The sequence below is a fragment of the Accipiter gentilis genome, chromosome 2, assembly GCF_929443795.1.
Source record: "Accipiter gentilis chromosome 2, bAccGen1.1, whole genome shotgun sequence".
Classification (NCBI taxonomy): Eukaryota; Metazoa; Chordata; class Aves; order Accipitriformes; family Accipitridae; genus Astur; species Astur gentilis.
Genome location: NC_064881.1, coordinates 40,411,962 through 40,533,857, shown reverse-complemented (window position 1 = coordinate 40,533,857; position 121,896 = coordinate 40,411,962). Strand labels below are relative to the sequence as shown.

General features: G+C 42.1%; 2 protein-coding genes across 9 annotated transcripts in view; one reads left to right on the top strand and one right to left on the bottom strand.

Annotated features, from left to right (window-relative positions):
* Positions 1-2,971: 2,971 nt before the first annotated feature.
* Positions 2,972-77,298, top strand: ENPP2 (ectonucleotide pyrophosphatase/phosphodiesterase 2). 8 transcript variants are annotated; one of them, XM_049824622.1, is made up of 26 exons: positions 3,100-3,198; positions 18,800-18,902; positions 24,852-25,007; positions 27,120-27,245; positions 29,314-29,374; positions 30,616-30,713; positions 31,861-31,940; positions 33,159-33,278; positions 42,970-43,025; positions 45,095-45,160; positions 45,851-45,923; positions 50,722-50,877; positions 54,556-54,667; positions 56,035-56,160; positions 59,104-59,135; positions 59,950-60,077; positions 62,075-62,162; positions 62,305-62,392; positions 63,308-63,480; positions 63,765-63,816; positions 66,374-66,510; positions 67,000-67,135; positions 68,333-68,410; positions 70,972-71,104; positions 71,729-71,885; positions 76,678-77,298. In XM_049824622.1, exons 2-26 carry the CDS (start codon positions 18,842-18,844, stop codon positions 76,846-76,848), a joined length of 2,664 nt encoding a protein of 887 aa, XP_049680579.1. In that variant the 5' UTR covers positions 3,100-3,198; positions 18,800-18,841; the 3' UTR covers positions 76,849-77,298. The 8 variants fall into 8 exon arrangements, with proteins under 8 accessions (XP_049680537.1, XP_049680579.1, XP_049680588.1 ...); XM_049824631.1 differs by lacking the exon at positions 3,100-3,198 and adding an exon at positions 17,732-17,753; XM_049824589.1 differs by lacking the exon at positions 3,100-3,198 and adding an exon at positions 18,271-18,352.
* A 38,599-nt stretch (positions 77,299-115,897) lies between these two features.
* The window catches only part of CCN3 (cellular communication network factor 3), a 6,374-nt gene continuing 375 nt past the window's right edge, over positions 115,898-121,896 (bottom strand). The window contains 4 exon segments of the mRNA XM_049824846.1: positions 115,898-117,027; positions 119,052-119,260; positions 121,105-121,356; positions 121,688-121,896. The exon segment at positions 121,688-121,896 is cut by the window's right edge and continues 92 nt beyond it. Of these exon segments, the coding sequence (XP_049680803.1) occupies positions 116,731-117,027; positions 119,052-119,260; positions 121,105-121,356; positions 121,688-121,896 (967 nt within the window). The 3' untranslated portion in view covers positions 115,898-116,730.

The following is a 121,896-nucleotide window of genomic DNA, read 5'->3' as shown; positions in this document are numbered from 1 at the left end:
TGCATGTCCAGCCCTGCCCTGATCTGAGCAGCTTGTATCTCACTGCTGCCTAGAGCCAAGTCCAGAAAGCTGATCCAACAGCTCTGGTCATAGCTCACTGGGGATGCGCCACAGGGAGAGGATGTTTGATAAAAGGCAGTGATGGCCACAGTCTGTGAAAGAATGGCAGTGGCACTGCACCGACCCCCTCTTAGGGATCTTAACTAACTCTTTAGATTTATACGTATAAAAAGGATGTGTTTATGGGTAGAAATCCATTCCTAGAGCCCTTCTTAATGCCTTTTGGGCCCTTAAGGATGGGACACTGGCTTCCACTGGCAGCATTGTGCACTCTTCTGACCGTGCACTGCCCCTGCTCAAACTGTGCTCGTTAGTGTGCGTTAATTCTGATGAAGCATTATCTAAAGCAATATCCACTGCTCCCCATGACATCTAGAGATGCCAGCTTCTGTTTTGCTAAATAGCCTGAGTTTGTTTATGCGAATGAGAGAGAGTTGACTAAGATTTATTTTAACTGAGTATGACTCAAAGAAGTCAAAAGCCATATGACCAAGAATGTTGTGGTGTTAAACAAGGGTAAAGATCTACCAAAGTACTTTTAGATTGCAATGAATTTATTGGGAAATACTAAATCATGCTAGTTATTGCGAACCATGTTGAAACAAGACTAAGCGGGGAAGCTTGTGCTTGGTGCCAAATACAGGTAATATATAAACTCTGTAAATGTGGAGAAATCGTTTGGTTTGTTATGTAAACATGTCTTTATTCAGCAAAGCGCTTGTAACAATGTATTTAAGCCCCTCTGGTGTAGAACAGATGTATTTTCCTGGCACAAAACATAATTAGAAGTGATAAGCTGAAATTTAAAAAAATGAAAAATTATATTAAAGTCAGATGAGGATCAAAGGATAAAATATTGTCAATGGCATGGCAGGCTGCACATTAGCTTCTAAGGGAAGTGATAGGTATCTTCTTTTAAATGGAATTCAAACAAGTATTAGGGAGCACAATGCTGGGAACAGCCTGCTATGAGGTGGGGAGATCTTCTGTGAGTTTGCTAATTAGTCTTTTCTTCTTAGGTACTTTTTTCGCTCCCTTGTGTTAAGATGTTCAGATACTTTCCTTCTAGGTATTGCAGAATGTTTATTTTTGTAAATATTTGCTTGCATTTAGTACTTCTATAACTCTAACTGGATTCGTATCTAAAATTATTTGACCTGACATGCAAAAATACTGATATTGTATTTTAAGATTTCTAAATCGAACACTTGGAATCTGTCTGCTTCTATGGTCTCTGTGCATTATCATGTACTCCGTGCTGTCTTTCCAACAGGAGCCCTGTTTCATTTACAATACAGGACCCACTATCTATTCAGCAGCTCCTCAAAGCTTTGATTTTATCCTTCTTTTCAGTGTTCCTTCTCTTGAAGGACTGATGACGAGGAAAGGGGCTGTGGGGAGCAGGGAGGATGGACAGGGTGTCTGCAGGGAGATTTCACAGTGGGGTTTGATTTTGTTTGGGGAATGGGGCAAGGTTTATTTCAGGACAAGGAATCGCCTTCCACAGCATGCACAAGCACACACTTTTTACAGGAGAGTTGTGGGCTCTGCATGCAGCTGTGCTGGGGGTGGGGGGTGGGTGTATGATGGACGGACCAACATGACCCCATTCCTGGATCCCGTTGTGACTGTGAGCACCTTTTAGAACTCTTTTCCCTTGAAATAAACCTACAGTGTGACCCATGGTCTGTAAGGGGCTCAAAGACACCCAGAGAAGATGATCTTCAGAGAGCTCAGCCATTAAGTGCGAGCAAGTTGCACACAGTGTTGAGCATAGACAAAGGTCTCTCAAAGATTTATAACTTGACCAAATCTGGCTGGAATTTGGTAGGGATGGATGAACATATTCACTTAACAAAGGCCATTCTTCCCTGGTCCCCCAAATCCAATCTGTTACTCTAAGGTATGTAAGCCTGAGATCTGTTTATGGAAAGGACAGATAATTTTGTTTAACATTAGTATAGCAAAGTATACATCCTTTGTTTTAAGTTCAGAAATGTTCAGCATATTTTGCCTTAAATTAAAAATAGGTTAAAACCCCTAACTCTTTCCAGCACAAAATGTCAGTGCAAATGTTAGTTTGTCAAAGCAATAAACAGCAAAAATCAAGATCCTACGAAGGAAAATTTGGCTAACCTTAAAAAGGCACACTGCTATTAACCTTCCCTATAACCTAACAAAGAATCGCTCTGAGGGACCTTTCTTTCACCTGCCACAGCTGCAGTGTTCACTGTTGTATCCCAATGTAAGTGTGATAAACTCCATTTTCACCCCCCAGCCTAGCTATAGTGATATTTGGATTTCATGCATGCTATGTATTGACAGCTTCTATTTTATATCCAGTTAAGTAGGAAGCCTTCAAAATACTTAAAAATCACAGTTACAATAAATGATTTTATAAGTCACTCCAATCCATTAAAAATCCAAAGGCTCTGCTGTTCTTACCTGGATACATAAATTTAAAATTATATGCACTCTAGCCAAGGTGGCCTGAGCTTGGAAGTGCCTCATAGGCTGGCTCAGGACATGGGATTGGAAGTTAGTCTACTCTGATTTTGTAGTTAAATTCCTAAAAGCAGATAAAAGCACTCTAGTTAGCAGATTCTGGTGAAGAACTATGAAAAGTGAGGACAATAACCCTATCCATTACTGAATAGCTCTATTAAATGATCAGAAAGAGCTCAGTACCACCTTGTTATCTGCACATGACCTCTCCTGAGGCATCTGTGGCAAAAAAATAAAAAAGAAAGGGAAAAAAAGAACAGATTAAGCAAGCGCCTCAGACCGCTGCATTTGAAAGCAGAGCTTCAGGAGAGGGACGCTTTCCATAGAGTCATTTCAGGCAAAGGTCACATGTGTGCATATAAAATCATTCCTGAAAGCAGCGCCTTTGTCCCCCAGCTATCTCCCAATGGAGCCATTGTCCCGCCGGGGCAGCTGGCACCCTGACTTCAGCCGCGCTACATCGGGATCTGAGGCCCAGGGTGGCCAGGCAGCCCCCCGAGAGCTGGCCGGGGGCCAAGGCAGCCCGCGACCTCCCTGGGCAAGTGCATCGGCCAGGAGCCACCGCCGGGGCCAGGGTGAAGGGAAGTTTCCAAGTCAAGCTTCAGTCATGGAGAAAAAAGACCCGCTGGTACGGTAGGCGCATCTTCCCTCCCCTTCCGCCCTGTGTGTTTTTCTGGCTTGTTAAAGTAGTCTTAAATAAATATAATTACAAGCAAAGTCAGGCTATGAAGTAGCATGAATGTGTTTTTGCCAAGTGCAAATTGGATTGGGATTTGGCAAGTTGGAAGTCCTTTCAATGTGCATTCGGGGCGATGTTGGAAGTGCTCTGATTCATAACTGAAGTAGAAAGTATTACTTAATGCACAGAGAAGAAAATGTATTTTAAAAACCATAGTAGATCTCTTATAGCTTGTTTTGCTTTCTGAAGATGTCTTCTCTCTTAGCCTTTTTAATATAAACTGCCTTTCATATATATATTGTTCCCTTTTAGCAATGTTATAATTGGCATCCAGCACAGGCACAAGCAAAGTATCTTGTGTTTTGTTTGTATTTACCTCCTACAATATTAATATTATGCAAGTACATAATCATGAGTTTAAAACTCCTACATCACTTGGCTTTTGATTTATATTAAAATTTCCAGTGTCTGGAGCTTCACTGGCAAAGTCCTGGGCTTAAAGGCAATCTGTCTAGATAAGGTTCCTATTATAGGCATCTCTACCTAAGCCTTTTTCTCCAGAGGAAATATATGGATTTCTTTAATCAGGGCAGTAACACCTCAAGGATCTGTAATTTTTTTCATAACTCCCTATGCCACAAATGTAAAGTGCTGATTAGAGAGGCAAGTTGATAAGGAGTTAATAAAACAGTGCATGCCTTGTAGTTCCCCTCCATATGGTTGGACTCATAATGATTTTGGATGCTCTGATTTTGAAGTATTAATCATTGGGTCCTTCTTCTGAGTCTCTTTTGCTTCTGATTTGCTTAGATTTTAATTATGATTTGCTTCTAATTATTACTGATCTATGGAAGCTTCCTGTCAGCATGTGTCAGTGCTGTGCAGGCTGCTCCTTATTGCCACCACATCTGTGATGGAAACGCTGAGCTCTGCAAGTTGAAGCAAGGCGCTGACTTGTCAGATTCAAGAATAGAGCATTTCTGTTGTGAAGCAGGTATTGCTCCCTTTGTTTGAAAGACGGTGTTACCGAAGCGGTGTCTGTCTGCAGCTTCCACGAGTGCCCCAGCCCTCCACGCTGGATGTGCTGTGGGGAGGTAGGCGGCGGGCCAGCAGATTAGGACCTGGTGGGTAAGGAGAGGTAGCGGGGTAGAGCCTGTACCTAAAAGAAAGAAGAGGCTGACTCTGCCCCTAACATTGGCTGCCCACAGGTGACCTGCTCAACTGTTCAGGGATGGCTACAGATATTTTTAGATTACGAAAGAGCTTCTCATGAAGTCTAAGGCTGTAGAAATGTTTCCTCCTAGCAGGTTGGCCTATATAGGATGTTAAGAAAACAAAACAGTGGTCCATTTGTGTAGCAATATTTATTCTACAGATTCTTGCCTTATTGCAGAGGATGTAATATGACGGTTAAACTATGAGTTTAAAGTCACTACATTGGGGACGTTTCCAATTATTCATCGAGGATGCCAGCTGAGTTTGAATGCCAGATAGCTAAAGATATGTTAGCATCATTCTTGAAAACTGCAGCTGCTAATAACAGCGCTCACATAGCAGCCTTTACCCAAGGATGCCAAATGTAATCCTTTGACATCAGTTGAACTGAAAGTGGAGGTAATAAATATTTCTGAGAGATGAATGAAAGGTGGCGGCATGAGACTGCCTCTGGCAAGGCTGGGGCTAGCACCACCTCGTCCGAATTCCCATGTGCTATTTTAAGTACTCATTTATGGAGCTTCACCAAATTAATGGGTCGCTGATAGAAACAGAGCAAAGCCTGTTATTGGCAACACACCAGTAACACAAACTGGCTTTCATGTGCTTGCAAAGCTGGTGGCATCCTTGACCTCTGCTGCACCTTGCTGGACGAGGGCTTTTGAACCTCCCAGTACTGCTTTCCCCATGCCTCCCGCGCTAGCCCAGCTGGGATGCACCCTCCCTTGGGCTCATCACCGGGTGAAATGATGACTATGTTTGCAGTGTGTTAGACCAAATGATCTCACAGGCTTTCTTTGTCTCAAACGCCATGCGCTCCACACATTTAGAGTAAAGGAGAACAGGGTCACTGTCACTTCAATACACAAAGAGATGTAAACGTATTAAATAAATACATATGGGCTCTATCAGCATTGGAGAACTATTTTGCTGTTGTGTGCTGTTTAAATTTCATTGCTTAGAAGTTCCAGTTGCTAGTGCTGTACATGAGAAATTGGATGAAAAGAGATTAGAAATACAAAATAACAGCAGGTATGCTCAGCTCCTGTCTTCTTGCTCTGAGCCAGACAGACCTTTTCTCCTGTTGCAGATGGACCTTCCTTACATCTGTGACTGGGAGATAAATTGTATCCTCAGATGCCTCCCCTTCTTATACAATTCCTGTCCAGCCACTCTCTTTTCATTTCTGTGGGAGACTTCATGCCCTCCTTCCACTATTTTTATTGTGGAGTACCTCAAATGTTTAATCTATAAGCTTTCTTCTTTACCAAATTTCATAATATCTTGTAGAGATTTTTAATAGGAAGCTGTTGTGGGTTGACCTTGGCTGGCTGCCAGATGCCCATCCAGCCACTCTCTCACTCCCCTTCCTCAACAGGACAGGGGCAGAAAATAAGATGGAAAAGCTCATGGGTTGAGATAAGACAGGGGGATCACTTACCAATTACCGTCGTGGGCAAAACAGACTCAACTTGGGGAAAATTAATTTAATTTCTTGGCAAATGAAATAGATTTAGAAAGTGAGAAACAAAAACAAAAGTTAAACCAGCACCTTTCTCCCACTCCCCCTTTTCCCCGGCTCAACTTCACTCCTTCATTCTTGACTCCTCTACCCACCACCCCGGGAGGCATGGGGGGTTGTGACCAGTCCATAACAGCCCCTCTCTGCTGCTCCTTCCTCCTCACACGTCTCCCTGCCCCAGTGTCGGCCCTTCCCACGGGCTGCAGTCCTTCAAGATAAACCCACTCCACTGAGGTCTCTTCCACGGGCTGCAGGGGAATCTCTGCTCTGGCACCTGGAGCACCTCCTCCCCTCCTTCTTCATGACCATGGTGTTTGCAGGCCTCATAGTTTTCCCCTCACTCCTCGCTACCTGCACAGCGTTTTTTACCCTTTCTTCAATACGTTTTACCAGAGGCACCACCATCTTGGCTGAGGAGCTCAGCCGTGTCCTGAGCTGGGTCTGTTGGAACTGGCTGGAACCGGCTGGAACCGGCTGTGTCCGGCACAGGGCAGCCCCGGCCTCTCCTCACAGAGGCCGCCCTGCAGCCACACTGCCAGCGCCTGGGCATGGACACCCAATACAGAAGCCTTAAATCTTGACCTCATATTTATAAAAATAATGCACAATTTTACCTGTTTCTGGACTTTCACCCTCTGATCTTCGGTTTCCATGTATTTTTTGGCTATTTAAAGTTTTTAACCTGAAAGCCTTCTCGTTTTGGAAGTTGTCTCTGGCTTTGCTATCACTCACCTCTTCATTGGCTTTTGGTTTTTTGGTGTGGTTTTTTTTTTTTTTTTTTTTGAGGAGTTCTTGGGAATTCATCCTTCAGCATAACCTTATTTTTTCCTCCCATGTAACCTGGTTAGAAGCCTACACATCATATGTAGATCACGGCCAGAGTTGTTCCTACCATTCTTCTCCTAAACCCTCCCTCCCATGGCAGCTACCTGCCATCCCCATTACTGCAATTTCCTATTTTATTCTCCAAACAGCAATTTATTTCTTGCTGCTTGTTAAATAGCATGTTCAGCTGGGGTCCTTCCTCTTATCCCTGTGGTGCTCAAAGAACTTGGGATATATGAACTGTCCCAGGTAATACCACTTTGTTCATAGAGGCTTTTTGGTCTAATGCCAAATTTCAAGCTTCTGGCTGTGTATTGGCACATGTCGAAATGCAGGTAGCTGTAGGGACAAGGCAGGACGTGCTTTCTAGGCTGCTGGGCCACACATTTGCTTAGCCAGGACTAACCCATGAGGAGGTGTTCCCAGACAGGTCCATACACTTGGGTTTACACACAGGCCATCCCACCAGGTCATTCTTTTGCCAGACATGGATAATTTGCAAGGGGGAAATGTGTGGAGTGGAAGAAAGGATGCTTTTACAGCTCTGTCCATGCTGTAGCAAAAGTTGTCAGAGTCAGCGCAGGCAGGATGTCTCTGAACAGGCTCCACAGGGAATCACTCCAGGTTTTACAGAGAGCCCTGTGCAAATCTGGGACAGGATTTGGACGCTTCCCTCAGCACTTTGCAAACAGCATAACAAAGCAGAGGGGAGGAATACAACCTAGGGACACCCCATCCCACACCCTGTGTTTTCAATGACTTGACTCCAGCAGCTCAGCTCTGCAGAATTGCTCCAAACTGCCCTATTTAGATGCGAGTCCTTGAGACTGGAGAGATTTTGATGCAGCAGGATGCACCAGCACTCTTGATAAATAGCAATAAAAGGGACAAAGACAATAAAGTGAATTTCAAGGTAGAACTTACTATCTTCAGAGTGTTTGCTCACATACTGCTGTATATTTCCCCTTGCAGAAAAAGCTTTTTAGCCATATTAGCTGTATGTCCCTGGAGCTGTTGATGAGTATGACAGGTTGAAAAACTTTTCCAGCCATGGCAGGAGAATGAGGGAATGGGCCAAGGGACGGTGGAGGTTACTGGAGCTGGGGCAGGATGGTGGTGAGGAGCCCATGTTGTTGCAGCAGCAGAGGGACCGGGGGATCAGCCCTGCACCAAATTCAGTGTTGGGGCTACCAAAGCTGGCACAGAGGAACTCTGATTGCAACTGCGAGGACTGTAACAAATTGCCACCCCTCTGGCAGCACCAGTCCATAGTTTGGTATTTCAGCATCGGCCTCAGATGTGAGTGGGACGGTGGGAATAGGCCTGGCCCTCATCTGTATCAGGATCAGTGAAGGATGTTGGGTGCAATACTTAAAGACTTCATAGGCTGTATGAAGAAAAAAGAGGGTTTGGTTCAGCCACCTTTGGAAAAAGAAGAGTATGAGATTGTGGCTGTGGTCTGGTACCTGCAGCAGGTGACATTAGAAGCATGTGGCTCAGCCCAGGAGAATTATGGTTTCCTCAGTCATTTTGGGTATTCCTTAAAGCCTTTCTTTGCACCCCTAAAAGGAATTTTGTCTGAGACAATCAAAAATATCCTGTGGATGAAAAAAATGGCCACTACAAGGGGGTGAGGAGAAAATGTCCTGATGAAAAAACACTTTGTAAGTAATTGAGTTGCTATCACCTGTACACGCTTGCTTTCCTTTCTTTCCATGCTGAGGCTGCACAGCTAAGGTGGCAGTGAAGACAATAGGCAAACCCCAGACAAAGTCACCCCTCCCAGGTGGGACAGAGGGAAAGGATGCTGCTATAAAATTGTGTAAAATTCCCTTGGAGCTGATGGCCCTTCATTCAGGATAAATGTAAGAAGCCCTTAAGTTCCTCTTGGATATCGAAAACAATAGGATTCCTTTCCCTGCTCAGGGAAACAGCATTTTTTTGGTACATTCTCTGTAAATGACAGGATTGTACCAAAGAATAGCTTGATGCCACAATCTGAGTCCTCTCTTAAAGAAACAACCTGAAGGGTCCCAATTAAAAGGATTAATTACTCAGGTCATTTGTGCTTGACCACATAAATTCAATACACCTAAATAGGCTCTAATTTTTTGATGTTCCTTAATGTTTATTGGACTTGTGGGGTAGAGTACAGCTGAAACAGAGCATTAACAATAGAGCAGAGATCACAAGGATGCTTTCCTCCCCCCAAGGCCCACAACAGAGGGAACAAGAAGGAAAGATTCTCTTTTGGAATCTCCAAAGCTCCGTTCAGCCCCCAACACTAAGATGTCTTTTTATGCCCTTCCATTGCTCTGCCCAGCCAACCCAGCATACCCCACAGGTGGTAGGAGATGGCTGTAACAGTCATGGGATACTGGGTGCCATTCATCTACCGTGTTGTCCTGGCAGTTGCTGCTGGCAGCATCAGGCCTGGTTTATTTGCTGAAGCTGCCACCTCTCCAAAAGCCTCCCATGCCTCTGCCCTGTGCCCCCTGTCCTGCAGTCTGACTGCACTTCCACCTGCCCTTATACAATGGGGCTTTGGAGTTGGCTTATTTATTTTACTTATAATGCATCAGAGTAGGAAGCAAGGAAAGCAGAAGCTTTCCTAGTGTCATTTTTTTAATCCAATACCTCTCAAAACCATGCTGAATTATCTGCAGAGGCAAGCAGATGCTTCGGCAGGCTTAGGCTGCCCACAAGCAGGGGTATGAACATGAGGTTATAGTCTGATACTCATTTTCAAAACAGCTGTCATGGCTTAAGCTACCACAGAGGAAGCTTGTTTGTGCTCCTGCTCTGTCTCAGTGCAAAGTGAACCTGATTCGTCCCAGGGGTAGGGGTACTTCTCTGCTGACTTCAGCTGTCACCTGAAGATATTGCTGCTCCTTGCCTGTTTCCATCATCCATCCTGGCTTCTTTACCCAAAGGGTTTTTTTTAAAGGTGATTTAATCATAGTGTTTCTCAGCACCAGGCTGGAGGACAATCACCCAAGCAGTGAAATGCCTATAGTCAGTGTGGTGCAGCGGAGAGGGAGAAGCAGCCGGGCTGGGCAACTCCTCACCCCAAAGGACGAAATGTTGAGTTTGCACACCTGAGCAGGGACAGCAGGCACTGGAGGCCTTTCCTTCAGCTGGCAAAGCTATTGCTAGAAAAGGAGTGTCTCCACTCCCTTCACTAGAGCGGTAGTTTACTCAAGTCCTTTTTACATGGGTTAGATCAGATGTTGCCTTCAAAGGTGTTTGGTTGCAGCGTCTTGGAGAAGGGGGAGGAATGGACAGTGAAAGGACGCTAAATTAAATAGTCCCAGCTGTTTTGCAGGCTCTCTGTGGATGCCCAGGAACATCTGTCTCTGCCCTGAGAAACTTCAACAAACATAATTTGAAGCTGACTTTAGTCTTGTCTGCTGTGAAAAAGAGATTTACTGGGGTGGGGAGCCTTCTGTGAAGGCTGACCAAAGCAGAGCTGCTTTTGGTTTATAGCAGTCAGCAATCACTAAACCAAAGAACCTATTATTTCTGAAAATCTTGTATTGCTGGATGAAAAAAAAAAAAGTTAAACAAAGCTTAACTCAGTAAGATTATTTGCTTTAAAATATTGAAGAAATCTATCAATATTTAAGTGGCCAGAGTTTCACTACAGTCTACTTGTTCAATCCATTAAAAAAATTATTCTTTACTCCTTTCCAAAGTTTTATGCTGAAAAGGTGAAAGAAGTATTTACTTCAAAAAAACCCCTGATAATCCTTATGCAAACCCATGCTAGCACAGGATTGCATATTTTTGATTTCTAGCACTTTCCTTCTTTTTTTTTTTTTTATATTGCATTCCTGCAGAGCTTGAAATTCATTCAGTTGCACATTATGATATGGGTTTAAAAAAAAAATCCAGCAAGGGATAGCATTGTTTTGTTTTTGAAATGTTGCTATACTTTTCTCACCTGTAGAAAACAGGAGTACAGTTCCAACAAGACGTTTTTCCCTTTGTATTTACTTTTGTCATGTTTGCACTTGGCTGTAATCAGAAAAAAAAGCTGGCATTCGACTAAAGTGGTGGTGACATGGTTCAACTTAGGAAAACTTGTGATGCTGGGAAAGTGGCCCATCTGTCCAAAATGACCTCAAAAAGTAAAATGCAGTTGTTTTACACTTTTGTGCTTTGCCCTTGAAACAGGCAGCAGCAGATGCATGTTGAGAGATGGGGAGAGCTGAGCGTATGCTGCGGTGACACTGCTCCCCTGGGAGTAGCAGAGAGTTGGGGGGCAGAGAAGAGCTTGTCTGTGCTCTGCCCTCCGCTCTCCTGGCCACGGGATGCTGCTTATTTACAGGACCCGGCTTGGGGTTCGGAAGCAGTAGCAGTTTGCAGCTCGCTGTGTCTCACAGACACGCTGCTTCCAGGGCTGAGGACCAGAGCGGGGAACTCATCCAACTGCAAAATCTGTCAAAGGCAGGGGAATTTTTTAACCTGTTTTGAGTTGCAGTGTGGCCCTAGGAATGGTTGCTCGGGATGAGAGGGGTAGAAGTGATGGCAAGGACTGTTCTGAAGGAAAAGGGCAGAAAATCCAGTTATTTCCAAGTTAATCAAATACCTCTGAACAGCTGGGGATAGCTTAAGCTTGTGTAAGTTATAAAGATGTGTCTTTCAACTACGAGATAAATGAGCACCCCAAAAGGGGGTTGCAGATGGGACTAAGTTTGTGACAGTGTTAGTTGTGTCCTCATTTAATATATATTTCTTTGAGCAAAAGCCTGTACAGTTCATATTGTATCCTCCTCCATGGAAGTGTTCATGGGGCTACTCAGTGAATCAGATAAGGCAGCTTTTAATAATTCTTATTTTTCTTTTTCAGAGGACATCTATTCCTCATTGGCTGTCCTACTTTCTTCAGGATTTTTTTTAATAGAGTATTTCCTTCTCTTTATGCTGGAGTGATTGCATTTAGTGGTGCAGCCTTGCAGTCCTTATGCAAATAAAATAGCTGGCACTTGAATCGGACTTGTGTTCATGTCTTAACTGCAACACTGCCACGGCCTGTTCTATGTTCATGCATTCATTTACTGTGCCAAAAAAAGCTTTCATAGGTGCAGACACTTATAGGTCACCATAACAGCAGCCAGTTCTTCACTCTTGAGATGCCTCCTTATGCACAGAAACAGGAGGAAAATGTGCCTGCATGTAGGCATGTCCCTATTTGTTGTGGGGGAATCCCGTTTCCAGTCTGAGCCTACTTTGTGTTTTCCCCGGAAGAAATATTGGTGCTGCAAAGCATGGATGTCCAAAGCCTCAACGGCAGGCAAGCTGAGAACAAAATTCCTAGTGACATATCTCTTTAAACAGAAATCAAATAAGATTTCGTTATTTAGAAAGTATCAGTGGGGTTTTTTAGATTAATAAGAGGAAAAATATTAATTAAAATACTTCTTTCCTGATCCAAGTACCAAAAACATTTTAAAAAAAGACATTTCAAACAAACAAACAGAAACTTTTGTTTGGCAAAGAAAACAAACTCAAAGTAAACAAACCAGTATTAATTATATCCACATTTTACTTGTAGGGAAGAGATTAGCACTTGGAAATTTTTTAATCATATCCAAACCTTGAGCTTGAAAAGTGTGCCAAAATAGAGTTTGGGCTGGGGGTAGGTAAACGTGATTAAGTAAGAGAGATATGTCACAGGATTATTGTAGAAGTCCCCACAAGAATTTTATATACCCAGGAAATTCAAAGCTAATATTCTACCGAGAAAGGTAAAGGATGGTACAGGATGTACATACAAGTTACACAAAGAAACTAGGAATATGACTTGAAGTTTAGAAAACCTGCTTTATTGCATCTTTAAGTAGCTTTCCCATCTTTGTTTTTGATTTGTTATTTTTCTTTTTTAGCTTTAACTCATTGTTTCTAAAGGGCTGTGGTTTTTGTAGGACAGAATAGATTGTATCACCTGTAAAATTCAAATAAATTAACAGTGATCGTGTGTGGCGCATGCAAGGCACCACGCAAGGCCCTTGAGACCTCCAGACTACTGTCAGGCGGTAGGTGGGTGATTTTCACACCACTAGAAGCCTACATCTCTTTTAAAAAGATGGATTTAAAGCTGGTGATGGGCACCTGTGAGACCCGTCACCATCTCAAGCAGTGGAAAGCAAGGATGAGGACCTGAAGACATACTTAGCCTCTCATGAACGGCATTAAAACCACAGATGGGCTCTCTGGCTCCATGGTTCACTCATTCATATCCTCCATGAAGAAGTGATTTTTTATCATGGAACAGTTTTTATTCTGCAGCATACTAGAATTTTTATATATGATTATCTTAAGAAATATGGTTCTGAACTCAGTGCATTTTAGTGAAGTACTTGTGCTGCTTCATAATAATAATAATATTGTCCAGAAACTGAATTGGGAAAGCGTTAGTTTCTTTGAAGGTGATGAAGGTATACATGTTGGGCCGGTGTTAATGCTGTTGCTGTCATGTGTACAATTCACAGGGAGAAGGTAATACCCTGTGTTGGTGCGATTGGTCTATTAGCTGGGAGGAGAGAGACAGGCATTCAAGGCTTTCTTCAGGACACTGAAAACTTCTCTCCTTTTTCCAGCTAACCTAGCTGTTCTGATAAAAGACATGATCTCGCTTATAAACCTTGCTCGCCTGGTGTGCAGGCACAAATGGTGATTGCGTGTGTAGGGTACACTTGAGCTAAGGCCCTTCCACAGCCATCAGAGGCAGCTTCGGGAGCTGCAGTGCTATCACCAAATCCACAGCCCTCTTTTAGCTACTGAAGCTGTTGTATCTGATGTGGGGTGTGGGATAATTTATTTCTTTACTGCATCATGCCCTCCTTTTTTTCCACCAGGCTACTCACCTGGGTTTCAGTCCTCATCCCAGTGAGTACACAAGTGTTCTACTTGAGGACTCAGGTCCTCCCTTGGTTGGCCATTCCTCTTCTCTCTCTGTGTAGGCAGAGCATGTAGGCTCAGTTTTGGACAGGTGTGCACCAAATACACCTGTGTTTTGTGCAGGACGTGTAGTTTGGTAGCTGTTGTGGGACAACACTTTCAGGAGCGTGAGGTGAGGAGGGATGCGACGTGCTTTGCTGGTCGTCCTTAGTGAGGTTTGGGCTGGATCTGGGTGTTCACTTCCCAGCCCTGTGAATCCCACAGGCATTATGTAGGGTTCACAGAAATGTTGATGGACATATACATGCCTAAGGCACTTGGTGCCTCAGGGGTTGTGCTGCAGCAAACTGCAATTTTGAAGACTTTAAGTGGTCTATGATCGTCCCTGAGGGTCTGGCACCCCTTCATGGATCTTTCTGGCCAAGAAAGTCATCCTCAGCACACTCCTCCAGTGCAGCAGGCACTGTAGTTTGCATATGTTTCCCCTCAGGGCGGTGATGAGCAGACAGATAATTGATGACTATTAGTCAAGCCTCAAGGTGCTGTCAGGTGGTGTTTTGAGGCACTGTGATGAGGACGGTGTACTTTCATGAGCACAGCCTGGTTTGTGGGTCTTCCTAGTGTCATGAGGTAGTGGCAGGCATGGCGGTGCAGCTCCTTACCAGTCGGTCCTGTGCTCTCTGCCAGGGAAATTGCCTTCTTGACAAAATGCAGTTTTTCCGTGTGTAAGAGAAAAAGATGCTTGCAGAGACTTCTGCAACTTTCACAACATGTTCTAAAGCGCAAGGAAGGGATGGTCTGACCCTTGCCTATGCTAATATCTTCATGTCCTCTATACTCTGCCTACCCCCTTAATGCATCCATGTGAACAACTGTGTCCTTTCCTACCCTTTATGATCAGATTGTAATTTTTTGTTTCCCAGCCAGCTTGCCGACCATTTGAAATCTGTCACTTGCTGGGACGTTTTGCCTCCATTAGGTAAAGAGGATTTCTCAGTGACCCCGTTTTGAGGGTTTCAGTGGTACTCTTGCAAACTGAGCAGATAACAGGTCCCTCGTCCTTCAGCAACTCTGTATTTTTTCCTGCATACCCAGGCTGTACAGTCACATTTCTGGGCTCCTGTATGTGGCTGTAGCCTGGATTCTGGGCTGATCTCTGCTGAGGGAGTCCTCACTGCTGCCCCTGGCTGGCTTTGCTATCCTTTTGATGCCCTTGCCCTCACACTCTCGCTTTCCCTTCCTTCTCCACCTCATTTATCAGTCACTGTGCTGGCTGAGTGCCAAAGATATTTGGGTTTGGTCTATAAAGTCCTATAAAAATATGGTTTAAAGCCCTTTATACACAGGAATCAGCTCTTCTTGTTATATTGTGCCTCTCTGATTTTGCTAAAAACCCTCAGGGTGTTTTCAGCGAGGTACCGACATCTTCCCATGTTCGCTTAGGCTGCTGGAAGCTTATTTGGTTTCACAGTGCTTGTATCTGAGGAGGCTTGATGTGGATACTGCTTGAACTTCTGTAGTTTATCAAAAGGTTTTGTTCTTTGAAATTGCTATTTCATGGACCTGGCTAACTGTTTTTCTTGGCCACAACTATATGTGGAAGATGTGTTTGGAGGTGTGAGAGCTCTGGGACAATTTGGAGAAGTCCTTCACCTTTCTACTTTTCATACTGCTGTCAAGCGTACTGGAGGATTTCATCCTAGTCCCCCAGTCACCCGATGTGGCTGCATCCAGCATCCAGTGCAAAGCGGAGATGAGTAGCTAAAAAGGCTCATTTCTCTAGAGTCCACTCCGTCCCCAATCTCTGACTCAGCCAATATACTTGATTTCTCTGCATTTTCTTTTCTTAATAAAAAAACTGGTCAAGAAAGATCAGTTTTATATAACAATGTATATATTTTCTTTCTTATATTAACTCTGTAGAATAGCAGAACAGGAATGCTTGTAACTGGAAACGTTAAAAGAATGAACTTCTCGTGAAGTGTCACCTAGTGGCTGGTTGAAGTTTTGCATCCCGAGTTAAATAATAATCAGTATGATCATGTTAAGCCATAAAAGCCAAAGGCTAATTCTTATGCACCATAACTGATGAAGAGGCACTTCTTATTCTGTTGATCTTGTTAAAATTCCTGTTTAGCGTGGTTCATTTAAGCCCTAAAACTTGCACTGAACCGCTGCATTCTTGGGCCAGAAATACGTTGTTTCAGCTTTAGTCTTTCCTGTTCTGATGAGTAAAATGGCAATCAATTGCTAAAAAAGTTAATCGTCAGGGATCCCAGCAGTGAAATCTTGCCTGAACAAAATCATTGGACCTTGTTTATGCTAATAAGTTCCTTGTGCATCTGTGGGGTGGCTTCAGGCAGATCCTTGTGACAAAAAGATGATTGTGCATCTGAGTATGCGGTCAGTTCAGAGCTACTGGAAAATGTGTCTTACATAACACATATGAAAAAGATTAGCAGTTTCAGCGTCGTCATCATCTATAGTTCTAAAGGATTTTACAAAGGAGGTTAATTAATATAATATACTTGTAACACAGACCAGGAAACATAAAATGAGCTCCTCTATTTATGTGAAATCGTGCAGTTTACAAGCTCCAGAGAGTTTACATGAATGGAAAAATGAAATATGTATCCATCATGCTGTGTTTTTTGGTTTTGTTTCTTGCTTTATTTTTCTGGGTGGCCATTTTTAACTTATGAAGGAACTTTCTTTAAAAAAAACTGAGCACCTGTGCATTAGGAAGATATGCAGGAACAGCAAAAGCTCAGCATCTCTGAAAATGTGGCTGGATGTATTGGCTTGGGCACTCAAAACTGTCCACCAGATTTGAAAATTCCGTTGTGTTTTGCCTGGGTCACTCAGTGACCTGAGGGTCCCAGGCTGGAGGAGAGCTTGGGGCTGCTGATTTCTATGTTTTGCCCATGAAATCATGAGCTTCATTAGCTGAGATACATAGGCAACACTGTTGAGCAATTTTATTTGTGACACCTTTGGTTACCCTTCTGCTGCAGTCACACACTGCTGTACTTAACCTAGTACTTGGGGGTGAAGTTGTTTAACCACAGGATATACCGGAGACTAAGGGTGAAGAATTTTACAGGAACAGCTAGTAAAAATTTTGGTGCTTACTTTTCTCCAGACCTCTACGCACAGGTTTTTTGCTAGAAAAACTTTGCCTATTGCAACCTGTTTCATTTTCAACCCAGCTAGCGATGAAGTGAACATTAGATGGGTCTTGACTTTACAATCCTGGTCTGTGCAAGGGAGAGGAATATGTTGTCCTGGTGTAGCTAAGATGTAGGTCTTCTCAGGCTAATTACATATCCCTGAGGCTTGCAGTGCAAAGATGCAGCTGCACAATGGAGCCACTTTTGGTTAAGACACTGCATGAAAAAGGATCAGCTCCTAGCGAAGGCTGGCAGGCTGGCAAGAGGTGGGTAGCAAAGAGGCGGGCTTTTTACCCTCTGCCCTGTAAAGCTACGAGGTGGGGAAGGAAAGATATTGTAGCAGGTAAAAGGTGTCTCTGAACAAAGCTCAAAATTGTATGTGTTTAAGATTGCAAGATAGTTTAAAGAAGACTGTACTGTGTTTCTTAATGCCAGTATAGAATATGGGACAGGTCCCAAGGGAAGCTCAGCCCATCCGAGAACTTACAAAACTTAACTCTGTCCCTTTAAATGTAATTGTTAGTAAACACTTAAATGAAAGAAGCTTTCATCAGAGAAAAAAGTGGCAAGCTACACTGGTAAGTAATCTGCCTCGGCAAATAATATTTAAGCCACCGATTTGAACCGTGATTCTGCTCAGCATTATCATTTGCCTTGTGAATAGAAGCGCTTACCCAAACAGCCGAGCTTTCTGTTGTTGTTGATGAAAATGGGAAAATGTGGGGCAGAGGGAACGTGTCACTTCCCTTCCTTTCTGGAAGTCTGCGGTTTCCAGCTATTCAGATAAAACTGCTTGCCTTTCCATCGCTCCGAGCCTTGCACCGCCACAGCAGCACGGGAGAAGGGAGTTGAAAAATAACCCCGCGCTCTGAAGGTGTCCCCGGTCTGGGTTTTTTTTTCGTGGGGGGGGGGGGGGGGGGGGGGAACGGGACGGGGGGACGGGACTCTGGTCTGCACCCCGCTTAGAAACTTCGGGAGCACCCTCGGGGAGCGAGACGGGCGCCCCAGCTCCCGTAGCCCACCCGGCCGTCCCGAGGTCGCCCGCCGGGGCCGCCTGCTCGCCCCCGCGCCCACCGCGCTGCCACGCCGGGTGACATTCGAGGGGGGGGGTGGCATCGGGGTATTTTCATCTCGCAGCTCCGAGTGAGCTCCCCCCCCCCCCCCAGCACCCCCTTCTCCGAGCCAGATGGAGACGCATTTGGTTTCTCTTTTAACCATGTTACTTTTGCGAGGAGAATAAAACGAGCAGGAACAGAGCTATTGGCCGCAGCAACACAAGAAAGCCCTGCTTTGCCAGAGGAAACCACATAAAAGCGTGCGTGCGTGTGTGTGTGTGTGTGGTGTGTGTGTTTGGGGGGAGGGCACAGCGAGGGATGATGCCTGGAGCTTCTTGCACTCGGAGCTGCGATTTGTGAGTGAAACATGATGAAATCACCCCCTGGACAAATCACACGAGCCTGTCAACCTCACCAGGTGGGATTACTTGTAGCTAATAGCCCGAACTCCCAGAGCAAACAGAGCTCTGCGCTCCCTATAAAGAAAAGGCGAGGGTGCCGCGCAGGCTTTTCAAGAATTCTCTAGTATGGCTAAGAAGGGCTGCGTCCACTCGCACCAGGTAGGGGAGGAGAGGAGAGGAGCGTGTTTGCTTTTAAAGGAGGAGTAGCCCGGCTCTCCTGAATAAGTTCCTACAAAAAGGAGCGTTTCAGCTTCAGAGAGAGATGTTTTATTCATAAACCCCTTCTGGTTTGTGTTCCTCTCCAACGGTGACGCTGTCAGCTGCTGCTCCGGTGATGGGAACTGCCGCGCCGGGGAGCTCAAATGTACAGAGGACCATCTCTGCCCCTTAATCGTAAAGCTCTTGGCTCGGAAGCCCTGCTTTTTTTCGCACGGTTTGCTCACTCTGCCGTTTTGCTTTTGCAGGTTCTATCTTTCTTTGCTTTTGCCTTTGGAGTAAATGTCTGCATGGGATTTACAACGAATCGATTTAGGAGATCGGAAGAATGGGATGAGGGCCCGGTCTCAGGTACAGTAACGGGCATAAATTGTGCATCGCGATACCCTTATGTTATATACCGTGGGCAGAAACCACTCCTACTCCGAAACAGTAGTTTGCTTGTTCCTTTTCCCTCTAGGATACAGAGAAAAATAAATAACTCGCCGAGCCCGAGTCAGTTGACCTTTGGGACTCACCTATAGGTCTCCTATTTACTTAAACTTTTGCTCTGTGTGCATGTGACTATGGAAAATCTAGCTTATTTTAGGACTGAGCGCTGTCAGTCTCACAGGGACCGGTCTCATCAGCTCCTACGTAGCGTTTGCCATGTTTTGGGCTCCGCACAGTTCCCTTCTAGAGCTAAGAGAAACGCCACCGTGGGTTTAAGGGTACTGGTTTTATTCTGGTAGCTGTCGAAGCGGTTTCTAGAAACTCGATTAATGCTTTCAAGAGGCGCTGGTGAGAAAAGCTTTGGGGATTTCTGTGGCTCCTGAGGTCATGCTGGTTTGTGAACAGCAGACGGCAGACATCTGACGGCGGCGAGGGCCGGGGAGAGGAGAGCAGGTGTTCGCCCAGATGTGCTCTCACCGAGCCCTCTGGTTTTTCTTTCACCTCCTACTTTTTTCTTGGGAGGAAAGCAAGAGTATGCCACAGAAAGGACTGTTGTTTGTCTTCTGGGGCAGTATTGGGTTTTGTGAGCTCAGGCATAGTCCAAGTGGAAAAATATATAGAGAGTGGAAAACTAGGCTTTTTTTTCTTTAAGAAGAAAAAGGAAAAAAAAAAGGGGGGGGGGCAGGCTTGACTTGTGTCTCTGTTCCTTCCTTTGGCAGGAGAAAGGAGACCTGTGGTCATTGACTTAGCGCTGGTTAATATAACCGAAGTGAAAGGGTTCATTTGCAGTGCCCGTCTGTAATGATAGCTTGTGAATTTTAATTATAAAATTGTTTACCGTGGCCAGAGTTTGTTGTGTTCCTGGTAATGTATCTGTGTCCTTCTCTTCCCCATCTTTCAGTCTTCCACAGGAATTGGTGTCTAATCACAGCCACGATCGGGGCTGCTAATGACTGAGCAGAGGCATTTTAAGTGATCAAAAAGACAGCAGCTGTTGCTTTTGATCTTTATATAACAGTAAAAAAAATTGCTTGAAAAACGAATTTATTTCTCTTTCTATCTTCTGCTACGTTAACTGTAGAGCAGTTGCGTAGTGTGTGTGATAGTGACGTGAAGGATTTGCATTTCAGGTCTTCAACACCCGACTGCCAGTTGCTTTGCTTTCGCTGGTGACCGTCTTAAGCTTTAGGGCAGGGCTGCTCAGTTGATTTTTACTAAAGTCCAAAAGGTCTGATATTGGGGACCCGTTGCAGCTGGTCAGTGCCAACTCTGGTGAGCCAACCAGCACTGTTCAGCACCCCCAGGGCTGGGATCAGGAGCAGCATGCTGTTTCCAATACCAGGAGGTTTAGCTCAGCATTCCAGAAAAATAGGAAGAAATACAGGATCTCTTGCAAGAGGGCAGGTGGTGGGGTACTTTTGGCAGTTTATTGAGAATTTGCTTACAGGTGGGCTTGGACCGGCACTTGGCATTGAAGTAGTCCAGTCCAGGGTGCAACAACGAAAGACTGAAAAGTAACAGAGGGTTTTGTTCTCTTTTGTGTTTATGTAGCTTGGTTACTTTTATTGCAGTAAAAAAAAAAAACAAAAAAAAAACACAAAAAAACCCCAAAGAATCTGATAGCAAAGAATAAGTATTGTAGTCACACCTGTCTAAAGGAGAAAGTAAGAAGTTGCACTGCAGAGGTGCTTTTCTTAAACTAAAAGCACTATGATCAAAGAACATATTTAGGCTCTCCTAATCTCATGACTTCCAGTTATACTTCATCAGAAGTCTAGTGCAATGAAATAGCCAGAATAAAATATTAGGTTAAATTATTTTTCAACTTCACTTTGCCTTGGCTTATTTATTTCCAAGTTTCTTGGTGTTTAGAGTTAATTATTTTGGATTGACAAAATACTCGCCTTACCAACCATTACTGTATAGACCAATTTGTTTTTTCTCCAGAGGTACGTCATGATTGCAAGAAAATTTCAGTTTTCATCTAGCATAGAACTCCTCTACGAGTAAAAACCAACCTGTTTTGTTTTCCTAGTTCCTTATAAATGTATGTCAAAAAGTATCACAATGCTTAAAAATCTTCCCCTGTTTTCTTTTTACGGTGTATAGATATGTAAGCCTTTATACATTTGAGATGTTTAATATTTGTACCCAACAAATTATTTTATTGAAATAATTTTTTGACTTAAGTTTTCTAAGAGACGTTAGAGGAGCAAGGCTCCCATTTGTTTTGTAACTTTGCCTTTGTAAGTTATTTGCTTTATGAGTTTCTAGGCATCTTTGTAAACACTTCCAGGGAAAATGGCCTTAACAGTCTCTTGAAGCGTGTTCCTTGGTCATGATAGGATCATAGCTTAAATTTTGGAAGGAGAAACACTGAAGTTTTTCTAATCCTTCTCACTGGATTTTTAACCATGTCATTAAAAATGGAGTCATATCTTTATTGTATTGGAACACTTAGGATGTGTTTTTTACTTCATGTGACTTTTCATTGAAATTTTACTTATTTCAATGGCATTCTGCAAACATGAAATGCAAGTGCATAATATGAATATTACCTGGCAAAACTTGCGTTCCAGATGTTTTGTATAGTTATTTGGTTGATCCATATAGCTTCCATATAGGATCCATAGGATCCCAAATGGCAAAGTCTTAACAGGTAGTCTCCTTCCTGTAATGACTGTGTAAGCATGTCTATATTGTGTAGTCCTATGACTGAAATAGTACTGGAAGTAAATGGATTTGATTATTTTTTTTAAATATTGTAATCAGATAGAAAGGTAACACATTTACAATGGAAATGTAATAACCTCAGTGGACTGAATCAGGAAGGCACTATTGGCCTATGTAACTTCTCTCTCTAACCTATGACATAAGAGGCAATCTTTAGATGCTTGTTTTGGGCTTAGCTGGCGAAAAAAAAGAATGCATGGAAAAGGATGTGAGAAGCTTTATGTATTAAATAAGAAGGGTATGATCTTCATGTTGAGGTCCCTCTGCCTGCTGCATGGTCTGACTCCAGGAGCTGTGGAGGGATGCAGGGATTCTGAAAAGGATTTTGAAATTGTGTAAGTTTGTTCTGTACAGGGGTTTCTGTTAAACTGAAAATGCTCACCAGGGATGGAGCTCCTGATGACATATTTTCAAACTATTCTTCATGCACCAATACTCACGCCATGGCATTGTGCACGACCTGAAAATCATGGTCTGGTTGCAAAGGCAAGGTCAAGTGTGATAAACAAAGGAATGATCTTAACATATTCAGAGGTCAGAGGAATTAAACCAAGTCCTCTTTTGTGTTGCTATGTGGAAAGTGTCCTACATTGACTCAGGAGGTGTGACTTGAATTAGCTAAGTAATTTGGGATAATTTTTCACATCAGTAATAAAGTGGTTATCAAGAGATGTGAAAAAATAACAGACACGGTAGCTGGGCTAAACCTTTCTTATGTGAAATGGAAACCCTTCTTGCAGTTATAGAAGATGGAGCTAGAGGGGACCTTGAACAGCTATGTAGACCTTCTCTATATCCCAGGGCATGGTCAGTTATTACTGAAGTGCTCCTGACAGATCTTGGTCTAACCTGTTCTTCAAAATCTCCAAGATCAGAGATTGCACAGCCTCTGTAGGCAATTTGTTCAGCTGGCTTCCTGATAAATGTGCTGCTCTTTACAACAGCTAGGCATTCCTTGAGCTGCAGTTGACTCTGTCCCTTATGTAATCTGCAGTCAGGTTTACACCTTCTCTTTCCTAAATGCATGTTGACATGTGTTTTTTGACCTTCTGAAATGATCTCCCTCTCGTGCCTTTGAAATGAAGAGGGTAATGGCAGTGTAAGGGATATATTGTATATGCTATTACGTAATGCCTTTGAGTCCGTAATACCTTTCATTTGCAGCTTACTGGATCTGTGATTATATATTACCTAGCTTGCAAAAAGGAAAGTACTAGAAGAGGTTAAATAACATGGAAATATTATTTAGTAACAGAATTTCAGAGGCATTTGGCAGGAAGCAGCTGTCATTAAGAATAAGGAACAAGGCTTCATATCTCTGAAAATCTGAGTGTTAGCATGCTTTGAAACGATTCTCATGCAATTAATTTCTAACATAGCTTTGTGGCCTGTCTATGTGAGCAATGAAAATACTGTTCTATGTGTTGCCAGCATAGATACATGACCTTTAGCTCTTTGGAACTCCAGATGGCCAAAATATTGATGGCTCATTAAGAGCATGCTTGCAAGGTATGTACCTATAGAGTGAAACTTCACTGTGTGTATGATGTTAGTTGCTCTGAGCACTACTGACCTAATTGAAAAAAACACAGAAGCAGAGAGACAGTTGTCCACTACTACCTTTTCCAGCAGTGTTATGAATGTGCCTTGCCACTGCCATTGTCCATGACTGCAGCCATGGTAGGTTTGGTTTTTTTACGCATTATCTTGCTGTAGGGTTGATTTGCTGCCAGGTTTGCTTCCTGAAGTGATTTATGCTGGTGTCCAGCCAGTGCCAGTGCCACTCCAAGGGAAATGGTGGAGCAGTAGTGCTGGGGATAAGCGTTGGTGGGAACATCAGCTACTACAGTGTCACCTCCAAACTTCCCCTTCATCATCTTTTTCCATCCATTTTCACGGTGTTGGGATAATGTCATCTTGGTTGGGAAGAGATTTCCTCTCAGTTTATGAGGAGACTAAACTTTCAGCTACGTAAAAGAGTAGGGGAAAAATAGACAAGAAAAGATCAGAGAAACTGTTTCCCAAAAGTGCCATTGCATCAGTCCTCTTAAAATCATACTGCTAATCATGGTGAGGTTTGCCAAAACCAAAACCAAACCATGGTCTAAAAGAAAACAAACCCCAAGGCAATTTCAAAGACTTAATTTTAATAGGTCTCTCAAGGAACAAAAGGCATTGTGAAATTTTCCTTGGAACACCTCTGTTTTTAAAGAATAACATACTTTCATTATTTTATTTAATAAAATTTTATTAACCCTAGAGAGTAGCACACAATTTTCCTGCTTCATATAAGCTGCTGTGCAGGACTCTCTTATAGGAAAAATGTATAAGTATATAGTGTATAAAATATTCAATTTTGAGAAAAGAGCAGAGAAGTACATATCAGTTTTGACAGTAAGGGCCTTTACTAATAAATAGATTATTGAAGTCTAATACATTATTCATGGTTTTTAGACTGGCAGTCTTCCATTTAGTTATACACACCAAATATATTGATTTCTTACATACTTCTGTATTTTGTTTTTATAATTTAATGCTCTGCAGAAGCCCACCAAAAAGCCTTGCTTTACTTCCCCATTAATTTATAGAGCATCCTAGTTCTCTTTCATGCTTGATGTTGATTTGGCACCTTCTTGTATAGCAAACCAAGCCCTGCTGACTGCATGTAGATTAACTACAGTCCTTTCCTATGCAAACTGCCCAGCCAGCCATGAAAATGTCACTTGTTTCTGAAAACAAAGGCCTGCTTCTGAGGAATAGCTGTAGCTCCTGGAATGAGGCCTTGGAGACTTCAATAGTTTCTGCTAATGATCTCTTGATTGTAACAGAGGTGAAGCCGGGGCTGTTTCTTTGCAGGACATTATCACAGCGTGCTGCTTCCTTTCCCCCCCCCCCTTTCTCCCCCAAAAGAGCAACCTTATTGAAATTTGTTCTTTTTTTTTTTTTTGGGGGGGGGGGGGGGGGGAGGAGTGGTGGGGTTTTTCTGTTGTTTCTTCAAGCAACCCTTCTCCTCTCCCTGTTCCCTTCCCCAGAGCAGGTAGCTGAGGTTTTGCTCATCTGAGTGGCTCAGGGCTGAGCTGCCCGTCCCACCACTGCCAGCCTGACAGATGTTGCCCTGTTTCTTGTTCCACACAGTCCTGTCAGATTCCCCCTGGATCAGTACCTCTGGCTCCTGCAAAAACAGATGCTTTGAACTTCAAGAGGCAGAGCCTCCTGGCTGCCGCTGTGATAACCTGTGCAAGAGCTACAACAGCTGCTGCTTCGACTTTGATGAGCTGTGCTTAAAGACAGGTACGATGGGTCTTCTGTCCTGCACTGTCAGGCGCTGCTGACATCTGGTTTCTGCCAGTGGTCGGGACCTGCCTGATAAACCAGCACTACCTGCCATAGCCTGCATCTCCTCCTCACCTTGCCTCGCCTCGCCTTGCCTTGCTGGGCAGGCTCGGCTCAGCTCAAAATCCAGCCCATGTTTCCTTGCAGGGAGCAGTAGGGATGCGCACCTATTGCCCCTCATTGCTGGGCTTTGACCATGGTTTCCAGGGCATAAAAAGCAGGGTACTATTCATACTACCTGAAAAGTAGATCTTCTGACACTCGAGCGATAATCTGTGTTCAAGCACCAGTTTGACGTCCAGATTACAATGAAAAGAGCCATGGTAAAGGTTAGAGGTTGGTCATTCCATGTCAGCCATCCTTTTTTCTCCCAAGTGATAACTTAATATTGGAGCAATTCATGTTCACTTATGGGCTGTGCATTGCAGTTACTTGTGAAGGCGCCTCGGAAGCTGGGAGCGTTGAAGCGGTGTGGGTCCTCTCAGAGTGAGCTGCAGGTGATGGGCTGGGCTTGTTATCCTTTCCTCAGACTCTGATTTCCAGATGTCAGGATGCATATAACACACTGGTAAAAATTGGACCCTGGGGCATGGAAATAGAGCGCTGGGTTAATTTTGTTTTTTTCATGAGTCATAAGCAAGGAAAACTTCAAAGAGGGCCATCAGTTATGTTTTACTTCTTAGCATAGTGCATTTAAATTATTGTACCCATCTCCCTGAGTGTTTGCACAGTGGTCAGAGTTGACACAGGTGCCTTCTACTTTTGCCATTAAACATTTACTTGCTTTATCAAAGAATTACACTTACTAAGCACCCAGAAGAGAAGTCTAATGGTTAAAAATACCATTGCTCATGGATGCACCATGCTTGAGAGTCCTGACTTCCTCAGTTCTGTTTATAATGATATTTTAATAGCTTGGTACCAAAAAATGGTGAGTTAATCTGGTATGAAAACCCACTTTGGTTCCAGGCTAAAAACTTCTGAATTTTAGGCTGATGCTGTTTTGCCCCTATATAAATGACTCCAGGATGAGAGGCTCTTTTTGAAGACTTTCAGCACAATATGAGATGTTTGCTACCAAAGGGCAGATTTTCAGTTCCTCAGCCTCCTGTCCGCAGCGCACCATGTCCACATATGTGAATGCATACCTGTGTAGCCCTTGGGACTGTTGTGTGAATTGTCATATACTCCCAAGGTCATTTATTAAGGCAATTATCACATGTACAATCAGTAAATATTACATATTTATAGAAAAAAGCTCCAAATGAAGGAGAAAAGGAGGTAAGAGATATTGCTTTGATGTGGTGTGTTTTTTACTGGGTGCATGTTGTCCAAAGTGATTTTTAAAGTTTCTTGTTCGTTGGGCCAGGACATGGAAAACCATATGCTTACATCCTTAGGCCCTGTTCCAAAGTATAGCAATGTACTCCCCTTGAGAGAGCACCCTAATTTAGACAGGCCCTTAGCTCCAACTTCATTCGCAAGATGAGAAGAGCTGGAGTGTTTTACAGCTGCCGTGCCATGGTTTCCCTTGAAGAACGGCTCTTGTTCTCATAACTTTGCAGTTGGTGCTGAATCTTGCCTTGTGAGTGAGGAACTGATGCGTGTAAAGCATCAGTTTGCATCCACATAGTAGTCTCTTTTCAAGTTTCTCTTATTTCCTATGGACTGAACTGGGGACTGGAGTAGTTAGGAGACAAAGAATGAATAACCCAAGAAACACCAGAATCCTTAGTTTGTGCTTCAGGCCCCACCGTTTACCTGTCAAGATTCTTTCATGTTTTCTCCTTTCCCTTCTGGCATTCAGGTTGTACAAAGCCTGGAGTACAACACCTGATGGTAGCAGAAGCACTTGTGTGGGGGTGGAGGAGCCCTCCTGCACTTGCAGGACACAAGGGTTCTTTTTGTTTCTGGTTGACGTGCCTACTTCAGAGGTCTTGAAATCACTAAAATGGGGCCATAAACTTTACATCCAACTTTAAGGACTAGAGTGTTGTCATTATGGCTTGAGTGAGTACTTCTTGTTTTGATTAGAATCTCTCATTCTTGCTTACCTTCTGAATATTTTAGCTCGGGGCTGGGAATGTACCAAAGATCGCTGTGGAGAAACCAGGAATGATGACAATGCTTGTCACTGCTCTGAAGACTGCTTAAGTAGAGGAGATTGTTGTACTAATTATCAAGTCGTTTGCAAAGGTACGTCTTTGGTCTTTCTACTTATCTTTCCAAACCCGATAGAAGGCAGCCCTGTGGGTAAGGAGTTTTCTTCTACAGGACGAACCCTCTCCTTGTTCTGTTCTGATTTTTCGGAGGAGGGAGGAAGAATAGGAAATTGCATTTGTAATTTTGGGGGCACTAGCAGAGGTGGATACTTCTAATTTGTTGATGGTAGAAGGACATTGTCTTTGCCTGTAGAGATACTGGTAGAAAGAGAAGAGGCGTAGATGGATGAAGAGTTTAAAGCAAAACACAGAAGGGTTCAGATGCATTTGTCTGCATCACAGGGAAAGCAGGGATATCTGATGGTTTCAGAAGGAATGAAGCATTCCTAGATATGTTATCTCTGTCTCAAAGACCTCTCCCCACCTGCACCACAAAAGCTCCTGCTGCACAAACTACTTGGCCTAACACCTGTAGGCTTTGTTTCTTGTGAAAGGAGTTGTGAGAATACAAGGGCTGTAATTCACAGATGGGGGGCATGGGCTTCAGATGACCATGTCACCTTCTAGACACACCATGGTTGCAGTACAGCCTGCACTGATTGGTGGGTGGATGGGCTGTGAATACTTAATTTTCATCATCTACCTCGATCTTTTGGAGCACACCCTGCCATGTGTAATGTGTCTCCCATTTGGAGCAGGTCTTCTGATCCTTGGTAATGAGCTCTACAGGTTCTCACTTTTGTATCTCAGCTAGTTCTTAGTTTTTTATTTCATTAACTTTATGTGTGGAAGTGTTACAGTTTGAAATGTTTTCTTCCACATCATTTTGGCCAACTGATTATGTTCAGAAAATTATAATAGTCCAGATCTGTACACTGAAAATGGGCTTTTCTTCTTTACTTGAGTTTTGCTATTGGGAATCCAAATGAAATGTGTATCTTCCAGCAAGCACCCATAGATTGCTGCCTTCCCAAAGAAACCCAAGGCTGAGACCACTTAAATACTGGTGTAGTTTTCAGCCCCTGCCTTCTTTGTGAGCTCCCTCTTACAAGGGTCAAGACAGAGGAATTTACATGTCTCCAGCTTTAATGTACATAATCTTTGTTTAATTGACTAATAACAAATGATCTCAATGACCCTGGCACTCTGACAGGAGTAAGCCTTAAGTGAGAACAGTGTTTCCTCTTTATTCGCGCCTTTGCCCATCTGAGGATAGTGTGGGGGTTTTTGTGGGTTTGTGTTTTTGTTTGGTGTCGTGTTGTCCCCCCCCCTTTGGAAATTGTCCCTCCACCTCCTGTCATGGTCATTTGGAATTGCTGCAGAACACATTTCCTGAAGATCTTTTCTATGGTCATTTTTGTTTTGTTCTTTTAATTGAACTGCAGTTCCTTTAATAGTGCCAGGTTCAGGAAGTCAGCCTGATTAGGTAATAATTTGTTTTTCAATTGACCTGTGAAAGGGCAAGTCATAAGCCACTCTATAGTCAGCATTCAGCAGTGAAAACCTTAAGAAAATAGTTGATTACATAAAGTAATTTTAACTAATCTAGCTCTGAAAGAGTATTAATGCTTTTTTTAGCTATGTCTGAGTCTCACCTGATCCATGAGCTGATCAGCTCTCTAAACCAGCTGGAAACTATTTAGAGTTGTTTTTCTTCCCCAGAATGAATTTTGTTTTGTGTCTTTAGCCAGCTGAATCAGCTCACGGAGACATCAGTACTGGTGGGGAGGAGGGTGGGAATTCACAGCCAGAAGCAGCACTACCTGTTTTTGACAGATTGAAAATAAAAAAATTAAAGTAGATGACCACTGTGCCCAAAGTGTTACTGCTGTCTCCTGTGGTCAAAAGGACACTTTTAGCTCCAGTTTTAAGAGCTACTTCTAGGAGTGCTAGTTTGGATATTCTTGTTGAATAGAATATAACCAGATCATTTGTTCAGCTTTGTGAAAAGACCTGCTTGTTATTCATGGGATGTATGACAAGACAGTCCAATAACCGGAGACTTTATTTTTTTGACATTTTCTATGAAACCTGTAGTTGTGTCTACAGATTTTTTTTTAATTTTTTTTTTTTTTGAAACTCCAATATGAATTTTCTGGTAGGAGAAACCCACTGGGTGGATGATGACTGTGAAGAGATAAAGGCTCCTGAATGTCCAGCAGGGTAAGTGTTTTGTATGCAACTGCAAAGCCAAATGTAGCAAGGCCAGTGGTCCCTGGCTCTGGCCTGGACCTCTGAACACTGTGTTTCTGTACTGGCCCTGTCATGCAGGCTGAATGGCTGTGGGTTGGATGCTTTCCTGTGCTTCCCCATTTGTACCATTAGGCTGATAATATTGTAATGCATTTGCTCCTTTGCTGCTGGATGAGTAGTGGTGTATGATATGTGAGCTTGAACTCTTGGTTTTTGATCACCTGCTGATGGGTTTGCCTGCTTCACTTACCCATATAGGGAAGGTAACCGAATGCCCTTGAAGTCAGTGGAAAGGTTTAGGTTTTTCTGATTTCAATAAAATTCAGGTTGAGCCATATGTGAACACAGTTCAGGCCGTTTTTTTTAATAGAATTTTCTACTTTTACTGCACCTAACTGAAAGGATTTCTAAATTGCAATGGGATACAGGCTTGACTTAGTGAGGTGTTTGAGCACATGAATAACCTGAGAAAGTAAACACTTTTGAAACCAGTTGGCTCACTATTGTCCTTAAAAGTAAGTGCCTGCTCAGGTGCTGTGTTGGGTTGCAGCTTAGTCTGTGCTATTAGGAGGATAGTTTGGAGGAGATAGGAGCCCCTGCTTCTCCGGGTAACAGTGATGCTTGCTTACCCCCACAGCAGGTGACTAACATGAAAAGCCCACGTGCATCTGTCCAGGACACATCTCTGCCTGCTTAGGGTCAACTCCCAGTAGCAGCAGTAAATAAAAATGTAATAAAATAACATGAAATACTGTCATCTTTAGTATGTGAGAATGAGCTCTGCCTCACAGAGCTCACTCAAATGCCACATGGAATTTTGTTTGTGAAGAGAGAAGACCAGCTGTCATGAGACATGTGGTTTTTAACTACAGATTGTATGCTAGGGTGGGTACTCATGCATACTATTTTTTTTTCCATCTCTTTCTATATGCACTTGCCTTTTTGGGCTATATGCTTTTAGCTGCTAAGGGAAGATATCTTATGTTGGAGCTCAGCCCTTTCACTGACTGAGCAAACATTGGATGTTACTAAGCATGAAGGTTATCAGTTTGTTCTGATCTGTTAAGTAAGCAAAAAAAAATTATAGCGATATAGCATATGCAGTAGCTGTACTTTAGATTCTCTGGAGTCTCAGTGAGGAAGTGGAAATAATAATTTTAAAAAAATCATTTTGAAATGCTACCTTATGCTCCCGCTGTTTTTGCTTTTAGCTTTGTTCGTCCTCCTTTGATCATCTTCTCTGTTGATGGTTTCCGTGCATCATATATGAAGAAAGGGAACAAGGTCATGCCCAATATTGAAAAACTGAGTAAGTACATCTGTTTTCTTACAAAAAAAATGAAAGACAAGCTCTTGCAGCCCAGTTGTTTTCATTGTTCATTGAGCAACAGAAATCAGCGTGGAGCTGGTGGGTAGAAGGGCTGCGCTAAACACAGGGCTCCTCTGACTGAAAGGTCTAACAAAGATTAAGACTTTTTTTCCATGAAAGCGAAATGGCAGAAGTCCCCTTTGGTTTAGATGGTATCAACTGGGGGCTTGAAAGCACCCTGGCTAAAGCAGCACACAGTGGGGAGAGAGCTGCTGCTTTGGGGAACAGTGCCCAGAATCAGCGACCTTCATATGCTTTTGTCAGCAAAGAAATACGTCTTCAGTACATAATATGTATCATGCACTGTTTTAGGCTAGTTGGGAGGTGCCCACAAAATTTTGCACTTGATTCAGAAACGTTGAAGATATGGGTAAGTGTGTGCGGGAGCTGTGGTGAAAGTGTGCCAACTGGCTGGGGACATGCCCTGGCAATGAGCAGCCCTGTACTCGCCTCCAGGCCAGCAGGCATCCACCTGGGTTTGTGGACTACGGGATGCAATGCGTATTTGAGCTTCTCAGTATAGCGTGGTAGTTTGTGTGTGCGCCCATACCCTTGAAAGGTGTTGGGTTTTTTTCCCCCCCTGTGTGTGTGCTGGCCCTTTTATTTGTGTAGCCATCTACGGTTGGACTTGATGATCTTAAAGGTCTTTTTCAACCGAAATGACTCTGTGATCTGGGGGGCTGTGGCCAAAGCCTGTTGTGAAACTGCAGCTTTAGTATTTGTTACTTAAAATTAGCCTGCGTTTTCGCATGTTGTTTTACTTAGCAAGATACTTCTGTGACTCTGGACTCTGGAAGGAGTCTAGGTGAGAAAGGAAAACAGTCTATGGAAATGTAGCTAGTTCTGTAGTCCTCTGGCTGTGTTATTTCAGTTGTTTACTGTGAAGTACAAAGAGTGTAGGAGTGGATTTACCACTGTCCTGCCGGAAGACCTGCCAATGTTAAGCAGCAGAATGTTCATTTAAATTGGTTAAAATTTAACCAGTTTCTCCAGCATTTTTAGCCACAGCAAATGACTTCCTCTGTTTTTGTTTTCCATGTCTGAGAGCTTCACTTCCTAATGTTTGCATTCGCTATTGATTTTCCAGGATCTTGTGGAACACATTCTCCTTACATGAGACCTGTCTACCCTACAAAAACCTTCCCCAACTTGTACACCCTTGCTACTGTAAGTCCTTGGGAAGGATTTTTTGATGATGAAATGTTGCACTGCAGTAGAAATGTGGGTTATGGGAAGCAGGATTTTTTTTTTTTTTTTTTTTTTTTTAATAAAGCTGCTTCACTGTCCATCCTTTTCAGTCTTCAGTTATGTTAAATAATTTCTTCAATATTTTGAAGTTCTGAGATAAAGTGTATTTCACTATTATACACTGTGTTTCAGCTTTCCCATGCTTTCTTGTGCCTGCTTTCACAGTTATTTGTACTGTTGCATAATTACAGGTCACAGTTTTTCTAGGGGGGGGAAACCCACCCCTGAAATCCTACCCAGAATACAACCAGCAGTTGTTCCTTCATTGGAGCAGCTGAAGTTAGTGGGGTTGACTTAGCAGGTGACTTAAAATTTATAGCTGCTGAGTGTGTCTAGATTCTTTGTTGGCCGTGCAGTAAAAGGAACCGTCACTTCTGCACTCTGGTGGCACAGCTGGCGGCCAGCCTGTCCCCACGCTGGCTTGCAAACACTCTCGTGTGACAGTGCTCCCAAAGCTGGGCTAAGGGACTCCCTGCCTGCAGCTGCATTTTTTCCCCTTCCTTTTTCCCTGCAGCCTCTGCCCAAATGTTAAATGGGAAGAGAAAGGAAAGGATGGAGAAACAAATAGCTGGGGCTGGGAGAGGGTCAAGAGAAAGGGAGAAGAGCAGAAACTTCTTAAATTGCCTTTACTGCTGGACAAATTGTGATAAAAAGTCATGGCTTTGGGTGACTTGTCTCACTTTTTTTTCTTGGAAATAACTCTTATCTCACAGAGGTTCTGGTAAAGATAAAACATTATAAAATGGAAATGCTAAGTGTTACTCTTGCAATCAGAGAACGAATTAATGTTTCCAGAAAGGGAATTTGTAAAGAGGAACTGAAGGTTCAAATCAATCTTGTTTTCATAAATTTTTGCTTACTTTTGATGGCCTCAAACTAACTTTTAACTAGTGTGAAAATACTTCAACGTATTGAGTAACAGGAGTTTTTATGCTTTTTAGCACAATTCAGTCATCTCCTACTGCTTTCATTACTACAGCCAGTTTTAAATGTGCTTATCTTAAAGTTAAAACCTTTTCTGGTGTGAAGTTACAAAGATACCCATTTTAAAATAATTTAGTGGTATTTGCAGATAGCTATGCAGGACTGGATTTGTGTGCATTAGAGTTTTACTAATTAATCTATTTCTGCACAAAGGGACTCTATCCTGAATCACATGGAATCGTTGGCAATTCGATGTATGACCCAGTGTTTGATGCCAGCTTCAGTCTTCGAGGGCGAGAGAAATTCAATCACAGATGGTGGGGAGGTCAACCAGTAAGTTTCGGATTTCTTCTTCCTCCTTCCCTCCTCCCTCTCCTCCCCTCCCCCTGTGCTGTGGAACATAGCCAATAATAATAATTAAAAAAATACATCTGTGAACAATTTGTACCTAATCTTCCCCCTCCCCCCCAGCTGGCCCTGTGTCTATCAATTTAATGTAACGTTTTGGGTTGGCTTTTGCTTTTCAGAATAATAAAGCCATTGATTATGGAAAGGTGCTTGCATTGATAAGTATAAATTAGATGTGGCTAGGAAAAAAACCCCTCACTTTAGGCAGCAGTTTAACACTATTTTTTCGTCACTGTGGCATAATGTTTCCTTTTCATTATGGGTTTCTCAGGTTTTCATCCTAGTAATGTTCTTGTGGCAGTTTTGGTATTAATGTTCTGTCAGTGTAGCATGGCACAACTTCATAATTATTATTTCCCAAGTCCACAAGCAATTGCTGTTACCTGACTTGCTGCAGACGCTGTAGAAGTTTGTGAATTAATTTCTGCCTTGAGCACAGCAGCAGTGGCTGAACTAGGTCCTCTCTCCCAGATTAGTGTTGGACTTGGTGGTTTCTCCAGCTCTGAATCCTTATTCTGGGCAAGGAAACGGCCTCCTTCAAAGTATTCTGCATTACTACAGCTAAGAAGGTCCCCTTGTTTCTGCTGCACTTTCCCCTACTAGTGCTTGCTGTTGTGGCTTGCTTTGCCAACAAAAGTGGGTTTAAATTAAACTAATAAGTTTTACATGCAAGCGTCCAAGGTGCATGCACATTTCATTGCACTGATTGCTTAGGGAACTAGTTTAAAAGCTCCCTGACCAGTTAACTCCATGAAAGAGTGAGGTGATAGAGGTGGGGAAATTGGAAGGGGTTTGGGAGCAGCATAATCTGTCATTGCTGTTTGCTAAAGTGATCAGTGTCATCCCCCAAATCTCTTAAGACAGAAATATCCCAAGAGACTAAAGGAAGTTACTCGGATGGTTTTAGGCTTAGCAAGTGTGTGTGTTATTTGTCTGCATGTGGTTTTAGTCTGCAACAAATGCAAGACAAGACGATTTAGAGCTGCAGGCAGATGTGTGAGAGGCAGATGTGTCTGGCTGTAGCTGAGCCAGAATGAGGTATTTGTGCTCTTGAAAAATTTGTCAGCATAACAGTGAGTGTAGTCATTCCCTTGCCCAGCCATGACCTGGGTTAGCTTTTAGCATGGGTTGTGTGGAGAGGAGAGGGTGAGGAACGTGCCTTGCTATTATCCTCCTAGATGTGAGCAAAGAAGCAGGATCAAAACTAGGAGCAGTATAAGGGCAGTGGTGGGTAACGTCTTCTTCCATCTCAGCTACAGCCAGAGCCACATAGCTAAAAAGCCATGCCTGCTACAGTCAGGCATCAAGCTCATAGACGATATTGTGGCTCAACTGCTGTGCGACAACTTGTTAAGCAGCTGTAATTTAATTACGCATTGCAAATTTAATTGTGCATCTTACCTTAATCACAATTAGGTGGGAGTTAGTGGGGAACTAACTGTTGGAGACTGTACAAATGTTGCTATTTTTAAACTATGACATCTTAAAAGTATGATATAAGTCTATAAATACTTCATCATCTGCTGTGTTGAGTGGGGAATATTGGTAATTCCCACACCCATCCATTAGAAACACCTATGCTGCTCCAGAGAATAAAAGTTTTTCTGGATTGTAAACAAGGGTCATGAAAAATGTCAGCTGAGAAGAGTTCAAGAAAGTTACACAACAGTGGATGACCACACGCTGGATGAAATCCTCGGAGGATGGGGGAGTGTTGCATACACAAGTAAGGACGATAAAATAAACCAGCTGATCTGAAGAAGTATTAAAAAGGAAAAATGCACAAATACTGTAATGAACTGGAAATGTCTTTGGAAAATTGGAAACAAAATCATAGAGGAAGGGCTATAATTCAATTCCCACACACTTAATATGAGGGAAACCTGTAAGTTTGGCAAAACTGGTAGTGGCCATAGTGGTTGTGTAAGGAGGTGGTAGATCTCTTGCAGAAATATGGTATAAAGGATACTCACTCTGCTCATGGAAGAACCGCACATTTGATAAGAGAATTGCAGATTTTTATAAGAGAAAAAATATCTCCATCTATATGTGGATTAGATACAGTCCGTTTCCAACTCCTCTTTGTAATTTTCTCTACATATCACATAGACATAAACTGCCAAAAATGGCTGGGTATTGAAAGACAAGACAGTAAAATTAAGGAGAGAGGAAGGGAAATCAGGTCTGCATATCACAGAAATCTTGTCTGTCATGTCACATATTCATCAGTTCTTTTTAGATTTTTGGGTCTCAAACTGGAGTACTCAAACAACTGCAGAGTGGTACTTGGTTTGCACAGAACTGGGAATTATTATTTTTCTGCCCAGGAAGGCAGGAAAAGTGTCTGGGACCTCCAGCCTCGTATTGCAGCTAAAACTGTCTAGAAGAGAATGTCATTTAATGTTGATAATTTCTGAAATACTTTCTTGCTCCTGGAAGCTGGCCTATTGTATACGGCTCAGTTAAAATGTGTTGGGTTTTGGTTTGTTGGTTTTTTTGGTTTTTTTAAAATTACTTTTTCTAATACTCAGCATCTTGTTGGGAAACAGCCAGATTACTGTGGACATCAGTGGGATTTGGCAGATGAGTAGCTGAAAGTTTCTACATCAGCAATTATGAGAAATTAATTTTAAGAGCATTAGGAAAAGGAGAAGGGGGGAGAGAAGGTAGCTTGGAAGTGTTTCGAGGTGCTGTAGCTGGTTGTGGGACTTACTGAAATCCGGTCTTCTGATTTGGTATACAACCTTGATATAAGCTTAAACCCACTTTGTTTTCAAAACAAAAATGTTTGACAGGAAACAGCCACAAAACCACTCCTCTTATTGCTACAGCATCTCACAGAAATGGTGAGCATCAGGGCCTGTGCTCCCAAGGGAGAAACTAAGTTTACTGCTCATTTTTCATGACACTGAGACTCTGTTTTCAGCCCAAGCAGCTTTAAGCACTAAATTAGGTCCCAGGTGCTTTTGGCTTCTCTTAAGCAGTAGTTTTACGTGTCTTGATTTGATGTAGTAAGCTTAAGCTTACACTACAGACAATACATTCTTTTTTTTTAGTGACCTTTCATGTTCCTTAGAAATAATCCATTGGCCTCCCCAAGGTCAGAAGATGACAGGTATAAAACCGACGGTCTGTGGTTAATGGGGGCAGAGAGCCTTCTTCAGAAGGTAACCCAGCTTGGATCTGAGTTTGGCTCCAAAGATGCCTTTCTCTTCAGAGATTTCTTAAATATAAAAGTATTGAAGGTTGTTTAGGGCAGCTTGTATGAAGCTTTATTTTCACTATTAATCTTTTAAAGAGAATACAACCATCAAAAAGAACCCAGCTTGAGATGCTGAGGTAATCCTTAAAAAGGGTCGTGACATTCCTAGATAAGCGACAGCATGTTTACAGTCTGCAAGGTATGCCTGTAGATGGTAGGCATCATCGCTGCACATCTTAACTGGATATTCCTGATTTTATCTGAATTTCACATTCTATATCAATCTTTGGGATGAAATTATTTTGCTCTCCTGTTTATTGGAATTTTGTTGATTTTGACTATCTAAAGATTACAGAAAGAACTCATTTTCATTTTCTTGCCTAGTCAGCCTGAGCATTGGCAGGATAGTTACATCCGAGGGGCCCAGGCTCTGCAGAAAGCTGTCATCTGCCTTTTTGTCCTGAACACATTTTGCAATCACTTTATTGATTGGTGGGGGAAGCAGAAGGAAGCATGTCTAGAATTGGGTTTTTTTAAGTATTTCTTTTTTGTCTAGCTTGAGCCATGAAGAAGCAACAAGGCTTTCTGAGTCTAATTATTTACTAGGCTTTTTGTACCAAAAGCTTCTGTCTGGGCAAGAAGGCAATGCTTAGTTGTCAAGGCTGTGAGGTCATTTGTGTCCTGTTAAAGAGTAAGGAGTGCGGAAGGGGCTACTCCACCTTTTACCTTGTTGGCAGAACAAATTGCAAATGGTGCAGGAGTGTGACACTTGGTACCACCCTGGTAGTAATTCTGCATGCTTGCCCCAGTCTTGTATGTATTTCTTTACCTGGGAAATGCTGTGATTTCCCCTTCCCCATCTTTGCCTGAACGTGGAAGGGATTTCCCATTCACACATTACCAACTCTCTGCTGCAGTGGGTGTACGTGCTTCCTCTGCTCCTGACATGAATCTCCTTCCCTGGTTGGCGAGTGGGAGCATGTTTCCACAACTTGGCCCAAGGACTGCACTTCGGAGATGATGCACCTGAGATGTGCTGCTGCCCGTCCTTTCATAGTGCAACATAGTGTGGGGCAGCCTTTGCAAAGTTACAGGCTCTTATTTAGTCATGGAAGATTAAAAGTAGGGGGGTGCCCCACTTTCTGTGCAGGTTTTCAAAGACAATTCAGCAGCTATCTTGAATAACTGTTTGTGTAGTGTCTGTGTGCAAATGTGTCTAGCAGTCAGAAGAAGGCACAACTTGGGACTTCCATGTTCTATATGGCATTGCCACCTAAACAATTGTTTAACCTATTTTTGTCCATAAATAAAGAAGAAGAATTGTAGTCATTAAGCACAGAGGATGTAAAAATTGACAATAATTCAACTTACAGGATATGTTTCATATACATCTAGAAAAGCATGTATAATAGCTCTTGGGACATTTGCCAGTGTACTCGGGTTGAATCTGTGGGTCCATAATTTAGCAGATCTTTTTGCAATGGAAAAATTAGATATTCTCTAATTCCTGTGGTATGGTATGAAGACAGAGTGCTTAATCTTGGATTTTTATTTTTTAAAAATATTTATTCCCCTCCTCTCTGCTTAAGCAAATTAATTCAGAATGCAAATTAATTCAGAATTGCAATACAATAAGGTCTGTCCCATATGCAAACCAGGGGTGTACATGTGACACAGTTAAATGTCCGACTATAAAATTCTAACATATTAACAGTTAAAACTAACGTATTTACATACGGCAAATAAATTACATAAGCTCACAAATGGTACTGACCTTGCAATGCCTAACACAGCAAACTTTATAAGTGACCTGAACAGATGTGACCAGCCATAGAGTGTATATAACGCATTGCATTTACATGCCGAGTACTGAAACATCTAGGCTTAATTAACTTTAAGACTGTGACTCTAACCAACAGAGAGGAAATGGGAAAATAACCCTTATTCCCTTCTCAATTTAAATTGTTTTGGATGGACAAGGTTGAGAGGGCATCAGCTAACTTCTTTTTTCTATCCTACATTGACTGAAAGTGTAGACACATGTTAGCCTGCAAGGGATGTGACTTGTAGTGTGCCTTGAAAGACAATAATTTAAAGACAGTGAGAGATGTTCACTGATGATTAGGCTGCAGTAACAGTTTGTCATGCTTTTCTGCTGGAGTTAACTATCCTATAGCTGAGGGGTAGTAAGGAAACTTATGTGCTATCAGCTGCTCCAGCCTGTTGTCTAATTTTACCTAACCAGTAAAGGGTCTGGCTAACCACGGGCACTTCTGGTAGAGTCTGCTACCACTGGATTCATCAGCAAAAACTGTCACAACTCTAAAACACACTGGAAATCTGATTTAAATCCTGTTCAATGCAGATAGAAATTCTTCCACCTAGATGACTGCTGCTTCTCTGCAAATGTATGGTGATGAGTAGGAGCTTTAGGTATGATGTTGAATAGTGTTGAATTTTCTTATTTTGGTTTTAACTAAACCAAAGGCTTTTTTTCCTCCTAAAAAAAAAAAAAAAAGGAAGCAGGGAGGGAGGTCCAGTAGTACTTTGTTGTAACCTTGAGTTGAACCAGGCTCTGCCTGGCAAAGTCAGGATGGAGTTATTCAGACTCACTTCGCAGATGTTGTTGTCAGATATGGGCCTTTTGATTTGCTGGTCTTTGACTTCAACAGATCATTCATTGTCTTAGCTGCTGAGCTTATTTCAAGTGCAGCACACCCATGTCCTCACCCAAACAGTTAATTCCAATGTAAATCCCTGTGTTCCCGTGAAATACTTGGGAGTGAGCAGGGAAGGTGCAGTTTTTCCCTGTCTGAAGCCAGTGTGGATGCCTTAGGAGTGCACAACTAGGAGTGTTCTCCACTTACTTGCATTACTTCTGGTTCAGGAAGGTGTTCATGCTGTTTTCACGTGGCACTCATGAAGTGTACTCTATGCTCGACAGGAATAAAAAATAGCTACCACCTTCTTGCAGGCATGCTGGGTACCTTGGCAATGTATGTAGTGCCTAATGATTCATCTGTCAAGATGACTACTGTTCTACTTGCTTGGCCAGAGGGAGGGTGTCTTTTGGCACATGTTTTAAATTGTTGCTTAAAATAGACAGGGTCACGGGTTATTTCAGCAGTGCTAACAGTCAGGAGCAGCACAGGACAGCTTCAGCTGCTGTGGGTGGAACTTGGCTGGTCTGATTTGGCCAACCAGGCAGGCTGGACCACTTGGACCTGTGCGGGCCAAAGTACTAGAAAGTCAAACTAGAGTTAACAGATGATAAAATCCAAATACTGAATTCCCTGGACTTAGTTTGTTGGTACCTTCCCAAAGATATCTGCAAATTTATTTAAAGTTTGCAGGAACACAAACACTTTCAAAGAAAAATAAATCTGCTGCAGCCCTGTAGGGACAATGGTTTTCCAAGTACAGCAAGACCAAAGAGCATAACAGCAGTGGAGCTGACACTCCTCATGCTGAATTTGTATTTCACCTCTTTTCTCTGCTGTGACAGGTTTCTGCTCTAGGACTAAATCTGCAATGCAAAGAAAAATGTAATTGCTTTAAGTGTGGGCCATTTTTCACCTGGGAAGCCCATGAACCAATAATGAACATGGAGTAGCTCCTACATTAGTTAGACATGGGGTCCAGGCTGAAGTTATATACTCTGTGCTGATTTATATGACACAAATGAGCTTGTGGATGCATCCTTGCATTGCAGTCACACCTCTGACTGGAGCTTATGGGCTCAATGCCACTATCAGTGGATTGTAGGCACACTTCTTCATCTCTCCTCTTCACCTGCATACTTCTGTTCCATCCTGGCAGGGCTAGTATTCTGCAAGCATTTGGAACTAATATCACTGTTAGTCAATTCAAAACCAAATTCCAATATAAATTCAAGGCCAATTTTTCCCTTTTTTGGGGGAGCTACTTCGCAGCCACATCATCTTCTGGCCGTTGTTGCCATGCAAACCCCAGTGCTGGTGAAGGTTGGGGCTGCAGAGGCTGGGTGAGATCCTTGGAGGACTCCCCATTTGGTGGCAGCTTGAGCACAGAGTAATACAAACTAATGCTGAAATCAGACTCTTGAGGAGAAGCACCTGAAAACAGAGAAGGGTGGGCTGCAAATCTGTGTCCATTCTGCTCTTGCTCTTGCTGCATTTATTTAAGTAAACCACCATTTCTGTAGACCTACCATGGATGTATTCTTCCCTGGAAAAGAGGATACATTACAAAAAAGTTAGAATACAGTGAAAACAAATGATGTTTTATAGCTGTGATTTTAATTTAACTGGATTGAGTCCAGTAATATTTGGAAGAGTAGAAGGCAGACAAGTTAAGGGATGTGTCCAGGGCACTGGAAAGGCAAAGATAACAAATTTTCCCATAAATAACATAGCAATTAAATTTGGGTATTGTTGTTAACTATAGCCTCTGTGTGCAAATGATCTTTCATCAGACTGTGCCAAACTTATTTCAATTAAGACTGATGCATGAATAATTCAGGCATGACATTTGAATATGTGTGCCCAGATGACAGTTTATAATTACCTGTTTAAGCAAGGTAGAGGGGCCTTGAATGTATTTTCAAAAAGTTGATTTAAAGTAAACCAAGATTTTGCAATTATTAAGTAAAGGAACTACGTTTTGGCTTAACTGCTCATGAAATGGATAAATTGCAGTATGCATAAATAATAGGAAGAAATAATCTACTTGTATACATAATGCTGGCCTCTAAGCCATTACCACTTTTGAAATGAGTGTCGTGGTTTAACCCCAGCCAGCAACTAAGCACTATGCAGCAGCTCACTCACTCACTCACATCCAGTGGGATGGGGGAGAAAATTGGGGAAAAAAAAGTAAAACTCCTGGGTTGAGATAAGAACGGTTTAATAAAACAGAAAAGAAGAAACTAATAATGATAATGATAACACTAACAAAATGACAACAGCAATAATAAAAGGATTGGAATGTACAAATGATGCTCAGGGCAATTGCTCACCACCCGCCGACTGACACCCAGCTGGTCCCCGACCCGCGATTCCCCACCCCCACTTCCCAGTTCCTAAACTAGATGGGACGTCCCATGGTCTGGAATACACCGTTGGCCAGTTTGGGTCAGGTGCCCTAGTTGTGTCCTGTGCCAACTTCTTGTGCCCTGGCTAAGCATGAGAAGCTGAAAAATCCTTGACTATAGTCTAAACCCTACTGAGCAACAACTGAAAACATCAGTGTTATCAACATTCTTCGCATACTGAACTCAAAACACAGCACTGTACCAGCTACTAGGAAGACAGGTAACTCTATCCCAGCTGAAACCAGGACAATGAGTTTTGAGGTAATTTGGATAGTTCTTTGCAAGAGAAATTTAGTTCTATATGGCTACAAACTCATATAGTTTGCTTTCCTTGATTGTGGACCTTTCTGATGTTTGGTCATTCTCATTCCCCTGCCTTGTATAGATAGTCATAGAATAGAAAAGACAGAGAGGGTGAAGGGACAAAGAGACGGGTAATGAGGATAACCAGGGGTATGGTATGGCTTTCATTAGAGAAAGATCAAACAAACCAAGTCTACTTTTGCTTGAAAAGGAATAAATAGAAGGGAATATGATGAAAGTTGTATAGAAGTGGGAAGAGAAAGGATTAATAAACCATTTTCAGAATATGAGAACAGTACCCTAACACCAGTGAAACTGGCAATTTAAATCAAACAAAAATAAAATACGCTCATGCGGTGTGTGACTACATGGTGGAACTTTCCGCTACAAACTTATTTAAAGCCAGAAAAAAATGGATTTGAAGGATTGAAAAAAAGATTTGAAAAATTCACGTAGATCCTTTCCATCATTTCCATCAATCACTGCGTCGGGTGGCTCAAAATGTTCTTAAGCGTCTATGGACTAACGTGTCCCTGCCTGCTTTCTTTATACGCCTGCTCATTCATCTATGCCCTTTTTTGTGTACTTTTTTCTAACACGTTTTTAATTGATGGCTACTGATGGTAGAATATGGGGAAAGAGGAACATTTATGCAGACACTGATTGGTGTTAAGCTGTGTTCTTTCCTAACTGAGTAGTCTCCAAAACTTGAGCACTAAAAGGCTCAGGTGAGTAATGGCAGGTTTTTGAAAATTAAATGGAATACTGGAGAAATTCCTGGCCATGAATCTTAATGCTTTGCATTAAGAGCAACACAGATATTTAGGGGTGAAAGTCTACAGCACAGCAGCTGATCCACTGCTACAGGATTTGGATAGGTTTGTCACTCCGTGTGTTCGAATTAGGGATGCAGGCTGAAAACTGCAATTTCACTTCTAGGCCCAGGGTAGAAGAATGTGTCTTGAAAACATTTTCTTTTGATTTCAGAGGGTCATTAAAGATCTGAACACACTCTAATCCTCTTATATTTTCCTCATTAGATTTGGATTACTGCAGCCAAGCAAGGGGTGAAAGCTGGCACGTTCTTCTGGTCTGTGTAAGTGCCCTCTATTTCTGGAGATTTGTAACTAATAATTCAGAATTAATTTGATGCAAGTGTTTATTAAGTAATTTTCCTTACTCTAAGCATTCAGTAGCTTGGAGACTGTACCTATAACCCTCCCTTGTTTCATTAGTGCAATGTTTCTGATAACTAAAGCTGATGCTTCAGTTTGCTGCTTTAAGTTTGTACACTGATTTTTAGCACTTGTCTGAAGAAAAGATGTGTGACTACGTAAAAAATTACTTTAGTTCATTTCATGGTGTGTTGTTTTGCCTCCTTAGTATTGCTAGCAATGTTTCCTAGTCCTCTGAGTGTTTGTGGAAGACTCTTTTACTGCCTGTTCTCTTATGTCATCTGACATCAACAGCCTAACTGACTCAAAAGCCTGACTCATTCATTTTACATTCCAGCCTGACCTTTGAGTAAGATATCCAGTTTCCCTTTCCTAAAAGACAGGCCTGAGGATCTTTGCTGTTTATTCTTTTGTTCAATGGTTCCAAATTATTTCCCTTGTCCCTACTAAGACATATCTTCCTAACTGAAAATGAATGGATTTTGATAATTTCTGAGTTCTGAGGAATTAATGTGGATCAATCTCTCTATTTCATTTTAGTGGCAGGATTGTAGGAACAAAGTAAATGGGCAAACTGTCAAGACCGAAGTACTAAAGGGCTTTGCCTATTTTATTTTTTTTTATTCCATTAGGAGTAATACTCTGCTACTCTAAATGTCATATAGCATATGGAGTGAATAATAAAATGTACCATGTACAAAGCTGATAGTTTTAGGCTTGCAAGATGGTTATCTGACAGACCTCCAGTCTGGTGCTCTACAACACAAAGAAATTCATGTGATTCCTAAGCTCTACAATTGCATAGTTGCCATAAACACCCTGGTCAATGCATGCTTGGGTATATAAAATATTATGGAAGGTAACCAAGGATATGTCATATGACTGGCAATAGTAAGGGAGTGAGACAGCCACTTTATGTATGAGTGAAATACATACGCCTTAAAACTGCATTATTTAATTTGGTTTTGTTGGAAGAATGTTTAGGCAAACTCTTTTAGGAAAACAGAAGTGTTAAAAACATCTTAGTCACAAATGACAATTGAAATAAAGGATTTTTTTCATATTGCACAATTAATAAAAATTTCAAAACTGGGCAATACCCAAGATCATTATTCTACTTTATGATATTGCCTTGTTTGCAAATTCTAGCATAAATTCTCATTTTTATAGTTGTTTTACAACTGAAAGTTCTCTGTCCCATTGGAGACTGAGGACCACTGTTGTTCTAGAAGGCATTAAAAACTAACTAACTTCAAAATGGCTGTTGGCATCTCTCTCTCTCTGTCAGATGTTTCCAAAGAGTGCCTTGGGATTCTGCTATTGATCTAATGGAATCTGGACTGACTATGCTATGTATTAAAATAACTGCGTGGTCACTGACCTAAGATGAGATATTTGGAACTTTAACAGCATGAACTTGGCCTCAGCAGCCAAGTGAGAAGTCTCAGGATACAAACAGTGAAGTAGGATGAGTGTTCTGCAGAGTGAGAAGCTGTCAAAGTTGTGCAAGTCACTGTGCTGATGGAATGCTGTTTCAGATGGCTCCGTTTTGATTTACACCAGCCTAGCCCTCAGTCTTCAAGACTACCGGAGCAGGATGGTTGTTTAAACCTGTGCTGATGTGAGCAATTTAACAGTTTTTCTCATGCTAGCTATCCAATGGCAGCACCCTTGTACATAAAAAAGGTTCATGTGGATTAAAGCTGCCAGAATGGAGCTTTATTCACTCCTATTTAGAACAGTTAGATTTACTGCCTTTTACAAACTGTTAATCATATTTCTTTTGGAGTATGTGGACATCCAGGAGATCTGAAGTGATTCTGTTTGCAAAGTAAGAATCTGTATCAAGCAAGAAAGAAGATACAGCATTCTAAAAGCAAATGATATTATGACTGATTTTAATCATGTTACAATCAGTTCATAGCAAGGCTTTGTTGATGCTTTTTGTATTCTACGATAACAAGGTATATTTTTGTATTTTGTGGTCCAGTGTCATCCCCCATGAGCGCAGAATATTAACAATACTGCAGTGGCTAACCCTTCCGGACAATGAAAGGTAATTCACTTAGTCATATGCTGTTGGATAACTGCCAGCTTTTCTTCTCCTTAAAAGTAGTTGGAAGAGCAAGGGGAAATTTGTTACATGCTATTATTGATTTAAGGATTTGTTTGGGGTTTGTGTTTAGGGTTTGGTTTGGTTGTTTGTTGTTTTTTTTTTTAATCTCAGCTTTTACGCATCAGCATTTTGATTCTTCTCAATAAATGTATGGTATAAATTTATTTCTTATCAAGCAGCATTTTGTTACATGGATTAACTTGGATTGTTCTTATCCTACTGAGTCTAATATGTTTTAACAACCTTACAGCAATGGCAGTTGCAGAACTGGACCCTGAGGACTGAGAAAATGTTAAGATTTTAATTATGAGTATTTTTTAGTACACAAGTTCCCACATGCTGTTGACTGCAAAGCTCAGGCGAGCTGCTGTTGTGATCTCTCCTACAATACTGTGTGTCCTCAGATGGTACCCCATGTGCCTCCCTGCATGTGTTCTTGGATTTAATAAAACTGTAGAACAACTAATTGCTTAATCATACCATGGAAACCTATGACTGAGAAACAGTTCTTTTTCCATAAAGCCAACTCTCATTGGAAGGTTGACTTGATTTGACTTGACCTAACGGGTCTGGGTTTTTTTGTTGTTGTAGAAGGAAAGCTATCCTGAACAAGACCTTTCTTTCTTTCAGGCCTTATGTTTATGCTTTCTACTCGGAGCAACCAGATGCTGCTGGCCACAGATATGGTCCTTTCAACTCAGAGGTTAGTACAGATTTTCTTCTGCAGAAAAAGCTTGTCTCTCAAACACATTTTTGCAATAATTGCCACTCCTCAGAAGTAACATTTTTAGCAATTTTTTTTCACCTCTTTCTGCAGTATGCTCCCCCTCTGCCAGAGAAAGCAAAGTTATTGTCTAAAGGATTTATCATGCGAGATTTGCTTCTGAGAGAAGGAACTGCCCATGCCTTTCAGGAGGCTACTTCTCTGTGTGATATGATAATGCAAATGGAAAGATTTATTTGGCAAAGACAGGAGTACATTTCGGTGCAACAGTAGAATTTAACTTTCCTCTAACAATTTATCCTTCTTAAAAGTAATAAAAATATAATGCAGAAAATATTGAGGAAAAATGCAGAGAAGAAAAAGCTTTCTTTGAAGCTGACAGCCTGCAGTAGCCAAAGTAGTAATTCCAGTCTGTCATGAACTGTAAAAAGCTGCTATTTCCAGTTTCATATAGGCCCTACAGGGGTTCAGAAAGCTTTGCCAGTACTGTTCCCTCAGGACTGGACTGTTGAGTTTGGAAAAAGTTTTGAAGCACTGTAAGGTATTTTAATGAAAAATTATGTGCAAGCCACTACAGTAGTTTAACCCCTTGTTTGAGCTTTGGGTAGCTGGCTGGGACTGATGAGTACTGCTTCCCTGCCAACACTGTCCAGGTGGTAGGAACTCAAAGACTATGCACTTGTCTGGGATTTGTGGGGAGGGAAAGTAAATTCTGCACCCAAATATCCTTCTACTTCAGGTGGCTGGGATCTGGCATCTTCGATGATCTCTGACATCTGGCAAAGGTCCCCTAGTTTCAGTGCAAATGTGTGCCTGCAGATTGTCATCACAAGACTTTAGGAATTTTTGTACATGCTTTTTAAAGTGTAAACAAATGTTTGCAAATCTTAAAAAACTGAGGAGTGTGTCAGTTACCTACCCTTTGGAAGGTAATACAAATGTCCCCAAGCAGCCAGGAACCCAGAGGTAGTTTCTTTCTTGTTTGGTATAGATCTGATAGCTGTTTTCTACTGGAGAAGAGGGCAGAGAGAAGCAGCACTAATCTTTTTTAATATGCTTGAGTTATTTGGGCTAAGTAAGTTTGCAGCAGTTATGAACTTGCTGTGGGTAGCATCCCTGTTGGAGCAGTTTGAGCCATGGTCCCAGAGCAGCGGGTGTGAGGAATTATTCCAAACCAGCACTGAAACACCATACTGGATAGGAAGAAGTAGTCATTTTTCTGGATAAGTGGTGGTTAAAATCTGCCAACACTCTTGCTAAACTGACAGGCATTAATGTGACTCCATGTTGTCATTTGGCTCAGAAGTGGAGAGATGTCTGACTTGGTCAAGAGAGGTAGTGGTAATGAGAGCTCTCTGATTCCAGGATATATTACTCAATGATGTTTTTTTAGTTCCTTTTATTGAAGTGTTACAAATATTTTGTGAGGCTTATGACTGACAACTCTGATTTTATTTATCTGTAGACAACCAATTCCTTCTGAACAGAGTTGTGGGGCTCTTTCCATGGACTTAAAGGAGAATATGAAGAAGATGACATTGAATTTGTTCTTTAAATTGTAGTCTTTAAGAAACCAGTTTAGCATCCAATGTGGTAATCTAGTTTCAGGTTAATAAGTATCTAAAAAGTGAAGTGTAATTGTATCATCCTAGGAAAAGTCATTATAAAAGCAAAAAGCCCCCAAAGGCTTTTTACTGTTTGGGGGTTCTTCTGGTTGATTATCTGAAGGTCGACCTCTAATTGCAAGGCATAGCTTAGGCTCTTAATAAGTGTGAATTAATAGCTTATGAAAGTTTTACAAATAAATTGATTCATGCCATTTGTCTTAAACACAAGAACAGCATGAAATTGATTTTTAGCAAATTGAGAACAGACAAGTTAGCAGATGAGCATGTATGGGTTTGCAGTTCAAACAGTGGACAACTTTGTGAATGGAAATTTAAATAAATGAATACAGCTGTGTAAGTATACAGATGCTGAGAGTTGCTAGGGGTCTAGCTTCAGGATAGAAAAGTTAGGAAGTATTTTATATTGTTTCTTTTGACACTTTTCAATATAATTTTTAGGAGCTATGAATTTTAAATAAATCAGCTAGGAAGAAAGTCCTCAAAGGGATCCCTTTCAGCTGCTTCCTTGATACTGAGATCACGACCTCCCTGTGAAACCATTCTTTTCTTGTATACAGCTGGCAGCAGTTAGACAGTTGGAGTAGTACTGACCACTTCATTTTTCTTCATGCAAAGGCACATCAGCCAAACAATAATGTTTGAAAACAAGCTCTTAACAATTCTGTGTTATATTTAAGATGGACTTCTTATTTGTCCTTTTGAAGAGTGAAGATTTTATGCTGAGTTTTTCTTGCTGCATTTAGTAGCTAGAGGAACAGTTTTATACCTTGAAAACCCCCAAATCTTACAAATGTCCATTAGAGTAAAATGAATGTTTACTAGAGCTTATTATACTGAATAAAGTTCTAAAGGTATTTAAATGTATAATCTTAAAGGTCTAATGACATCCATTACTTATAATTTTCAGCTTCCAGACTTCAGCAGGTGACACTTAGAGCTTCACAGGACATGCACAAAAGCCTATGTGCAGAGTGTCTTAAAAGCTAGAAATAAAGGGACTTACTGGTGAATTGCCAGTGTTGTTGATATAAATGGAATACAGATTACAGCCAGTGTCCACTAATGTAACTTTGCATGTCCTCTAACGTTATGAATTTCAGTATAAATGAGTTGGTTGTCTAGGTTTTGGGGGTATTTTTGGATTTGGGTTTGGGGTTTTCTGGGTTTTTTTGGTTTGTTTTTTTTGTTTTTTTTTGGTAGGACGTGAATAAACTTCTTAGGAAGTATTTCAGTGGGTTGCATTACATTTCCAGGAGTAGTTGTGGGAGTTATCAAATATGTGCTTGCTCTTGATTTACTTCTGCATTTATTTTTTTTTTCCTTTCCCTCTGTGCTTCTGCAGTTGATCTCTGGTAGGTTGGTCCGTCCGGGTCAAGAAGCAGAGCTTTGGCTGGCTAGTTACCCTTGTGATGTTACAGTTCCCTTCTGTAAGCAGGGAGGGATTTGTTTCCCTCCTCCATAACTCTGTTCTGACTCTTCTGAAGCAAGACTAAGATTTGGCTGGTTAATAAGAACTTGGCTTTCTTTTTTTTTTTTTTTTTTTAAAACTAGCTAACTTTTTTTTTTTTTTTGAAAATAAAATATTCTAGAAATATACTACCATAAGAGCTCTAAAACACATCGAAATCTGGCACTGCTAAGCCGTTCCTGCTGCTCCTCTAACATGCTGTTTTGAGACGGCCATTTTCAGTGTTCAGACTTGGGTCTCCTGCGCTCGCGTGTTTCTGGCATTGTGGAGCTCTGTCTGAGCTGATTCAGAGACAGTAAACCGAGAATCCTTCCTTTCCCTGCCGCTCCTTTCATCAGGACTGCACAAAGCTTGAAGCGTTTTAAAAACAGAAAACTCTGGTGCTGCTTTATTAAAATGCCTTTCTGGAGAGAGACGAATGAGACTGGACTAGAATCTCCTTTCCAGCTGCTTGCCTTGGAAGCAATGAAACAGCATGGCAGATGGTAACATCCCCTTCCTTCCCTTCCCTGTTTACATAGCTTTGTAACTGAACAACTGTGAGAAGGTGTCTAAGTACACAGAAGTTAAATATCATCATAAATCTCCGACTCTTCTCAAGTCCGCTCAGTGTGCTCTGTTACACGCAGCATATTATAGTTACTATCTCCTCGTAAGCGTCATCTATCAGCACTTCACATGCAATCCTGAGCAGTGCCAAGAGCCTGCGACTTGTGTTAAAGTCGGTGAGAGTGGTAGAGTTTAATATTATGACCAAGATTGATTAATGGGATAGTAGGTTTTTTCCACTTAGGTCTTAACAATTTTTTCCCCTCTATAAGTCTATCCCAGGTATTTGTGCATTTATGAACAACAACATTACCCAATAAGATGCCACACTGAAAATGCAAGGAAATTAAATTCTCAAATTGCCCATAAAGCTGGTAATAAGGCAGGTAGCAGTGTAGCTTTCTGATGCACTGCCACTAATATGCCCTGCCTAGCTGATTTGAAGGATACAACCTCAATGCTAACTGAGTCTCACTTTCGTAGCTTTGTCCTGAAGACCTACAGTCCCCAGATAATGGCTAGTGAGGTTCTGGTGATTCCACTGGGGTGCATGGCCTGGCACACTGTAGTGGCATCTGCTAATGCTACTGATAAGGGTACCTGGTGTGTCTGATTCAGCCAAAAGCGGGTGTGGGAAACGTTGCAGAAAGCCATTTGGACTGGACAGGCTCTTGTACTCATAGCTGAACCATCATCCAAGTGAAATGTTGCGTTTCCACCAGCACTCTACCCCAGACACTCATTAAATTGTATGCCATGAATTTTACTTAGATTGAAATTAAGTTTACTTAAATTTTGATAATATTAATGGATTACTATTGGATCAGTAACCCCCCTCCCCCCCCCATATAACTATGTATTTTCAAGACCAGAAGACCCACCTATCTTCTGAAACACCAATTTCATTTGCTTTTATGCTGTCCGCTCTCGTAACTGCTGTTCTGCTTTCAGTACAATTTGGTGGATTCCTCGTTAAAAAGGGACAGATCCTAAATTGTCCAAAAGCCTAAATTTTTGAAAAGGCCACAGCATTTATGTTTCAGGATTATCTGGCACAGGTAGCTTTACTATCTGATGTGAGTTGAGACAGGCTTTTTTTTCTGAGTCCAGACATCTCTCCCCGCCAGTACAGGAGAGTAGTTATGGCTCCCCTCTTACTCCGCCTAAGAGACCTAAGAGAAAGCTTCCTCCTAAGAGGAGACAGGAAAGACCAGTTGCAGCTCCAAAGAAAAGAAGAAGAAAAGTACATAGAGTGGATCAATATGCTGCGGAAGCTCGTCGGAAGAAAGTAAGTTTACATATGTTCCAAAATTTTATGATGGAAGTGCCACTTTTTAGGCACTACTCTAGCTTTATTTTTTTCAACTTGGGAGTTCGCTCCATGCTTCAGGTTGGGATTTTGGAGACAAAACTTCTATAAATGAATGTACTGAAGGATCCAAAGAAAAGCAGCCAAACCAGACCAAGTCTTCTGGGAGCTATGTTTTTCTTGTTTCAGACTCTGTTTGCATCAGGGAAAGTCATCTTTATAATCTCTTTATATTTTCAAATCCAGCCATCAGCTGGAGGCAATGTCAGATAAATCCCTGGGAAGACACTGCCAGTGTTGCTAACCCTTCTGAACTATTACAAATTCTGTAATATGTTGTAGCCTCCTTAAATCCCCAGCTCACGGGAGCCTGGTGTTTATTTGAGATTCTGTGTCTAGTCATCGTGGTTGTGGAAAAGTCTTGAAAATGTGACTCATAAAATCTAAAAGGGAAAGAACTTTTTTAAAGTTTTTGTTTTTTTTTTTTTTTTTTTTTTTTAAAATGTGTATTTTAAAGCCAGTTTGTGACTTGGAGGTTAGGGGATTCTTGATTACATGATTTCTGAATGCTGTATTTGCAATAGAAGTGGTGCATAAGTTTTTTTTCACAAGAGAAAAGGTCAAATAGAAATTGCTTTATTAGGAGAAGGTGCAAGTGGAAGAAAAGGGTATTCCTTAGTGTACTGTCTTTCTCTACCTGGCACTAACACACTGGGAGGGGTTCTAGACCACTTCAGTATTATTTTCATTTCAGAAATTTAACTAAATAATTCAAAAACTTTTCAAATAAACAACCTAAATATTTCTCCTTTAGGCTTTAAACAAAAGCCTTGACACTCCACTCTATCCTACAAAAAAAGAAGCTATAAACACTCTTCTTAATAGCTTTTTTGTGGGGGTGTTTTTTGACTCGTTGTGTGATTCAACTTAAAACAGTTATTTTGAGACCAATTCTTTAAGTGTAAAGACATGGCAGACAGGGACATGCAAAAAATTATCAGGTAGAAGTAAGCAGGAATTTTCCAGGGACCTTTTAACACAGATTTACCTAAGAGAAGAACTGATAACTGCTATAGATGATATTGCTGTTACTCATTATTTTGCCATTCCAAGTTATACCCTTCTGGCATGAAGTACAATAGGTAGCTTATAACATTCTTACTGATATGAGCATATGTGACTCTTTCTCCCCCCCCTCCCCCCTTTCTTTCTCTGGATGACAAATTCATCCAAACTTATCCCTAAAGAACTCTTCCTGATAAGTCAACTGTGAAAATTTATCACTATTATTTCAGGGAATAAAAGCCCTAATATTACACAATAGTTCTCATCATATCTATGAGTTAATTTTTTGGTGCCGTTTGAGAGCAATGGAATATAGTACCAGCTGGATCCTACTCATTTAAAAACAAATAAAAAGGATAAAGTGAAATTCTTTCTTCCTTCTAGTCAAGCTTCTTCTAAGAGAAAACGCACGAGAGAATCCAGTTGTGGTCTGTATGACTCGGATCCCATACCCAGTGTTTCCACAATAGTACCAACTCTTTATTGTAGCACCATCTTAGAGATTCATATATCTTGAAAGATAAAACGTTTCTGTACAGCCTTCCAAAGTCTTGATAGCAACATATGAGGTGAAGAAAGGTATACGCAAGAATTTTATTTGTTTACCAATAACTCTTCACAGGTTGCATCTGGGAAAGAATATGAGCTGTAAAAGCAGTTCACAAAAGATGTCCACACAAAAGATCCTTCCCTGAATATGCCACCTACAGCCAGCCTTAGGCTGCAATGACCATTTGGGGAAAAACTTGAGCGTCGTATAGAATAATAAAAGATAGCTGAATGTAAAAACTGAAAAGAGACAGAACGCAAAGAGATGAAGAAATATTGGTGAGGGCCTTTCTAAAAGTTGCTTTGAACACAGTCAAGTAGTGAAAACTGCAAAGTTGAAGGGAGTTTTTTTGTGGTTTTCTGTGTGAGGTTTTTTTGTTTCTTTTAAAAACGGGAATTTTCATTTATATTGACTTTCTTACAATTTCAGAAATGTCTCTGCAGGTTTACAGATTAAATTGGTGAAGAGGGTAGCTAAACAAAATTACGATCACTCAAAACCCTTAATATCTGGAAGAATTGTTACTTTTTTTTTTTAATATTATTTTTTAAAAGAAGCCTCAAGCCTGCTGACAAAAGTAAATATTAATGGGAAATCCATCTGGATTTCCAGCTTCCTTGAATAAGTGTTGGATTCTGAGTAAAAGTTGTATTTCCTTATATGCCTGATGTTATACAAATAGAGTTTCACAAAAATGGAATTCCCATTTGTTAAAGAAATTCTTTGTATTTGAGAGTGGAAAGATTGCTGAAACAGAAAATTTTCTTTTTTTCTAAACTCAAAATGTTTCAAAGTTTTAACTAAACTGACTACTTAGGCTTTCCTGAATTAAAATATTTCAAAATTTCACCCTTTGCCTGAACCACTTCCATATGTTGCAGAAACTGTTCCTCCTGTTCCCTACTGTGATTCCACCTCACGAGACGCTTCTCCGTGTGTTTATAGTGCCACATGGGAGATGACATTTCCTGTCTCATCTTATAACCTATCAAACTCTCTTAACATCCATCCCTTAATGACTCAGGCAGAGGGAGAATCTCTGAACCGTCTCTTTCTGGGTCACAACTACATGGTGGTTTTTTTTTCTTCTCAGAAAATTCTGCCAGAATCTAGTTTTTTCTCATCCGAAATTTGTTAGCATTCTGTTTGTCACTGGGAGGATGTTTTGTTGCGGATACTTGGACCAGCCAAATCAAACAGACAAGCGAGGAGGAAGTTGGCATGTAGTGACAAGAAATGTTTTCTTCTCAAACCCAAAACAAAATCTGAGTCCTCTGCCTAAAATCTTACTTTAAAATGTTTCCCTTCTCTGTGCCATCTGGTAAAAAACATTTCATTTTCTTATAGGTGAAAATACAATCCTGTGTATGTCTTGGTGTTTTCTGGCTTGTTTCTTAATTAAAAGGAAACTTAAATGAAGAAATCACAGTATCCATGTCTTCTGGGGCCTGCTGACACTTTAGCCAAAACTGTCACTTGAGATGTTGGAAACTCTTGGCTTTGAAGCTGAAGAACACTCTCTCTGAGCCCCATGTACTATTCAAGTGACTTGCATGTTGTCATCCTAGTATCAGATGTCCTTTGAAGTGAATTTCATTAAGTGACTTGGCATATGACTCCCAAGTCCAAAGCTTCATTTCATGTTCATGTTTTGACTAAACCTTTCACATAAACCAGCCTTTAAAAAGTATTGCTCTTAATCTATAAGAAACAAACTGAACCCCAAAGTCATGTGTGTTTTTCTAATATCTATGCTTCGTTTTATTAAACATACATGTGTCCATGGGAGGCCTAGGATCAGCCATAAAGATCTTTTGCTGTCCTATGTCAGCATCCCAGCAGGGCTTTCTCCTGATGAAATCACACTGTAGATATAGGAAAGGAAATAGTACGGTGACTGTAGGTGTAACAGCTCAGCCAAGGCTTTGCCTCTTGACCTGGATGGTTATCCTATCAGAGTTTTGCCAAAGGACCTCCATTTGTAGAAGGGGGAACATAGCAATGGCAGAATTAACTTTTTTCCTTTCTGCATATTTATATAGATGATGGTGAATCCCCTGAGAGAGATTGACAAGACAGTAGGACAACTAATGGATGGACTGAAACAGTTGAAACTACATCGATGTGTCAATGTCATATTTGTTGGTGATCATGGTAAAATAAACAAAATTCTTTATCAGTATATAAATGCTTGAGCAACACAGCTGTACGTATAATGGGTGGCTTAAATGAAAGTTCCATTTAAGATAATTTTGTGCTCATTTTTTTCTGGTAGTTTAAATCCCCAAACCCAGCCAGTTGGTGTGGACTGACCACTCAACTTGCCTGTTAATTGAGATTGGAGGACACTTCTCTTTCCTAACAGTGATCTGGTGTTTATATCCCCACTTAGAGTTTTTAAAGCTTGGCATTTTTGATGTGACATCAGAGTACAGCTCTCCTTGCATGTATTAGAAAGCTATAATGTGTCTAGAGTAATCTTTCAGGCAGTTTTTATGGAAGGAAAAAATTTAGTAGCACTCTTCTTTTCATGAGGAGAGGAGTAGGACTCTAGAGTGAGACATTTCCATGGCAATTAGTAGGTCAAGTTATCCTACTAGGAGAAAGACTGTAATATCTGTAAGGGACTGTGTCCAGCTTGGATGGAAAATGTCCTCAAAATAATGGAGGAAGGAGGAAAACGGTAAAAAGATATTTCAGGGTCACATGGAGAGCGACCCAAAAGCAGAGATGTTATTTGGTAGGTCTCATCTTTTGGACATCAGAAGAAACTTTACAGTAGAAGAAATAGTAAATACTAGCAAAGACAAAAAGAAAAAGAAAGTTTTATTACAGAAAAATGTGACCATATTTGAGATAAACCTGGTTTTGCATAACTTTTTAGCAATGCTACCAAAGGTCCTGTTCTGTTTAGATCTTTGTTTATCAAAGTCTCACAAGAACTGCTACATTAGCAATAAAAAGGCATATGCCTCCTTTCTCGCTGTGAGGAGAGAAGGGTAAGGGGCAGGAAGGATTTCCAGGGGAGGCAGTTTTGTGCTGAGAACTGCTTGTGACTGGCAATACATTCCTCCCTGCCACAAACGGCTGTAGGAGAGAATTGTTTATCTGCGGCTGCCTTAGAACAGACCACCAACAGACAATACCTTTTGTGTGCGATTTCTCTTAAAATCCTTTGTTTAAAAAAAAATGAATCCCCAAAGTAGTACGCTAAACTAGAAACAGACTTTGATTTTTCCATGAGCTTAGTTTGGAGATGTGTCAGTGCACACATGGTATATGTGGCGACTGTTTCTACGACATTGAGACTGGTATTTCTCTTGTGTAGGCAAGTGCTAAAATCACTGCTGTTTTGACTCCTGCCAGTGTCTGATGTTGGAATTAGATGACTGGAAAGAACAAGAATAAGATTAGTCATCCAAAAGCAAAGAATACATAGGCTGTTTGGGGTTTCTTTTTGTGCTGTTTTGGAAAACATGTTTATTTTCAAGCTGGATTAATTTTGCATTTTCCTTCTCCAGGGATGGAAGACACGACTTGTGAGAGAACTGAATTTTTAAGCAACTATCTGACTAATGTGGAAGATATCATTTTGCTGCCTGGATCTTTAGGGCGAATTCGTCCTAGGTCTAGCAATAACCTAAAATGTAAGTCAATTTAATTGTACCCCTGTTGTGGTTTAACCCCAGCTGGCAACTAAGCACCACACAGCCACTTGCTCACTCCCCACTCGGTGGGATGGGAGAGGGGATCAGAAGGGAGAAAGTGAGAGAACTCATGGGTTGAAATAAAGACAGTTTAATAGGTAAAGCAAAAGCCGCACACGCAAACAAAACAAGGAATTCATTCACCACTTCCCATCGGCAGGCAGGTGTTCAGCCATCTCCAGGAAAGCAGGGCTCCATCACATGTATCGGTTACTTGGGAAGACAAACGCCATCACTCCGAACGTCCCCCCCTTCCTTTTTCTTTCCCCAGCGTTTGCTGCTGAGCATGGCATCCTATGGTCTGGAATATCCCTGTGGTCAGTTGGGGTCAGCTGTCCCAGCTGTGTCCCCTCCCAACTTCTAGTGCCCCCCAGCCTGCTCGCTGGTGGGGTGGGGTGAGAAGCTGAAAAGACCTTGGCTTTGGGTAAGCAAGCACTGCTCAGCAATAACGAAAACATCTCTATTATCAATGCTGTTTTCAGCCTAAATCCAAAATCATAGCGCCATACCAGCTACTGTGAAGAAAATTAATTCTATCCCGGCCAAAACCAGCACAACCCCTTATGTCCTGAGAGCTAGACTCCAGCCCTTGCTTGGGCTGATGTCCAAGAAGCATAAGTTTGCAGTGTGTTGGCAGGACATTCAGGGGGAAGCCCAGTGAAGACCAGCTGCTTCCTCCCTTCCCAGCCTGTAGTTCACAGACCCCACAGTAGTGGAGCTGTGTCAAGTGGATGGCTGAAATGTTCTGGGTTAAAACCCACCCTTTTACAGCCAGGAGGAGTGGGAACTCTTGAAGCTAGTTTCACATGCCAGCTTACATGTTGTTGTGCGATTATTCATGCACTTCTTCCCTCTGTCAACAAAAATGGGACTTGGGGGATCTCAGCACTGCATGGATTGGATATAAAAAAAGCATCTGGTACCTTTTCTGAGCTAATGGAAAAAAAAGTGAATTGTTAATTTTGAATTCAGTAGCTTTTTCATACTTTTGGCACAGATGAGAAACAGCGTGGGTTGCTAAACAGGAACGGGCTGGGGACGTTGAAGGATATAAGAGAGACTTGGAGCATGCATTCAGGGCCAATGTTGGCAGTAAAACTTGCTGCTTTTTTGTACCACACAGTTAGAAATTCATAGGAGGCAGGAGTCCTCTGCTGGAGCTAACTCTGTGATTTAAAGCATTACAGACCCAGCTGCCCCCCCTACTGCTCTGCCTCTGCCTCCAGGGCAGAGTACCAGGATTGGGTTTGTGCCAGCACGGTGGCTGCTCTGGTTCAGCATACCAGCACAAACCTGGCTTTGCCAGCAGTTTCAGCTACCATGCAAACTGTGAAACTCATAAACTAACCATAAGTACCTATGTTTTTTGCAATGTATGCTACAAGGGTGACAACTTTTTGGTAAAGGGGAAGATCAGCTGAGACAGCCCACTGACCTCTCATAACACTTCAGATATATTTTGGTTGAGGACAGATTTCACAAAAAAAATTGATCTTTGAAGATTAAATATTTTCAGAACAGTAGCAGAAATCATAAGAGTGTGGTAAGACTCTCTTAGACACTGATTTAGGTATACATTTATTTTACTATAAACTAATTTACCTGGGTCTTTATGCTTTAGGAATATGGGATGAATGTGTAAAGATCTGTTGAAAATAGTGCGTACGTTGATAAAACTTACTAGCATAAAACCTAAATTCCTACACTTCACAGTCTACTGAAAACTTATATTTCAGTTCTCTGAAGATTTTTTTTTTTTTTAAGATCTTTCAACCCTTGAATTCCCAAATTGCTGAGAAAAATGAGTTTTCTTTGGAGGATGAACGGCAATATCTTCCAAAAAGATCAGCTTGTCTGACTGACCTCTGAGTCATACTACTGGTTTTCCCGCAATACTATTTTCCTTTTTTGGCCTCTGTTTGCAGCTTCCTAGTTTGAATATTTGCAATTGCTTATAAATCAGCAGTTTGAACATAAAACAAAGCAGCATATTCCTTAGTTTTAGAACTGGCGTTTACTCCCTTAAATGGCAAATTGCAAATTTTATTCCTCCTCCATTTTCCTATTCCATAATACTGACTCAATACTGCAGGCGCACTTTTGCAATGAATAAGCCTATAGCTTGGGTTTTGAGATTCAGTAGAGCTCATTTCAAGCTCAGCAAGATTGTGCCTTAAGCAACCAAAACACTAATAGTTAAGCAAGAGGTTTTAATTTCCTAAGATTTTCTCTTAGCCTGGTTTTTTTTCTCTCAGGACTGAAAAATTCTTCTCCCCTCTGTCTCCACTGTGGAAGAAAACAGAGTTAGTGTGGAGTGTTGTTAGTTTGGGGCTTTCTGCATCTTGCATGTCCCATTAATAGTCCAAAGACATATCCAGAATATTATACTGTGGCTTTTCACTTACTCTGTAGTAGCCTATGAAATATGTGAAAAGTTAAAAGAGACAAAAAATGCTACATATTTATCTGACTGCTTCTAAAGAAGTGCGTTGTTGCATTGAAATGTGCTTCCAAAATTTTTCAAGGAAAGCCTTTGTGTTTGGGGATGATTTTTTATTTTAAAGGAAAGCAGTCAAAAGACTCGCAAGTGTATGTTTTCAGAAAATAGAATAAGTATTAAGCTAAGGCCCAAATCATAGAACAGTGAGCAACACTACCTAAGCAACTACAATATCACTAAGTAAAGGGTACACAGTTAAACTTTAGTTCATCTTCACGATATCTTGTCTGATATATACAGTGCACTTTTAGTAAAGATCAGCCACCTTTTTAGGAAGAATGCTTCTGTAAAACTACATTATCATCTTGTGTTTTCTTCTGCAAATTGTTCATCTTTTATATTTTTGTCTTTTTTTTTTTTTTTTTTTCTCCTTTGCTTAACAGATGACCCTAAAGTGATTGTTGCCAACCTTACAGTAAGTATTTAGGACTGATAGTATCTCTGCCTATACTGCACTGCTCAGTTCCCACCTTAATTTGGGGCATTATTCAGCATTCTCTCCTTACTCTTTAGGCCAGAAAACTGACCATTAACATGAATAAAGAGTGTTAAATGGTGCCCTTCATGAGTACAGATTAATGTTTGTCATTAATTCCACTATTTGCTGCTCTAGTAGCTTTTATAACCTTTTTGGGCAGTGCGGAGCCAGAATCTCCCTGACCATCTTGACTCCCTGAATTGAATCTATTTATTCATTCCTTCAGAAATGGAAAGTAATCTTTTAGGGTAAATATTATACTAACACTTTGAAGACACTGAAAACGTTAATTTGATAGCCTTCAACTATAACCTTGCTTTTAATGGAAAAAAGGTGTTTAAAATAAAAGCTGATTAAAAAAAAATAATCAAATTTTGGAACCCGATGGCTTTAAATATATCTGCAGATGAGATGTATTTTGAGCATTCAGCTTTCCTCTGAAACGTAAGCTTTGGTCCAGTTAGAATAAAATTCTTCGTCCATGAGCTAAGTAAGTGTGATGTTTTGCATATTGCTTTCAAAAAGACTGTCACGAGAATGAAGCTTTCCAAATACATTTTCAAATGACTCCCTGGTCTCTGGTCTTATGCAAATACTGCACAGAAAGGGCTGGATCATGTACTGTAGATGTACACTTTGTTTTCAAGACATCGTCAATAATGACCTTAACAGCTTGATTTCTGTAGTTCGGGGTTTTACGTGCATCTAAACTAACTGGCAGCAGTGTCATTTGTAACCATTTGTTTTTCAGTGTAGAAAGCCAGACCAGCACTTCAAGCCTTACTTGAAACAGCACCTGCCTAAACGCTTGCACTATGCTTACAACCGAAGGATTGAGGATGTCCATTTACTGGTGGATCGCAAATGGCATGTAGCAAGGTAAACTCTTGCTTTTGCTTCCATCCTGATTTTCAGCCTTTTTTTCTAAGGAAATAAGACACTTGGGGTTGCCCCTGTCTGTCAGCATCCTGCTCCTGTACCTCATGAGCAAGAGGAGTTTTGAACTCCTGATGAGGTTGAATCACATTTGGTGCAGAGGGATGTGGCTCAGAACAAAAAATTGTTTTAAAGTTTGGGAAAATCAGTAGCTGGATAGAGGGTAGAAAGCCAGATTGATTTCTTCAAGCAGCTGTGTGGGTTTTGACTGATTAGCTCAAATATATAGCACGTAATAAGCTTTTTTTAATGAGGTGCAAACTTATTCCAACCAGGAAGCAGGGAATATGGGAGGAAGGGGAAGGCATATGTGACCAGCGGATGTTAGGGAAGAAGAGGCTGAGTGGATGCAATGGGTGAATGGGAAGAAAATGGAGATATTGGCAGAGTGGGTGAAAGCCTGAGAACATGTGGAAGGGTATGACAGGGTGGCCATGAAAGTGCCGGCAGTGTATTGTGTTGCAAAATAAATCCACAGAAAACCAGGATGCTTTAGTTCAGAGAAAACACTGTTTTGAGTTGTTCTTCCCCATATGCCTCTGAATTTTCAGTTATAAAATATGGGCAATTTTTAATATTCTTAGCTAAAAATTGAGCGAGGAAAAAAGTTGGCACATATATGTATGGAGTGAACAGGAGAGAAGTAGCCTTTGTTTATGAATTGTGTCCCCCTTTCTGGTTTGATATATATTCTTTTTCTTGCTTTGATCTTTTGACACATGTTGTGTATTACAGTATGAGAACGGCTGGGTCTTTATGCATAAAGCTGACTCAGTGGTTCTTGGAAGATGACACAGCTTTTGGCTCACAGTAGTCTGTTATGAGCTTTAAATTACGGTAGGGTTTTTTTGCCCATATAGCTGCCAGGCAAACAGACGGTGTGTTGTAAGTGCCTTTTGACATCTGTACTTATCTTTTTGTGAATTATGCAAGGATCATTCTGCTGAAGCATTGAATGAGAAACCCCAGTTGCTTTCTTGCATAACTCCACTAGCTAGCTGGCTGGCTGCCCCATGCAGTTTCTGTGGCTAGGGATCATGTACATTTCAAAGAATCGTACTCTGAGTTTTAGGCCAATAAAAGCTTTAGTTTTAAGAATTTTACTGGAACTGATGGGATGGCCCAAGTTGATTTACATTTAGTAATTTCTTATTTATTACATCACACTTTCTTTGGCTTATTTATTCATTAGATTTTCTGAAATCTCATTTATCAATAATTCATTTGTTAATGTAACTGTAATTCATTGTATATTCACAGCCAGGAAAATAGTAGTTACAGATCTGATTGCTGTAACTCAAGTAATTTACAAGGCCAAAATCAAACTTTGGCTGAGCATCATTTTATTGCAGATGAAGAAATTAACTTGTAGGATAATCTGGTCCACTGGATGTATAATTAGCTAATAATTAGCATTTCTATGATATAGCACATATTTTCTCAGCTATTTACCTTCATTGCAATCTTTCTCTATTCCCTCCAGCTTTGTTTCTGCTTCCTGTTTTTGTTTATTGGCTGGAAGGCAAACAGGTGAAAGCACTTTACAGCATCGTATGACATTTGCAGTATTGTAATATCAAAAAAGTGCTTTCTTAGAAGCCTTTGTTGGCCTTTTGAGGATTGGAAGAGTATAGTCCAAAATACCTCTAGTCTGTAGGAGATTATGTGATATGAGAAAGCCTGAGAAAATAAGTAAATAGATGTTAAGGTTTTTATTGATGAGTAAGAGTTGGCTCTTAGGTTTGCACCCTCTTATAGTGGGAGCAAAGGGAGAAACCCTGGGGTTGTTGGGTGAGCCTGCAGTCCCCATTACTGCTATTCAAGGAAGATAAGCAATGCACTGCCTTGTAACCTTGTCCCTCCTACCCCCAAAGTATGTGTTCAGGTCAGCCACCCTACATACACCTTTGAGGAAATTTTCTAATAATTTTTCAATTTAGGAAAGCTGTGGACGTTTACAAGAAACCAACAGGAAAATGTTTCTTCCATGGAGACCATGGCTATGACAACAAGATAAACAGCATGCAGGTATGGGCAATGCAGTAATCTTTGTGGGAGGGTCACTGAAGGCAGAAGAAATTGGAGGTCTCTAAAATGTAAATATTCACTGAAAAACCCTCTACCTTTTAATGCTTTTCTTTTGTATTCTTCCTTTTTTTTTTTTTTAAAGACTGTCTTTATAGGTTATGGCCCTACATTCAAATACAAGACTAAAGTACCTCCTTTTGAAAATATTGAACTTTACAACGTCATGTGTGGTAAGTTACCTGCTTGAGAAATTGCAAGAGGCGCAGGCTGTTTTAGCTAATAGGGCTTCATTTAGGCACCCGTGAGCTCATGCCCTGACGCCCTCCCAGTGTCCTTGCCCCAGTCCCCCTTTCCCAAGCACTTGCCTTTGGGCCAGGAGGGCTGAAGGCACCTCTTGGGGGCCTGTTTGCTCTATTCTAGCAGCTGGCCAATAAAGGGCGTTATCATAGTTTTGCTGTGTGCAGCTTGGCAGAGATCAAATACACATCACTACAGTGCATTGTGTCCACACCTCAGCAGCCTAGGAAGGAAGTTTCTGTTCAGGCACTGAACCTGCATGTATCATGGAGCAGCTCAGGGGCACCACTTAGTTTTCTGTGGCATCTGCTGGTATGATTATGTTTCTTGAATTCATACTGTAGCTGTGAAGAAGAATGTGGCAATGTATACAGATATTTATTAAGATCTTTTCTTTAATACTGATTTTCCAGGGCAATAAAACTTTCAAGCCAAAGGTGTAATTCGCTTATTTAATTTTTTTTTTCCAAACATGAAATACCAAAAAGGTAATTATCCCTTATCTATAAAGCAGGTGACTAATAACACTGCGTTCCAGATGGTTGGTGTAAGGTCAGCACATTGACCGTAGGTTTGCACTGGAAGCTGCAGGAGTAGTTACAATAAAACTGTTTTCCAGTGTCCTGATGCAAATTAACCTTCTTGTCATAAAGGCTACCATACTATTCAGGCAGTATCTGCGATTTTATGATTTGGATTAAAGGTTAGTATTTTTATTACATTAAAAGCATTCATTAACATGTTGTGGGTAAACAGTATTGCAAATGAATGTCTTTGCTTGGTAGAGATGTTGCTGAATAAATGTTTGCAATCTAACCATCATTCACTTGTCTTTGGTGGTTTCATAGATCTGCTTGGATTAAAGCCTGCTCCCAATAATGGCACCCACGGAAGTTTAAATCACCTGCTGAGAGCCAATGTTTACAAACCAACTGTGCCAGATGAAGTTGCTAAACCACTCTATCCTGTCGCTCTACCTTCTGCCTCAGATTTTGATATAGGATGTACATGTGATGATAAGGTAGGTTTTAAAGATCTGCTGGTGCTTCCACTATTAGCAGTAGTTGCCTAGTAAAGCTGTACATATTTTATCTATTTTGGGAGGATTTCATCTGTAAGAATTCCCCAGATCCTTCCTGTGAAGTGTTTGTGCCCTTTTGGAACTATTATGGCTTTTTGTAAAACAGGAAACAAAAAAATCATCAGTGTTTTACAGCACTAGTTTTGTTTTGCTAGATGCCTAGTAAAATGAGATGTCAGAATGCTCCAGTGATCCTAATCTTGTTCCTTTTTTCTATGCTTGAGAAGAACAAGTTGGATGAACTCAACAAGCGCTTTCATGTCAAGGGAACAGAAGGTAAGAGCCTGGTGCCTCGGTTAATAAAAGCTTTTTTTTGTTTTCTTTTGCAAGTCACTTTGTGTCATTGATACCAGAGAAACTCCTGTTTTGGTTTGGTTAATGTGTAGTAAACTGTCTTTTCAAATAACTGTCAAAATAGCACAGACATACATGAGACACGTGGGCAAGATTAAGTGCTGCTCACATGAGGTAGTGCACTCTATCTTTTGTTGTAACCAGGACTAAAGTATCGCTCAAAGTGGTATGAGTTTTAGCTATTCCTTTCCATCACCTTTAGGAGGCTTAATCTCTCCTGTGGAAGCAGAGAGATGAGGAAAGGAGAGGGTGCGTGAGGCAGTACTCCATTCAACCACAAGCTATAAATGGGGTGAAAAACACAGACCACATCTGCACGCTGTGTTTACCAGTATTGTTCAGGCCTAGGTTTCACCAGGTCAGTGGTAGAAAGGATGGTACAGCTGCTTTGGCAATCCCTGACTGGGTCTTTAATGCGTGGTTTTTAGGGTGCAGGTTATCCACTGAAAGAAGTGCAGAAATGCTCTGTTGGTTCAGGGATGCTTAGTACATTTCTGTCCCTCACCGGTGTTCGAGTCAATGTTACTCCCAGGAGAAAGCATCCCCTGCTCTCCTGGACACTAGTTCCTGCACCAGTCCCTGCTCTGTGCCAGCGCTGACTTTGGTGCAGCTGCGGTCTCACTGAATCAGGGCTGTGGTCCAGGTTAAGAGGTAGCAATAGAACCAGAGGGGAGGGAATGGGAACTGCTTTTCTGAGCAGCAATACTGACTGAAAGGCACAATGAAGCAGAGCTTTCCTTCTCACAGCTGTGATCTGGTTCAGCACGACAATTTCAAAGCATCCTCCTCACCATAACAATTGTCCCAATTAGCAAATTCTGAAGCTTTGAGTTTAGACACGGACTTTTGAGATACTTCAAATCATATTGCTCAGATGACTAAGGAGGTACGGTTTTGTTTGGTTTTTTTTTTTTCAATTCCCTTATGAAGCTATTTCTTCAGTTTTTCTGTTACAAACAGGCAAAGTAGCCTATCCTTTAGTTTCTAGAGGTGAAATTATTCCTTTTATTTGTGAGTTAAATTGCCTTTCTGCAGCTTTCATTCTGTTAAATTGATTTTTCCAATTAGTGAAGAGCTACTCCCGGCTGTGGCAATTTCTGGCATCAGAAAAAAACACCCTTACCGTTGCACTGCTAGACATCTTAATACCTTTATTTTCTTTAAGGTTTTGATGCTTCTTCACTTCAGTAGTATAAAAATAGTATTTTTGATGTATTTTAAGATATAAGCATTTAAACTAATTTCACTTGCTCATTTGTACTTTGTCTGTTAAGTGGAATGAAGTGCCCCTTATTTAAACAACAAGTAGTTCTGCTATGTGCAAGTTATTTTGTTGTATTTTATGACAGTCTGTAGCACCTGTTCGCAGATCTTCCTGCATTTATTTGGTAATTCCCTTCTCCCACATGGTGCACCATGCATATTTACCTGATCTTGTTATTCACATGCAGAAAAAAGATGACTTAAGCTTCTCTTGAATAAAGCAAGTTTATCGTCTGTGTCCTTAGAGAAGGCTCTTCCTACTTTTCTTCACATGTCCTATAAAAATATCCTCTATTTGGACTGAAACACTAATAAAACATGCCCTTTTCTTTCAGGTTAAACACCTATCTGTGAACAGTGTTAGGCTGCTTTCCTTGTTCCTATGTTTTGATTTCCAAAAGCGAGCCAATCTGTTTTGTCAAATGGCAAAATCAAAATCAGTGAACTGTGTAGCGCAATGTGAGATTAGCCAGGAAATTTATTCTTCTTCTATGTCTTTCAATGATGTTTTTGTCTTTTTATAAGTAAGCTTGTCAGAGGTATCTAGTGACATTTAACCATAACATATCACCACGACAGAAGAAAAGCAAGTTTTGCAGAGTTGGAGGTGTCTTTTTGTAGCTAAAGTTAGGAAAAGGCTTTTTGTTTGTTTTCTTTGATATTACTGACAGAAAATAGCACATCAGTCTTCAGAACATTATCTGTATCAGCCAAGTGGAAAAAAATATGCTCTTTTAGTGAGTGAGCAGTTTTGCATCCCTTTTGAGAGGGACTTTTCAAAAAACATACGAAAGAGAAAAAGCCTGGAGAAGAGTAGCAGGAGTGATAGGATAGGGGCTGATTTAAAGCTACAAAAAAAGTGCTTATCACCTCACGTGTGACTGTAATGTGGACACAAAGATCCTTGTGGAGTCTCCTCTGTTTGGAGAAACACTCTCTCTCCATGCTATAACCCCAACAAGTTTTCAAGTGCAGAAGGGACTTTAGACCTCAAAGTGGGTTGTGAGCCTGGAAGGGGGATCCCAACGAAAGCTATTAAGAACTGCTGCTCTCTCTGTTACAAGATTTCCTTAGCAGTTATTTAGGGTCAGTATCCCATTAAGGATCACTGTAAAATCAGCATGTGTTGGAAAGCCAGCCTCCCCCCCCCTCCCCCCCCCCTCCATCTTTAAGGTTTTCAGTAATAAATGCAAATCTAATTTCTTCTGATTTATAGAGAAGCATCTTCTCTATGGGCGCCCTGCAGTACTGTACCGCACAAAATACAATATCTTGCATCACCATGACTTTGAAAGTGGCTACAGTGAAACATTCCTCATGCCTCTCTGGACATCCTACACTATTTCCAAACAGGTTAGTGCTTTTTTTGCTCTCAAAAAAGTGCTTAAAAATTCTGGGGAAATCTGTTTGGTACCTATATTCTTGAAGTCCTAAAATTTCCCTTCCCTGAGTAGATTTTCCCACCAGAAATTATGTCAAATACCATTGTAAACAATGCCAAAATCCTATTTTTTCCTCCAGGAGAAAATAGTTTTAAGGCACAAAGGCTGTATATTTCTTCTCCTGTTTTCATTGTGTTTCTAAGTCTTGCTCGATGGGGGTTTGTTTTATTATGATGGAAAAATCAGCGACTTCATTTGAATTATTTCCCATGGTGACTTCTACCTGAAGGAGGGGCTCTGCAGCAGATACAGGAGCAGGAATCGCTGTACAGCTAGGTGGTTTATTTTAGTCCACGCAAGGCCTTGCATGTAATCTGTCAGCTGTATGAAATAGTTTTCTTTTAGCTATAAGTGCTGGAATTACTTTTCTTGTCATTTCTGTCCATGTTCCTCAATGCAGGCAGAGGTATCGGGTGTCCCAGAGCACTTGGCCAGCTGTGTGAGGCCCGACCTCCGCATTTCTCCAGGAAACAGCCAGAGCTGTACAGCCTACAGAAGCGACAAACAGCTCTCCTACGGCTTCCTTTTCCCTCCTCGTAAGTTCAGATAGCTTTTTAATACCTAGAGGTTTTGTAATTTTCTTTTTTTTGTTAGGGAAAACCTTAGGGATGAACCCCTGCCCAGATATAAACAGACTAAGAGGTTGTTTGAGATTGTTGGGAAGGAATATAGGTGGGAATGGTTTAATTTCCCGCTGTTCTGGGGTGATTTCTTCCTGTGTGATATCTTCTCCTCAGAGGGGCTGCTCCTGCACCGGTGTCATGGATGGGGCCCAATGGGATGGATACATTATTCTTGCGGGACTTGCTGAGGATCAAGGGCCCAATGCCACAAGTTGCCATCACAGCTGTGGTCCCTCAGGTCCACGACAGATGCTGCAAACTGATGTCCAGCTTCATGCACCAAAACAGTGAAGTGTCCCAGTTTAGTTAATAAAACTAAAGGTGAACAAAGAATTGCACAGAGTAGGAGTACAAGCTAGAAGACAATCTGCAAAAGCTGGCCCTTAAGCCAGTGGACAGATAGCAGCTTATGAACTGGGAATCTGGTCAGAGTTTTTAATTTTGAGATCAAACAGCAGTAAGATAAATGTATATTTAATTTATAAATCCAAATTAGATTTTGCATACTGTAAAAATTTCTAATATCCTACAGAAAGAGTGCTAGTAGAAAGCCTGTGTAAAGGAGTGTCCTGGATTCTCCTGGTGCAGTTACATTGGCTCAGTCTTGGAGCGATGATCTTCTGGGATTAGTAAATGTTCAAGGGACACAAATGTCTCACAGTTGTGAACTTCATTGCTCTGCCTTCCTCGCTCAGTGGCTGAAATATTTTATGGTTGATTTCTGATATGGAATTACTGGTGCAGAGGCTTGCTCAGAACTAGAAGATAATCCCACACTCCTCTCCCTGGAAATTGTTTGCCTCTTTTGTAAAAGCCTGCAGAGCAGCTCTCTGACTTTCGAGACTGCAAAAATAGATGAGCTATAAAAATATTTTGAAGTGGCAGGCCAGTTGAAGCAAAGATGAAATCCTTACTTTCCATGTTCAGCTGTCACATTAAAGACAAATTTTATGTGTAAAATGTGCACTTCTGAATATAGCATTCAGATTGCTGTTTAGATTACAGTATTCCCTTTGGTTAATCTCTGAAGCCATTTTTCAAAACATTTTTATGTTCCTTGAATTTCTGATATTTCATCTGATTAATATTTTTCTGTTTTATTGTTTCCAGAATTAAGTTCCTCTGCCGAAGCAAAATATGATGCTTTTCTAATAACAAATATCATTCCAATGTATCCCGCCTTCAAAAGTAGGTACCCTTTCCATGGCTTTACTTCTCTTTCCCTACATGTGTGTTTTGGTTTGGTTTGGTTTTTTTCAATACGTGTGTTGGACTATGAAGGGGAGAAGTTTAGAACAAAGTTCAGTTACCTGTAGCCAGCAGATAATACATGTGGGCACCTGCATAGTTCTAAGTATGGGCAGACAAAACACCACAAGAAAGTCTTAAGAAAGATTTATTTTCCTTGGTGCTGGGCTAAGATATGAGCACAGACATGCTGTAGTTCAGCAATTTTGCTTCATGCCACAGTAATTCAGTTTGTGCAAGACTATTCAGATTTTCTTGTCTGTAGCCCAAGCTAGTGCAGAACGTATTTAGGTAACATGTTTTTACTTCTCAACTGGAGCCGCCTGGGAGTGTGCACTTAGCATGTTGTTGTAGCTCAGGGACAAGTGATTATTTCTGATTTTTCTATCCATGCCCTTAGAGGGAGACCAAACATGTTTATTACCTATAAAGAAAAAGGAAGAGAAAACTAATTTATGGAAAATGAGGAATGACTTAAACCTGGCTGAAACTTTCAGTGCTGCAGGGATATAGTATTAATATTTCTTTTGTCTGCACATCCCTTTTCTCTCTAGTTTTGCCAAGAGGTAGGAAAACCATCAGACTATTCTGGTGGCATTTTTGGCTTGGCAGGAATTGAGAAGCCTTGGAAGTATCTCAAGAGCCTGTTCTTGTGAGATTTCCAATTCAGATTTTAGGCCAGAGAGGTTTGGATAAACATCAAAGCCTATGGGAGGCTTTTTCTTTTTAACCAGAAAAGAGTGTTTTTAACTGAAAAACCTCTGAGTAGGAACAAGTGGTGATGTTTGCTGGAAATTTGAGCAAAGGCACTTAACTGATTACAGAGTGCAAAATTATTGGAGATTTCCCACTCTCAAATCACTTCATAAAAATGCTCTCTATGCTAATGTTAGTCTAAAAAATTAGCTGAGATGCTAATCGCAGGAGAACAACCCACCACTAGCAGCTCATTTTGCCTAGTGGCCTTCCTCTTCATCACAAGGGGGTGAAGGATTTCCCGAGAACAGATGCTGGAACTAATGTCATTCCTGGGGAATTATGAACCACTACATGCGTGCAGGTTGCAATAACGAGAGCTGAGAATAAGCTCATTATATGGAGCTCTTTCCACAACAAGGTAAATACAAGGTGGCGGTTTTATGCTATGTTGGCTTTGGTAGCAGTGCTGGCTGCAGAGGCCCCCTCCTCTGCTTTGTTTTTTTTTAATTCACTGTCCCATCTCATTCCTCCAGGCAATAATTCTGTATCCATCTTTTCTGTAGTGAGTCTGGCTTAAGCAGCTCCTGCTTTGCTGGCGCTGCAAGATGATGCATGCCTCTGGGCCAGTCCCCGGTTGCACTGGCATTGCTGTCTATGTGGCTGCATAGGGGGGACCTCAGTGGGGAACTGATTCAGCTGGAAAATGCAGGCTGGGGGAGAAAAAAGCTTTCCTTTTGGGGCTGTTTTTATTGTTAAGGCTAATGCATTGGAGGAGCGAGCAGCTGGAGGAGTGGTACTGCCAAGTGGTTACCGCAGATGAGGTTCTTGTTGGACCACTGCTTGTTGGAGCTCTCCGCATCAGCCTGAGCAGGGAGTTTGGGTGGCACTGAGCAGCCTTAGGACGAGGTGTACTGGGGAACTTGCCGAGGCTAGCGCTGCCATCCGTGCCGGGGAACCATGGACTTAATGGTCTGAGCTGGCAAGACAAAAGTCAAACTTTTACAAGTCTGAGATGTTTTGTTTACTCACACTTCTGTTTGTGTTAAAGTAAAAGGGAAAAAAAGAAGGAAAAGAATGATGTAATTGGAGATTCCAGTGTGTTTCCCATCCCTGCAAGCATCTTAACTTGTTAAGGTTGAGGAGGGCGTGGTGGGAGAAAGTGTGTCATGCTCTTCCCAAAAGTTGCTGTAATGAGATGCCTTGCCATAATTTGGTCATCCTTGACAGTATGTAATTTGTAAGTTAGACATTTTGTATCCAAGGAGAATTTAACTGGAAGAATCTGACCTTTGTATTTCCCTTACTTTTAAAATGTTTGGGTTTTGCTTTTAATCACCGTGCTGTTTCCTTTCTAGAATTTAAAAACAAAACAAAACACCACAGCACCATTCCCTGTAACAAGATAAGAAAGACAAAGGAAGTGTTTACAGGGACATCAAAAGTGTGTGAATAGCTGTTTCTACTGCTTGGTGAAGGAACAGCAGGCTCTCTGTGCAATGTCTATGGCAATGCCAGCCTGGGAGTGGTACCGTGCATTTCCTTTAGCACGGGCTGGGGGGAAAAAATCAACAAAGAAGTCTGAATAGCCTTTATTGACCAAACTGAATGAAGCTGCAGTAAATCTGTAATGATTAGTCTTTGATTTCCCCTACCATCGTGTGAATAATGTCCACTGGGTTTTTATTTTCAGGGGAAAAAAAATTGTTTATAATCTTGACATGCTTTGACTTATCTAAATTCTGGTGTGTTTTATTTTGGGTGTTTTTTTGTTTGTTTGGTTGGTTGGTTTTTTTCTTCCACAGAGGTATGGAACTATTTCCAAAGGATTTTGGTGAAGAGATATGCCACTGAACGAAACGGAGTCAATGTTATAAGTGGACCAATCTTTGACTATGACTATGATGGTTTACATGACACACCTGACAAAATAAAACAGTAAGAGTTTGTCTTTAAATTGGTTTGCTGTTGCTTCTCTTAATGATGGCTTTATCTTGAACAATTCATTATCTGCACAGTATTTGATTTTTCAGAGGAGATATAATTTTCTAGCTCTTTCTAAACTTATTGTTCATCAAGACTGACTGCCCCTGTAGGTAGGGCAGTGGTAAAAATAAGGAAATGGCAATTCAGCAGGTAACTGTTCACCTTGACTTTGAAATTAAGTGTTCATTCATTCTTGAGATGAAGCTGAATTATGTTTCAAATAATCTGTTTTCTCTAAAATTCTCCAGAATTTAAGAGTTGACAACTGGATGCCAGAGCAAACCATAGCAGTGCTATTGAGTTAGATATTCAAGTCTTTCATTAATTCAGTAATGCTTTCTCTCTGTGTCCCTGAACTGAAGAAGCCTTTCGGCACTGGTGTGTGGTATTTCTATAGCACAGTATCCAAACATGAGCTAATTGAATGCTCATTTTCAGATAGCATTTAGGAATCAAACACATCTTAACAATGTATGTGTGTTCTCACATGTAGGGGAGGAAAGACCATGCTGTTTGTGTAACCTTCTTCCAAACAAGTTTACCCTTTGTGGATAAATGTTTGCTTTATTCCCCCAGGTACGTGGAAGGTGGCGCCATCCCTGTTCCTACTCATTACTATGCCATCATAACCAGCTGCTTAGATTTCACTCAGCCAGCTGACAAGTGCGATGGACCGCTCTCCGTTCTCTCATACATCCTTCCCCACCGGCCTGACAATGATGAGAGCTGCAATGTAAGTTCTGCTGCACTACTGTAGCCCCATGGTAAATATATCCCTGGGACATGTGAAATTGTTACTATTAGATGCTAACACTCACTGATGTCTTGAATAAAAGCACAGGTTAGTGACTCTATTAAGTGTCATGTTCAACTCATTAGACCAAAGCACTCCTCCGTGATATGAGAGAAAATATGGAACTGTTACTGCACCTAAAATTGTCTGGAAGAACTGACATACAGTATGTTGGCAGTAAACAACCTGTAGGCTTCTATGTTTTGGCAGACACTGTCAGTGTAACTTCAGAGCAGGTTGGGGGAGGTTGTGTGCATAGACGTACTGTGCTGGCAGCCAGCCTGATGTTTTTATCGCGGTCTGTTTCCATATGCAGGTACAATATAGTCTGTCTGCTATGGCAGTCTGGGTGCATCAGACAGCATGATTACATCCAACCCACGCAGTATTAAAACTATATGCTAAAACCTGCCAAGGGTAGAGTGCTAGCTATTGCCATTTCCAGAACATGTCTTGATTCAAGGGAGAAGTTTGGGTTCTTATTAACAGAGATGACCAGACACCCTCCTGGTTCCTCTCCTATCTTCCCTTAGGATGCAAGACCCTATAGTGTAAGAATCTCGGTGAAGCGCACAGGCTTTGGTCTGGTCAGCCCTGCAGAAAGTAACACGCGCGCTCGGCAACTCATCGTGCTGTAGGAGAGCAGTTGGGTCCCCATGGGCTCCGGTGCTCGGCAAGGACAGCAGTCCTCCCAGGCAGCTGTATTTAGACTTGTCCTTCCGCCTGAACTTGTTCTCCCATTACACAGCTGTGCGGATTCCTGCACACAGACGCTTCACTATAGGCTGCCAGGAGACCGTTTCCTGAATGAACACATTAGTGTTATGAATTTTGTATTGGCACAAAAAGTTAAGACTCCTATTCCAGCTACAGGCAGAAATAGTCATTCCAACTCTGTACACAATTCACCTGGAACACTGTCTCTTTCTCATTCATCAAACATCGCCTGCTTTCAGGTCCCTCTTTTTAAAACCATGCTTTTGGAGCAGTATCCCTCTCTCTTGAGCAGGTCTGGCTTCCCCCTGTTTAGACTCTTAACTGCTTTGGGCAGAGATGTCTTCCACCAGAAATCTCGGAAAGTCCTACATATACTTCATCATGGTTTTTCTCTGGACTGCTTTCCTCTGAATCAAGATCCAGTTGGTGATCTGGAGGTTACTAATCTGGCACTTGTTAGTGCCTCTGTCCTTGTAACTCTGCCCATATGCAATTTTATGACAAAGTAAATTGTTTTTTGCTCCCTATATTGTGTGTCACGGTCCTCTTAAACTGCTGAAATCTTTTTTATGAACTATTTAGGATAATGGCCTCTTTTACTCTTTGATTTCTTATATTCTAACCCAGGCTTCTTTTCTCTGTAGTTCATTCCGTTTATGGTGTATGTATTTACAGTTCTGGGAGGAACTTCAGTGCTACTACAAGGTCATTAGCAGATATTGGTCTATGCTTTTTACATAGCAAAGAACCACTCCAAAAATATTTAAATGTAGCTCTTGAATGAATATGCAGTTAGGCAAAATTTTGCCATTTGAATACAGTGTCGGTCTTACTTTTGCACATGGTGTTCCATCTTATTTTTTCAAAGAAGTGATTGTGTAAAACCTCACATACTTCATGGATGAAATGCATGGGATAATAGAAGAATTTTTCCTTAATGTCTCCACAGCTTTCTTTTAAGATCTGAAGAAATACTAGCTTTCCCCCTGCTCTGCTCTTTTTGCACATTTTCTCTCTCTTCACACAGCCGTTGGAGAACACCACTACTCTTCTCATTTGAATTTGTTCCATTTCCAAACTGTGTTTATTCATGGTGAGGTTATACCCATTTATTCTTGTGTCAACATTTTTCTATGGCTTAAATAGCCCTTCACTGGGCTTCTTTGGGATTTACCCTAGTGATGATTTATGATGATTCTCAAGGCATATACTTCTCTCTATTCATGGGAGACCCAGGATCTTTTTTTGCTCTTCTTGTAAGAGAGGGTGAACATTTTGGTAGCCTTCCTATGCATCTGTACCAGTCTGAATTTTTAATTTATTTTTTTTCTGGAACACGAGTGAGATAAAGTATTCGAGCTGAGATCTCAAAATTAAAACGGTTTTCTTTCCACTGGACATAACTTCCCTGATACTATCTAGGATTTGCTTTTTCCATAGCTGTGTTATAACAGTGGCTCACAATCAATCATGCACAACCAGTACACCCAGGTCCTTCTCTTCTATCTGCTTTTTCACCTGAGAAGCTCCCAGCTTAGGAGAAATTTTTGCTGTCAATGTGGATAACCCAATTTCATACTATACCAGGGACTCCCACAACTGCATCCTTCAGTATGCTATTCCAGTCTTCTGCATTGACAGGAACTCCCAATTGTTGGGGTTTTTTCACTAGCACACTAATGAACTTGGCACAAAAAGCATGTATGAAAACATTACACAAAATCCCTTCCAAGACCAAAGCTGAAGGAACTCTGCTAGAAACTTCTTCCAGGCCACTATTTTCCCTTTCAGCAAAACTTCTAAATTTCTCTTTTAATAAGCAAGTTCCTCACCCACCTGTCTGCACTCTGATCATGTTCAGCTTTCCAGCTAATTATTTGATATCCAGAGAGATTCTTTTGTCCAGAGTATCTGGTATCTTTTCCAGTGGTTACCCTCCTAATCGATTGCCTATTTCTATTTACCTCCATGTTTTTAATTGTTATTTTTTCCTTCTAAGACTCACTGTGCTATTAAGGCGAGACTAACTAGTACAGATGGAGAAAACTACAATTTTAAACTTATACACTTCATTCATTGTTCTGTAGGGATATAATACCATGTTAGCTGATCACTGTGTTTAAAATCCTCTCTGCTTGACCTGAGGTTTCATGGGCCAGTTGTGGAATGGAAAAACTGAAACCTAGATCAGTCGATTGATTTTCTGGGGTCATACAAACTCTGTCTTGCTGGACTGGGTTTAAACCAACCTCACAGTCCTGTGATTTATTCATATTGCAGGCCTTTCACAAACTCTTAAGAGTCCTCCTTGTATTCAAAAACCTGAGCTTTGTAGCAATCGGGCTTCCCTCCGAGCTCCGTAAAATGCAGATTCCCTGTTCAGAAGGAAGGCTTGAAGACAACAAAAATGTCACGGTGATTCCATTTGCAGCAATAACCCTGTTGAGGCCCGTTTGCAGACTAGGAATCTGATTGCCAGGCTGATGGCTGAGCTGGAGGCTTCCTGCAGCCCTGTGCTGCCAACAGCACTCCTGGAGCACTACAGGCACTACAGGCGAAGGGGAGCGAGCAGGGCACGCTCCTTTCTGTTCCCTCTTAATTTGCATCTTTCTTTTCATGGACCAGACCTGGTTTTGGGTCTCAGGGTGCTAGTAACATGGAGAGGAAAGTTGGTTTGGAACTGAAAACCTTCAAAACAGGCAAGTGCTGACTGGGTCATGGATGTTTGCTTTCGAGCAGCCAGCTGTGACCTAGCTGGTACTTCATGTCCTCTCTGTGCAAACGATCATGCTCACCCTCCTGGCCTTTGCAGGGTGACCCACTGCCTGGTCTGTGGCACATCTACTGCATTGGGTAGGCTCTGGCATTGCTGAAGCTTCGTGTTGATCGGTGAGAGGATCGCTTTGTAGGAGGACCTTGCTGAGACAGCTAGAAAGGGCTTATTTTCAGGAGTCAGCCCAGAAGTAGATCTTTATCAGCAGGATTTCCAAGTCACACACAAGGAGTCCAAATGCCCAGAGGCACGACCCTCCATTCTTAACTTGCTTCCCCAGCAGCGGGTGTAGACGTACCAGCCAGAGAGGCCAAAGGGGGAAAAGTCCTGTTTGTTCTGTCCTTTTCCCATGTCTGCTCCCCACCGTGCAGTCCCCAGGGCTGGCTGCAATGCTCATGGGACGACACGTCGCTGGGCTGGTTAATGCACTCAAACACCCAGGAACTGCAGTGTTTTTCAGGGTTGATTTTCTCACGTCTTAGTGAGTTACATTAGTTTGTGGATTGCTCCAACACGTGCCAGAGCAGGCATAAGGCATGCAGCAGGAGCAGTCCCCTAAGAGAGATTACACCCACGCAACTCAACCCCGATTACTCTGGCAGCATCACCTTCCTGTTTTTTTGTGTTTTTTTTTTTTTTTTGTATTGGGAAATGCTTAGTGAAAGTCTTTTTTTCTATCAGTGAATAACACGATTTTACAGGTACCAACATAAACCATAGTCCCAACTGTGTAATGAATTGTAATGGTGTCCTAACAGTAAAGTGGAAAGATTAAAATAATATTGTGTTAGATGAGGTGCTGGTCAGATGAGAAGAATGTGTAAGGGTAGGGTTCAAAGCTAAACAGCCTGGATTTTGGGCTTTAGTAATACACAACTGATTAATATGGAGCTCTTGCTGTGAGATAAAAAAATATGTAGTGACTAATGAATCTTCTGAAAGCATATGGCTGTTCTTCTGAAACACCAGCAACATGGGGCCCTCTGTTCCTAGATGACTGTGGTCATTGTCTCAACCCCATCCTAAAATGGGTCCTGAAATAAAACTGTAAGAATCATCTTGCATGTTAAGTTTCAAATCTGTTTTCTTGGAACTTGTTTACCTTAATCATTCTTGAACAGAGCAGAGATTCTTAAATGAACCCACTGTTTGGAAAAGTTGCATTTGCTTTCGGAGATGATTTTTGAAATGGCATGTTATAAAACTTTTTTCTTTCTTTTTTTTTTTTTTTTTACATTTCAGAGCTTTGAGGATGAATCAAAGTGGGTCGAAGATCTTCTTAAGATGCACACTGCACGCGTGCGTGACATTGAACAGCTCACAAGCTTGGACTTCTTCCGAAAGACCAGTCGTAGCTACACAGAAATCCTCTCCCTAAAGACATACCTGCATACGTTTGAAAGTGAAATTTAGCTTTCTAACCTTACTCAGTGCATCCTTTTATCAACTGGTGTATATTTTTATATTGTTTTTATATTTATTAATTTGAAACCAGGACATTAAAAATATTAGTATTTTAATCCTGTATCAAATCTTAAATATTAAACCCTTGTGTTTTTTGTTTTTTTTTTGTTTCTCTAATGTTTAATATAGGTATGTCTTTTTGTTTATTTAGTAGCGCTTGTAATGCTGCAGCTTCAGTCCTTACTCCGAGCTCTTAAGTGGTGCTGCAGGATTTGATATGTGCATCAAGGAAATATTAATTTCCCATGCTCCTTTACCACACTTGTAGTCCTGTACTGTGTATCAAAATACTGAACATGTAAAATTACATTCATTTACTGTTAACTATGTGACAGACATATTTAAACCCTATAGACAAATAGCATCTTAAGTATAATAAACCACACGTTCAGTTTTTTTTATGTGTTTTGATTTCCTTTCACAGGGATATTCAGAGGGACTTGTGGGCAGCTGAGTGCTGCCAGATCTCTCTTATTCACCAGGCAGAGCCCTTCTGAAGAGCTTAGGTTTGCTGATAAGAGGACTGCCAGGAGCCTGGCTGCCCTGCCCTGGTACTCGGCAGTGAGACCATAAAACAGACACCCACAGTGGTCATTACTGGTTAGGTTTTGCCATAGGGGCAGACCTGGGAGAGCAGGTTGGTTGGTGTCATAAGCTAGCAGGGGTACCCCACATCCGAGGCCACTTGGCCCTGCTCTGGAGCTATGGGGAGGATGCGAGGTGAAAACATCTGATGTCACCAGTCGGGCTGTTGCATCCCTTCTCCACTGCCGCTGCTCTGGGCTGGTTCCTGGGAATACCTGTTCCGTCATCTTTTGCTTTGACTTTGAGGGAAGCTGAGGTAAGGCAGATGTTGACAGAGGTGACATTGCTAAACACCCAGCAGTGGACTTTTACCTGGGAGAAGAAAATCTGATTTTCATCATGTTGTTCTAATGGCCAGAATTTGCAGATTTTTCCCCTAATCTGAGGCTGAGTCTGAGGCTTAATGCCAGCCCTCATTCTCAAAGGAAGCCCCTTGGCCTGATTGCACATATGTAACTTCTGGTACTGTGAACCCCATACATTGCATGTCATTTACAGCCACCACCTACCTGGTCAAGTGAGTCAAGTCTTTGTTGGATACTTCTGTGCAGTCACAGTCTCATAATCCTGGCAAGCCCCTACGAGCGACACTGATGGCACAGTCCTAAGCCAATGGAAAAGATGCTGTCGTATACTGTTATCTAGATAATGGCCTGATTTGCCTTGGACAGCTTTTATAGAAGGCATATGGTATGGAACATTAGTGTTAATGTAGTTAGATGATGTAAAAGATAAATTATTGTTTAGAATGCCTCTTGAGGCTGAACCCACTAGTGGCACTACTACAAAGCCATTGTTTGGGGTTACAGATTTCCCTCTCTCCACCAAAGTGGTTTGTGTCTATTTTCTCTTCAAGGTTTGCAAATGCTGGAGGAAAGAAGGAAGGGCTGGAAAGCATCTCAGCCATGTACACAGATGAATAGCTAGGTCTCCCAAGTAAAATTAATCATCTGGCACAATTTTAGCAACTTGCATCTCTGTAACATCCATCGAAGAGAAAGTAGTAAACTGGAATTGATCATGTTAACACTGATAAAGTTCTTGTGACCAGTAGACAAAATTTTATTATTCTAGGTGCCAAATTCTGTTTAAATTAGAAGAACACAAAACTTGAATGCTTAAAAATCCCCCCAAAAGGTTAGGATGGAAATTCTAATAACTGCACAAAGCTCTGGGAAACATCCTATTCTTGCAACTTAAAAATTGTCTCTTGTGGTTGTCTGGTAGCACAGAAATATTTTTCTGTGAGCTTTTGGCAGGGCTTCCTGCCATGATAAACTTTACATTCTTACGTATGCTACAAAGGGTATTTCCTCTGGATTTAAAACAGTTTTCAGTTAAGACCTAATTTCTCCAACACCGACTATAGCAATGATATAATGTGGCTGTTCATAGACTAAACCAAAGACCACCACTACTGTGTTGCTTTGACATTCATCTGTTGCTTTGTTTCTTTGGTCTTTTTAATGTAATCTAACAAATGATGTAATTCTTTTATTTTCTCCCCAAATAAGATGAAATTTATACCAAAGGAACATTTAAGCTCTGAAACATGGTCATCTTGTGTTCAGAGAAGTTTGCTTTTGAAATATAGTTAAGTGATGATTGTTCAGAGAGATGGTTTAACTCTATCTTGGTTTCACTAAAGAATGATGATTGGTGTGTAGGGAAATGTGATTTGGTTTTGGTTGGTTTTTTTGTTTGTTTGTTTTTTTTTTTTTACTCAGTTGCTTACTGTGAGAATAAATAGTAGTAGTTTACTTCTATTCTACTTCTCTTCAGGTCTTGGCCCCGTGTTCTTGTTTGGTATTGCTGTTTTATTTTACCATGCTAGCAAAAGTACCTGTCCTGGGGAATGTTTGTGGTGACTTCTGTGAATTGCATGGGATTTTTTTCCTGTTGAAAGATACCTTATCAACACAAAAGCTCCAGTGCAAAGCCAAAGCCTTGTAAATCCTTCTAAGCAACAGGAGCTTTGCAGGAACAACAGACATTTTAAAGGAAACTTGTAATTTCCCTTTGGCATTCATCAGGGCAAATGTTAGCTTATGGCAGTGTGTAGGAAGGAACCCCTCTGCTTTCCATTCCTGTTAGACCATTTTGAAAATATGAAGTACCACTTGCTTCTGTTAGGTTTTCTTTTCTTGATATTACTCTGGCTTCTGCAAGAGGTCCATTGAGGAGAACAAGTGCTGATTTTTCTGCAGAGCAAACACCAGTTTTAAGGGTTTGGGCAATTACTGTTTGCAATTGGTGATGTAAATTTGAGGCATGTTTAATGAGTTAGAGGCAGTTCAGTTGAGCAATTGTCAAGGCAACAGAAGCCATAGGTGTCCTGCACACCTAACAAAGTCCTTTTGCTCTGGGAAAAATCCTCCAGAGGTAGTTATGCAACTGGAATAACCCTGGTTCAGGAAACTGTTACTTTTTTTTTAACCACTTTTTCACAGTCACATACCAGAATGAAATCCTTAATAGATAAGCACTGAAAGCAGGTCAAGTAACCTGACCAACAGCATAGTTACGATGGCAAAGTTATAGCAAAAGTCACCATCCTACACTGGCAGCTGTGACATACTTAATTACCACTGATTATATTCTGTCCTGATTAGATTCATACTTTCTGCTTGCTGCTAATTCCGCATTGTTTCCAGCTTTTGGTCCTTTTAAGGTTTTAGGTGCAGTGTTAAACAGTTTCTGCACTCACTTGGACACTGGCACTGTTCTGGTAATTGCCGATCAGTTTTCATAGTGTTATAAAGCACTTTCAGCTCCAGATAAACTAGGAAATTAGAAAATATAACCGTCAGGTCTGTGCTGTCCTGTGAAAGTTTTCCAGTACTCACAGGGATATTGTGTGAGTATATTTAAATACCCATGTTTAATTAGGCCAATCTTGCTGTGTCCCTGGAGGCTGCTCCAAAACAATCCTGCCACACTCCCCAGCTTCTTGGTGCTTTATATGCAAACAAACTGATTTCACATAGTTTTTAACAAATGAAAACACGCAGCACTTTGTGTAGGAGAGGCCAGAAAACAAAAGCAGTGATAAGAGAGGAAGTTTCCCACTTCAGAAGACAGAAGAGGCTGAACAGGTTGAAGGTCCGGGAGATGCTGCTGGAAGGGAACTGGGGCTGGAGAAGATTTATTTGGCAGATTTATGAAGACCCTGTTCCACCCGCATCCGGCTTCTTCCCATAGATCAGTCCTTCAAATGCAACAGATAAAATAACTCCCTAATTTCTGCACACAGCCAGGAAGCGGAAAACTTCTCAGGAAAGCTGAAGGAGTTCCCCTCTGAAGGTGTTGGTAGCTGCAGGAGCAGAACATGAACTCCGGAAGTGTCAGGGCCTGTACAGTGAAGACAGAGTGCAGGATCTGACCTGAAAGAAACAGATTTGTAGCAGCTGGAGCTGACATTCCAGCAATCCTTCCCTTCAGTCTCACATCCGTCCCAAAGATCTTTAATTAACTTTAAATTCACATTACAGACCTGTGCAGCTTACCTCAGCTGCTCTCTGCAGGAGACAGGAGATACTGCTCGTGGTGCAATTGAGAAAATTCCCTTTAAAAAAAGCCAACAACCTGCAAGCCCCCTACCCACAGAGGGGCAAATGCACTTGTTCTGCCTTGCAAGAAAGATGGGAGAAAACCAGGCTTTCCTGGAGTAGGCGAGTGTGTGGGTGCTACAGACCTGCCACCTCCGCTCCTCTCTTGTACGGTGCTCTTCAAACAAATTTTGCACTTATGTCAGTGGGATTTGTTCTGCTGTTTTGTCACAGAGAGACAAGGCAGCTGCTACCACAGGCATAGATGAAACTGTGGCGTGGAGAGGTTGAATAATACATTTAAGGACATGTGTACAGTAAGTGCAGTAAAGACAGTCACAGCACTCCTGCATTGGGTTTAATATGTGACATTTTAAAATAATTCTGGTAGTGCTACCACTGGTGGGAGGCCACAGGGTAAGTTTTGTAAAGCAGAAGCCTCAGAATCATTTGGCTGAAATAAAATTTGAATACAGGGCTATAGAAGCAAAACATCCTTCCCTTGGAGACAGTAAGTCATGCTGAGTTAGTTTTTTATCAATCCCATCCATCAAAATGCTTGTGATAGGCCTGGTTCCTTACCAGAGTCCTCCCCTGTTTCCAGAGGCATGCCACAGTATGTGTCTGTCTGTCCTGTTTGTAGTCCTAGTCCAGCTCAGTTTTGTGACTGGTTTCCATTTCCCTTACTGCAGTCCCAGACAACTGTTGCACTTGACCTGAGAGACACGGTATAGTCGTGGTAATACAAGTATACTCTGGTCAGGATAGACCTGCCAGCAAACGATTAGTACCTCATTAACTGTACGTCTTCCAAGTGGGGCCATATGTGTTTGAAATGTTTAAAGTTCAGCCCTTGTTCAAGACAGGAGAAAAAAAAGGCATTTTAAACATCGTGGAAAAATACCTAATCTCGTTTCTTTGCACTTGTTGTGTAAATATAAGATAAGAGCGGTATTCCCAAGGTTACTGCAAACAGCCCATCACTACAGAGTACAAGCTAACATTTACTAAAATGTATGTTGACATAAAAAGCAGCATTGCTGCAGTCAACCATGGTAAACAAAACCACAGGGTTCTTTGCCTTTACAAGTCAAAAGTTTGGGATGTAACCTATTCAGACCTGCCCTCACAAAGAAAAATCCCTCTCCTGTTACAGCATCTACAGTATGTGCACAGTTGTTCTGGAGTCTCACCTGCTACTTTCTAAATATGGTATGGAAAGGTACATGAAGGTCACCCTGGTTTCATCTGCAGGTTTCACCATGGGGAGATCAGCAGGCAAAGAAGTTAGTAATTGTGGATTAGCACAGCTGTAACTGATTGACTCTAAAACTGGAATTTACAAGAAAAGAGGTTGGATTATTTGTCATCATAGACCCTCAACAGAAAAGGATAAAATCCTTTTCAGGGGATGTTTTCCTGAGAAGTTTTCTGTTTCCTGGCTGTGTGCAGAAATTAGGGAGTTATTTCATCTGTTATATTTGAAGGCCTGATCTATCAGAAGAGGCTGGATGCAGGGGAAACAGGGATTTCATAAACCTGCCAAATAAATCTTCTCCAGCCCCGGTTCCCTTCTGGCAGCATCTCCTGGACCTTCAACCTGTTCAGCCTCTTCTGTCCCCTGAAGTGGGAAACTTCCTCTCTTATCTCCCTTATCACAGCTATTATTTTTTTTTCTGGCCTCCCTGTTTTATTCCAGCTTTGATCTGTTCATCGTCTGCAAATAGCTTTAGTGTTAGCCCAGCCAGTGCAATTTCTGTGCACATGTATATCTCTACAGTGTGCACTGCCACCAGCTCTCCCAGCTCTTAGCTCTGTCAAGTCTTACACACTCCTGCAGAAGAGAGGACATGGAAGACTCTGCTATATCCCCAGTTTCTTCTCTAGTACAGTTAAAACCCCAGGGCCAGCTTTTGCAGGTAAAAACCCTCTTCAGGCTATTTAAGGTGGTGGCCTTTACCTATGTACGTGGCTTTGTATGGAGGCATTTAATGTCACTGAGGGTAGATGTCAAAGATCTGATGAATCAACCAGAAATTCTCCACACAGGCCATGACTGACAAGACCATTACTAACAACTGAGAAAATTAGCTATTAATAATGTCAGTATTTTCTCCTCTGGGGCTAGAAAGTTCAAACCCAATTCAGACAGATCAGAGGTCAGGATCTGTCTCAGCGTTGACTTCAGTGGGAATTATGGCAGACCATCTCCTCCGCTCACCTGCGCATTTTCATCTAAAAGTCCCTAGGACATAGGTGACGGCTGTAGTCTTCACATGCTCTCTTCCTGATGCACGTTGTCATTTGTACATTTAGTCTTTTCCATGTTTCTAGCTGGCTGTTGGGATGTGTTCTGGGTCAACAGCATCTGCACTCTCCTCTTCCTCCTCCACTCTACAACCACATGAACAGTTGTCCCTACCCACCTCACTTAATCGGATGCTCATCTGCCTTCACCACCGTTGCCTCCCTATGCCCAAGGGCCCTTGGCTGAACTCAGGGTCTGTAGTCCAGTTCCTGGCTGCATCTGCAGAGTCTAGTGAAAAAGACAGTAAGAAGCAGGATGGTGTGTTATCCTCTGGGGGGCTGTATCTAATCTGTGTGGGCTGCAGCCTGGTCAGATGTTGATAGTCTTTTCCCATGTGAGAAAAATTGAATCCCCAAACATTATTCACTGGCAAAGGTTCTCTTTACTGGTAACACCAGGAGAAACACTGCTACTTCAGGGATCTAACACCTGGCATTTTTATAATGATTCTTTTATGGCAGTAGAGAAAAAGAAGTTTGCAGAAAAATACTTCCTTTTGTTTCTCTATTTTGTTGAAGATGAAAGCCGTTACATGTAGCGTACTCAGTCAGCCTAGCAGGTGTCCAGTCTGAGCTAAAAGTGCAACTCTATAGCTTTCATCTTCCATGCCTTATGATCTATTTTCTCCCCTTTCTCAAAAGGTTTCCATACACATTCATGAAACCTGGGAGCCCTCCTGTGGTCAAAATCATGAGCTATTCTTCTGGTTGTTACCCCAAATCTGATGTAGTCAATCCAGTTTTAAACTTTATCCTTGGAGTATTCATTGAGAAAAGTTTCAATCAATTAAAAAAAGAAAACCGACAAAAACCCCAACTTTAGATAGTTTCCTGGGTCTTCGTGGGGGGTGACCACTACACCTCACTCCCCTTGGCCATTATCTGATGCTGTCCACATCTCTTTTCCAAGGTCTGGGCATTGCCTGACAGCTGCCTATTACTTCATCTTTCTTTTCCTCCATACTCCTCCTCCCTGTTTGCTGTCCTTCATAGGCTTCTCCTGTTCTGCTCTGATCTATCCAGATTCTCATCAGCAGGCTGTCCAAGGACCTTCCAGTTGTGCATTAAATAATGTCATTGACATAAATTCCATGTTTATTGCCTCATTGTCTTCCGAGTTGGAGAAGTATGTGATTCAGAGGGCTTGTGTATGCTTAATTTTAATGGTGCGCTGAAGTTGGAGAAAAGGTTTTATGTTTCCTTGGGGACTTCATTTTGTGGTCTTTGTCCAGCCCCCAAGGGAAATTCTGTTTCCACATAGGCAATTGCTTGCTTTTTAACAGTGTTTCATTGTACACTAGGAGCAAAATTTCATCATCAATTGAGTAGGTCTCACAAGGCTAGCCTAGGATGGGGCAGAGTTTGGAGCTTTGCTTGTATCATAAGCATTACCTGACAGAGAAAGAAGTACCCCAAACTCTACAGTCTCAGAGGCTGCACTTCTGAATTTCACCCAAAACAGTGCACAAATACTTTCAGTAGTGAGACTTTTTCAGGTCATTGCATCCCAACTTGACACTGGAGGCAACTGGCCTAGGAAACCACTAGTAAGAACTACAACAAACTGTAGCTCCGGCAGAGTTAAGCTGTTGGCCTCACTGCTCTAGCTGTAAGCTTGATCTGGAACAGTAACGATAAAAAAATGACAGGCCTAAATGTGTTCATGGTCAGATTGTATCTTCTTATCCTTTTTGTGTCAACATTATTCTTATCTTGACAAGCTCGCCTTCCTCACTGGTATTTAAATAATCCACCCACTCCTTCCCAAAATGTTGGGGGAGGGGTGTTGGTTTTGTTTGGTTTTTTTTAGGCTGCAAGCACATCTCTTCTGAATAAGAAAAGAAACTGCTGCAACTGATTCCTGGAAAAGAGGCTTGTTTAATTTTTGTATGTGTTTTATGGATTTAGATTTATGGGAGTACATACCTACATTTTATGCCCTGGGTTCCTCTGCTTAATTCTAATTTTACAATATAGATGTCACAGAGAGGATTGTATTTTCCATGCTTATAATTAAATGTACACCAGCAAATAAAGCTCGCGCAAAGATAATAATTCTCCAGCAGCCACTTAGTCCATCCCCACATAATTTAGTGTTGGTTTTTGCCTAAGGATATATTCTTGTGGGACTTTCTGGAATGGTTTAACAAGTCACCACCTCTAGCAGAAGGTTAAATTTCTTGGCGTTGCAGAAGCAGCTCATGTGATGTTCCTGGGCTTTGGACACGGACTCTTGCAGCAGCACTGAGCTGGCTGAAGAAATTATTGCCTTGTCTCCCTGCAAGGGTTATTGTTTCGTCCGTGCCTGCAGAATTGCTTCCCACTAACCCACTCCAGTTGGAGTAACGCTGAACAGTTTAAAAGCTAGAGATCTACTCATGTGGCTCATTTCACTTGGAAATGGGTTGGGAAGCAACACAGGATATGCCTAGTTTGAAAACCAAAACGAGTGGTAATTAGTTATGGAGGAACTGAGTTGATCTAGTGGGGACTATAGATATTTTCATCTGACACAGCTGGAATTAGGAGAGATGATCCTTCACAGCCCTTTTCTGCTTCAGACACAAAGCAGCCTGATTATTTTAAATCACCTTTACTAATGGTTCAAACTAATTCAATTACCCATGTTGGTGCAGGCTTGTCCTGTGGTGCTACGAGGCAGCTGAGCCTGTTAAACAACACATTGCTACCCAAAGGTATGGCCTTACCAACCTTAAGCTCCTCCGTGCTCTCAGCTCAGTCCAGTCCATCTCCTGACACCTCATCCTGGGGCTGCTCTCAAAAGCAATAACTGGGGGCTCAGCTGAGGGGCTGTCAGGTCTTAACGAAGTAAACCTCTACAGCTGTTCACGAAAAGTAAAAATGAGTATGCCTGTAGAGTATATCCACGTATCAAAGAGTATGTCCATACCTGCAGTGGGGCAGAGTTAAGCAACTTTTTTTTGCTATGCTTTCTTCTAACTAGCACGTCCCTGCTTGTTGCGGGGGTGGGGGGTGGACTAGATGATCTTTAAAGGTCCTTCCAACCCAAACCCTGCTGTGATTCTATGATTCTATCTCTTGTTTAAGAGAACTTCAGTCCAAAGCATGAGGACTTCGCATGTACTAAAGGTCATTATTTTACAGTATTTTAAGGCAGTTGCCTGTCTACTTATTTGCTCAGTTATCCACATGATTTTTAATGGTGCTGGCTGTTTCTGTTGACTCCAGTAGGATTCCTTACTTGCTCATAAGCCCTGAAAATAAGGCCCTGACTTTGCTGAGCAATCTGTTCAGCAAAGCATTTCAGGAGCTGGCTAGGTCCAGGTATGTGTCAGTGTTTGATGCAACTGCTGGGAATGCTCTGTGTGTGAAAAACACACTCCTCTCCAGAGTGCCAAGTATTTCTGGCCTGGTAATATTATCACGCCATTTGTGTGATCTCCTCCTTTCAGCAACCTTCGTCTCTGTGGACCTATTTCAATCCATATAACCACTGGATAAAGGTCTGAAAAATCTGGGTCCAACAGGTGTCATAAATATGAGTGATGGTCTACCCAGTGCTCTCCTGGGGAGGGGACGTTTGCAAATTAACATGCATAAAACGGTGGATTGCAGTCCTGCTAGTCAGGAGGAAGCAGAAGATGCAAACATTGGGGGTACGTTTTGGCATCTATACACTCTTATTTATCCTGTATAAGCCGCTTTTCTGAAAGAAAACAACCAGCCATGAGGAGAGGTGGGTCTGATAGGATGCAATTTCAGCCTCTTCCACTGTTCCAGACACTATGCATGGAAAATCCTTGTTAGATGATCTTATTCTTGCCTGTGCAAGGGTTCTCTGCAGTGCGTTCTCACTTCATTTCAAATGACCCAAGGGCTGGGGTTTAACCACTTCCCTGGCAGTCTGTTCCTCTTCCCCACAAGCCTCCTTCTTGAGATTTTTTTTTCCTGCACCCAAGGTTTTCTTTGCCGTTTCACACCTTGCTTCCAGCTGACAATCCTCTCACTGAAACCTCCCAGGCCCCCTTTAGGCAATGCCATTTTTTTCTGTTCACTTTTTTACCTTTTCAGTGGGTATATTTGCAAGGCTGAAAGAACAGGAGAAGCCATTTTGGCAGCACTTCACTGCAAGCATCAGTGTATGCAGGACCTCTTCTTCAAAATGTGCTTAACATTTGAATAAAAAAGCTCCTATTATCTGATTTATCTGTGTTTTCTTTGATACCCTCTATTTGCAATGTAAGGAGCAGTATTTCCCTCTGAAAGGTGCTTAATCTCTTTCTGCCTTTCATCCTGGTCTTATGCTGAACTATCTTTAGATCACAGCTCTCCACCGTGAATTATTTTTTGTCCTCCTTACCCAGGTAGAGCATTGTACCACATTTATTGAGGGAACAAGGAGATTAGTTTTACATTGGGTCCAACATGTGGTTAAAACTTGGGATTGTCCTGATTACCCAAGCTGTACAAATTAGTAAATTTATAAGTTTAAAACCGTTCCAAAAAGTTCCTATGCAACCAAAAGGGATTTCAGTGCTTCAGGCCTTTCTAGGAAAGATGAATATTTAATCCCGCACAACAGAATTTTTTTGCAAGGATAGATGAACACTGACTTACAGCAAAATAGATCAAGTCATGTTAAATAACAGTTACTTCTTTCTGCCCTGGCCAGTTTTTCAAAACTTGCAGTCTCAAAGGCTGGTTAAGAGGAAGAACTGGTCATGGTCATGGTTCTTCTGATACTGTTCATTTCCAGGGTAGTCTATAATTTAGCCTGGGATTTGAGAAGATGGGTGCAGTGGGGGACAGACTGTCTATGGCACACCCAGAGCCTGCCTGGGACTCCTGGGTGCTCTGAACATGCCGAAGCCGTCAGCGCAGCACCCCGCTACATCCCAGGGCCCCGCATCAGTTGCAGAGGACGAGCACGACACATCTACTGTCTGCTGGGACCAGAGCTGCACCCAGAGCCTCTGAAAGCCACGACTGAGAGGCAGCAGTGACCAAGTCTTCAGTATGGAAGCTGTCTGGATAAATTTCCCAGCTGGAGAAAGAAGAGGTGCTGCAGGAAACGTGGCCTTAAGGTAGCTCTGATTAAACTGAAATTAAAAAGTTGGTTTTTACTAGATAAAGCAGGATGCTAGCAAAGGAGAAAACTCTTCTCAATGTCTCTACTCGTTCCTCTTTCGTATAGACACCTACCCCTTCGCAAAACAACTCCTGGGCAAAATACTGGGGTATTGTGCAATGGATATGTTGCAGCATGTGACTGCTTTGGCTTTAAACATATGCCTGTAATTGGAATGTGAATTCAATCAGTCATCAAATCTGTGTCAGTGTGTAACCCAGCAGGATACGTAAGTGTGTGCTTAGCTCACATCTGTATATGTAAATCCCTTTGATTTTTGAGGGCATTTAAGCATGTGTTTAAAGCTGTAAAGCATTTTTCTACGTTGGTTTTTACTTTGGGGGAGAAGTACATTTGGGTGTCGGAAAAAACCACTTATAAGCTGTATATCCTTTCATATCTTTTGGCTTGCCAGCTGTTTCTGCCTTCGCCTCTGCAAAGCAGAGTAATAATCTCATGTACTTTTTCTAGAGTGCAGTGAGGATTAGACAGTGCTACACTGCACTTTTTAAATGTAGAATGCTATGTCCTACTGCAGTTCCAGTGTCGGTCTCAGCCCTGACTAAAGTCTGTTCAAGGATAATTCCTGTTACCGTGGTAATAGGAGGCTTTGTATTAAAATGTGTTTGGTCTCTTACACCATGAATTACAGGACTGAACTCTTCTACATAGTGATACCAGCTGTGACTATGATACACGTTCCCTTTGGAAAGAAATCACGGTTTCCAGTTTTCCAAGTCTCTCTAATCGTGTCCTTGGCAAATCACTCAATCATTACTCCAGTTCCTAACCTGTACTAAAAATACTGTAGATTGATTTTCCAGAAATGGTAACGTATGGTTGAAAACAACCTTGATCTTTACAAGTAAAGTACTATGTCTGTCATCTGCATAAATTTACTTGCCCATTGCATTTCTGTATAAAACTTTTGCGTGCTGGTATAGTAATTGTTTGGTCCATTAGCTTGAGTTTATTCCAAAATGCATGGGTTTAGGGGGCCTCTTTTTTGTTTATTTTGTTGTTCTTTGAATATGCTGAACTGCAGTAAATTCTTATATTCACTGATAATGCAAAATAGCATATAAAAGGAAATTAAACAATAATTATATATCTCTAACAGTGCCTGCAAAACAACAGTGATTAAAAGGCTGATTAGTGCGCAGTGAGCTTAGTATCTCATGGCCTACCAAGTAGTGAGTTTTCAGTAAAAACAAACAAAGCAAGCAATCTTTGTCTCTTGATGAGATGTTTGGTATTATAAATTATTGAACAATGTAAAAATTGCTTTTTATTTTGGTTAGATAAAGTGCCTTGGCCTGAGATTGTCCAGGAAGTTGAGAAAAGTGTTTCTGCAAAGTTTGGAGCGGGGGGGGGTGGGGAGGGTGGGCGACAAAATAGATTTTGGCATTTTGACTACTATCTTGATATGAGCCATTGACTACCCTGTAGTGTTTGTGCTGGTTGTGGTTTAGCTCACGAGTTTCAAAGCTTTATAAAGAATGTCATTAACTCCTCTAAAAAACACACTTGCAAATGAGTTCCAAAATCTGTTTTTTCCCCTGTATTTTTAAGTAAGGGGTACTACGTTCACCTCAGCTGATTTCTTCTCAGTATAGCTGAAACTTTAAATGTTGAACCATGGAAGATCTGTAAGCACTTAACACTCAAAATAGTTCTTAAATAATCTTTAATTGTTGAATTAACTTTTATGTTTACAATGAGGTAAAAGATAAAATACACACATAACAGGTATTAGAGTTGCAAAATGTTAAGTAGCATCTAGGCCAAAGATAGAAATATCAAGCTAGTATCTTTTCATATACCAATTAACCTGTTTCACACATACAGCTCACTCTATTTTTGATCTGTTGTGTTTTAAATCTGTTCAAATATATCAGTAAAGCTAATGTGTTAAGAAAGCAAGATGACCTCAAAACATGAAAAATCAAGCAGCAACTCATGGTTTTTTTTTTTCTTAGTGGGGAGGCTCAAATCAAGCCCAATTTTTTTCTCAGGTTAAAGGAGGAATTCAGAACACAAAAATCCTTATTTTTTTCTAAACTTTTTAGTAGAGCAAGTCTCCCAGCTAAAATTTTCTTAAGCAATGCAGGGCATAATTTAAGGTAGTAAGTTTTCATGAAGCAATGTTCCTTGAAATAACTGTTAAAGTGAGAGAGAATTGTATGCCTAAATAGGACTTAAATCTGGGAGCATGTCTGAAAGGTTTCCAAAGAGATGCCCAACTGCTTTGCTCCCCCATCTTGTTGTTCTTCTCTGGGAAATGCTGTTGCAGCTGGCTTGGCAAGGTAAGAGGGTAAGATGAGAGACCTCACAGAGGAGACCAGTCATCAAATAATCTAAGAAGGGAAGAAAATCCGGAGAGGTAAGGGAAGCCCCTGCAGCAGTCCTCACCAGCAGCATCACTCCTTGAAGCAACCCAGTGGTTGCAAATAAAAGCTCGGCGAGTTTTTTTTCTCCAGTCTCTATTTCTGTGTAGAAATATATAGAAATAGGGTTATATTTCCAGTCCCCCTTGTTTCCAGGTCTTGCGTGCCCCTCTGAGCAGTTTGCCCCACTGCCTTCCAAGGGTCCCCACGGGAGCTGGCTCGTGTGCCCCCGCTGGGGGGACAGCAGCGGGAGAAGCCCTGGCTCCTGGACCAGCTGGGCACCAAGGCAGGGAGGAGGTGGATCAAGCCATGCTGGTGTGCGCATTTACAATTTATTTCTACAGGTACTTGTACTATGGTTTGGGAATCCCATCTTGTATACAAAAGAAAAAAGGGACCTCGCATCCAACCTGTATGAAATCCACAGCTCCTGGCCAGGATTGCCCGAGGGCATTTCCAGGGTGGAGAGCCAGGGCAGGGGCTCCAGCCAGCTGCAGCCTCAGCCGCAGCCTCAGCCTGGCATTGGGGGGTCATAGAATCAAAGAATTATTTAGGTTGGAAGACACCTTTAAGATCATCGAGCCCAACATACTGGTCATTTCCCAGTAGCTCTTTTCTCTCTGGGCTGTCCCTTAAATGTGGCAGAAACAGGCAGCAAAGCCCTATTTTGCAGAAATGTGTCTGTGGTTGCATTTCTTCCTTTTCTAGCCAGCAACTATCTTAATAGTCCTTTGATTGTTCCTCTTTTTTTTTTTTTTTTTTTTGTTCCTGAGGAGGATGTGCCACAAAAATATTTATTTTAAGGCTTCTCATAGAACTAGGCAATACTTATTTTTTTTTTTTTTTTTTTTTTTCTCTTTTGAGTAATATTCAGTGCAAAAAACTTGTCTGGAGAGGGTGGAATTGTGGCAATGGGCTAAAAGCCCTCAGTCTGGGTTTGAGCCTTGGCTCTGGGTGATGTTGGCTGTGAGAAGAGCAGGCGATACCCAGTGCTCTCTGCAGGGTCTGTGCCTTTTCCTGAGAGTGAGCACGCTGGGACACCAGAGGAGCTTGTGAACTCCACGGCCAGGCTTGACTGGAAGAGAAATTATGACAAGAAAGCTTCAAGGAAATTTGGGATTAAATTAAGAAGGTTTGTAAACAAAGCTTGTTCCTGCTCATTGTGTCCTTACAGACAAGTCCTTTCCTTCAAGCCTGGGCTTAGTCCTGCCACCTCATACCGGCTTCTCCAATTGCATCCAGCCCTCTCAGTCCCCTCTGGGCATCTGGGAGAAGCACCTTGCTGCACGTTCCACTTTCTGCTCTGTCAGAGAGCTCCCCCTTTACCAGAGGGACATTCCCCCTGCTTACTTCATAGTCCTGCCTGACAGCTTTCTTCCCTTCCCAGGATTTTTCAGGGAAGGTGCCATCTCCCTTCCCCACAGATGACTCTGCCTGACCTGCAGCGCAGCAGCCAGGATGAGGCAAACTGGTAGCATTTCTCTCTGTTGCTCAGCCAAATCCTTTCAAAAGAACGTAACGTATTCACATACAACCAGCTGTGAGCAAAACACATACCATCTGTCACTGCAATTTAAAACCACTGTTCTCATGGCCTGACTTCTTGGAAGTCATCATAAATGCCATGGATCAAGTTAGCATCGGAGTCTGGACCTTACAGTCACTTTAAGGATGCCCCTTGTAGAGCAGATGAGCATATTTCCAGGGAGCGCTAGCACTGACGTCAATAATCTTTCAAGGCTGGGGTGCCAGGCTGCATTAGCGGCTAAATGAACTGGCAGAAAGCCTATGAAACCCAAGAGATCGTGTGCCTGTGTAAGGTCCCAGGCCCCGCCAAGTCGGAGACTGTGGGAGCTGGACATGAAGGGTGAAGGAGGCTTTGTGCTGGCCCCACTCATGCTGTCCACCTCTGCCCGATCCGCTGCTACCGGCTGTGGGCACCAGGCAACGGCATGCAATTCAGAGGCCTGGGGTCAGTGTTTAACACATACGGCCTCGGGTAGGTCATACTTCGATTGCTTTCAGGGGTCCCGAGGTGCTCAGAGACCAGCTTGGTAATTAAGCACAGTCTGTGCTGCTGTGGGTATCGTGCATAAAGGTGGATGAATCTGCAGCATGGGAGAGGGTTCTCCTGCAGAACTTCTCCATCAGCCTGCACAGCTGAGTGGTGTGGCCTTTTCCTCCTAACATGCATCCTCCGAATCCCCAGGGGCACTGTATGCCTGACTTGGCATCTGTGGTGGGACAGGGCTGGGTATGCAGCTGGAAAAGGTCCATCTTCACACCTTCCCTGCCGTGCGCTGTCCCCCGGATCCTGCTGCCTCTCTCAGAGGCACTGAACAGTGCTCCTTTGGGCAGGCATTTCTGAACATATTTAACATGCAGCAAATAGAATTTCTGCTGTTGCATTACTTCTCCCCCATTCTTCAGTTCTAAAGAAAAATCTCCTTATGGAGATTTACGTACACAGTGACAACACTATGACCTTTATCAACAACATTCGTAACCTCAACAGAAAGAATATGTGTGTTTGTTTGAGAAGTTCTGTTTCTCATGTATCTATTGCCACTAACTGTGTTTGTTGCCTCCTCTTCACTCCCAGTTTTTTACTAACTCAGTCCCATCACAGTTATGCTGTTATTTTGCCTGTACTCAGTGCCAGGCAGATAAATCTGTAATTCCTTCAGTTGCCCTTGGTCACCTCCTCTGAAAACTGGCCGAACTTAAACCTTCTTACTGTCCCGTATGTTTCTCAATACTCTTAACAAACTGAAAATGACTATTTAAAAACTTAACTCCTGGGTGAGACACTTGATTGAAAGTGATGTGGGTTTGCCACTTTATTTAGGTCTATTTTTTATACCCTTTTTCGTTACTGCATTTCACCAGCTCCCCAATCAGCACAGTACAGAACTAAAATTTTTTTCCTCCAAATGGGAAAAAAACAAAGAAAAAAATCCTAGAAGCACGATTCATATTTCTTCCACTTTTACCATCTAACAGTGAATAATTACTACTCTTAGGAGGCCTTTTTCCTCTGATACAGTTAGTTAGGAGAAAAAGACCTTTCCTACTGTCATTCTGATGGTCATACACCCCCCGCCCCCCCTTTGTATCCTGTTTCTTCCCGTTCCCATCATCTACCTTTGCTGGTGTCTGATACACAGTTGTTATCAGCAGTTCCTTCCTTATTCATTATGATATATGTGGGTTTGGTTTGTTTAATACTGTGTTGCTGGGAGAATGGTGGAGGGGGATTGTTTGTGGAGGTTTTTACAAAAGCTGATTTAATTTCCTCTCTAAGCCAGCTTGTGCTTTTGTTTTGTTTTGTTTTGCTTTTGTTTTTAACTCCACTTGACCTCTTTTGTGCAATATGAGAATGTGCCTTTTGGGGCACTTAGTAAATTGTGTTTAAATAATTCCCAATTATCACTCACATTTTTCCTGTTTAAATTCTTTCTCTGAAATAATTTCTCATAATTGTTTTCAGCTTTGCGTAATTTGACTTCTTGAAAGCACTAAGTATATAGAATTGCTGGTTTGGATTTCATTCTGGTTGCATGCAATTAATGTAAACCAGCCTCACCAATTCCCTCCTTTCTGACTGTCAAGACAAGTCTAATGCTAGTACTACCTCGAGTTGGGTGCCATATTTCTTACGTAAGAGTTTCTGTAGGTGGTGTTACATGTCCATTCCTGTTAAGAGCTGTGTGCTCACTAGTCCTTCACATCATATTTTTCTACTTGTCCTTGGGGATCCCCCATCCTCCTTCTCAAGCTGAAGGTGTTTTTTGATGCTCTCTACTATGATCAAGTGAGTAAGACATACCCTTCCGCCTGCTTTTTTTCCATTGCCAGTAAGGAGCACTGAGAGAAGAGTGGAAGATTTGTGATAAAAGTCAAATTAATATTTCTCATTGCCTTATTGTGGACTAAGTAGAAGAGGAGTTGTGAATTTGTGACTCACTGCTTTTCGTAAGAGAGCTCCAGTTTTGCACAGCCCTTTGCTGCAGGAGAGCAGGGCCTGCCATGACACTCACCAAAGTGATTATTATCATTATTCTTTAATCCACTAACTTATTCGATTTGGGGGCTGAACCTTTTCCCCACCCCCATTTTGAGCACCTATCACAAAGAGGAACCACAGAAAGTGTGTTCTGGAAGGACACACCCCACGTGAGGCAGAAAAGGGGTCAGTATGGGAGCCTGTCCCCATGGATTGGTGGTGGAGACAACTGCAGAGGCTGTGATGACCCACATTCAGTTCACTCTTCCATTTGAGGAGGTCTGTACCTCCTCTGTATAGGTGCCTCTCTCCAGGCACATACACCAGCCCTCATGATATGGGCAGACCACTGTGGGATGTGCCCTGTACTCCTGCTGATGCTGGTTCCCACTGCAGGTAATCCTACCTGGAGGAAGCAATAGTCATTCCCCAGCTTAGTAGTTGTGGCTACTTGGGCTCAAGACGTAGTGAATATTCCAGTAAAATAAATTGAACATGTCTTTAAAGAAAAGATGAGATCCCATTCTAGAGCTCCACGTGGCTGCCTCTGAGTTAGAAGGGAATTTAAATAGGCACTGCTATGCCCATCTTGGGCTTATGGTCCTGAAGGCTAACACAATTTAACTTGTATCCAGCCACAAAATATTCATTTGCCTATTCTTTTTGCCAAGTGATTCGCCTGGTTTTTTTGTGTGCTTTTAAACTTCTCTTCTCAGCCATATTGCATTGCCAAGCATCCAGGATTTTAATTTAATGGTTCTAATTTGGTCCGTAAAATTCTGCATGTTTCATGGGAGAAAAATTTTATACCAAAAGGGCCACTAATGAAAGATGATAACAGCCTTGCACAATGAAAGGAGGTATGGTACAGAGTGAACAAAAAGCCCTTTTACAACCTTATATGGTTGTTCCCTTCTGTTTTGCTTAAGGCTCTATTCATTTTAAACTGAATGGTGTCTCTAATTCCACACTCTAATTTTTCCTCCTCCGTGAAGGCATTGATCAGTATCGTTGCCTGGGTCACCATGCTGGATCCCAAGCACTGCTACTGTTTACTCCTTCCCCAGAATGCTAACTTTGGTTTATTTACCTATCATTAGTAATCCCTGAGGTTTGGCTATTTCTTCCAAACCGTATGATGAAAGTAATTTTCAGTCTGCTTGGAGTAAGAAGTCCACAATGTCTTTAAAAGCACAGCTGCTGAAGCAATCTATCCTACATTTATTTGCATAGACGAATTTGTATGGTTTAAACACCATTACACAGCACGGGCAATTGTCGTAACAGTTGCAAGTTGATCTGTCTCAGAGTTTGTTCTTGGTTTCAAGTTTCTGGACATAGCTGCCTCTGACAAGTAAAAATATATAAATAATCACTCGAGCACACGCTAGGGAAACCTTCAGTGCTTGCTAAACACAAATATCGGCAGCAGTAGCTTCTTAGAGAGTGGGTTCAATAATCAACAGCTAATATGAAGCACGATAAAGGGAACTATGAAAAAAATCTGTGTGATTTAAGAAACATCTCAGTTATGACTGTCTCTGTTTCAGAAAAAGCCTTTGGCTTCGAGTCACCAAATGTCCCCACGTCCTGATAAGGCTGGTACAGATAGGCAAAATCTGCTATGAGCTCTGATTTCCTCTTGCCCAGTTCACTCTGGTTTCAGGCAGGGGTGAGCTGAACCAACGTAAACTGTGGTTTCAAGCACATTTTCCTGTGTAATTAAGAAGATGGTTTAACCACAGCAGCTGCAGGGGCTGAATCTTGGCTTTTGAGCTCCTGACTGGCCACCAAGCCACCCTGGCAGTAGCAGTAGCCGCTGAACTCTTCTGCCCGGCCCGGAGAGGCAGACCACTACTGCTATTTCTGGAGAAGGCATGGAGGGATGGGTCCTCTGTCCGCCCGGGGTCCTCCCTGCTGCCTTGGGCTGCCGAGGCCTGAGGTGAGACGCAAGGTGAGGGCAAAGGCAAGGCAACGGGGGCAGCCTGGGGGCAAACCTGCCTTGGAGCTGCTGCCCCCGGCTTTGCTTGGTGGGCCCAGCCCGAGGGATGGTGACGCCCTGAGGTGGACGTTCAGCTGCAGCATCTCTCCTGGACACACGGGTCGAAGGGTATTTATGTAATTTAGCACACAGGAGGAGGTAAGTGTAAGCAAGGCCTGAGCAGTACGTGCGGCGAGGTGTTTCAACCTTGGTAGGTTTGCTTGGCTGTTTTGCATGGCTGGTGTGCCTCAGTCTGCCTTAAGTAAATCAGGAGAAAGGGTTGAAACCTTTCCAGCGAAAGGCTTTTTTCCATTTTTCCACATTTCAAAATAAAAAATGTTCCCTGAGAACGTGACCATTTTGAAGAAGTTTTGCTTTGGGGAAATATAAATTCAGCCGTTTAGATAAAGCTTGGTATGTATTGCTTGACTTCCTTGGAAGGGAGCATTTCACTTTTTAGCTTAAAAAAGACTGCTTTAACATTCATACCAGGTTTTTAAAATGTGACATGCCATTATTAATTGAATGAAGCAAGGTGATTTTGTTGAAAAGAAGTATCTTATGGTTCCAGAATGACTTTTTAAAAATCTTTTTTTCATTTAAATATTGACTTTTTTTTTTCAATAGTATGGAAAGGAAACCTGTTTCCAGATGTCAAAACATTCCTTGGACTAGGCACTTCTTGACCTTACATGGCTGTACATTGCAGTTTACACTAATTCTCTTTAATTATTGTAATATCAGACTGTTTTTTCACATTTGCCGTAACTTGTCTTCATAACAGAAATGGCAAGACAGTAGTGCGTTGTTTTGATTCCATCCTCCTTGGGATTCTTTCCTTTTTTATTAGAAAAAAATCAGCTGAAGCTTACTGCTATTTCTCAGCAATTAATTGTTTTAGGCTTTTATTTTTTAGAACATTTTAGCCAAACCCCTCCTCTCTAAACCTCAAAATATTCAAACAAAATGTTTTTTTTGAAGCAGCAGTTGATTTGAAGCCAATATGAAAATTCATGGATGGGAAAAAACCCAGTAGTTTTACCATGGGAAAAAGAGCCTTTCACTTTTAGGTCAGTGGTTCAGTTCCTGCAAAAACAGCCTGCCCTCAGCTCCAAGTCAATTAAATGAAGACTGATGATGCCTCACTTATTTGAGCCAGGTGCCTGGCCCTTATAGCATGTCATAGCCTGCCTTACATCATAACATATGATAATATGTTCTGGTCTGGCCTCTAGTCAGACGTCACTGCATGCCATTGCACTGCACAGGACTGTGGGTGTGAGGGCTCTAGCTTGATGAAGAAGACCACATTGCACCCCATCTTCAGCCTCCTGCCCTTCCACAGGCCTCATGTGTGACCCTCAGCACAACCGCTGAGGTTACAGCAAGCCGTGGCAAGGCCAAGGGACTTGCCCAAGACTGATGAGGAAAACCCAGACGGGTGTTCAAGGGTGTCCCTCGTCAGCGGAGGGAGAGAACAAAACACCTCCGGAGCTCGGTCCAAACGATGCATTGGAGTGGGGGGCAGCCTTGAGCCAGCCCTTGAAGAGCAGAGCACCATTCTGGGTCTGACACTAGGCGAGGCCTGTCTCCTGAACTGCGACTTGCAAGGTCGGTTTTCCTGTCCGTTCAAACCTAGCATGCTGGTGGTGAACAGAGGTGACCTCAGTAAGTTGCTTCAGTTTTTAGGCTGATGTCAGGGTGACTGCTTTTTAGTAGGAGCTCTGGGTTTTCATCACTTCAGGTTGAGGAAGGTCTCCGTACTCAGCTCCCACTTCCTGGACACATGCCTTGTCCTCTAGACAGAGAAGGAGGGTTGTGGTTGCACCCCATGAGGCAGCTGCTTCTTCAGAAAAAGTGGCTGTAGCAGCATTTTGTGAAAGACCTAATCCTGCTGGTGTGCATCAGAGCCCAGGTGTCCCTGCTGAGGGGGCCTCAGAAAGAGCTGTCCCATCCAGGTGATTACAATTTTTGGCTCCTGGTAGGGTTTACATAGGAGCTTGGTGACTTGGTGTTGAGCAAGCAAGTCTGAGGTGCCAAGTGGCAGAGCTTGGGCAGCTCCCTCACCAAACAGGAAAACTGCTGACTCAGTTACTCGAATTGGGATTTTGGACTTTAAGGACAGAAATCTCTCTGCCTAGATGGGAGAATTCTATGGGGAGTCTCAAAGATGGCCTTTGCTTTTCAGTTGTCCCGTGGAGTGGGGGTTGGTATTTCCTTACTTCACAGGCATGCTGTGCCACAGGGAGCAGAGAGAGATGGGGACTCAGGACAGTATGCTGTTCCCTATATGAGCATCTCATTGGTATTGTTCTTGTGTTAGGAGTAGGAGGTGTATCTGAAGACCCCTGGCTACACTGATGGGGACAGATAAGACCCACAAAGGGACTCTAAAAAGAAGAGTTCTTTGTTAGCTCCCCAGTGGAGTGAAAAATAACTGCACCTTGGGAGTTCAATATCTTTCTTCTTCTGAAATTAATTGATTTTTTTTTTACTGGATTAAAACTAATTCAAGAGGAAAATACTGTAAAAATTTGTGACAGGCTTCAGAGGCACTGGCCATGGGGGAGAAAGTGTGGGGAGACCCCACCGTACACTAAATCAGCTGCGGGGACAGGTTGGAGGAAAAAACCTCTTTTTTTTCCTGTGAAAGTATCTGCATTTGCAGACTACTTCTTAATCTGACTCCCTCCCTTTTTCAGCAGATGAACCTCCAGATGTGCTGTGACTGGATGGTGCCACTGCTATTTTATGGGCATATGACTTTCTAATGCACAAATAATGCAAGCTTCAGATATGCCCATTAAGTGCACTGGAACATGAGAAGTTTACGTCAGAAAATGGGTAGAGATAACAGGCTTAGTGGATGGGTGGAAACAACAGTGGGATCATTTGCTTTACGTTGTCAAGAACAAAATCAGTACCTTTTACTTGGCTTTGGTAATTTAAAAAAGAAGGGAATGGAAACTTATACTTTCTTTTGGAAAACAGAGTGAATGCTTGCATCCAAAACCTGCCCTGAAATGAGGAGATAAAGTCATAGAGCAAAAAACTAGTTTGTAAGTCTCCTTATCCTGGAGGGTCATGATGGGCATAGTCAGAGATGGAAGGAGTTACTGGTCAGGCAGTTGGGAAAAGTAAATAAGAAGAATGCAAAGGGATAGAGATGAACTAAATATGCACCACTTAGTGCCCTAACAAATGGCAAACATAGTTTATGTAGCTCTGTGAGTCATAAGACATCTGAGGAAACATCATCTCAGTGAGCAGTGCTGTGCAGTTGAGAAACATGTGTTTAGGGGAAACCCAAATAAAGCTGGATTTCTTTGTCTGTGGGTTTCTTCTCTTTTCTTTCTCTGTTTGTTTTTGGTTTTTTTTTCACAGGCTTTTTGAATTCCTCAAGGAGCTTCCAGGATGAAATTAGATGAGATTAGGTCTGGTCCTCTCGCCATACTTCCTCCAAGCAGAAGCTGAGGTATCATGAGAAAAACAGACTTTGGGTGATTTCAGACCCATAAGCTCCCAGATTCCAAAAACACTCTGTGAAAAACATGGGGTAAAAAAAAAAAAAAAAAAAAAAAAAAAAAGAATAAATGCTAATTCACATGTATACCCCTGTCAGGAAGATAAGAACTGGCTATCTCCTCCCGGAGAGCTGCAAAGCTGCGGAAGGACACAGAGCCATTGCCTCCCTGGAAGCTGAGCTGCCTTGCCTTCAGCTCCCCCGCAGAGGTGTGCCAGCCCAGCCTGCGGGAGCTGGCGAGCGGGGAGGCACGCTCCTGCGCTGTGCCACATGTGCTAACGCAGCTCCACGTCCCCACGAGCAGCTTTGCCGCAGGCTGGCTCTGAGCATGGGAAGCGGGGCTTGTGCATGCCTCTGAGCATCCTTAGGTTCACATGTGCTTGCACTGGAAGCAAAAGAAAAGAAATCCTCTTTTTTTTCCAGAGGGGCTTAGGATTGTTTCGTTAGATGTCAAATTCAGCTCTCAGTCACGGAGGCTGAGCAGCGTTGGAACAGCACGTTGTGGTGGGGTGCCATGGGCAATGGCAAGCATTAGCATCAGCACAGTGTTTGCATAAACCGAGTATATCTACACGATCTTCCTTGTATAAAAAAGCAAATCTCCATGGCCCTTCCATCTCATGAAGCCATGTGCTGCTGATATATTTTTTTTCCCAGAGTACAGCTTTGCCCAGCTCTACTTTCATTTTTTCCCCAATAAAAGGTCAGGGATAAAGAAGAATAAGGCAAGTTTCTGCTACAACCAAACCAAAATGAGTTGGTTTACTGGCTCAAGTCCATCCTTGAAGTAACTTTGTCTCTGTCCTTCACTAATGTTGCACAAGAGATAAATTTGTCTCCACAGGCTTGGCCTGGGAGAACTGCTGCTGTTTCCATGAGACAAACAGCTTCTTAAGGGTGGTATGCAACGTCTTCCTCTCTACAATCTCTTTTCCAGAGTTTCTAATCTTACTCTTCTCTTGCGCCCTCCCTCTCTGTGTTTGTCTAAGTGAGAGATGCCTTTTGCAGCACTGGGATGCAGGCATAGGGTCAAGAGAACAGAACATGTAATCAGTGCTCCTCGCCTCGGTTTTTTGGCCCTGCCACTGATTTGCTGTGCAATTTAGAGCAACTGACCCAACCTTTCTGTATCCAAATGATAACGTGCCATTTGCTTCCCAAGCAGCCATAAATACTGTCCGAAGAGCCTTACCAAGTCCAAATCAGAAAGTGCCAAAGATGAATTTTACATAAAATGTCTTCTGAGCCTGTAAATGCATTTGCAAGTGTTCACCTTAGGGATGGTCAAGGAGTTCCGAAGAGGCCCACTCACCCCTTCTGGCAGATTGAAATCCTCCTTTCTTGCCTCCTGGGACTTTGCATAATCTAAGCCTGTTGCTACCTGGGGACTATGCAGCTTCACGGTGCTTATTTACCTTTCCATGAGAGAGTAAGGGCTGAATGCGAATTTTCCTTTTCAAAGGCACCATGGAAGCCTCAAAGTGTGTTAATAGTAAAGAATATGTCACTTACAATATACCTACACTGCTCCATGGGGTCGTGGCAACACTATTTGTAGTATCTGGGTAAGCTTGTTTAGAGACAACTTGGTCTTCTCCACCTTGTGGTATCCACTGACACAAGAAACAAAAAGGCTGGCCTTTAAGGTCCACCAGGTTTCTGAGCACGGCTCTATGCAGTGCTGTGCAGTCCTCAGCAAGGTCATTTAGAGATAGTTAAGGCATTTCTGCACAGCACCTCACTGTGTCCTGTAGATAAACCCTCTGTGTGTGTGTGTGTACGTGTGTGTACATGTATATTACAGCAGATTAAACAAGTATCTGCTATTCAAAGATCAATGTGTATTTAGAGTTTGGATGGACCTAAAAACATAAACCAAGAATTCAAGAATGCCCAAAACATATAAGAAAACTGTATTTGGGCAAGACTCAAAGTAGTCATTTGTGGCTAGAGATTTCTGGTTTGCACTGCTCCACCTCCTCTGTGTGAGGAGGAGAACCAGGCCTTAAAATACAGACCCACAAGACTCAGGGACTTTGAAAAAGCAGCTCAGGCCTGTAACTAGTTAAAGAATGAGGCAAACAAGAAGGAGCCCAATTAAACTATTTTATTAGATGTAGGAGAACCATCGATTGTGAAATTTACTGGTAGCCAAGTTTTCCTCTTTGCCCTACCACTTATAATTATGCCTTAATTGTAGCTACTGGCTGTGGCACAAAGCTCATGTGTATAAACAAGTCCCAGGATGTGCTGCAAAAAAATACGCTGTATGGGAGGCATTAGCAAGAAGACAATCAGGAGCTGGAATTGCGTTCCCACATGGAAAGCTGCGGGTGGTATAAAGAGCTCTGTATCCATATGGTTAGTTATGTGTAATATCTTTGTAATGACATTAGTACCCCACCATTGCTTTTTCTGGCACATTTGTAGCCTTGAGTCACTTGGACCAATAGTTACCAAACTGTGGTTTGCAGACCACTGGTGGTCCACGAGCTTATGGTAAGTGGTCCACAGCTGGCCTGCAGAACCAAACTGAACAGCTTTCAGTCGTGTTTTCAATTAAAAGTTTGATGATACAGGGTACATGGTGGTCCACAAGAGGGTCTTAGCGTTAATGGTGGTCCCATTACCCCAAAAGTTTGGAAACACTGGCTTAAACAAAGATGCAGATCACCAGTCTATTTGTGTTATGTTGTTTGAAGTTAAATGTTACAGCATGTCCTCTCCTTTCATGTGTTAGGAGCTGCGTTGCCAGCTCTGCTTGTCAGTTTTAAAAATAAAAATATAATGAAGTAGTGGCAAATAATTCTTAGTGGTCTGGTCTTCCCAGTTTATGATTTATTTAGTTCTTAGTTCATCGTTTCATATACATTACTGCAGTCACATATCAGAAGTATTTGCCCAAAACCCGGTAGTATTTTGGGAGGAAAACAAGAGAGGTGTTTTTCACGTTTCATTCACTGAAGTGGGAGTTGAGCAGATGTGGGGGGTAGAGCTGAGTAGCAGAGAGACTTTGAAGAGACAGTCATTGCAGTCTGTTCCCAGAGGTTAAGCTGAGATGAGTAAATAAGGAGATGAACCTTATTTTCTTTGGGAAGTTCTCCTGGTCCTTTTATTGCTTCCTTAGGTTAAAAACTGGGAAATTCTCTAAAAGAGAAAGCACCTCAGTTTAGGCTGGATATTTAAGATTAGGCAAAGGAAAGAATCTGTTCACAAGGTTTGTTTAATCTTTATAAGCTCTGGCTAGAGGCTTACAGCTCTTAAAGAAAGCTGTTTACAAGATTTGTCAGCTAGCAAATATTAGTAGCCTAAGGCTATACCTCCAGCAAAGGCTGGTTCCCCTCCCATACCTTGGTGGTTACAACATTTCTCCATCATTCAAAACCATGGCTCCCCTCAAACAGCAGCCTCTTAGTCACCAGCCCTAGACTATTCTGGACCCAGCAAGCTGCATTTGTCCTGGGGGAACTGCAGGGAAGAATTCAGGATGCATTGGAGGAGAGGAAGAGCACAAACATGACCTTTTAGTTCAGGGCAGAGGGCATTTAGCTGGGAAGGAAGTGGCCCGGCTTCTCCTTTCTGCTCCCAGAGCTGTTTTCCTATCTTATCCAATGTCTGGTAATGTTACAGAGAGACTCCTGGGAGCAGGGACAGGACCTATGGTTCCTTCTGTCCACAGACTTCTGACCTCCTCTTGCCTCCTCTTGCCTCCTCTCTCTTGCTGAGCCATGTGGCACTTCTTGCCCATTGAACATGGGTCACAGCGAGTTCCTGCCAGGTCCATGTATCCTGCTTCCCAGACAAATGTTTTCACTGCCAAGATATAACACAGGGGAGAGCAGCACTCCTGCCATTGTCACCTGAAGGAAAGCAGAATTGCAATTGTGTGCATATAGGTGGTTGATATTGCCAGCTGGCGGTCCCAGAGCAAAGCTGGTACCTCAGTCTGAACCTCTGAACTGGTTTAGGAGGTGCAAAAGACGAATTTTGGCTTCCCCGTTAAATTCAGGTGTCGATGAAGTGCCCAGCGGCTTCCTCTGGTAAGACTGCATAGCCAGCACCATCCAATGTCTAGGTCTGTAAAGTAATCCAACTTCAAACTCAAGCTCTTTGCCACTGCAGTAAAACAGATGATTCAAATGAATTTAACAAGCACTGTCCTAGAAATAAGTTGAGTTTTATGCTTTTTCCCTTCCTATTGGAATATGTTGCTGACTTTCTACTTTAGGAACCCTTTTTAGATTTCCAGCCTAAACTTCTTCATTGCCACTCTGTGCTCATGTTTTCTTGGATGAGCTTTTCTAGTTTACTTTATTAGCTCTTTCCCTTCTCTGTTTTTGGTCTCCTTTTCTGTGTTTATAGAGAGTAATCACAGTTTTTCTCCAAGAGCATTTGCTTCAGGCTAACCCAGACTCTTCTCATGGTGTCTTGTAAGGCAAGCATTCCCCTCCTCTGTTTCTTTCCCAGCTCCTCTAGCTTAAATTCACCTTTACTGAAAATGGGTATTTAAGAAAAAATGCATATTAAATAATGTTCCTCTAAAAAAATCCTTTACCTGTTCTGGGTAAATCCTGGAATATCAGTTATATTCTGTACTCACAGAAATAACCTCTCCTTGTATATGCCATGACACATCCCTGGCTGCCCTACCATGACAGCTAGGATACATGTCAGTCACTCTCCTCTGATATTCTCAAATCACAGTCCCATGTTTTCTGTCAAATACTCTTATTAATTCCTGAAATCATAGAATCATGGAATATCTCAAGTTGGAAGGGACCCATAAGGATCATCGAGTCCAACTCCCTGCTCCTTGCAGAGCTACCTAAAACTAAATCACATGACTAAGAGCACGGTTCAAATATTTTTTTAAAACTGCACAGATGCCTCTTTGTAACTTACCTCTTTTTATGACTAAATCCTTGCTCTGTAGGACTGTTGGTCGCTGTGAGATCAGAGAAGGCTGTCTTGGCACCTCAGGCCCATAGTGGTGGTGTTACCCCTTCCGAGATCACAGATGTTGGAGCAAAGATGTGTTTGGAAAGGGGCACACACTGGTATCTCAGAAAGCTGCCTGGAAATTTTTTTAAACTTTTTTTTTGTCAGAAAATGTGTATTGGTCAAAACACATGAACATGAAAATGTATGAACTACTGGTCTGTGGCAATCTAGATGTCTTCTTCTTGGACTGCTTTTTTCACTAGGACTTAGTTAATTTTATGGTTCTACAGAACTTTTTCCGATTAGTTTATTTTTTGTGTGCTTATACCATAAAGTTTAATCCTGTTTCTGCTCCTCTAGTCCCCAGGTTCATCCAACTCTCCCTTGGTACTGCTTTCTTCTTCCTGTAGGCTGCTACCTCTGAGCCATCAGCCAGGCTCACTGGCACGCTCCCCATGAGCATCTGCACCTTACTGTGATAAAGAGTGATGTGTCCTAAAAACACTAGCATTTGGGGATGGTAAAGCAAAGCTGTATGAAATCACTTTATATGGACTCCCCATGCAGACCAATACCCTGTTTTAATGTGGCCCAAACCAGAATGCTTTTTGGTTAGCCAAGAAGATGAAGGGTTGGCCAAAACACAGTGGTTATCTTGCTGGATCTGAATGGCTTTGCAACTTTCAAACTCCCAGAGGTTGGATGGTTTCAGTTGTTGGTGGTTAGGCACAAGTGCTATCCCAGTTACAAGAGCTCCAGGTGTTTGTGTGGAGGTTAATTCCACATTTGATCTATTATTATTATAATTTATCATGATATATATTGCATTAGAGCTATAAGTACAAGCACTATCATGCTAGGCACAGGTAATTAGGTTTGTTTCCAAGTGGTGATATAAATATTTGAAACATACCTGGAGAAAGTTTATGCTGAGATTTTCATCTCTCTCTTATTCGGAAAGCATTTTTTGTAAGTCTTACAATTTTTGTTTCAGGTATGCACCTGCTTTATGTGTGCTGTCTGATACTGTTTCTTGACTCTCTCTGAAACAGTAAAACTCAGAACTGAAACAGTAAAACTCAGAGCCAAAATGGTTCAAAGTTTAGAAGTTTCTACAATGTGGTCATCCTGGGTGATTTTCTTCTGGTGGCAACTTCACTGTAGTCTGTGAGATGCTATGGAACTTTATTTTGGCTAAATCTTACAGGTACAATTTAAGAGAACACAGATAGTGTTGTTTTGGTTTTTTTTTTTCATGCTGTTATCTTTATCTCTAACTCAATTAAAACACTGACTTTTTCTATAAAGAAAAAAATAATGTTTGTACAATTGGCTTTTATTCAGAGCTCTCAAGACCTACAGGAAGCAGATCAAAACAGTACTGCTCTGGAGAGAGATCGTAAGATGCAGTGACAGGGTTGTGCTCAGGCTGGCTTGCTACCCACAGCACTGTGTGGGCATCAGGAATCAGGTTTTACATTTCCTTTTGATGTAGGTCAGATTGAAAAACACAGTCTTTAGAGGCTGGGCCTGGGCCACATCATATTAGAGGTGATTTCACAACCCTGTTTCTTCTTTATGTATGCAGTATGATTTTGGGACTTGGGAATTGGCTAGAAGGACTGCCTGGAAAAACCAGTTTATTAAAACACATCTTGATACAATTTTCCTGTAATGATTTTCTGAATGCAAATATCAAACAACTTCAAAACCATGAAATCAAACCGTGGAAAACAGACCTGCAAACGGCACACAACAGAGAGAGCCCTGAAGGCTGGAGGACTGGTCCTCACTACATGTATCTCAGCTGCCAAAGTAATTTGCAGAAAGTGTCCCCTATGCATACAGAACAGTTTGTGAAGATTCCTTGTGGTCCTTGGGATCCTTTATGCTGGGTGATGACCCAGATGCCTTATTTATACATTTCTATCACTTCTAGCTGCCCAGCCTCCTATTCTTGTCTTATGCTGTCCTGTTGTATTCCTAGAAATGAAATGTAAATGACGTCTTCATCTGAGACATAGAAACATCTAAAAATGACCTTGTGAAAGCAAAGGCCCCAGGCAGGCCCTATGAAGAGCTCATATCAAAAAAAGAAAGAGGGTAAAAAGAGGCTCCGAGGGATCACGGGGGCTAAGATGTGACTGATGTTATAAGTACAGGAAAGCACTTCCTGTGACACAAGCCGTCAGACTACAATCCATATAACCACTGCCTATTTTAGTGATTGTCAATCATTGCAAGTAATTTTGGCTATTTAGATGCAATAAAACTGTCTGAAGTTATTTAATTCATTCATTTTTCTAAAGGGACAAATTCGAGACTTAATTCATACTTCCATGAGAGAACGTATGTTTCAAAGCTGTAGACACTAGAAGTGCTTTGAACCAGGTAAGGTCCGTGTATGAGTCCCATGTTGAGGACGATGAGACCATTGTAAATGAGTTGTTCGGTCCCTTCTGTTAACCCTTCCTTTAAGGGTTAGTAGGAAATAAAGACCTCGGAGATACAAAATGTGGATCTGGCAGAGAGAGAATGCCCAGAGGAATCAGGATGGGGTTCCTATGATCACTCAAAGCGGCTGTGGCGTCCACTGACCTTTCCCATATTTGGTCTGTAGTCAAGAAGGACATCTCCACTACAAGCCATTCCATCTCCTGCCTGGCTGATTTCACCTTATTTCAGAGATAGCATAGATTGTTCGGCTCATACCGCTTGCTTCCCTGTCTGTCTGCAAGGGAAAACCAGCTCCTACTGCCTTGGCCCTTGTCATCTTGGTTTGTCATCATGGACCCTCCTCCAGTTGCTATACCCAGTACACCCAGTATCTTCAAAGGGGGCTCTTGGGTTTCACAGTAGTTGCTTTGCCCACAGATCCCAGGTAAGATGTGAGTTCCTGGTTACTTTCTGCTGTGGGGATTGTAAGATCAAGATTCAACTCTTAAAGAAAATAAGGGGTGAGACTGACGAGGGACCTTGTTTGAATCACACCTCACGCAGGCAGTTTTATCAGTGGCATTCCTAGATTGGAAGCACTTGAATTTGCAATAACATTAATTGTTCTCTTTTTAAAATGGGTTTAATTTTTACTACAGATACTTCCTTCTGTGGCAGTCATTTTTTTGCAGGCTGACTACCTGATGTTCTGTGCATTGGAGAGGCTCTGTTGACTTTCCTCCATGTGATTTGAAGTAAAGTTCAATCAGAATAAATCCCAGTGTTCTGCTGGGATCTAGCTCTCTGTTGTCCCATGTTCCTACATGCCATCTGCATGCCCTTTGCCCTTGGCCGCAGCTCTCTTCCCACAGGCTTCCTGCAAATTCCTGTCTGTGTGGTTATGTATACCTCCATCAGAAATCGGGCTGGATGCGGGACTTTCATTTTGTGGTAATATGGGAAATGACTGTGCCTAATGGGATAAGACCTTCCAAATGACATTATAAATCTGCACTAGGGTCTGAGAATTTCTTCCAAGATTTCTTTTCTATGAAATTGTGTTTACCCCAGGCCATGAGACACCATCTGTAAACTGTACGGATCACAGGGGGCATAAAATGTGCATTGTTTGGGGTTGGCTCTGCTGCGGATGGCGTCACGTAACTGCAGGGGTGAAGATACCTTTTCAGTGGTGACATATTACAAAGGTTACACAGTTGTCCCCCGTCATAGCTGCCATACGATATGGTCCCAGTTCTGTGCGGCTCAGCAGGCTGCTCCTACAGCTGCGGCTTGAGCAATTCATGGTCACTAATAGGTGGAAAACACAGTCAGGCAGCTCAGTGGGGTACTGAGGGAGCACAACCCCTTGTCCGACCCTGTTAGTGTCGTGCTGTGCAACACGGCCTTGAGGTCCCAGGATGGGGTGCCGCTGTGCAGTCTCTCCTCACCGTGCCGCTTGGCATGCAGGCACGCCAAACTCCTCCAGTTATGGAGTGCCGCTTCTTCCAGCAATCACTTAATCCACCGTCCATAGAGCGAGGCTGGTCTGAAAGCCATCCTTCTGTGCCAGGAATCCTAAGAACTCAAAAATATGTGATGGTGAACACCTAGAAACTAGCACTTTTGACAGTGGTTACCCCCCCTTGACCTGGCAGGTGTGTGAGCAGCCCTGCTCTGGGCTTTGCAGCATCATCCTATGCTGCAGCACTGTTGCAATCCCTGATTTTTTACACCATGGAAACTGAGGCAAACAAAGTCTGAGTAAGTAGACCAGTGCTACACAGCAAGCCTGTGGCAGAGCTGGGAACCGAACACAGACTTTCTGACTCCCGGTCCTGGTCTTTAGCTACCCACTGAGCTCTGACGTGGGATGAAGTGAATCTCACCAGAGACATCAGATAACCACAGTCTAATTTGGTTTCTCTGTGCTCTGTACCCTGGGGAGATAGCAGACCTCTGGCCACGAAAGGCAAGTTATTGAGAGATTTACTGTTAATTCCTCCTTATGAGTCCATCTTGTTATGTTTGGAGTTGCCATAGGTTTCTGTTTGTTTTGTCTGTTTTTTTGCGTGTGGGGCTTGTGTATTTTATTAAGCCCTTGGCTAGTATCTTGCGCATGTTTAAGATTTTACAAGGGTTTCTTTCGAGGTTATTCATTATAGCTTTCAAAGGTGGCCTATTCTGCAGGCTTGCTATTGAATGCCAATCTTTGATAGACTCATGTCTCACACAGGGGAGAAGACCATTTCTCATACGCTCATAATTAGTGTTCCCAAATGGTTCCCTAGATGCTTTTCATAGCTCTACATTCACGTTGACCTTGGACTTTGAATGCTCCACGGCTTGTTGCAGTACAGTCATCAGAGAGACCAACAGAGAAACCTCCTTTTATTTTCATCACTTAAAAAAGTCATCCAAGAGATGCCTTGGTAATACCTCATACTTTTTGATCTTCCACTGATCTGCTAGAGTCTATGGGGAAGGGAGTTGACTTCTCTCTGCCTCATCTGGCTTTTTCCCTGCCTTGTCTGCTGGTGCTGTGGGCAGTGGAAGGCTTTTAGTGACCTTAGTTATTGCTCTAAGACCTTTCATGTTCTTAGGTTTTGGTAGTTATGTCCTTAAAAATTCTGTTTCAGACACACAGCAAATTAATTAGGTTGGGGAACAGATTTGGAGTACATAGAATATTCTATGAGAAAGAGAAAACAGCTGCTTTTTTAGTACAAGTATGTATTTTTTGATTCAATGTGTAGTATAACACACCTGAAATTTAGCAAGATTTTTTCTTTGATCTACTTCATATTAAACATGCAGCATGCATTTGCTGGTTGGTTTAAATTCTGGAGAAACTAATTCTATTATTTCACTCCATATATAGAAGCAAGAGCATTGTCTCCATTAGCAGATTTCCTTCCTCTAGGAAATGCTAAATTTTATTCTAACTGCAATTAATACGATTTAAAAAAATAAGCCTTACTTAAAAGGATATGAATTGATAACAGCCATGAAAAGGTTAATGTTTTCTCTAAGCCTGCAGACAGATTTGCTTGCACTCTTTTTGCAGATGTCCCTGTGTTTTTCACAAAAAAAAACCCCAGTTTTAAGAATGAGTGCCTGATAATTTTTCAGCTGCCTCCCCCTCGTGGTAAATCTGAAAAAACTGTTTTCATGGAAATACTGAAAAGCTGGGTAAAGCTCAGCACTTGCATTTCAACAGATTTTGTTTGTTTGTTTGTTTGTTTCCGGACGCAGGGGGGCTTTCAAATGCTGAACAAATGTGAATTAAGGCAAGAACATATCAGCTCTTTCCAGGAACCAAAAGCCCAAGTCAGCTTAAATAAAAGAGCACAGATACCTCAAAGAACTCGGTGTAACAGCTGCAACCGGCTTGAGGCTTTTTCTGTCTCTCAAATCAATGCTCTTGCCCTTCCCTCTCTCCTCCCACTTCAGGCAGGCCTGAAGGTTGCAGCAGAAACTTCTCCTCTCTTCTTTTTTGGTGTGCCAAGTGCTCGGGAAGCAGGGCAGGGACTCACTCCCCAGCCCCGGGGCTCCTGGTCTTCCATGTCTCTCTCCAGAGTCGTGGTTCTGCCGCTGTACGTGAGCTGCAAAACCTGATCCCTAGGCTTTGCGTTTTTGTCACACTGATATGGAAACAAAAATATTCACTACAGCTTGGAAGAGGAAAGATTCAGCAACCATTGACTAATGGTCAGTGCAAGTGAGAGATCAGCATTTCCTCCACAAGCATCCCAAGGAAGAGAGATGCAAAGCCATACTCCACCAGGTAACGTGTAACCCAAAACATGGTGGTTTGCAATCAAATGAAGTAAGACTTTCAGAGAGCTGTCTCTTCATGATGGAGTGAATGGTCACCATTCCCGAGACCATCATTTTCCCTCAGATCATTGTCCTTCTAGTCTGTAAAGGTCTTATGTGGTGCCTAATTCCCCTCTGGTTCTCTGAAAAGAAAGCATATTGCTTCATTTCCTCTGCAACGTGATCCTCTGAAGTGCAGGATGGACTTGAAAGGGTAAAGCTAAAAGGAGGAGGACAGCCTTTGTGGTTAAGGCTGTAGATGGTGACTTAAGAGAAATAGGCTCATTTCCTGGTTTTACCACAAATTGCGTGTGGTGGGGAGGAAGCTGCTCATATATTCTGAGCTTTTAGTGCCTTGTGTGCTAACCAGAGGAAAGGGCCTCTCTTTCCCTTCATCCTTTGTGTTTTTCCCATTTAACTTTAAAGTCTCTGGGATGAGAAATTTTCTTCTGCATTGTATAGCTAAACCAAGCTAATAAGGTCCCCGACAGGGCTGGGGCCTGTCAAAATGCTAATAATAATTTGGATACATTTAAAAAAATCATACACCTATCCAGGCTTCTGTCCTCCCTCCCTATTAATGTCCCCATAACCAGTGACAGTTGTCATAATTAACATCAGTTGGCCTCATCCTTCCAGATGCATCCCTACTTTCAGGAGCAGGCCCAAAGAAAGTTTATCACCCTTGACGAGACAAAATGGCCTGTAGCCACCAGGTGTCCCCCTGCTCCATGGTTTGGAGGAGAACTGGGCCCTCCCACAGAAACCCATATTTTATTGTAAATTTGAAGTGAAATGCTGCTTGTAATCCTGGCCCCAAGTGATGGGCTCTTTCGTCTTCCCTCTAAGCAACGCAGTGGTGGCAAAGGAGGCCTTAGCATGGTCCTTGAGTGGTGCTGGTACGAGAACGACAGAGGTCAATGTACAATCACAAACTCACATTCCACAGAGTGAGAACATTAGCTGCAGAGTGCTAAAGGTATATATTTTCAAAGTGTTGAAAGTCTTATTCTTTTCCTCTAAGAGGTGTTTTTTGTTTCTGAAGCAGACACCCTAATGTGTTGCAGTCTGAAGATATAGCTTTTGCAAAGTGGTAAGGGTACAACTTTTCAAGTATTTCAGTGATTGTAGTTGTTTACGAAGGCAGTTCAGAGGAGTTAATTCTGCCTCAATCTATGCAGGGATTTCTGGGATTTGCTTCTTTTTGCACAAAAACCAGCTTTCTATTGAAGTGCAATTCTTTAATTAAAAACAGGGGGGGGGGGGGGGGGGGGGGGGAAGACAAAACAACCCAAAATAGCAATCCTCCCACAGGGGCTAATGGGCTTATTTTTCCTGTCCTGATTGTCAGAGCACAGTCCTGGGTTATGTGAAGGCTCAAATCTCTGTTTGGCCTGATGGATAGATTCTTTCTTTCTGAATTTCTCTGAATCAGTCAACATGAGGTGCTGAACCTGGGTTTCTCATGAGCCAGACCTAGTCATGCAGAAGAGTAAATCTGCCCCCCCCCCCCCCCCCCCCCCATCTTTTCCTCTTTAGAATATCCTTTAAAATATCCTTTATCCTTTACCTTCAGCAAAATGAAATTTGATATGCTTCAAAAGCTCTGATTATCTCCAAGTGAATGTTTTTGCAACAGCAATGGACTTAATATGTCCCCTGAGGGCTGCAAGACTCACGGAGGAAGGGAGAAGGCAGGATGCACGGGGTGCATGGGGAAGCGTCTGGCAGTGGGATATACATATTTAATTTACCATTTGGGTGCACTGTAGAAGTGAATAATGAGTGGACTTTGAGAACTGGGATAAAAAGAGCATTTTGTGGAGGAAAGCATGGAAAAAAAATATGGAAGAGGGTGGAAAACAGACTCAGCACATGCTGATAGAATGAGAGGCTAAAAAAGAGGAGAGACAACCTAGGAGACCAGAGATACAGGTCTCCCTGTATGAACTTAAATGCAATATTTGGGGGGCAATATTTTATTCTAACATTGAGAATAACAACAACCAGGTTAACATCCATGAACACTGAAGCATTTTAAGTCAGTGGGGCACATTATTTTAATGCGAAAATTTGCATGTCCAGAGCAGATAAATCTACTTCCTGGGATACAACCAAGTATTTTTTCCTGTTTGCTAATCTACAAATCATTCAATTAAATCAATTGATCAGCAATGGCTATTCCCTACTGTTTCTCTGAGCGTGAGATTAATTTCATGTTATTCCGGAAAGCTCACCGGCAGGCGATCTTCTGGGCTCCCTCTACAGTCCATGGAGAGAACATGAGGATTTAAAGGTGTGCTTAATCATAAAGAAACAGGCTGTTAGCTCTAACTACACATTCATAGGAGTAACAGTGTTAACTGCAGGGATTTAAACAAATATCAAACATATTTACTACATCTTTGCAAGCAAACTGCTCCTCTCACAGCTGCTTGGTAGGTCTCTTGACTGACATCAGTGTAGTATCTTGGGTCATAGAACAGGTGTTCATACCTGTGTAATGCATAAACTGGGATTGGTAATGGGAAAATCAGAGCAGAATTTTTCCTCAGGTCACACTAAATTTCATGCCGGTACTAGACAGCTCATATTACAAAATTTAGCATGGCAGACATAAGTAGAATGGCTTTTTGAAACAAAAAGCCATTACAAACATTACAAACACTCTACTTTAGAGAGACATGGACCTATCAGAGAAGGTCCAGAGAAAGGCCACAAAAATGATCAGTGGGATGGAACACCTCTCCTATGAAGAAAGGCTGAGAGAGTTGGCATTCTTCAGCCTAAAGAAGTGAAAGCTCCTTGCACACCTTATGGCAGCCTTTCAATACTGTAAAGGAGGCTTATAAGAAAGATGGGGACAGAATTTTTAGCAGGCCTGTTGCGGTAGGACAAGGCATAATGGTTTTAAACTACAAGAGGGTAGATTCAGACCAGATATAAGGAAGAAATTTTTTACAATGAGGGTGGTGAAACACTGGAACAGGTTGCCCAGAGCTCAGGCTGCACGGGGCTCTGAGCAACCTGATTTGGTTGAAGATGTCCCTGCTCATTGCAGTGGGGTTGGACTAGATGACCTTTAAAATCCCTTCCAACCCACACCATTCTATGATTCTAAGATTAGGCATTAACCAGTGCAAGTGCAGGCAGTGTGCATGTATGCATGTGCATGGTCCTGATGAGGGACAAGACTAGTCTTGTTCCAGGTGTTTGAACAGTGTAAGGCTGGGAGGGATGTGTTGGTAACAACAGCAATGACTACAAAGGAATTTATCACTGGCACAGTCAGTGGGGAAAGCCATGCAAGAGCCCTGGTGAGGACCCAAGATCTATCTAACCTTAACTGAACCAGTATGGATTTTAGCACCAGGGCCTCATACTTTCAAGGATGACTCAAAAGTTACTAAAATACCTTCAGTCGTTGATGCCTACTCACAGTTAACTTTATTTTAGTCTTCATTGGCTAAACAGGCATTTAGATGTGTACTTGTAGACACCAAATTTAGGAGTCTTAACGGTGAGCTGAATCCCATCCTGTGTGTATCTCAGGAATTGCCAGACTGGAGGTTGCTAGCTCCTCCAGAGAAGGAGGATGCTAGGCCAAACACACTGAGATTTGGCCTTCTGCCTTTTTTTCTCAAGAGAGAGTTGTTTCCTACCACATGGTTACAGAACGGTTGCGGCATAAGTACTACTCTGGTATCTCTAACAGAGAGAGACACACACCTAGCTAAGCTTGGTCCCACAGTCTAGGCAGCTGAATGTCTGCACAACTGTACTTATGACCTATTTGCACTGTCCTGTTACATACACGATTTAACATACATGAAACTGCCACCCTCAGGCTCTATATTCCTTAGGGATATTGCATACAATATCTAGGACAAGCAGGGTCACAGGCTGCTTTTGTGAGGCTGAAATGCTACAAGACCCAATTAAATACTTTGTTAGTACTTCAGACCCAAACCCAAACTCCAAATCACATAATTATTCTTCACCACCACCACTGTGTTTCAGGGCACACCACATCCAAATCTAACTTTATTTACATCATCCTATCTCCCAGGCTAACTTACTCTGAAGAAAACCTCCATTCTAATGTGTGCCTCACAAATTATTCATCCTTTCCTGCACCAAGACACTGCGTACCTGTTAGGGCAGCAATTAGGATGAGGTAGTCTAAGAACATCACAAGATAGGGTCTTTTGATTTTTAGGAATCTGCAGACCCTTTTTCTTCCCATTGCTTTTAGCTGTTAAGAGTTGGTAGTTTAAGAAAAGCAACTTTAGGAAAAAATATTTTGAATCACATAAAGTTTATTTACTTAGTAAAGTTATATTACAATATATACAGTTTCTATTTACATATACACCTTTCTAAGAAATGAAGCACCATATGATACAGTTAGTATTTTAGAGGAATTTACAGAAATTTTATTTTTGCATCCAAATAGTTATATCTACAGACACACCTTGGTTAGAACCAAGTTCTCCTAAGACGCTGACTTCAGTGGGTTTTGGATTAGACTGCTAGTGAAGTTACCAAAGAGAAATTTAACTGCTGTCAGCTATCAGTCTGCTATGCTTCAGGATAAGAGCTCTTAGCTATGTCATTGCAGGGGCTATATGTAAACTTACTCCTCAGAGAAAGTCAGAGGTATAGATAGAAGGTATTTTGTAAGACAAAGAATGCAACAATTTCATCAGTAAGATTTTTACTGTCATCAGAAACAGTTTCATCAGAATGGAAAAAACCACTGCTTAAGCATTTATATGCATTATGCAAAGTAAAGTTAAGAACCTGGAAGCTTATGTAATATGGTATCACGCATTCCCCAAGGAATCTATTTACTCTTAAAGAGCCCAGTCTTACAGCTACCAAAACTCATGGCATGATCCCCTTAACTCAAGGAGAAAGTCGAGCTGTTCCCTTTGTAATCTATGCCACCGTCAAGAAAAAAGAAGGCTCTGTCCAAGGTACAAAATTTCCTTCAAGTGAATAAAAGACAATTGGAGGGGGAAAATGTAAAGTGAGGTATTTAATAAGCTACAGGAAAAAAGAAAGCACCTAGACTGTTTTGAAAAACATCTTAGATATTTTACATAAGTAATTGTTACATTCACCTGATTGTGGGTCAAGTTTTGTATAAACTATTTATACCTTTCGTGCTACCGAAATATGCTTTTCATATTTTTGCTTCACTAGATGTCGGATCTAATGGCTGGAAGAAAGCATTGTTACTCTGAGGACAGTTGTTATGACAGACACAGGTGTTGATCAACATCATTGGCTTTTTTAGGACTTTGCCCTGAGGACAGCGGAACTCAACTTGAATTGTTTTGGTGTTATGTGGGGTACAGCATCGCCCATCATTGCAGAGGCCACAGTAACGAGGTTTGTATGTCTGCACACTAGTGCAGTTCTTGTATTCAAAGCGAACAGCTTTCAGGGACTTCTTTGTTCGGATACATTTCTTCGCTTTCTAAGAGAAATGTGAAGAGACATTAGATATATCATTGCATAAGACAAAGCAGTTAGAAATTGGCATGCAAGGATAGATATATATAGGTCTACCCTGAAAACTTATATTTGTTGTCTTTGCTCATTCAACAGCGATAAGACTCTGCAGCTACTTTAGCAGTTACTTACGGTAACTCCTGCAATATCTGCCCTTTGACACCAGTGTGTTATTGGGCCAGTAATAAATGACAAATAATTAAAGCCCACTCTTGTCACCTGAGACAAGCCAAACCAACATTAATTATGAAACTATACTCTATTGGAAAACTTCTCAGGCTAGTGCAGTTCCATCAGAGAATCAGGAAGCCAAACGAGCAAGTTACAGGAATAGATTCAGGGGAAAAAAAAGAGGGCTAAAATTAACCTTAAAAAATCATAGCCCGTTCTCGTGACCCAAAGCAGAACCAGTTTTATCCATGTTACTCTTAACAGATGGTTGTCTAACTTGTCCTTGGAACTCTTCAGTGACAGAGACTCCACATCTGCCCCAGACAATCCTAACAGTTCATTATTCTTACTGCTTGGAAGGTTTTCACTCATGCCTCATTTTTATACAGTCTAAACTCACCATTTCTTGTTGTATGCCCCATGGACTCAGAACAGGCTGCAATATCTGAACACAGTTACGAGAATGCATCTCTGTTCTCTTGCATTCAGGAAAAGTTCAGTTCAATCAATTTTTCCCTAGATGAACATGTTTTCTAGACCTCTGATCATTCTTGTTAGTCTCCCCAACTCTCCCCAAATGCTCATATCCTTTTCAAAACACAGTATTTAAAACTGCGCAGAGTATTCAGCGAAGGCCTTAGCAATGCTTTCCAACACTCAGAACACTACATAAAGTGATGGTCCTCTTACCTAGCTAGATGTTACTGACTGTAACACTTGTATAATGTGTAGAAGCAGCAAAAAAGTCAGCTCCCTTAGATACACATTTATTGCACCTGAAGGATCAGTGTTGGATTTGCTTTTGGAAAAAGCATCATAAGGATTAAGATAAGGTTTCATCTACCCAAGCAGATTTTGCAGTGTTTCACATATTTTTCTGCAGTTCCAGATACTCAACAGACTAGAAATCTGACATACCCATTCTGCATGATTGGAGCAGCTCTGAAGTACACATACAGGTAGTACAATGGCATTTGTGGGAGAAGTTAGACTGCACGAGCTGCCAAATAGTCTGCACATGAAATACATCTCATCTGTTTGGGACGGGTCAAATTATCATAGACTTATAGAATGGTGTGGGTTGGAAGGGATTTTAAAGGTCATCTAGTCCAACCCCACTGCAATGAGCAGGGACATCTTCAACTAGATCAGGTTGCTCAGAGCCCCGTCCAGCCGGAACTTGAATGTTTCCAGGGATGGGGCATCTACCACCTGTCTGGCAACCTGTTCCAGTGTTTCACCACCCCCACTGTAAAAAATTTCTTCCTTATATCTAGTCTGAATCTACCCTCTTGTAGTTTAAAGCCATTATGCCTTGTCCTACCACAACAGGCCCTGCTAAAAAGTCTGTCCCCATCTTTCTTATAAGCCTCCTTTAAGTATTGAAAGGCTGCCATAAGGTGTCCCTGGAGCTTTCACTTCTTTAGGCTGAATAACCCCAACTCTCTCAGCCTTTCTTCATAGGATAGGTGTTCCGTGCCTCTGATCATTTTCAGGGCCCTTCTCTGGACCTGCTCCAACAGGTCCATGTCTTTCCTGTGCGGAGGATCCCAGAGTTGGACTCAGTACTCCAGGTGAGTACTCACCAGAGCAGAGCAGAGGGGCAGAATCACCTTCCTGGACCTGCTGAACGTGCAGCACAAAGCTACTAAGCAAACACAGCATGTCTAATGCTTTCCAAATACACTGGGCTTGTGGCACACATGCTAGAAAGTGTATTTACGTACACTTGCATCTGGAGCATTCTAGATCATAATATTGTAACCTTGGAATTGCAGCTGAAGAGTCCCTGCTCCCCTGGCACTCTTTGCAGCATACCTTATCAGATGGCTCTTCATTTTCACAAGGTCTTATCGTGCAAAGCCGTGTCTGCTTCACCATCTCACACTGTTGATTTCTGTTGGTAACACGGGTAGAGAAGCCCATTCCACAGCTTTTGGAACAAGCACTCCATTCTGTTGTCTGCTCAATACAATTGGCACTTGAATCCGACACATCAATCCCGAGTGTGGCCTCTTGTCTGTAGGCTGGAGACAAAACCCCACAGAATTTTATTACAAGAAAAAGTCATGTGAAAACTCAGTATCTAACTGAACTCTACCACTTTTGGGAAGAAACATGAGACAAAAACAAAAGGTCCAAAATCCATGCTTTTGATAGGATTTAGGAATTTTAAAAGCTTCCTTTTTAGGAGCCCTGGATGGCAACTTCCTATAACTAAAAAAAGCGGAAAGGTGCATGTCAGTGGAATCAGCAAAGCATTTAGATTCAGTTCACTCAAGTCCACAGCTGGAAGTATTACTGCCAATTCCAGTTTAGAACTCCAATAACTCTTTATTCCTCACTCTTTCCAGTGGAAATACATCACAAATCTCTTCTAAAGCTACGTCATAAAAATATTTGTAGTAGATATGATTTGAGAGAGGCTGAATGATTTATCTAAACTAATAAACAGCATGAAAGTAAAGTCCTTTACTCTGAGAGTCATAAAGTCACCCGATCTCGTCAATTATTGACAGATTATAGCCAGGGTGATAGTGGGGAGAGAGGAAGGAAGTAATTTCCAGGAGTTTTCACAGCTATTCAAAGCCATAGCCAACTCTGACCATTGTCCTTCCCTCATGGCAGTGTTAAGTTGTATTGCTAACTGTATAGTTTGGTTCAGCAGTTATCACAGGAGTAAACAGAATGAGGTAACAGGACTGAGCTGTTAGTCACACCTCTTGCTGTCAAGCTCCTCTACCACAGCATTTTTGCCTTTTGCATGGTAAAGCTCTGAAGAGGTGGCCTCCCAAGAGGGATGGCCATTGCTAGAAAGAATGCAGATAATCCATCTGTAGGCATTTTTCAGATTAGCCTGTCACTGTCAAATCAAAGAAAAGGAAAAATACCAGGAAGGTGGCAAGCTTTTTGTTTATACCTTATGTGCCTTACAACTGACTCTTCATAGCGCTCTGACAAGTTATTAGAACATTTCTTCCTGGATCCTTCCTTACTTGTTTTTTCAAATGGATTAGCCGAGTTTCAGCATAACTAACTGCTTAAGACCACAAAGAGCAGTGACTGGAAGAGAATGCAGTGCCCTCAACTCTCAGTAAAAGTAGCTTATGAAAATTCATGTTGAAGTTAATAGTTTAATTTAAAAGGGATGGGGACATAATTCAGTAAGAAAACAGGGAAAATACTATGCAGCTTTATTTTTTTCCATTACAAAAGCAGTTTATGAGTTCTGCGTTTTGGAATGGGATTTTTTTTTCAGATCCACTCACTGCGTTTATAATCACTGCTTCTCCAAGTACTTTGTAATGCTTTTGATGCCAACAATAATGATGAGAGCTCTAGCACAGACAAGCAGGAATTTGTTGGCATTTTAGCTACCAGGCTGACCACTTGTAATAGCTGGGGAATTTAAGGGGGAAAAAAAGTCTCTTGCATACTAAGCTGTCCGAGTAGTATTTATGATGCAATATCTGCTTGCAGAGCAAGTAGCAAGACTGCAGCTTTGATCTGGGGGTGGAAATAATGTCTGGAGGATTATGAGCTTGCCCCTGTTTTGTCCCACTCACCGAACTACCCTGTACCAGATAACCAGCAATTTCAGAACTGGGAACCAACTCAGGTTAACCACCTTTTAAAACTGCTATGCGCATTCATCCTCTGAGTATCTTTTGGTTTACCTATCGAGCTCCGCCTTTACTCATAACCACTGCAGACTTGCTAGTGACTCTAGACGAGAAAAAAGAGCAGAACGAGCCGACCGCGCAAAGCAATGCGTCTTAGCTTTGGCGACCCCATGGGTATTTCCAGCACGACACCACCTCCTCCTCCTCCTCCTCACCATGACCGTGATAATTAGTTTGCGTTTCCTCACCAGCCATAGCAAAACCTCCCAGAATCACTTCATCTTTAGGGTCACAGATCCACTTCTCGCAGCACTCGCCAGGGACTTCGATTTTTCTGGGGAAGGGACAGTCGGGGCCGGGGAGCAGCAGGTCCAGGTTACAGCGGGGCAGACAGCCGATCTGTCCGTCCCGGCAGGTGCACTGGTACTTGCAGCTGGGCTGGAACGTCTCCCCGTTGCGATAAATCATCCCGTCAAACACGCAGTTGTCTCCCTCCAGCACTGGCGAGGAAAGCGGACGCGTGTCGCTCACGCAGAGGGCACTCGGCGCCCTCCCCCCGCCTCCCAAAACACCGCGGCGGCCGGTCCCCCTACTCTTGCCGCCGCCCCCCCCGCCCCCCCGCCCCGGGCCGGCGCGGCGCAGGCAGTCCCGAGGAAGGGGCGCTTGGCCCCAGGGCAGGCGGGGGGACAGCGGGGACGGGGACGGCGACAGCCCCAGCGGACGCCGCGGCGCGTCCCCGCCCGGGGAGGGTCGCCCCACCGCCCCGGGGACGCCCCGCCGGCCTCCCAGCCCCGGTGTATTCCCCCCCGGGGGTGCCCGCCCGCCACCTACCCATGCAGATGCCGGCGGCCCCGCCGCCGTCCTCGGGGCCGCGGTCGCAGTAGAGGCCGCTGCTCTCGTCGCAGGGCAGCAGCGGGGAGCAGCTCTCGCCGCGCTGCCGGGCGCACACCAGGCAGCAGGAGCAGCCGTCCAGCACGGCGGGCACCCCCGGGGCGCAGCGCGGCGGCTCGGCCGGGCAGCGCCCGCCGCAGGGCCGGGGA

Excerpts from the sequence above, each read along its gene's own strand:
- ENPP2 (XM_049824580.1), top strand. The coding sequence starts at position 2,972 with ATGGAGCCATTGTCCCGCCGGGGCAGCTGGCACCCTGACTTCAGCCGC. Across the intron at positions 27,246-29,313 it reads TTATCAAGTCGTTTGCAAAG|GAGAAACCCACTGGGTGGAT; the intron begins GTACGTCTTTGG and ends ATTTTCTGGTAG. Across the intron at positions 67,136-68,332 it reads CGGCTTCCTTTTCCCTCCTC|AATTAAGTTCCTCTGCCGAA; the intron begins GTAAGTTCAGAT and ends TATTGTTTCCAG.